General features: G+C 45.2%; 1 protein-coding gene and 2 pseudogenes across 1 annotated transcript; 1 reads left to right on the forward strand and 2 right to left on the reverse strand.

The window, feature by feature from the left end:
• Positions 1 to 22,602: 22,602 nt before the first annotated feature.
• On the forward strand, positions 22,603 to 40,778 carry LOC125507556 (annotated as a pseudogene).
• A 16,437-nt stretch (positions 40,779 to 57,215) lies between these two features.
• LOC125506323 lies at positions 57,216 to 58,553 on the reverse strand (annotated as a pseudogene).
• A 65,179-nt stretch (positions 58,554 to 123,732) lies between these two features.
• LOC125507558 (ABC transporter B family member 11-like) lies at positions 123,733 to 137,004 on the reverse strand. Its single transcript, XM_048672100.1, has 11 exons — positions 136,744 to 137,004; positions 136,489 to 136,543; positions 136,100 to 136,275; positions 135,286 to 135,507; positions 134,736 to 134,974; positions 129,320 to 130,265; positions 128,315 to 128,331; positions 126,628 to 126,856; positions 126,225 to 126,482; positions 125,936 to 126,151; positions 123,733 to 125,707 (listed from the first exon to the last, which is right to left on the reverse strand). Exons 1-11 carry the CDS (start codon positions 136,975 to 136,977, stop codon positions 125,054 to 125,056), a joined length of 3,246 nt encoding a protein of 1,081 aa, XP_048528057.1. The 5' UTR covers positions 136,978 to 137,004; the 3' UTR covers positions 123,733 to 125,053.
• Between the last annotated feature and the right edge of the window lie 7,175 nt (positions 137,005 to 144,179).

Below are 144,179 nucleotides of genomic sequence, written 5' to 3' on the forward strand. Positions count from 1 at the left end.
AACCATAGTTCATACGGTGTCATCTCAATGGATTTAGATGGTGCCCTATTTAACGTGAATGCAGCTATCTCTAATGCATAACCCCAAAATGATAGCGGTAAATCAGTAAGAGACGTCATAGATCGCACCATATCTAGTAAAGTGCGATTACGACGTTCGGACACACCATTACGCTGTGGTGTTCCAGGTGGCGTGAGTTGTGAAACTATTCCGTATTGTTTCAAATGAAGACCAAAGTCGTAACTCAAATATTCTCCTCCACGATTAGATCGTAGAAACTTTATTTTCTTGTTACGATGATTTTCCACTTCACTCTAAAATTCTTTGGACTTTTCAAATGTTTCAGACTTATGTTTCATCAAGTAGATATACCCATATCCGCTCAAATCATCTGTGAAGGTCAGAAAATAACGATACCCACCCGCGAGTCTCAACACTCATCAGACCGCATACATCAGTATGTATTATTTCCAATAAGTCAGTTGCTCGCTCCATTGTTCCGGAGAACGGAGTCTTAGTCATCTTGCCTATGAGACATGGTTCGCAAGCATCAACTGATTCATAATCAAGTGATTCCAAAATCCCGTCAGCATGGATTTTCTTCATGCGCTTTACACCAATATGATCTAAACGGCAGTGCCACAAATAAGTTGCACTATCATTATTAACTTTGCACCTTTTGGCTTCAATATTCTGAATATGTGTATCACTACAATCGAGATTCAATAAACCATTTATATTGAGTGTATGACCATAGAAGGTTTTATTCATGTGAATAGAATAACAATTATTCTTTGACTTAAATGAATAACCGTATTGCAATAAACATGATCAAATCATATTCATGCTCAACGCAAACACCAAATAACATTTATTTATGTTTAACACTAATCCCGAAAGTATAGGGAGTGTGCGATGAAAATCATATCAATCTTGGAACCACTTCCAACACACATTGTTACTTCACCCTTAACTAGTCTATGTTCATGCTGCAACTCCCGTTTCGAGTTACTACTCTTTAGTGACTGAACAAGTATCAAAATACCGAGGGGTTGCTATGGACACTAGTAAAGTACACGTCAATAACATATATATCAAATGTACCTTTGTTCACTTTGCCATCCTTCTTATCCGCCAAGTATCTAGGGTAGTTCCACTTCCAGTGACCATTTCCTTTGCAGTAGAAGCACTCAGTTTCAGGCTTGGGACTAGTGATACGTCTCCAACGTATGTATAAATTTTGATTGTTCCTCTCTATTATATTATCTGTTTTGGATGTTTATGGGCTTTATTATGCACTTTTATATTATTTTTGTGACTAACCTATTAACCCAGAGCCCAGTGCCAGTTTCTGTTTTTTCCTTGTTTTAGAGTATCGTGATACGTCTCCAACGTATCTATAATTTTTGATTGCTCCATGCTATATTATCTACTATTTTGGACATTATTGGCCTTTATTATCCACTTTTATATTATTTTTGGGACTAACCTATTAACCGGAGGCCCAGCCCAGAATTGCTGTTTTTTTTGCCTATTTTAGGGTTTCGAAGAAAAAGAATATCAAACGGAGTCCAAACGGAATGAAACCTTCAGGAACGTGATTTTTGGAACGAACAAGACCCAGGAGACTTGGACCCTACGTCAAGCAACCAACAGGAAGGCCATGAGGTAGGGGGCGCGCCTACCCCCCCAGGTGCGCCCTCCACCCTCGTGGGCCCCCTGTTGCTCCACCGATGTACTCCTTCCTCCTATATATACCTACGTACCCCCAAACGATCAGATACGGAGCCAAAACCCTAATTCCACCGCCGTAACTTTTTGTATCCACGAGATCCCATCTTGCGGCCTGTTCCGGAGCTCCGCCGGAGGGGGCATCCATCACAGAGGGCTTCTACATCAACACCATAGCCTCTCCGATGAAGTGTGAGTAGTTTACCTCAGACCATCGGGTCCATAGTTATTATCTAGATGGCTTCTTCTCTCTTTTTGGATCTCAATACAATGTTCTCCCCCTCTCTTGTGGGGACTATTCGATGTAATCTTCTTTTTGCGATGTGTTTGTTGAGAACGATGAATTGTGGGTTTATGGTCGACATTATCTATGAACAATATTTGAATCTTCTCTGAATTCTTTTATGTATGATTGGTTATCTTTGCAAGTCTCTTCGAATTATCAGTTTGGTTTGGCCTACTGGATTGATCTTTCTTGCAATGGGAGAAGTGCTTAGCTTTGGGTTCAATCTTGCGGTGTCCTTTCCCAGTGACAGTAGGGGCAGCAAGGCACGTATTGTATTGTTGCCATCGAGGATAACAAGATGGGGTTTTTTTTTATCATATTGCATGAATTTATCCCTCTACATCATGTCATCTTGCTTAAGGCGTTACTCTGTTTTCATGAACTTAATAATCTAGATGCATGCTGGATAGCGGTCGATGAGTGGAGTAATAGTAGTAGATGCAGGAAGGATTCGGTCTACTTGTCTCGGACGTGATGCCTATACACATGATCATACCTAGATATTCTCATAACTATGCTCAATTCTGTCAATTGCTCAACAGTAATTCGTTCACCCACCGTAAAATACTTATGCTTTTGAGAGAAGCCACTAGTGAAACCTATGGCCCCCGGGTCTATCTTCATCATAGTAATCTTCCAATACTTAGTTATTTCCTTTGCTTTTTTTACTTTGCTTTTATTTTACTTTGCATCTTTATCACAAAAATACCAAAAAAATTATTTTATCATATCTATCAGATCGCACTCTCGTAAGTGACCGTGAAGGGATTGACAACCCCTTATCGCGTTGGTTGCGAGGAGTTATTTGTTTTGTGCAGGTACGAGGGACTCGTGCGTAGCCTCCTACTGGATTGATACCTTGGTTCTCAAAAACTGAGGGAAATACTTACGCTACTTTGCTGCATCATCCTTTCCTCTTCAAGGAAATCCAACGCAGTGCTCAAGAGGTAGCAAGAAGATTTCTGGCGCCGTAGCCGGGGAGTCTACGCAAAAGTCAACATACCAAGTAACCATCACAACCCTTATCTCCCGCATTACATTATTTGCCATTTGCCTCTCGTTTTCCCCTCCCCCACTTCACCCTTGCCGTTTTATTCGCCCTCTCTCTCTATCCTCCCTCTGTTTCTCTATTTACCTCTTTTTTCCCGCTTGCTTTTTGTTTTCTTGTGTGTTGGATTGCTTGCTTGTCACAATGGCTCAAGATAACACTAAATTGTGTGACTTTACCAATACCAACAACAATGATTTTATTAGCACTCCGATTGCTCCTCTTACCGATGCTAAATTTGATGAAAGTGGGATTGAAGAAATTAAAACCCTAGATTTTGCTAAACCCACTATTTTGGATTTCAAGGAATTTAATTATGAAAATTGCTCTTTGATTGATTGTATTTCCTTGTTGCAATCCGTGCTAAATTCTCCTCATGCTTATAGTCAAAATAAAGCGTTTACTAAACATATAGTTGATGCCTTGATGCAATCTTATCAAGAAAAACTTGAGTTGGAAGTTTCTATCCCTAGAAAACTTTATGATGAGTGGGAACCAACTATTAAAATTAAGATTAAAGATCATGAGTTCTATGCTTTATGTGATTTGGGTGCTAGTGTTTCCATGATTCCAAAGACTTTGTGTGATTTGTTAGGTTTCCGTGATTTTGATGATTGCTCTTTAAACTTGCACCTTGCGGATTCCACTATTAAGAAACCAATGGGAAAAATCAATGATGTTCTTATTGTCGCAAATAGGAACTATGTGCCCGTAGATTTTATTGTACTTGACATAAATTGCAATCCTTCATGTCCTATTATTCTTGGTAGACCTTTCCTTAGAACGATTGGTGCAATTATTGATATGAAGGAAGGAAATATTAGATTCCAATTTCCGTTAAGGAAAGGCATGGAACACTTTCCTAGAAATAAAATTAAATTACCTTATGAATCGAGAGCCACTTATGGATTGCCTACCAAAGATGGCAATACCTAGATCTATCCTTGCTTTTTATGCCTAGCTAGGGGCGTTAAACGATAGCGCTTGTTGGGAGGCAACCCAATTTTATTTTTATTCCTTGCTTTTTGCTCCTGTTTAGTAATAAATAATTTACCTAGCCTCTATTTTGGTTGTGTTTTTTGTGTTTAATTAGTATTTGTGCCAAGTAGAACCGTTGGGAAGACTTGGGGAAAGTCTTGTTATCTTGCTGTAAAAAACAGAAACTTTAGCGCTCATGAGAACTGCTGTCATTTTTATTTGGAAAGAGCTATTTAGTTAATTATTTTTGAAGATGATTAATAGATAAATTCCTCACGTCCAGAAATTTATTTTAGAATTTTTGGGGTTCCAGATCTTGCGCTAGCTACATATTACTACAGACTGTTCTGTTTTTGACAGATTATGTTTTTGTGAGTTGTTTGCTTATTTTGATGAATCTATGGCTAGTAAAATAGTTTATAAACCATAGATAAGTTGGAATACAGTAGGTTTAACACCAATATAAATAAAGAATGAGTTCATTACAGTACCTTGAAGTGGTCTTTTGTTTTCTTTCGCTAATGGAGCTCACGAGATTTTCTACTTTAAGTTTTGTGTTGTGAAGTTTTCAAGTTTTGGGTAAAGATTTGATGGATTATGGAACAAGGAGTGGCAAGAGCCTAAGCTTGGGGATGCCCATGGCACCCCCAAGATAATCTAAGGACACCTAAAAGCCAAAGCTTGGGGATGCCCCGGAAGACATCCCCTCTTTCGTCTACTTCTTTCGGTAACTTTACTTGGAGCTATATTTGTATTCACCACATGATATGTGTTTTGCTTGGAGCCTCTTGTATGATTTGAGTCTTTGCTTTTTAGTTTACCAAAATCATCCTTGCTGTAGACACCTTTTGAGAGAGCCATACATGATTTGGAATTTGTTAGAATACTCTATGTGCTTCGCTTATATCATTTGAGTTATATAGTTTTTGCTCTAGTACTTCACTTATATTTTTTAGAGCACGGTGGTGGAATTGTTTTATAGAAACTATTTATCTCTCATGCTTCACTTAGATTATTTTGAGAGTCTTAAATAGCATGGTAATTTTCTTAAATAATCCTAATATGCTTGGTATTCAAGATTAGTAAAAACTTTCTTATGAGTGTGTTGAATGCTATGAGAAGTTTGATGCTTGATAATTGTTTTGAGATATGAAGATGGTGATATTAAAGTTGTGCTAGTTGAGTAGTTGTGAATTTGAGAAATACTTGTGTTAAAGTTTGTGATTCCCGTAGCATGCACGTATTGTGAACCATTATGTGATGAAGTCGGAGCATGATATATTTTTTGATTGTCTTCCTTATGAGTGGCGGTCGGGGACGAGCGATGGTCTTTTCCTACCAATCTATCCCCCTAGGAACATGCGCGTAATACTTTGATTTGATAACTTGTAGATTTTTGCAATAAGTATATGAGTTCTTTATGACTAATGTTGAGTCCATGGATTATACGCACTTTTCTTCCTTCCACCATTGCTAGCCTCTCTAATACCGCGCACCTTTCGCCGGTATCATACACCCACCATATACCTTCCTCAAAACAGCCACCATACCTACCTATTATGGCATTTCCATAGCCATTCCGAGATATATTGCCATGCAACATTCCACCGTTCTGTTTATTATGACACACTCCATCATTGTCATATTGCTTAGCATGATCATGTAGTTGACATTGTATTTGTGGCAAAGCCACCATTCATAATTCTTTCATACATGTCACTCTTGATTCATTGTATATCCCGGTACACCGCCAAAGGCATTCATATAGAGTCATATTTTGTTCTAAGTATCGAGTTGTAATTGTTGAGTTGTAAGAAAATATAAGTGTGATGATCATCATTATTAAAGCATTGTCCCAGTGAGGAAAGGATGATGGAGACTATGATTCCCCCACAAGTCGGGATGAGACTCCGGACGAAAAATAAAAGATAAAAGGGAAAGAAAAGAGGCCATAAAAAATAGAAAAGGCCCAAATAAAAAAATGAGAGAAAAAGAGAGAAGGGACAATGTTACTATCCTTTACGACACTTGTGCTTCAAAGTAGCACCATGATATTCATGATAGAGAGTCTCTCATTTCGTCACTTTCATATACTAGTGGGAATTTTTATTATAGAACTTGGCTTGTATATTGCAATGATGGGCTTCCTCAAAATGCCCTAGGTCTTCATGAGTGTAACGCCCTCGATGCGGCTATATCTCCCACGTGTCGAAGCATGACTTAGAGGCATAACCGCATTGAAAGCAATGTCGCAAGTGAGGTAATCTTCACACAACCCATGTAATACATAAGGGAAAGAGATACATAGTTGGCTTACAAACGCCACTTCACACAGTTACATGAATAAAGCATTACATCATCCAGATACAAACAAGGTCCGACTACGGAACCCAAAATAAAAGAAGACTACCCCAAATGCTACACAGATCCCCGATCGTCCCAATTGGGCTCCACTACTGATCAACTGGAAACGGAACAACAAAACGAACACGAACTTCATCGAGCTCCTCCTTGAGCTTGGTTGCGTCACCTGCACGATATCATCGGCACCTGCAAACTGGTTTTGGAAGTATCTGTGAGTCACGGGGACTCATCAATCTCACACCCTCGCGATCAAGACTATTTAAGCTTATAGGTAGGGTAAAAGGTATGATGGTGGAGCTGCAGCAAGCGACTAGCATATTTGGTGGCTAACATACGCAAAAGAGAGCGAGAAGAGAAGGCGAAAGCACGAGCGACAAACTATGATCAAGAAGTGATCCTAGAATAACCTACGTCAAGCATTACTCCAACACCGTGTTCACTTCCCGGACTCCGCCGAGAAGATACCATCACGGTTACACACACGGTTGGTGCATTTTAATTAAGTTAAGTTTCAGGTTATCTACAACCGGACATTAACAAATTCCCATCTGCCCATAACCGCGGGCACGACTTTCGAAAGTTCAAATCCCTGCAGGGGAGTCCCAACTTAGCCCATCACAAGCTCTCACGGTCAATGAAGGATATTCCTTCTCCCAGGAAGACCCGATCAGGCTCGGAATCCCGGTTACAAGACATTTCGACAATGGTAAAACAAGACCAGCAAAGCCACCCGAATGTGCCGAAAAATCCCGATAGGAGCTGCACATATCTCGTTCTCAGGGCACACCGGACTGTCCAAGGTTCCGGTAGGCCAGCCCAGAGTTGCCCCTGGTGGCCACCGGTAGCTGACAGGTTGGACCAACACTCAGAGGAGCACTGGCCTGGGGGTTTAAATAAAGATGACCCTTGAGTCCACGGAACCCAAGGGAAAAATAGGCTAGGTGGTGAATGGTAAAACCAATGTTGGGCCATGCTGGAGGAGTTTTATTCAAGGTGAAGTGTCAAGGGGTTCCCATTATAATCCAACCGTGTAAGGAACGCAAAATCCGGGAACATAACACCGATATGACGGAAACTAGGGCGGCAAGAGTGGAACAAAATACCAGGCATGAGGCCGAGCCTTCCACCCTTTACCAAGTATATGGGTGCATTAAGATAAACAAGATAATATGGTCATATCCCAACAATAAACATGTTCCAACAAGGAACAACTCCAATCTTCACCTGCAACTAACAACGCTATAAGAGGGGGCTGAGCAAAGCGGTAACATAGCCAAACAATGGTTTTCTAGGACAAGGTGGGTTAGAGGTTTGACATGGCAATATGGGAGGCATGATAAGCAAGTGGTAGGTATCGTAGCATAGCCATAGCAAAAGAGCGAGCATCTAGCAAGCAAAGATAGAAGTGATTTCGAGGGTATGGTCATCTTGCCTGCAAAGTTCTCAGAGAAGACGAAAGCTTGATCCTCGTAAACGTACTCAATGGGCTCCTCGATCATGTACTCGTCTCCCGGCTCTACCCAAAGCAAGACAACAAGCAAAAGGGAGCACAATCAACCACGTGCAATGCTCAAGCAACATGATGCAAAACATGACATGGTATGCGGGATGCGATATGTGATGCATATGCATGATTTAGAAAGGAACGATTGAACCTGGCCTCAACTTGTAAATCCAAGAGTGCCACTGGAAAGATGAGTTGATTTCGGTTCAAACAGATATAAAGATCGCCGGAATCGGATGCACGGTTTGGAAATGACAAGCAAAACAAATATGGCACCGGTCTGCTATTAACAGCACGAGACCATCTAAATGCATCAAGAACAACATGATACAGCACTCTAACATAGCAACAAAATACATGGCAGGGATCCACTCAAGATGCTTGACAAAAGATGAACACTGAGCTATGGCTAATTCCCTCAATAACAGGTTTAAACAAGCATGGCAAAAGTGCAAAAGATAATAGGTTTCAGACTTGGTGATATTAACATCAAGTCAGGAATTTAACATCAGGAAGCAATCTTTACAGCACGATAACTACTCAAATCATACAACAAAAGTCCCTTACTGACCATAAGCCAAAAGGGATCAGAAAATACAATTGTAAGCATGTGAACATAACAAAAACATAAACAGATTCAGACTTAGTGAAAAACTAGAGCATGCAAAACAGACATCAAGTAGGCATGTTTACGAGCTCAAAGCACTCACTACAAAGCATTGCATAATAATCTAAGCATACACCCATCAATTAGACATGTCATAGAAGCTAGACATGGCAAGAACAACATCATAGCATGCAAGGATCAACAACAACAAGCTTGGCAAAATTGCAAAACATGTTAACAATCTGCCAGGAACATTTTATAGCAAAAGTAGAGCTCGATTGCCTCAAGCTAGGGAGCTCCATAATTGCAAACAAAGACATGGATGGATAGAGCACCACAATATCTACAAAACATCCTTACCGATCATGCTCAAAAGAGGCACGGATCACTAGGGATCAACATGAACATATGACGTAAAAATAATAACAGGACAAGGACTTAGAATATTTCTAAGTCCCTGAAATCAGAAACATTAAGTAAGCTACTTTGCATGCTTGTGCTAGTCACCACGAAGATCACAAAAATACATGGCATACACCCCTGTAAAGATGGCATGGCTTACTTCAAAACACATGTAGAGCTCAGGATCATAGCATGCACACATTAATCATGGAAAAAATGACAAAAGTGCATTTGCTGAAACAGATCTGAAACTATCATCACATAGCCCTCTTCCAACAGCATTTCAGGCATCAAGATAAGCTCGAATGAAAATGATGCAATGAGATGAAATGAAGTACTTGACGAGACGAACATTTTGATATGCTACATGCACGAATGGGAGCAACGATGAGGAAGTTATGATGCGTTAAACTAGGCACAAAATATCAGGGAGAGGGGGAAGTCAACCCTAGTTAGGGTTTGCTGTAGCAGCGGCGGATCCAGATCCGGATCGCAGCACGGAAGCCGAGGCAGCCGGAGTTCCTGTATACGCCGGAGTTGGCCGGAGTAGAGGACGGAGGGGGGCGAGGTGGAGCGAGGAGGAAGCCGGCCAGAGTGGTGGTTTGTGCCGGCGAGGTCCCGCGGCGGCGCGGCGAGGTAAAGGGGCGTTGGGGCGGTGACCTGCGATGGCGGCGAGCTCCGCGATGGCGACAGCGAGCTGACGACGGCGGCGGCCGTCGAGGCGAGGCGCGGGCGAGGAGCCGAGCGGCGGGGCTCCCAGGCGCGGGCGGCGCGGCCTCGGGCCCTCGGGGGCCGGCTGCGGGCTCGGCGTACCTCACGCGGGAGGCGGCCAGCGGGTGCCACATGTCGCGCGACTACTGGCTGGGCGTGGCGGCGCATCTTGTCCGGCGAGAAATGGACATTGTCCGGCGGCGGCGGGGTAGATTTTTAGGGTTTCGGGGAAAGAGACCCGAGATTTGGAAAGGGGGGGGGGTCTATTTATAGAGGTAGAGGGAGCTAGGAAGCTCCAAATGAGGTGCGGTTTGCAGCCACGCGGTCGTGATCGAACGACCTAGGTGATGGAGGAGGTTTAGGTGGGTTTTGGGGCACTTTGGAGGGGTGTTGGGCTGCAACACACACGAGGCCTTTTCGGTCCCTCGGTTAACCGTTGGAGTATCAAACGAAGTCCAAAAGGCACGAAACTTGACAGGCGGTCTACCGGTAGTAAACCAAGGCCGCATGACAAGTCTCGGTCCAATCCGAAAACGTTTAGCACCCACACACGAAAAGAGGTAGAAAGGGACACCGGATGACATAGGAGCGCCGGATTGCAAAACGGCAACGGGGAAAATGCTCGGATGCATGAGACGAACATGTATGCAAATGCGATGCACATGATGACATGATATGAGATGCATGACACGCAAGCAATGACAAGGCAACAACAACGAATAACTGGAAGACACCTGGCACATCGGTCTCGGGGCGTCACAACACTCCACCACTACGAGAGGATCTCGTCCCGAGATCTAGAATGGCGCCGGAGGGAAAACAGAAGAGAAAAAGAAGAGGTAAAACTAAGTTGCTTCTTTGACAAACGAGTGAAACCACGAACCTTGAGAGGTTGAACAATTGAAAGAAAGAATGCAACGAAGAAGAACAAAGTTGAAAGCACTCCGGTAGGGAAGAGTAACAAGGAAGAACAAATTCAGGCAGCACTCCGATTGAAAAGTGATACAGGACTTGATAAGATGAAAAGAACTTGAGAAGAGGGCACAACTCTCCGGTTAGATGGATAAGCACAGGAAAGAACATGATCTTCACAACTTGAGATGGAGAGAGTAGAGTGAAACATCACAATACCTTCGGAACAATTGTAGGAATGGAATCAAAAGAACGGAGGAGAAAACAACATCTTCTACCTCAAATGAGCTTGAAAAGCATATTCAGGAGAAGGGTCAAACGTAGTTGTTGGAAACCCAACAACGAAAAGGAAAAGCTTCATGTGGGCTTATGGAAGACATCTCAAAATTATGAGGTGACAACTTGCCACTCACGGAAAAGATTTGATTGGATTGATATCAACAAGGAGACGAGAAAACTATTTCACCGGGAGGATAAAAGAAGAACTTGGATCATTTATAAGAACCATAGATAGCAACAATCCTTAGGGAAGGCTTTAGGTGAAATATAACCCAAGATAATTCCAACGTAGAGGTTGATGGATTTAAAATATCTCATTCTTGATAACTTGTGAATCACGAAGCACGAAGGGAAATTATCAAGAATGACATAACACCACCTCAAAAGATATGCGTGAAAGAATTGCACTCCGGATTGCAAGATGAAGAAAACTTGAGCTCCTTAGAAAAGAATCTCGATTAAAACTTCGAGAAGAAATTACATCCTTTATGAACCATCATGTAGAGCCTCCATGAAGAACTCCGGTAATAAAGAATTATCAACCGAAAGGAAAAGAGAAGTTGAAAACACAAGGTGAATCCTTGCAATGATAGGATGAAGCTTTGCGACGAGATAAAGTGGAAACTTGGAACTCCGGAAGGAAAGACAAAGCATCTCAAACCAAGAATGTGGTATGATGAACCACTCCGGAATAAAGAATTAATCCCTTGGATGAAACAATAATAAGAATTACGTTATGTGTATCCTTCACCAATTTAGATTGATGACAAGCAACGGATTTTGCACACTACTTATTCTCGTAGAAAGGATGAAGATAGATATAGCGCAACTTGAGAAGGTCTTCAACGCTCCACCGGTAGCATTTGGAAAGCACACATGCATTGATATGATAAACGAAGGAAGAAGAATCTTGGAAGAACCACCGGTAGAATTAGGGAATGAATGAATATACTTGAGAGAATTTTAATACAAGTGAACGAAGAGATCCCGAATTGATTAGAGGATATTTGCACGATACACCGGTAAGATTGGAGAATGATAACTGAAAGCTGAGAATGAATAAACCTAAATTTATGGACTCCGGATAATCAAACTGAGAAGACTTCTGAATTGCTCCGGATGGGTGAAAAGAATTCCCACAATCGAAAATAATTATGAGAGGATGGCAAGAAGCTAGAATCACGAATCTTGAAGAGAATGGAGCAAGATTGAGAGAAAAATCTTCTTTGGTCTTCCAATGTGAGAATGACGACGAGAAACACCACCATGAATTATTTAGACGCTCCGGAAGAATCAAAAGCGAAGAGATTGAGCCAACGATGAAAAGAATTTAACCGATCTTGCAGAAAGGCATTTGACTGATGATAAATCATTCTTACGTCAAACTTCGAAAAGAAATTTGAAGATAGCTCCGGGAAAATAAGAAGAGTCAGGTAAGATCCTGGGAAAAGACCTGTGGGTTAGCGCCCACTCAAGATAAACACCGTTGAAAAGGTCGCTTGGAAAATAGATTGCACCGATTGAATCAAATGGCTTGAATGAGAGAATATCCTCGAAAAATCTTGAACAAATGCAGAGTGGAAAAGACGAATCTTCGAGATATCTTGAGCACTCCGGAACAATTGAATAGCGAGAAATGAATGAATATGAGGTGCACCGGCATGAGAAGGTATTTGAAACAAGGAAAAGGATATGATCAACAAAGCTTGGCTTGGATCCACCGGAGAAGAAATAGAACGAAGAATAATAAACTCGAAGTTCCGTTAGTATCTTCATGAGAACCACCAGATAAGAACATTGAAAGACAAGAATGAAGAGTCTTCACATCCATAAGATGGATACTTGATAAAGAAATCCGAGTCCTTGAAGAAACAAGGGTGGGAGGGCAGAAAAAAAAACAAAGGCAGTATGGGACGAATGAAATGAACACCGTTTAGAAAACTGAGAGGTGATCTTGCGAATTCTGAAAAGATCGGATCCACTTGAAGAGGAGCGCGCCGGTTGAAAAGAAATTGAGATGACAACTCGATGATCAAGAAGGATTGGTATTCACATCTGAGTATGAGAGCACCCTTTAAGAAAGGTATGGAATCAACATTTGACTTCGAAGCAACTCGAATACCACAACTCAAAACAAAACAAAGGATTGGCTTGCAGAATAAGCCGGAACAAACATATGATAAAGATTTCGTCCGAAGTTTTCGTGGTGGGGCCTACACGGGCTCAATCATACAGCACCATCATGTACAAGGCAGTGCACATGACATACGAAGCGTCCCCGAGTCAGCATAGCCAAGGACTCTTTAAGACACAACGAGACCACTATAAGACCAACCGTGGATAGGCGGACCACTAGACGTCGAACCCTAATTTCATATCATACATCTGTCGGAAAGATATCCTAGGAGCTACTTGAATTCCCACTTATAAACTCCTGAAATTTTCCGGTTATGCAATCAGGTGTTGGGGATACAGGGGAAGCATAATATCTCATCCAAAACTAGCAAATCCTACATCCAGCTGTATCCATCCTTCAACACATAACCAAGAAACCTTCGGAAATCATTTACCTCAACCTTCGAAAAGCATCCGTTATACGAGTTATGGCAATACTCCCGAACTCCCGCCCCAGTACTGGGTGGCGTCGAGGTTATCTCACCAACAACTGCATAAAAGAGATTTTCGATGTCGGCGAAACTCAGGTATTCCAGAATTGCAACGATAAAATTGTGACGACAACACCTCGGAGCTCAACTCCCCGGGACACTGCCACAACCCCTAAATGTCAGGAGGCACCAAGAACAATGTTCTCGTCACAAATCGATCAGAACAATTCCAAGATACCGGCATGATCCTAAATTTTTTTTAGTAAAATTTGAGAAGAGAAGAGTCAAAACTCTACGTCAGGATGCCTCACCAGAGCGACGAAGGGACTGAGGAGTAATAAGAAGTCCTACTCTCCGATATATATAATCCTAAATGACTCAAAACATTTTTCTAGACTCAACAACGCTAGCGATTCGATCAAGCAGGAGGTTCCTAAGGTCGGGGAAGGCTCTGATTACCAACTTGTAACGCCCTCGATGCGGCTATGAAGCACGACTTAGAGGCATAACCGCATTGAAAGCAATGTCGCAAGTGAGGTAATCTTCACACAACCCATGTAATACATATGGGAAAGAGATACATAGTTGGCTTACAAACACCACTTCACACAATTACATGAATAAAGCATTACTTCATCCAGATACAAACAAGGTCCGACTACGGAACCCAAAATAAAAGAAGACTACCCCAAATGCTACACAGATCCCCGATCGTCCCAACTGGGCTCCACTACTGATCAACTGCAAACGGAACAACAAAACGAACACGAACTTCATTGAGCTCCTCCTTGAGCTTGGTTGCGTTACCTACACGATATCATCGGCACCTGCAAACTGGTTTTGGAAGTATCTGTAAGTCACGGGGACTCATCAATCTCACACCCTCGCGATCAAGACTATTTAAGCTTATAGGTAGGGTAAAAGGTATGATGGTGGAGCTGCAGCAAGCGACTAGCATATTTGGTGGCTAACATACGCAAAAGAGAGTGAGAAGAGAAGGCGAAAGCACGAGCGACAAACTATGATCAAGAAGTGATCCTAGAACAACCTACGTCAAGCATTACTCCAACAACGTGTTCACTTCCCGGACTCTGCCGAGAAGAGACCATCACGGTTACACATGCGGTTGGTGCATTTTAATTAAGTTAAGTTTCAGGTTATCTACAACCGGACATTAACAAATTCCCATCTGCCCATAACCGCGGGCACGGCTTTCGAAAGTTCAAATCCCTATAGGGGAGTCCCAACTTAGCCCATCACAAGCTCTCACGGTCAACGAAGGATATTCCTTCTCCCAGGAAGACCCGATCAGGCTCGGAATCCCGGTTACAAGACATTTCGACAATGGTAAAACAAGACCAACAAAGCCACCCGAATGTGCCGACAAATCCCGATAGGAGCTGCACATATCTTATTCTCAGGGCACACCGGATTGTCCAAGGTTCCGGTAGGCCAGCCCAGAGTTGCCCCTGGTGGCCACCGGTAGCTGACAGGTTGGACCAACACTCAGAGGAGCACAGGCCCGGGGGTTTAAATAAAGATGACCCTTGAGTCCGTGGAACCCAAGGGACAAAGAGGCTAGGTGGCGAATGGTAAAACCAATGTTGGGCCATGCTGGAGGAGTTTTATTCAAGGCGAAGTGTCAAGGGGTTCCCACTATAACCCAACCATGTAAGGAACGCAAAATCCGGGAACATAACACCGATATGACAGAAACTAGGGCAGCAAGAGTGGAACAAAACACCAGGCATAAGGCCGAGCCTTCCACCCTTTACCAAGTATATAGGTGCATTAAGATAAACAAGATAATATGGTGATATCCCAACAATAAACATGTTCCAACAAGGAACAACTCCAATCTTCACCTGCAACTAACAACACTATAAGAGGGGGCTGAGCAAAGCGGTAACATACCCAAACAACAGTTTGCTAGGACAAAAGGGTTAGAGGTTTGACATGGAAATATGGGAGGCAGGATAAGCAAGTGGTAGGTGCCGTAGCATAGGCATATCAAAAGAGCGAGCATCTAGCAAGCAAAGATAGAAGTGATTTCGAGGGTATGGTCATCTTGTCTGCAAAGTTCTTAGAGAAGACGAAAGCTTGATCCTCGTAAACGTACTCAACGGGCTCCTCGATCACGTACTCGTGTCCCGGCTCTACCCAAAGCAAGACAACAAGCAAAAGGGAGCACAATCAACCACGTGCAATTCTCAAGCAACATGATGCAAAACATGGCATGGTATGCGGGATGCGATATGTGATGCATATGCATGATTTAGAAAGGAATGATTGAACCTGGCCTCAACTTGGAAATCCAAGAGTGCCACTGGAAAGATGAGTTGATTTCGGTTGAAATCGATATAAAGATCGCCGGAATCGGATGCACGGTTTGGAAATGACAAGCAAAACAAATATGGCACCGACCTACGATTAACAGCACGAGACCATCTAAATGCATCAAGAACAACATGATACAACACTCTAACATAGCAACAAAATACATGGCAGTGATCCACTCAAGATGCTTGACAAAAGATGAACACTGAGCTACGGCTAATTCCCTCAATAACAGGTTCAAACAAGCACGGCAAAAGTGCAAAAGATAACAGGTTTCAGACTTAGTGAAATTAACATCAAATCAGGAATTTAACATCAGGAAGCAATCTTTAGAGCACGATAACTATATGCTACAGGAACATAACAAGACAAAGCAAGACATGACATGAAGCTACTCAGATCATACAACAAAAGTCCCTTACTGAACATAAGCCAAAAGGGATCAGAAAATACAATTGTAAGCATGTGAACATAACAAAAACATAAACAGATTCAAACTTAGTGAAAAACTGGAGCATGCAAAACAGACATCAAGTAGGCATGTTTACGAGCTCAAAGCACTCACTACAAAGTGATGCATGATAATCTAAGCATACACCCATCAAGTAGACATTGCATAGAAGCTAGACATGGCAAGAACAACATCATAGCATGCAAGGATCAACAACAACAAGCTTGGCAAAATTGCAAAACATGTTAACAATCTGCCAGGAACATTTTATAGCAAAAGTAGAGCTCGATTGCCTCAAGCTAGGGAGCTCCATAATTGCAAAAAAAAATACATGGATGGATAAAGCACCACAATATCTACAAAACCTCCTTACTAATCATGCTCAAAAGAGGCACGAATCACTAGGGATCAACATGAACATATGGCATAAAAATAATAACAAGACTAGGACTTAGATTATTTCTAAGTACCTGAAATCAGCAACATTAAGTAAGCTACTTTGCATGCTTGTGCTAGTCACCACGAAGATCACAAAAATACATGGCATACACCCCTGTAAAGATGGCATGGCATACTTCAAAACACATGTAGAGCTCAGGATCATAGCATGCACACATTAATCATGGCAAAAATGACAAAAGTGCATCTGCTGAAACAGATCTGAAACTATCATCACATAGCCCTCTTCCAACAGCATTTCGGGCATCAAGATGAGCTCAAATGAAAATGATGCAGTGAGATGAGATGAAGTACTCGACGAGACGAACATTTTTATATGCTACACGCACGAATCGGAGCAACGATGAGGAAGTTATGATGCGTTAAATTAGGCACAAAATATCTGGGAGAGGGGGAAGTCAACCCTAGTTAGGGTTTACTGTAGCAGCGGGGGATCCTGATCCGGATCGCGGCGCGGAAGCCGAGGCTTCCGGAGTTCTTGTAGACGCCGCAGTTGGCCGGAGTAGAGGACGGAGAGGGGGGGCGGCGAGGTGGAGCGAGGAGGAAGCCGACCAGAGTGGTGGTTGGTGCCGGCGAGGTCCCGCGGCGGCGTGGCGAGGTAAAGGGGCGTCAGGGCGGCGACCGGCGATGGCGGCGAGCTCCGCGACGGCGAGGACGAGCTGACGACGGCGGCGGCCGTCGAGGCGAGGCACGGGCGAGGAGCCGGGCGGCGGGGCTCCCAGGCGCGGGCGGCGCGGCCTCGGGCCCTCGGGGGCCGGCTGTGGGCTCGGCGGGCCTCGCGCGGGAGGCGGCCGGCGGGTGCCATGTGTCGCGCGACTACTGGCTGCGTGTGGCGGCGCGTATTGTCCAGCGAGAAACGGACATTGTCCGGCGGCAGCGGGGTAGATTTTTAGGGTTTCGGGGAAAGAGACCCGAGATTTGGAAAGGGGGGTCTATTTATAGAGGTAGAGGTAGCTAGGAAGCTCCAAATGAGGTGCGGTTTGCAGCCATGCGATCGTGATCGAACGGCCTAGGTGATGGAGGAGGTTTAGGTGGGTTTTGGGCCACTTTGGAGGGGTGTTGGGCTGCAACACACATGAGGCCTTTTCGGTCCCTCGGTTAACCGTTGGATTATCAAACGAAGTCCAAATGGCATGAAACTTGACAGGCGGTCTACCGGTAGTAAACCAAGGCCGCATGAAAAGTCTCGTTCCAATCCGAAAATGTTTAGCACCCGCACATGAAAAGAGGTAGAAAGGGACACCGGATGACATAGGAGCGCCGAATTGCAAAACAGACAACGGGGAAAATGCTCGGATGCATGAGACGAACATGTATGCAAATGCGATGCACATGATGACATGATATGAGATGCATGACACGCAAGCAATGACAAGGCAACAACAGCGAATAACTGGAAGACACCTGGCACATCGGTCTCGGGGCGAAAGAAGGGCATCAACCGCCTTACGGGGTGGCCACGAGGGTCAGGGGCACGCCTGCCCCCCTGGGCGCGCCCCCCCTGCCTTGTGGCCCCCTCAGGCATCATCTCGCGTGGATTTTTCTTCCCAAAAATCATATATATTCCAAAAAAATCTCCGTCAATTTTTATCCCGTTTGGACTCCGTTTGATATGGATATTCTGCGAAACAAAAAACATGCAACAAATAGGAACTGGCACTGGGCACTGGATCAATATGTTAGTCCCAAAAATAGTATAAAAAGTTGCCAAAAGTATATGAAAGTTGTAGAATATTGGCATGGAACAATCAAAAATTATACATACGACGGAGACGTATCAGCATCCCCAAGCTTAATTCCTGCTCGTCCTCGAGTAGGTAAATGATAAAAAAGATGATTTTTGATGTGGAATGCTACCTAGCATAATCTTGATCACATATCTAATCATGGCATGAATATTAATATACGAGTGATTCAAAGCAATAGTCTATCATTTTACATAAAAACAATAATACTTCAAGCCTACTAATAAAGCAATCATGTCTTTTCAAAATAACATGGCCAAAGAAAGTTATCCCTACAAAATCATATAGTCTGGCTATGCTCCATCTTCACCACATAAAATATTCACATCATGCACAACCCCGATGACAAACCGAGCAATTGGTTCATACTTTTTAACGCGCTTCAGCATATTCAATCCTCACGCAATACATGAGCGTGAGCCATGGATATAGCACTATAGGTGGAATAGTATGGTGGTTGTGGAGAAGACAAAAAGGAGAAGATAGTCTCACATCAACTAGGCGTATCAACGGGCTATGGAGATGCCCATCAATAATTTCAATGTGAGTGAGTAGGGATTGCCATGCAATGGATGCACTACGAGCTATAAGTGTATGAAAGCTCAAACTGGAAACTAAGTGGGCGTTGTCGGGTGGTAGGTGCGACATATGCCAACGGGTGGCTTATCATTGTGGGAGCCAGTAAGACGTCGCCGGTGCCTGGAAGTGGGATGAGGTGAAGACATGCACGCCGGCGAATCTTACCCAGCTTCGGGGCTCTCCAAGGAGATAACACCCCTACTGCTGCTCTACGGGGTCTCCGCATGATCATTAGATGAACGAGTGGCTACAAGATGCTCCTTGAGCTGCTTGGCGAGTGGAAGAAGAAGGGCACGGCTAGCTCTCCTCTCCTCTCTATGTGGTGTCTAATGCTAGCTCCGATCAACCCTTTGCATGGGTGCCCCGGGGGGTTTATATAGGCTCACCCCCGGGGATACAATGGTAATCCGGCTGGGCGTGGGCCCCAGCCGTCTGTGTCTATGCTCGCCGGCTTCTGCGCCAGCTGGTGGGTCCCACCGGCTGCCGGCTCCTTGGTTGACAGGCAGGCCCCACTGTCCAGGGCCTTGTCGGTGGCTGGTTACTGTTGCCTCGACCTGGTGACGAAGGCTTCGCTGAGGTGGGCGTGGCTACAGCGCCGCCGCCCGGCGGGCGATCGCTATAGCCTCACCGCGTCTCGTCTCCTTAATGGGGCGTCTCCTTCGAGGGAGGGGGCAAGCCGGCTGCGGGGAGCCGGCCCCGTCTCGGGCCGACTAGGGGAAGCTTGGCCGCCTTCGGGTGTCTCTCTGCCTGAAGGGGCCCATCGCCCGTGGGCCGTGCTGGCAGCCCGTCGTGGGTGATATCAGGGTCAACATGGCAACAGTGCCGCGCCGGACGGGTCATGGCCACCCCGTACGGCGCACTGTGCCAGGCGTGCTCCGGGATTTGGGGGTGGCAGGCTTTACTGTAGCCACGCCCTGTCACATCGCCGTTATGTGGATGCAGACTTCGAGGGTACGATCTTGACCGCTTGGTGGGAGCCGGCCTCTTGGAGTAGGCCTTCTCGTGGCCGGCTTCTTGGAGCCGGCCCTCCCGCGGCTTTCTTCATGAGGGCTAAAGTCGGGCCGCCTTCCGATAGTCGGCCGGGGAGACAGCCAGCAAGGGGAAGGCGGCCCCACGTCTTGGATTTCTTGAGGACCGGATCGGCTCGTAATTTTTTCAGAAGGGCCAGGGGGAGCCGGCTAGGCTATCCATGGTCATTTACTCCGACAGTAGTCCCCGAAGCTGATCGTGCTTCAAGGCTGACAAAGGGACGAGAAGCTTGGTCAGCTTCCTATCCTGAGGAGCCGGCTTTGCTTATGCGCGCCGTCTTCGGAAAGCTCCGCTTCTCGTAGGCGGGAACGTGGCTCGGCCTGTGAGCTGACCGCGCGCCATCCCGTGGGTCACGTGGCAAGGAAAATCTGCCAACGCACGCGCGCGATGGGATGCCGCCGCAGGCCCGGGCCCGCCATTCCTAGGCCTCGGCCCGAGCGTGGATCCTCTGCGGCCCACACGGACCGCTCGCCTTCCCGCGGCGGTTTTATTACGCCATCAGGGCGCAATAATCGCGGGACGTGGGGGAGTGGGCGCAGTTGATCCCACGTTCCCCCACACCACGCCTCCTCGGCTCCGCCGCACGGGTCTATAAGTAGGGGGAGGAGGGGGAGCGGCAGAGGCTCGCACGCTCTCCCTCGCTCCGCCCCTTCTCACCTTCCTTCTTCTTCCCTTCGCCGCCGCAGTGACCCATTGCCGCGCCGCTCCGCCGTCGGACCTCTCGGTTCCTTTGGTCCCGCCGTAGCGGGGTTGTGCGCGTCTCCGCCGTCGCGTCGTCTTGTTCCTCTCCGCGTCGCTCCCATGGCGTTGTCGAGCTTGTGGGATGGCTCCAACGTCCACAAGGACCACGTTGAGTTCCTCCGGCGGACGCGGCGTCTGCCGGGCGAGAACTACGTGCGGGTTCGTCAGGCGCCGACGAGGGAGATTTCACTGGCACCGGAGGAGGGCGAGCGGGTAATCTTCCGCTCGCACTGCCTGCGCGGCTTCGGCCTCTCGGCGAGCGGATTGCTCCGCGCTTTTCTTGAATTCTACCACCTCCTGCCGCATCACCTCACGCCCAACGCGGTGGTGCTGCTGTCGGCTTTCGTCACCTTGTGCGAGGGCTTTCTTGGGGTTCTCCCCACTCTCGAGCTCTGGGGAGAATTCTTCCAGAGCAAGCTCGGCACCGTTGTCGCGGGCGTGCCCGCCCCCTGCGGAGCCTTCATTGCCATGAGGCGGACGGGCGAGAACAATCCGTTCCCGCCCATCCCGCTGATCCAGTCAGTGAAGCTCTGGCAGAAGTCCTATTTTGACGTGAAGAACGTCGCCCAGCAAGGCGACTACGTCAACCTGCTGGCTTACGTAGCCGGCCCGCCGGCTGGGAGGCAACCCTCGTGGAGCTACCGGGCCAGGTCGTTGTCTCAGGCCGGGAACGCAGCCGTCTCCTGGCTCCGGGTGATGATCCAGTTGGAGGGCCTGACCGGAGCCGACCTGGTGGCCGCCTTCGTGGAGCGCCGAGTACTTCCGCTCCAAGGCCGGCCTCACATGATTTGCTAGATGAGCGGCCGCTTCGACCCGTGCCGGCTGAGCACCAGGGAGATGCCTCATGCCGAGGTGTCTTACATGGTGAACTACATCTCCAACTGCAAGCTCGCCGAGGATTGGCGATACAGAAAGGGGCCGTATTCTCGCGCCAACCCTCCGCCTGCCGCAAGTTTTTCTTCTTTTCTTCCTTTTTGTAGCCGGCCTCATGATGGCCGACTTCTGATCAGTTGGTTTGCCCTCAGCAAAACCCTCTTCTTCTACCGATGGCCGGGGCCGTAGGGGTAGAGCGCCAGCTCCTCCCCGACCGCATGGTGGACGATGCCGATGATCCGGACCTGGGAGTGGCCGCCCTGGAAGATGCCATCATGGGGGAAGGCGACGAGGCAGGAGGCGCGGGGCTCGGGGCCGGACTCGATGACTGGGAGGACGATGACGAGGTCGAAGCCGCCCCGCACCGCCAGCCGGCGCTTGATCATCAAGGCGCGGGCCCGTCTGCCGCGCCGGCTGCCCGTGGCGGTGCGCAGAAACGCCGGGCTGCGTCGACCTTCTTCGATAGCCGGCCGAAGAAATCCAAGGCTTCCATGGCGGTGACCAAGCGGGATGAGGCGGCCGTGAAGGCGGCCCGCTTCCACAAGGCGGTGAAGCAGCCGCAGGCGATCTCGGCGTAAGTCGTCAAATGTCTTGTATATATTTTTTTGTCCTCTTCGATTGAAGCTCTTCTAAACCTTTCTTTGCTCGCCGGGCAGGGCACCGCTTTCCCTCGAGCGAGGTCCTGGCGGCTCCGTAGTCGGGCCGACTGGAGGGTCCTCAGGCTCCCGCCGCGTGGGTCCCCGCGCCGACCTCATGGAGGCCACGGAGCGGCACGCACGGGAGGTGCGGGAGGAGCAGGAGGCGGCGGAGCGAAGGACCGCCCAGGCGGCGAAGGAGCAGGCCGACGCGACGGCCAAGGCCCGGGCGGAGGCGGCTGCCACGGAGACGGAGGCGGAGGCCTCGCACAACCATCCTCCGCTGCTCGTCATTCCCCTCTGTGCCGTGGCCCCCGACATCCCCATGCCCTCGTCGAAGGAGGTCGACCAAGACCCGCCGGTGATGGAGAGGAGGGAGGACCACATGGTCTTCATGGAGGAGACGCCGCAGACGGCGCCGACTGGAGCAGGCCAAAGCGGCCAACCAGCCGCGGCGCCAGAGCAGCCGGCCGGGGGCGAGCCGGAGGCAGGGGCCAGCCTCAAGGTGCAACCGGCATTGCGCCAGCGCGCAGGGGGAGGTACCTCCGCGCCGGAGCCGCACCGAGCTACGGGCGCCAGCCAGACGGTGGAGGCCCTGGAGGCGTCCAGCGCCATCACGTCCGAGTGGACACCCAGCGGGGGGACATGCGAGATGAACGCGGCGGCCCAGGAGGTCCGGAACCGGCTTCAAGCCCAGGCCGCTTCGCTGCAGCGATATATCCAAGTGTTCCTCGCGACGCGGGCCGTCATCCGGGTGAGCCCTCTGGCCTTGGTTGTTTTGCTCTTTTGATTTCTTCCGTGGGGGCGCGTCAGCGCACCCACTGGGTGTAGTCCCCGAGTTTCGAGTCGGCTGCTGAACAGGCGGCTTGGAACTTACTAGGTCCTGACAGCTATCTTATTCTTGCATCCTGTCTGATCTTCCAGGAATACCATAACCTCCGCGCTGCTGCCTTCAACTCCCAGGCTCAGTAGTTGGGCCGGAAAACCGAGGACCTGACCAGCAGCCGGAGTGCGTGCTTTGTTTCGTTCATCTCCTGTGGGGGTGCGTCAGCGCACCCACTGGGTGTAGTCCCCGAGATTCGGGCCGACTGCTGAGCAGTCGAGTCGGATCTTCCTTGACGACTTCTTCCTTATTGATTTTTCCTTTGTCTTCATGCTTGCAGGAGGCAATGCCGACTTGAGGGGGCAGCTCAGCGGGGCCCAGGCCGCTCTTCGCGCCAAGGAAGCCGAGTACAACGCCTTGGTCCTGGAGTGTGACCGCCTGGCCAAGAAGTTGGCCGACCAAGAGGAGAGCCACAAGGCGGCCCTGAAGAAGGCGCAGGATAGCGAGGACGCCCTGAAGGCCGAGTTCGAGACCGAAGCGGCGGGCTGGGCTGAGGCAAAACAAGCGCTGAGAGAGGGCTTCGGCCGGATTGAGGATCTGATTGATGGTAAGCAGCGGGTGAGGACTCGGCAGAGGAGATCACTTCCAGCGATGAAGGTGAAGATGACGAAGGGGAGGAAGGTGAAGACGTCGAGCCGGCCAGTGAAGCGGCCAGCCAGCCCCAGCCTGACCGTGCCTCCAGCAACGAGGCGCGTGCTAGCGCGCCCTCTGCGGGAGGTGGTGATCATGTCGAGGTTCACCAGCCGGCCACTCCTCCAGCCAGCACTGCCGTCTCCACCGACCTGCCCGACTCGCCAGACGCTCCCTTGGCTTAATCTGCCGTCCTCGCTTTTCCTGCTTGTTACTTTTGAACATTTTTTGTTAAACTTGCGCAGTTCCACCCACTGGGGGTGTATTCAAACTATGTTGAATGCTGGCCTTTTGAAGGCTTTTTGTGTAAATATGATCGTGTGTGTGTTTGGCTTCCATTCGCGTATGCTTTTTATATTTAGGCTGTTTCCTTTGCCGCCTTTCCCTAGCTGCTGTCTTCCCAACCGGCAGCTACTCTGCAGCCTGCGGCTAAGGAAGGACTTGGCTATATTTATTTTATTTTTTATTTTTGGGGAAGGCAAGTACTCGAGCTTTCTTAGATCGAAGCGAGGTGAATGGAAGCCGGCCGGCCGGCTACTCTGGTAGTCGGTCGGTGGTGGGAGAAAAACCGGCTTTTGTTATATTAGCCCGTTAGTCCCTAGCCGTTTTTCGTGTGGGCGTCCTTTCCTGCCTTTAACTCTTGCCAGCCGGACAGCCGACTCTTCGAACTGCGACTTTTGGCAAGAGAGGGCTTGGGTGCCGGCACACTACTTGTCTGACCGCGGGTAGGACTTCTAATATAACTGAAGGCGGCCAGTCCCCGGGCCGACTAGTCGAACCCGGTGCCGGACAAAAAAAGTGAATGTAATGACATGATCATAAGCATGATGCTCTTCATTTATAGATAAAAGATGGCAGTCCCCGAGCTCTCTTCGGGGGGCCTATTATCTCGTACTCAGTACAAATGTTAGCGTGATACATACTGCATTTCAACTGTAAAATCTTCGGAGGAGGTTGGCGTTCCATGGTCGTTCCGACTCTTTGCCAGAGTCGTCTCTCTTTCGTGCCTTCGGCTTCTGTGCGTCGATCAGGTAGTAGGAGCCATTTCCCAGCGCTCTGCTGATGACGAAGGGGCCTTCCCAAGGGGCCAAGAGCTTGTGCTGGCCAGCTGTTCGCTGGATCAGCCGGAGCACGAGGTCGCCTTCTTGGAAAGATCTTGGTCTGACCTTCCGGCTGTGGTAGCGGCGCAAGCCCTGCTGGTAGATGGCGGACCGGCTGAGGGCTAACAGCCGGCCTTCTTCCAGCAGGTCGACGCCGTCTTCTCGTGCTTCCTTGGCCTCCGCCTCTGTGTACATGGTTACCCGAGGCGAGTCGAACTCGATGTCAGTTGGGATGACCGCCTCGGCACCGTAAACGAGGAAGAAAGGAGTGAAGCTGGTTGACTTGTTTGGGGTGGTGCGCAGACACTAGAGGACGGTCGGCAGCTCATCGAGCCAATAGCCGGCCGAACTTTCTAGTGGCACGACCAGTCGGGGCTTGATGCCGGAGAGGATGAGGCCGTTGGCTCACTTGACTTGGCCGTTTGACTGCGGGTGGGCAACGGACGCTAAGTCCAACCGGATGCCCTGCGTCGCGCAGAAACGTGCCAATGCTCCCTTTGCGAAATTCGTGTCGTTGTTGGTGATGATGCTGTGTGGCACGCCGTAGCGAGTTGTTATATCTGCGATGAATGTCACGGCAGTCGGCCCATTCATCTTCTTGATCGGCTTTGCCTCAATCCATTTGGTGAATTTGTCCACGGCGACAAGCAGATGTGTCATGCCGCCGCGCGCCGTCTTGAATGGGCCCACCATGTCCAGTCCCCAAACGGCGAAGGGCCAAGTGAGGGGAATGGTCTTGAGTGCCGAAGCCGGCATGTGTTGCTTGGAGCTGAAGAGTTGGCACCCTTTGCAATGTTTAACTAACTCCTTGGCGTCATCCAAAGCAGTCGGCCAAAAGAACCCATGGCGGAAAGCTTTGGCGATGAGCGATCTTGAGGCCGCATGGTGGCCGCATTCTCCTTGGTGGATGTCTCTGAGGATTGCAATGCCCTTCTCTTGCTCGACGCATTGCTGGAAGAGTCCAGTGACACTGCGCCTGACGAGCTCTCTGTTGACGATTGTGTATGCTCCGGCTCGGCGTTGGACTTGTCTTGCCTCTGTTTCGTCAGCCGGCAGATCTTGGTTTATTAGGAAGTTGAGGATGGACTGAGCCCATGATGGAGCTGTGACTTCTTCTATTGCCAACACAGCTACTGCGACCAGGGCGGGCGGGCTGGGTGGTGAAATGCTGGAGTCGGCCGCCGCCTGTTGTGTTGATGCAGTCTCCGGGCCGACTACCGCAGTCCCCGAGCCGGGTGTGGCAGTCCCTGGGTCGGGCGTAACTACGGAAGTCCCCGAGCCGCCTACTGACGTCCCTGGGCCGACTATCGAAGTCCCCGGGTCACCTGCTTGGTTCTTCGAGCCGGACCCGGCCGCGTCGGGGTCAGGCGGCACGAAGATGGAATCGGACTCTGGAGACGGCTTGATAGACGGCTTGAGGAGACGTTGCAGAGAGACACCGGTTGGTATTGCCTGCCGAGTGGAGCCTATTCGAGCCAGGGTATCAGCTGGCTCGTTGTCGGCTCGCGGTAAGTGGAGGAACTCGCATCCTTCAAAGTACCCGCTGATCTGCTGAACGAGGAAGCGGTAGCTTGCCATATTTGCGTCCTTGGCGTCCCAGTCGCCGGATGATTGCTGGACTACCAAGTCCGAGTCGCCGTAACATAGGATCCGGCGTATGTCGAGCTCTTTGGCAAGCCGGAGCCCGTGTATGAGCGCCTCGTACTCGGCCACGTTGTTGGAGGCGGCAAAGTGAATTTGCAGCGTGTATCTGAGCTTGTCGCCTTTGGGAGAGGTGAGGATGACGCCGGCTCCCAAGCCGGTGCGCATCTTGGACCTGTCAAAGTGCATGCGCCAATGAGTGGAGTCGGGAGCTGGCGATAGGTACTGGGTCTCGTCCCAGTCGACAAGGAAGTCGGCCAATGCTTGGGACTTGATGGCGGTGCGAGGCTGGTAGAAGATCGTGTAGGGGGGCAGCTGAATGGCCCATTTCGCCACCCGGCCGGATGCATCCCGGCTGCCTATGATCTCGGCAAGCGGGGCGGTGCATATGACCGTGATGGGATGCTCTTGGAAGTAGGGCTTCAGCTTCTTGGCGGCGAAGTACATGCCATAGCACATCTTCTGGTAGTGCGGGTAGTTCTGCTTCGAGGTAGACAACACCTCGCCCAAATAGTACACCGGCCTCTGGACCGGCTGGGCACGGCCCTCTTCTGGACGCTGGACTACGATGATGGTGCTGACCACCCGGCTGGTTTCAGCAATGTAGAGGAGCATGGGCTCTTTCTCAGTCGGCGCCACCATGACTGGCGGCGTGGCCAGCATCTTCTTCAGCTCATGAAAAGCTTGGTCGGCTTGGACGTTCCACTCGAAGTGAGTGGTCTTCTTCATGAGGCAGTAGAGGGGGAGAGCTTTCTCTCCGAGCCGGCTGATGAAGCGGTTCAGGGAGGCCAAGCACCCGGTGAACTTCTGGACGTCTCAAAGTTTGGTGGGAATCGCCATTCTCTCAATGGCCTTGATCTTTATTGGGTTGCATTCGATGCCGCGTTCGGAGACCAGGAAGCCTAGGAGCTGGCCGGCTGGCACTCCGAACACGCATTTCTCGGGGTTGAGCTTGATCTGGAACCGGCGCAGGTTCTCAAATGTTTCCTTGAGGTCCTCCAACAAGGTGTCATGCTTCTCCGTCTTCACCACAATGTCGTCTACGTAGACGTGGGCATTTCTGCTGAGCTGCTTGAGGAGGCACTTCTGCATGCAACGCTGAAAAGTGGCACCGGCATTTCTTAAGCCGAATGTCATAGTCAGGTAGCAGAAAGCTCCGAATGGCGTGATGAAGGCGGTCTTCAGGCGGTCAGCCGGATCTAGCTTCATCTGGTGGTATCCTGAGTAAGCATCCAAGAAACTCAACAGCTCGCATCCGGCCGTGGAGTCTATCACTTGATCAATCCTTGGCAGGGCAAAGGGATCTTTGGGGCAGGCGTTGTTGAGGCTCGTGTAGTCTATGCACATGCACCACTTGTTGTTCTTCTTTAGCACGAGGACCGGGTTGGCGAGCCACTCTAGAAAGAAAACCTCCATAATGAAGCCGGCTGCCAGAAGCCGGGCTATCTCCTCTCCCACAATCCTTCTTTTCTCCTCCGACAGTCGACGGAGGGGTTGTTTGACTGGTTTTGCGCCTTCTCGGACGTGTAGCTTGTGCTCGGCGAATTCCTTCAGAACACCCGGCATGTCCTTAGGGGACCATGCAAAGATATCCCGATTCTCACGGAGGAAGTCGGCGAGCTCACCTTCCTATTTGCTGTGTAGGTTTGCCCCGATGACGGCAAACCTTTCTGGGTGCTCGGGGTCAAGAGGTATCTTCTTCATCTCCTTGGCCGGCTGGAAAGATCCTTGGGCATCACACTCCTTGGGATCAGAGGACAGGGCCGGCTGTTTGCTGGCCATGGCCACGACTCGGTCCAACATCTTCTTTTCTTCGGCAATCACCAGGGACTCAGCCAGCCGGCTGCTGGCTGCAGCGCATTCGAAAGATTTCTTGTAATCGCCGGCTACGGTGAGGATGCCCTTGGCGCTCGGCATCTTCATCTTGAGGTAAGCATAGTGGGGAACAGCCATGAACCTGGCCAAGGCAGGACGGCCAAGCAATGCATGGTAGGGGCTCTGCACGTCCACCACTTCAAACCAGATCGCTTCTCGGCAGAAATGCTCCTTGTCCCCAAAGAGTACATCAATCTTGATCTTGCCAATGGGGGCGTAGGACAGGCCAGGTACAATGCCATGGAACACAGTCCGAGTAGGCATGAGTTGCTTCGTCTTGACGTTCAGCTTCTCCAGGGTGTCACGGTACAGGATATTGATGCTGCTCCCGCCGTCTATCAGCACTCGGGAGAAACGGGTGGCGCGTCTGTCCATTGCAAGGGTGGCATCCAGAACCAACGCATAAGAGCCGGGTGATGGCATCACCTCTGGGTGGTCGGCCCGGCTTCAGCTGATAGGCTTTTCTGACCAGTGCATGTGCTCGGCGGGGTTGGCAGCAACCACGTTGACTTCTTGGTGCTCTCCGCGTCTGCTACGCCGGCCTTCGGGCTGGCTTGTAAAGATGACATAGGCGGCATGCTCGTCGGGGAACTCATCGTGCACAGCTCCGACTGCCGGCCGAGCGGTCGGCAGCTGCGGAGCCGGAGGCGGCGGACCAGCAGGCGGAGGCGGCGCGAGCCCTTCGCCTTTGGAGATTCGGGTGAGCCAGTGGCACTTCCGGGTTGTGTGGTTGGACGGCTTCGCGCCGCTGTGGAACTTGCATGGGGCGTCGAGAGTTTGCTCGTAGGAGAAGGCCGGCTGCCAAGCCGGCCTGCCGTCCTTCTGTTTCTTGGGCGCGGGCCGCCCTTCGGGCCGCTCGTCTTCGACTGTGGCCACCTGCCGACTGGTGGAGGGCGGCACGGGGCCCTTGCGCTTGTGGTCGTTCTGGTACGGGTGTCGGCCGAAGTCCCCAGCTGGCGTCTTGGGCGCCGGGTTGATTACCTTCCCGGACGCGTCTACCCGGAGTTCAGTCTTCATTGAGGAGTCGGCGGTGGCGTACTTGTCCGCTATGACCAAAAGCTCGTCGAGGGTAGTCGGCTCGTCGCAGAGGAGTTTGTGCTTAAGGAGGGTGCCTTCTCGGCATCCGGCGGTGAAGTACTCTATGGCTTGCACCTCGTGCACCCCTTCGCAAGAGTTGCGGAGCTCGGCCCAACGCGTGAGGTAGTCGCGAGTGGACTCGGCAGGGCCTTGCACGCACAAGGAGAGCTGTCTGGGCTTGGGAGCTGCTTGTAGGTGCTGGTGAAGTTGCAGACGAAGGCTTCTGTGAAGTCTAGCCAGCTGTTGATGCTGTAGGGCCTGAGGCTATTAAGCCAGGTCGCGCCGTGCCTTGCAGCATGAGGGGCACGTACTGCACGGCAACGCGCCTGTTGCCGTTTGCTATGCGAACCGCGGTGGAGTAGTCGATCAACCAATCTTCCGGCTTCACGGAGCCGTTGTACTTGGGCGTGTCTCGGGAGCGAGAACCCTTTAGGGAAAGGCTCGTCGCGGATGCGGGGGCCGAAGCAAGGCGGGCCGACATCATCTTCTTCTTCTAGCGCCAGGGATCGCGCTAGGCGGTCGATTCGATGGCGGACGTCGTTCTCGCCGACTCCTTCACAGAGACCTAGTCGGCCGCTCAGAGTCGGATGTCTGACAGGCGGTGGGGTGGGATATCTCTCCCCGCGAGGCGGAGGCGGAGGCGGGTTGCCCCGCCGCTCCACGGCCCGGGGATGGCCTTCTGCGTCTCGCTCTATGGAGGTCCGGGTTCGGCTTCGGCTGGCAGCCGGCTCCTTCTCGTGTCTCACGCGGGTTTTACCCATAGTCGGCGTCCGGGATGTCGCGCCCTGCTCTCGGCGCGGGGGAGGGCTTTCCGCGCGGGCATCGGCTTCATGCCGCTGTGCGGCTGCATCGATTAGTTGCTGGATGCGTCTGGTCATGTGGGGGGGTTCTTCGGCCCCCAGTCCGTCTAGCTCATCTACGGCCGCCTGGGCGGCGCGCAGGTTCTCGAGCGGAGTGGCGTAGACTGGGTGGTCGACTCCTAGCGTGTCGGCGAGGGCAGCGGCGCGCTGTCTGACAACGCCAGCTCGGCTTGGCCCGCCTGGGGGCGGCGTGCCAAAGGCGGCGCGGTCGGCTTCGCGCTGGTGGGCCTCGGTGAGGCGTCTCATGGAAGCCAACTTCCGGCCCTCCGCGAGGAGGGCGAGGCGGCGAGCCTCCAGTGCTTCGGCGTCGGCATAGGCCGGGAGAGGTATGGACAAGTCGTGGACCACTGCATGCGGGGCGTCGAGGGCGTTCTCGCCAGAAGCGCCGCCGTGGCCGATGACCATCACCTCGGCGGTGGCGCCGTCGCAGCCATCGGCCCGGGGAAGAGGGTCGTTGTAGATCGCGACGTTGGTGGGGAAAGCGTCGAGCGAGGCCGTGTTAGATTCGACAGGCATCGGATCGGTGGAGCCAACAGACTCCAAGTCCACAGCAAGCTCGCCGGAGACGTGGAGCTGGCCGAGGAGGTTGACGAGGTGGTCGGTGCCCACGTCAGAGGCGAGCTCGTCGGAGATGAGGGTCTTGTCCAGGAGATCGGCGAAGCCGCTCGCTGCGCAGACGTTGGCGACGCCTTGCAGTGCGTCGTGGCAAGCGCCATCGGGCGTGCCGGGCTGGCTACGCTCGCTGGGGAGGAAGAGGGTTCCCGTCCAGAACAGGTCTCCGGACAACGGTGCACCTGGCCCCACGGTGGGCGCCAAATGTCGGGTGATAGGTGCGACATATGCCAACGGATGGCTTATCATTGTGGGAGCCAGTAAGATGTCGCCGGTGCCTAGAAGCGGGATGAGGCGAAGACATGCACGCCGGCGAATCTTACCCAGCTTCGGGGCTCTCCGAGGAGATAACACCCCTACTACTGCTCTGCGGGGTCTCCGCATGATCACTAGATGAACGAGTGGCTACAAGATGCTCCTTGAGCTGCTTGGCGAGTGGAAGAAGAAGGGCACGGCTAGCTCTCCTCTCCTCTCTATGTGGTGTCGAATGCTAGCTCCGATCAACCCTTTGCATGGGTGCCCCGGGGGGTTTATATAGGCTCACCCCCGGGGGTACAATGGTAATCCGGCTGGGTGTGAGCCCCAGCCGTCTGTGTCTATGCTCGCCGGCTTCTGCGCCGGCTGGTGGGTCCCGCCGGCTGCCGGCTCCTTGGTTGACAGGCAGGCCCCACTGTCCAGGGCCTTGTCGGTGGCTGGTTACTGTTGCCTCGACCTGGTGACGAGGGCTTTGCCGAGGTGGGCGTGGCTACAGCGCCGCCACCCGGCGGGCGATCGCTGTAGCCTCACCGCGTCTCGTCTCCTTAATGGGGCGTCTCCTTCGAGGGAGGGGGCAAGCCGGCTGCGGGGAGCCGGCCCCGTCTCGGGCCGACTGGGGGAGGCCTGGCCGCCTTCGGGTGTCTCTCTGCCTGAAGGGGCCCACCGCCCGTGGGCTGCGCTGGCAGCCCATCGTGGGTGACATCAGGGTCAACATGGCAACAGTGCCGTGCCGGACGGGTCATGGCCACCCCGTACGGCGCACTGTGCCAGGCGTGCTCCGGGATTTGGGGGTGGCAGGATTTACTGTAGCCACGCCCCGTCACATCGCCGTTATGTGGATGCAGACTTCGAGGGTACGATCTTGACCGCTTGGTGGGAGCCGGCCTCTTGGAGTCGGCCTTCTCGTGGCCGGGTTCTTGGAGCCGGCCCTCCCACGGCTTTCTTCATGAGGGCTAAAGTCGGGCCGCCTTCCGATAGTCGGCCGGGGAGACAGCCGGCAAGGGGAAGGCGGCCCCACGTCTTGGATTTCTTGAGGACCGGATCGGCTCGTAATTTTTTCAGAAGGGCCAGGGGGAGCCGGCTAGGCTACCCGTGGTCATTTACTCCGACAGGCGTGCATCCAACTTGCTTGCTCATTATGTGATCCAATTATGTTATTATTGTTGAGAGAACTTGCACTAGTGAAAGTATGAACCCTAGGCCTTGTTTCCTAGCATTGCAATACCGTTTACGCTCACTTTTATCATTAGTTACCTTGCTATTTTTATATTTTCAGATTACAAAAACCATTATCTACTATCCATATTGCACTTGTATCACCATCTCTTTGCCGAACTAGTGCACCTATACAATTTACCTTTGTATTGGATGTGTTGGGGACATAGGAGACTCTTTGTTATTTGGTTGCAGGGTCGTTTGAGAGAGACCATCTTCATCCTACGCCCCCACGGATTGATAAAACTTAGGTCATCCACCTGAGTTAAATTTGCTACTGTCCTACAAACCTCTGCACTTGGAGGCCCAACAATGTCTACAAGAAGAAGGCTGTGTAGTAGACATCAAGCTCTTTTCTGGCGCTGTTGCCGGGGAGGTTAGTGCTTGAAGGTATATCTTTAGATCTTGCAATCGAATCTTTTAGTTTCTTGTTTTATCACTAGTTTAGTTTATAAAAGAAAACTACAAAAAATGGAATTAAGGATGCCTCATATGCTTCATCTTTTTAATGTGTTTCGTGAGAATAAGGATTCCGATAATTGTGCTCAAGTGCTAGAAGAAGAATGCATTAGAATGTTTGGCACTAAATATTTGAATGATGAGCATGATTGCAATGTTTGTTAGAATGAATTCCTTGAATATCCATGATGCTTATGATATGCAAAGCCATAAGCTTGGGGAAGCTATGTTTGATGAAGATGATATTTTTTGTCCCCCAAGTTTTGATATGCAAATTTACTTTGATGATAGCATGCCTCCTATTTATGATGATTATATTGATGAAAGTGGGTTTGGAAGAGTGTCAACTTTAGGAAGTGATGATCCCACTATTTTGGAGGATGTTTAATCTTATTGTGATAATTATAAAAGTGGATTTGGAGAGGTCATGGCTTTATTTAGTAATGATTCCACTATTTCGGAAGAGGTTCCAATTGATTATGTAAACAAAGTTGCTACCTATGATGATTATTGTGATGACATGTATGCTATAAATAATAGTGATAACCATGAAACTTGTCATCTTGATTTTAATTTTCAATTGGATTGTGCCACACATGATAGTTATTTTATTGAGTTTGCTCCCACCATTATCCATGACAATAAATTTCCTTATCTGGAGAGTAATAAAATTTCTATGCTTATGCATCATGAAAACAATGCTTTATGTGATAGCTATATTGTTGAATTCATTCATGATGCTACTGAAAATTATTATGAGGGAGGAATATATGCTTGTAGGAATTGCAATAATACCAAGTTTCTTCTCTATGTGTTGAAAGTCTTGAAGTTATGCTTGTTTTCCTTTCCTATGCAAGTTGATTCTTGTTCCACAAGTTGTTTCCTCACAAAATCCCTATGCATAGGAAGTGGGTTAGACTTAAATGTTCTAGTCATATTCTTCATGATGCTCTCTTTATGTTTCAATTCTTATCTTTTATGTGAGCATCGTTGAAATCATCATGCCTAGCTAGGGGCGTTAAACGATAGCGCTTGTTGGGAGGCAACCCAAATTTATTTTTTTCCTTGCTTTTTGCTACTGTTTAGCAATAAATAATTTATCTAGCCTCTGTTATTATTGAGTTTTTATGTTTTAATTAGTGTTTTTGCCAAGTAGAACCGTTGGGAAGACTTGGGGAAAGTCTTGTTGATCTTGCTGTAAAAACAGAAACTTTAGCGCTCACGAGAATTGCTGCCATTTTTATTGGAGAGTGATATTTAGTTAATTATTTTTTCAGATGATTAATAGATAAATTCCTCACGTCTAGCAATTTATTTTAGAATTTTTGGGTTCCAGAAGTTTGCGTTAGTTACAGATTACTACAGACTGTTCTGTTTTTGACAGATTCTGTTTTTTCATGTGTTGTTTACTCATTTTGATGAATCTATGGCTAGTAAAAGATTTTATAAACCATAGAGAAGTTGGAATACAGTAGGTTTAACACCAATATAAATAAAGAATGAGTTCATTACAGTACCTTGAAGTGGTGTTTTCTTTTCTTTCGCTAACGGAGCTCACGAGATTTTCTGTTAAGTTTTGTGTTGTGAAGTTTTCAAGTTTTGGGTAAATATTCGATGGACTATGGAACAAGGAGTGGCAAGAGCCTAAGATTGGGGATTCCCAAGGCACTCCAAGGTAATATTCAAGGACAACCAAGAGCCTAAGCTTGGGGATGCCCTGGAAGGCATCCCCTCTTTCATCTTCGTTCATCGGTAACTTTACTTGGAGCTATATTTTTATTCACCACATGATATGTGTTTTGCTTGGAGAGTCATTTTATTTTATTTTGTTTTGCTTGCTGCGGGGCATCCCCTCTTTCGTCTTCGTTCATCGGTAACTTTACTTGGAGCTATATTTTTATTCACCACATGATATGTGTTTTGCTTGGAGAGTCATTTTATTTTATTTTGTTTTGCTTGTTGTTTAAATAAAATACCAATATCTGAAATTATTAAATGTTAGAGAGTCTTCACATAGTTTCATAATTATTCGACTACTCATTGAGCTTCACTTATATCTTTTGGAGTAGTTTGTCATTTGCTCTAGTGCTTCACTTATATCGTTTTAGAGCACGGTGGTGGTTTTATTTTATAGAAATAGATGAACTCTCATGCTTCACTTATATTATTTTGAGAGTCTTTAGAACAACATAGTAGTTTGCTTCGGTTATGAAACTAGTTCTAATATGATGGGCATCCAAGATGGGTATAATAAAAACTTTCATATAAGTGCATTGAATACTAAGAGAAGTTTGATACTTGATGATTGTTTTGAGATATGGAGATAGTGATATTAAAGTTGTGATAGTTGAGTAGTTGTGAATTTGAGAAATACTTGTGTTGAAGTTTGCAAGTCCCGTAGCATGCACGTATGGTAAACGTTGTGCAACAAATTTGAAACATAAGGTGTTATTTGATTGTCTTCCTTATGAGTGGCGGTCAGGGACGAGCGATGGTCTTTTCCTACCAATGTATCCCCCTAGGAGCATGCACGTAATGCTTGGTTTTTGATGAATTGTAGACTTTTGCAACAAGTATGTGATTTATTTATGACTAATGTTGATTCCATGGATTATACGCACTCTCACTCTTCCATCATTACTAGCCTCTTCGGTACTGTGCATTGCCCTTTCTCATCTTGAGAGTTGGTGCAAACTTCGCTGGTGCATCCAAACCCCGTGATATGATACGCTCTATCACACAAAAACCTCCTTATATCTTCCTGAAAACAGCCACCATACCTACCTATTATGGCATTTCCATAGCCATTCCGAGATATATTGCCATGCAACTTTCCACCGTTCCGTTCATCATGACACACATCATCATTGTCATATTGCCTTGCATGATCATGTAGTTGACATCGTATTTGTGGCAAGGCCACCATGCATAATTTATCATACATGTCACTCTCGATTCATTGCCCATCCCGGTACACCGCCGGAGGCATTCATATAGAGTCATACTTTGTTCTAGTATCGAGTTGTAATCTTTGAGTTGTAAATAAATAGAAGTGTGATGATCATCATTAATAGAGCATTGTCCCCAAAAAATACCAAATAAAAAAGAAAGGCCAAATAAAAAAATAAAAATAAAATAAAAGGGACAATGCTACTATCTTTTTTTCCACACTTGTGCTTCAAAGTAGCACCATGATCTTCATGATAGAGAGTTTCTTGTTTTATCACTTTCATATACTAGTGGGAAATTTTCATTATAGAACTTGGCTTGTATATTCCAAGAATGGGCTTCCTCAAATGCCCTAGGTCTTCGTGAGCAAGCAAGTTGGATGCACACCCAATTAGTTTCTTTTGTTGAGCTTTCATGCATTTATAGCTCTAGTGCATCCGTTGCATGGCAATCCCTACTCCTTGCATTGACATCAATTGATGGGCATCTCCCTAGCCCATTGATTAGCCGCGTCGATGTGAGACTTTCTCCTTTTTTGTCTTCTCCACATAACCCCCACCATCAGATTCTATTCCACCCATAGTGCTATATCCATGGCTCACGCTCATGTATTGCGTGAAAGTTGAAAAAAGTTTGAGATTACTAAAGTATGAAACAATTGCTTGGCTTGTCATCGGGGTTCACTAGTAGAAAAAGGGTCAAACGTGAAGCACATTAGTGCCGGTTCCAACGGCTAACTTTTTCCTTTCATCTCTCATTGCTAGATTAGCTCGTGCAATGCTTTATATAGTGATTGATTTTTGAGTTTAGTAATTTGGGAGGAATTATATATATGTGCTAGTATTTGATTATATGCAATTTGAGGTCAAAAATAACACTTAGTTTGCATATGTAGGTGTGGTTTACTTAGTACCTTCTAAATCTCCGTCGTAACCACCATCGATCACTCGCAACGTCCCGTCGCCGGCACCACCTTGTGGTGAGCCTCGTGTTCATGAAGTTTTATATAAAAAATTCATGTTTGTGTGATTTGGATATATAGTTACTCGTATAATTATCTTATCCATACGTTGTTTGTTATACATAGTGCCATGGTTTTGATATCCGTCCCCGTCGGCCCTCGTCCGGGTTATGATTCGGATGTGGTATATTCTCTTTTAAAACTATTCATTGCATTTCGTGTTTATGACAAATTATGCCCATCAAGTTGACATAGATATTTTTATGTAGGAGGTAGTTGAACCGGAAATTCCAACCGACCCTATTGTCGAGAGGTTAAATTTAGTTGAAAGAGAAAACGAGGATTTGAAGGAAAAATTGAAAAGAATTGAGGGGGAGAAGATGGAATTGGAGTTGCATGTTGCCGATGTCGTCGATGATCACAAGATTAAGATGGAGAAAATGCGCTTGAAGATTAGAAAGATTAGAAAATATGCCATTCATAGTGAGGCTTGGTATCATTATGCTGTTGGATCAATTGTTACCTTAGTTGCGATCTTGATCGCATTTGTTGTTGCATTTAAATTCTTTAGCTAGAGAGTTATTTGTTTGTTGCATTTAAGTGTTGTATGATCTTTATGTATGAACTTTATGTATTGTATTAATTTGATGTTTTCGGTGCTGTGTGTTGAAGATGAGCCGGCAATGGATGTACGATGACCGATGCTCTCCCGAGTTCATTAATGGCGTGCGTACTTTTCTGCTTGCGGCTGAGGCAAAGAAGCGAGCGGATGGTTTTATGCCTTGTCCATGTGCTGGCTGTAAGAATGGTCACAATTACTCTACGTCAAGAACCATTCACGTCCACCTGTTTGAGTCCGGTTTCATGCCCCACTATAATGTTTGGACCAAGCATGGAGAAAGAGGGGTTATGCTGGAAGACAATGAAGAAGAAGAGGACGACGACAGCTATCCTGGCCATGGGTTCCTTGAATACGATGATACAACAATGAGGGAAGAAGCTGAGCCGGCAATGCGGGAATAAGCTGAAGAAGAGGCATCGGATGAGCCCGTTGATGATCTAGGTCGGGCCATTGCCGATGCAAAGAGAAACTGCGCAAGTGATTTGGAGAAGAAGAAGTTGCAGCGCATGTTAGAGGATCACAAAAAAAATTTGTACCCGAATTGCGTAGGTGACAAGAAAAAGCTGGGCACCACACTAGAATTGCTGCAATGGAAGGCAGAGAATGGTGTATCTGACCAAGGGATTTGGAAAGTTGCTGGTAATGATAAAGGATATGCTTCCAAAGGACAACGAATTGCCCGAAAGTACGTACGAAGCAAAGAAGGCTGTCTGCCCTGTAGGGTTAGAGGTGCAGAAGATACATGCATGCCCTAATGATTGCATCCTCTACCGCGGTGAGTACGAGGATTTGAACGCTTGCCCGGTATGCGATGCATTGCGCTATAAGATCAGCCGCGATGCCCCTGGTGATGTCGAGGGCGAGCGCCCCAGGAAGAGGATTCCTGCCAAGGTGATGTGGTATGCTCCTATAATACCACGGTTGAAACGTTTGTTCCAAAACAAAGAGCATGCCAAGGCGATGCGATGGCACAGAGAAGACCGTAAGAAAGACGGAAAGTTGAGAGTACCCGCTGACGGGTCGCAGTGGAGAAAAATCAAAAGAAAGTACGGAAGGAGTTTGCAGATGACGCAAGGAATGTATGGTTTGGTCTAAGCGCAGATAGCATTAATCCTTTTGGGGAGCAGAGCAGCAACCATAGCACCTGGCCTGTGACTCTATGTTTGTATAACCTTCCTCCTTGGTTGTGCATGAAGCGGAAGTTCATTATGATGCCAGTGCTCATCCAAGGCCCTAAGCAACCCGGCAACGACATTGATGTGTACCTAAGGCCATTAGTTGAAGAACTCTTACAACTGTGGAATGGAACAGGTGTACGTGCGTGGGATGAGCACATAGGGGAAGAATTTGACCTAAAGGCATTGCTGTTCGTGACCATCAATGATTGGCCTGCTCTCAGTAACCTTTCAGGACAGTCAAACAAGGGATACCGCACATGCACGCACTGTTTGGACGATACCGACAGTATATATTTGGCTAATTGTAAGAAGAATGTGTACCTGGGACATCGTCGATTTCTTCCGAGCAGGCATCCCGTAAGAAAGAAAGGCAAGCATTTCAAAGGTGAGGCGGATCACCAGACGAAGCCTCGCCACCGTACTGGTGCTGATGTACATGATATGGTCAAGGATTTGAAGGTGGTCTTTGGAAAGGGTCCTGGTGGACAACCTGTTCCGAATGACGCTGACAGACACGCACCCATGTGGAAGAAGAAATCTATATTTTGGGACCTGCCCTATTGGAAAGACCTAGAGGTCCGCTCTGCAATCGACGTGATGCACGTGACGAAGAATCTTTGTGTGACCCTGCTTGGCTTCTTGGGCGTGTATGGGAAGACAAAAGATACACCTGAGGCACGGGAGGACCAGCAACGTATGCACGGAAAAGACGGCATACATCAGGGTCATGCAAGCTATGCTCTTACCAAAGAAGAGAAGGAAATCTTCTTTGAATGCCTGCTCAGTATTAAGGTACCATCTGGCTTCTCGTCGAATATAAAGGGAATAATAAACATGGCAGAGAAAAAGTTCCAGAACCTAAAGTCTCATGACTGCCACGTGATTATGACGCAACTGCTTCCGGTTGCATTGAGGGGGCTTCTACCGGAAAACGTTCGATTAGCCATTGTGAAGCTATGTGCATTTCTCAATGCAATCTCTCAGAAAGTAATCAATCCAGAAATCATACCAAGGTTAGAGAATGATTTGGTGCAATGTCTTGTCAGTTTTGAGTTGGTGTTCCCACCATCCTTCTTCAACATCATGACGCACGTCCTAGTTCACCTATGCGAAGAGATTAACGTTTTGGGTCCTGTATTTCTACACAATATGTTCCCCGTTGAGAGGTTCATGGGAGTCTTAAAGAAATATGTTCATAACCGTGCTAGGCCAGAAGGAAGCATCTCCAAGGGCCATGAAAATGAGGAGGTCATTGAGTTTTGTATTGACTTTATTCCTGACCTTAAGCCGATTGGTGTTCCTGAATCGCGGCATAAGGGCAGACTGGATGGAAAAGGCACACTAGGAGGGGAACAAATAATATGTATGGACGGACATTCTCTCACTGAAGCACACTACACAGTTCTACAGAATTCCGCCTTGGTGGCTCTGTATATGGATGAACACAAGAATTTGCTAAGCTCCAAACACCCAGAGCGGTCTGATGACTAGATTACACGTGAACAAACCAGGAGTTTCGCCAGCTGGTTGCAGACATTTACCATGCATGACACCTCTATTGAAGATGACCTGTACTTGCTGTCCCAGTTACCATCTTCGAATTTAATGACTTTCAAAGGGTACGAGATAAATGGTAATACATTTTACACGATCGCCCAAGATAAGAAGAGCACCAACCAAAACAGTGGTGTCCGCTTTGATGCAGAAACCAAGACGGTAAAGGAAACATATTATGGTTATATACAGGACATATGGGAACTTGACTATCGACGTGGTTTGAAGGTCCCTTTGTTTCGGTGCAAATGGGTCAATATGACATGAGGCGGGGTAACGGAAGACCCGCAGTACGGAATGACAACAGTGGATCTCAACAATCTTGCGTCTGCAGACGAACCATTCGTCCTAGCCAATGATGTGGCACAGGTTTTCTATGTGAAGGACATGTCTACCAAGCGAAGAAAAAGAAAAGATAAGGAAGCGAATGCATCGTACGATGAGCCAAAGCGGCACATAGTTCTTTCTGGGAAGAGAAACATTGTGGGAGTGGATGACAAGACAGACATGTCAGAAGATTATGAAAAGTTTGATGAAATTTCTCCATTCACAGTGAATATTGACCCGAGCATCCCGTTAAATGATGAAGATTTTCCATGGTTACGGCGCAAAGGGACACACGCGAAGAAAAAGTTTCACACCCAAAGATCTGGGATGTGATGAGCTTCACTATCATCACTTTCTTCTGTGTTTCACACCCAGGAGGGAATCTCTGTAATAGTTAGGGTAGTTATGTGTTTTGGCATTTGAAACGCGAAGAAATTTTATGTGCAAACAAATTCTTTCATGCCTTTACTGATTTTTAAAGTTAAGTTATTCACAAACTAGTGATTCACACTAATTCCAAATAATTCAAAATTTAAACTATTCAAATTTGAAAACTACGGGCACTAACAGAAAGTTTGTAATTTTTTGTACCTAAAGCAAAAATATTCACAAAGAAACTCTAAATACACAAAAAAAACAACTCAAAAATAAATAAAGCAAAAAAATAAAAAAGCCCGCCTACTGGGCCAGAGCGGCCTGCATACGACTAGAAACCCAACCTGTTGTTGGGCTAGGATGCAGGCCCGCAAAGGCCCAGTAGGCCCACAGGGCAGCACAGAACATGTAGGCCCAGTAGGCCTGCTTTGGAGAGGAGCTCGAGAGAGCTACCGCACGGGGGGTTATAAACCAGTGCGGACGCCCCTCGGCTAGCGAGGTGGGACTAAACTTGCTGCACCGCACCTGCGCCAGCACACCCCCTTTAGTACCGGGTGGTGGCACCAACCGGTACTAAAGGGGGGGCCTTTAGTACCGGTTGGAGCCACCACCCGGTACTAAAGGGGGTGTGCTTCCCGCCGCTTGGCCTGGCCAAAACAGGCCTTTAGTACCGGTTGGTGGCTCCAACCGGTACAAAAGGTCCATCCTATATAACTAAACACTTCAAAAATTTCAGTTTCTCATCTGCTTCTTCTCCTCTGCCCCGTCGCCCGCCGCCCCCGTCTCCATATCCCTCGTCGCCTCCCCCGTCGCCGCCCCGTCCCCGTCGTCACCGCCCCGTCGTCCCCGTCCCCGTTGTCCCCGTCGTCACTGCCGCCCCGTCTCGCGTCGTCCCCGTCCCCGTCATCGCCGCCCCGTCCCCGTCGTCGCCGCCCCGGCCCGTACGTCCCCGTCCCCGTCGTCGTCTCCCCGTCCCAGCTGTCCCCGTCGTCGCCATCCCCGTCGTCGCCGCGCCCGTCGCCGTCCCCGTCGCCGCCCCCCGTCGCCTCTCGCCTCGCCGGTGAGCACACACACACATACATTTTTTTAGTTTTTTAGTTATAGAAATAGTTATAAAAATGTTAGAAATTTTTCTTTTTTTAGCTATAGACATAGTTAGTTATATAGCATTGTTAGAAATGTTAGAATTGTTAGAAATTTTTCTGTTTTTTAGTTATAGAAATAGTTATAAAAAAGTTAGAAATTTTTCTTTTTTTAGTTATAGAAATATTAGAAATGTTATACAAATGTTAGTTATATATATAGAAATGTTATAATTTTTTTTCTGCTTTTTAGTTATAGAAATATTAGAAATGTTAGAGAAATGTTAGTTAAATAGCATTGTTAGAAATGTTATAGGAATGTTAGTTATATAGAAATGTTAGAAATTTTAGTTATCAAAATCCAATCATTAAAAAAATGTTACTTTTTGCGGGCATATATCTAGTATTTGTTCTCGACGATGCCCGGCCCGCATCCTCGCCGTCGACCCGTCCGCGACGACGTCTGGCTGACCCATGTCCGGGACTGGGCTCCACTGGGCTGGCACTGGGAGGTGCTGCCTGGAGGGGCGCGCCGCTTGATGAGGAACCCGGCCCCGGGTCCCGTCGTCGACCCTGATCTCGTTTGGTGGCGTTCGCGTGGGCCAGTTTCGGTGCGGAGGGAGCCGGCCCCGCCGGAGGTGGTACGTCGCCGTGTCAGTGAGGAGGACGAGCACGTCCATCGCTACATGGTTGCGTTAGAGGGTGGCAGGTTCTCCAATACCTGGCAGTTTCTTCAGGGATCTCACTTCAGCTATGATCCTGTGAGGGTTCCTTCTCTTTGGGTGTCCACCGCCCGCGTCGCATGAACCGCGAGTGTCCTAGATTCTTCTGTAGTATTCGATCTTTATTAGCTACCTAGCCAGTGATGTATTCGATATATACTATTCGAGACGATGTATTCAAGATTATGTATTATTCGAGACGATGTATTCGAGATTATATCTATTATTCAAGACGATGTATTCGAGATTATATCTATTATTCGAGACGATGTATTCGAGATTATATCTATTATTCGAGACGACTTATTCGAGATTATATTCGATGATGCTTATTATGTACTATGATTGATTCAGTTTTTCCTTATTAATTGATTGCATCCATGCATTGTAATTTGAATATATTTCTTTTGGATTAGTTAAACAAAACCTATGGCGGACAATACCGGCAGAGAGGGAGAAGAGGCCCTGTTCAATATCATATGCAATCATCGCGGGCCAGATGATGATCAGAATGAAGAAGATTATGACAGCTCTGAATATCTAAACAACACCGGGGAGGGTGATATGATATTCGATCACGACGACCGAATTGATGAAGTCATGAACTATGAACATGACGAACAAAATGTTGATCTTGAAACAACAAAGACCGGCGAGGTATATATATTTATATAAGCAGGCATCTGGTGATCATCACATGTTTTAAATGACTTGAAGATATATTAACGAATCGATCTTTCTTCTTTCAGCCATCCAGATCGAGCAAATCTTCAGGCAACAGGACGAAATGAGGCCCGAACAAAAAGTTGAAGGAGGGCGTAAAGTACAATATCGAGCCAATCAGACCTAATGGCGAACCATTAGCGCCTACGAAGATTGCGGGCAAGTTCATTCGTCAGTGCGGAGTTCTTGTGAAGGACCAACTCCCGATCTCCCTTCAAGAATGGAGAGAGCCAGCAAAGCCACGTCCAGGAGTTACTTTTGTCGATGACAAACAAAAACATTTGCTTTGGGAAACACTCATGGAACATTTCACCCTACCAGATCATTTCACAGATGCAGATGTGGAGAAAGTCAAGGACGCTGCTCTTAGGAAGATGGCGGTTGCATTCAAGAACCACAAGATTCGTGAATGGGCCAAGTACGTCAACGGAGGAAGGAAGACTCCAGTATTTGAGGGAACACTAGAGAACCAAAGTGCTCATTGGGACGATTTCGTGAAATTCAAGGATTCGGAATTATCTAAGGAACGGTCGAGAATAAACAAGGCCAATGCCGCAAAAAAGGATAAGTTCCATAAGCTGGGGCCAGGTGGCTATGCGGTGGGAATGCCTAAGTGGGATAAGTCTGAGAAAGAGATGCTGGATGCAGGTGTCACTCCAGAAACATTGAGCTGGCCCCCCAGGTGCAGGACTTGGTTCTATGCGCATGGGGGGAAGTTGGACCCGAAGACAGGCAAAGTTTCAAAGAAGGCATGTCTGGACGGAGCCGAAGATAAGCTACTTGTTGCAATAGAAGAGGCTCGATCGGGGTTGTTCGAGCCCAATAGAGAGAACGACGAGCTTACGCGTGCCCTGGGAAATCCTGAACACCCGGGAAGAACACGAGGCATGTGCGCTATTCCGTGGTATGAGGGGTTTTCGGACTGGAACGCCGACTACAGAACCCGTGCGAGAAAGAAGATTGCGGAGGAGAAGAAGAGGAAGATGGAGGAGGAGCAGAGGAAGCTAGACTATGAACGCCTTCAAGGCCTGGAATCAGCGCACGCGGACTTGGCAGTCAAATTCCAGCGGCAGCAGGAGCAGATCGACTCACTTAGCCAGCAAAGGGGGTCTCAGCAGCTAGCGGATGATCCACCATTGGATAGCACTGTCCCATCCATGCCGAGAAGCAGCATGGGTTCCACCCCGGGCGACGCATTGCTGGATAGCTACCCAGTGGATGACATCATGGAGAACACTAACTGCGAGCTACACTTCAAAATGAAGAACATATCCATGAAGGTGGCGGACGCCCTTGCTTTTACAAATCCCCCCGAGGCAACCTTGCATTGCAACCCGATTCCAGTGGGCTATGCTCGTGTCTTGGTTGATGAGGTGGTGAACCAATATTCGGGGCTAGAGCTTGACATTCCTGGAGGTGACGATGAGCACACACTAGGAGAGGCCAACCATCGTATCATCCTATGGAGAAAGGATTGCATCATCTTTCGAAGGCCACCGACACCGCGTCATCCAACTCCTCGTCACAGTCCGCCACCGAGTCAGCAGACTCCCGCTCCTCCAAGTCCACCAATGCGTCAGGCCACTCCTCCTCCAAGTCCGGCACAGCTTCAGGCCACTCCTCCTCCTCCAAGTCCGGCAAAGCGTCAGGCCACTCCTCCTCCAAGTCCGGCACAACTTCAGGCCACTCCTCCTCCAAGTCCGGCACAGCTTCAGGCCACTCCTCCTCTTCCAACTCAGCCACGTCAGCTGTCTTCGCCGCCTCAGCAATCACGGAAGAGAGCCGCCTCAGATATGGTGCGTAGCGGTACAAGTCGAGGTAGTACTGGAGGTATAGGCGGAGGCAAACGATTTCAATATGGTCCAAGCCTCGCGCCTCTTCCGCAGAGGCCTTACGACAAGTCCAAGGAGGAAAACGTAGCCATATCGAAGGCCGAAGTGGAAGCCCATTTTGCACCGAAACTGCCACCACCGCCAAGGGAGAAAGTACCTGTGGAAAAGATTGACCACTTCATTCGTATGGCTAGAGCACCAGCTCCCAAGCCTGTTGACACAGACTATGAGCGCCACATCAAGAAGTTAAATCGAGCACGTCTACAGAAAGAGGCGAGCTCGAGCTCGAGCAAATCAGCTGGCAAAAGGAGCGGTAAAACCGTTCCCCAGCTGGGAGAACAGGCGGGGCAATCAATCCCCCCGCTTGTTGTTCCAACAACACATGAGAGTAGGCACGCCCAATATTATTGTGGGCAAACCGTTAACGTTCCCGGGGTGGGCGATGTGGTAATAACCGAGGAGCATATTGCGCAGGCTGAATCGATCGGGATCACTGTTGGACAACTCCTCGATATCGAGCCCATGTCTCCGAATAGAGAGGAGGAAATAAAACGGAATATGCCCGGGGCCAACCTTTGGTCGAACCAGAGGAGGTCAATAAGCTCCCAACGAGAATGTATGAATTGCATCAATGGTACATGGACATTACCAAGATTTCCAATCGAGAGTCCCTCATGGTGAATGTCAACAAGGAGCATTGCTACCATGAGAAAGCTGTGACTGTTGAGTATTCAGAACTATTTCAGCTATACAATAAAGACGCACTCGACAAATCTATCGTCAGTTGCTATTTTTTATCCTCACTATATTCTTTTCTGTGCTATTATGCATGATGAAGATTTATGAAATGAAAAAAGGTGGACGCTATGGCATTGGGTTCGTTGACCCAAATACCATTAATGAATACACATGGAAAATAGATCCATATCACGAAAAAAGTGTAGAGGAAAGCATGCTACAGTTCTTCAAGGAACTCAAATACAATGAAGATATACTACTTCCTTACAACTTCCAGTGAGTCACACTGTCTTATACTACAAATTCTGTTTTTCCCTACTAGCTAGCTACATGTTTTTGCTTACATATGCCCGCTTAATTAAGACATGCAAACGTGTGTGCATGCAGATTTCACTGGATCTTGTTAATCATTAAAGTTGATGAAGGAACAGTTGAAGTACTAGACTCACTACTTAAGAAAGCAAGTGACTACACCATCGTGAAGGGGATAGTCAACAGGTAATTTCAATCATTATTAACTATATCTTGGCCTATTTAATTAGTTCGTCATTTCCTGATAACAACTATTTAATAACCCATTTATTCTTTTTCTTTGTCGGCGGGCAGGGCTTGGGCAAAGTTCATCAGGGCCACTCCAGGCCCATGGAAACAAAATCTGAAATGGTATCGACCCAAGGTAAGTAATTAAGTAGTACTAGCTAGCTTCCATCTCTTTAATTATCATGCTTGATTAATTATTATCTGATCAAATTCCATTCTCGTAAAGGCCCTGAAGCAGGCGCCGGGGAATGATCTATGTGCATACTACGTTTGCGAGAACATTCGCATGATGGCGTCCGAAAGGAGCAAATCTCAAAGACAGGAGTGGGTACGATATCGATTGTCAGAACACTATTCACAATTTTTACACCATTATCGATATCTAGTCACACAACTAGTACACATGCATATTGATCTCCTTCTTAACAGTTTAAAGAGGTGCGGGACAAGCTCCTAGCACAGGACCGCATAGAAGCAATTCAAGAGGAAATAGCGGGATTTTTGCTCGACCAGGTCATAGATCCCAAAGGAGAATACTATTACCCGCTACAGCCCCCATGAACCACTTCCAATTGTTATCGTGCTCCGAAGGCACCAATTAGCTAGGCTAATGCCACTGGCTCCGAAGGCACCAATTAGGAGAAATTATATATATATACATGTGTGTATATATGTGTGAATTAATTAATGGTGGTTGTGAGACATTCGATGATATATATATATATATATTATGATCGGTTCTACTAGAAATTCTATTTATATATATGCATAACATGTACAATATATAGTATCGTAAAATACCAGCAAACGAAAAATAATTAAATGGAAAACACAAAATTAAATGAAAAAGAAATCATAAACCCAAACCCCCCCCCAACCTTTTAATACCGGTGCTATTGCCCGGTTCTGCACTAGTGGTTGTGCATGATGAGAGCATTCTTGTGTGACGAAAATGGAGCATGACCAAACTATATGATTTTGTAGGGATGAACTTTCTTTGGCCATGTTATTTTGAGAAGACATGATTGGTTAGTTAGTATGCTTGAGGCATTATTATTTTTATGTCAATATTAAAATTTTGTCTTGAATCTTATGGATCTGAACATTCATGCCAAAATGAAGAGAATTACTTAGAGAAATATGTTAGGTAGCATTCCACATCAAAAATTCTGTTTTTATCATTTACCTACTCGAGGACGAGCAGGAATTAAGCTTGGGGATGCTGATACGTCTCCAACGTATCTATAATTTTTTATCATTCCATGCTATTATATTATCTGTTTTGGATGTTTATGGGCTTTAGTATGCACTTTTATATTATTTTTGGGACTAACCTATTAACCCAGAGCCCAGTGCCAGTTTCGGTTTTTTCCTTGTTTTAGAGTATCGCGGAAAAGGAAATTCAAACGGAGTCCAATTGACCTGAAACTTCACGGAACTTATTTTTGGACCATAAGAAGCCCACGGAGTATCGGAGATGGACCAGGAGAGTCCCGGGCTGCCCACGAGGGTGGGGGGCGCGCCCCTGCCTCGTGGACAGCCTGGAGATCCACCGACGTACTTCTTCCTCCTATATATACCCATATACCCTAAAAACTTCGGGGAGCAGAATAGATCGGGAGTTCCCCCGCCAGAAGCCTCCGTAGCCACCGAAAACCAATCTAGACCCGTTCCGGCACCCTGCCGGAGGGGGGAACCCCTCTCCGGTGGCCATCTTCATCATCCTGGTGCTCTCCATGAGGAGGGAGTAGTCCACCCTCAGGGCTGAGGGTATGTACCAGTAGCTATGTGTTTGATCTCTCTCTCTCTCTCTCGCTCGTGTTCTTGAGGTGGTACGATCTTGATGAATCGCGAGCTTTGCTATTTATAGTTGGATCTTATGATGTTTCTCCCCCTATACTCTCTTGTGATGAATTGAGTTTTACCCTTGAAGTTATTTTATCGGATTGAGTCTTTAAGGATTTGAGAACACTTGATGTATGTCTTGCCGTGCTTATCTGTGGTGACAATGGGATATCACGTGATCCACTTGATGTATGTTTTGGTGATCAACTTGCGGATTCCGCCCATGAACCTATGCATAGGGGTTGGCACACGTTTTTGTCTTGACTCTCCGGTAGAAACTTTGGGGCACTCTTTGAGGTTCTTTGTGTTGGTTTGAATAGATGAATCTGAGATTGTGTGATGCATATCGTATAATCATACCCACGGATACTTGAGGTGACATTGGAGTATCTAGGTGACATCAGGGTTTTGGTTGATTTGTGTTTTAAGGTGTTATTCTAGTACGAACTCTATGATAGATTGAACGGAAAGAATAGCTTCATGTTATTTTACTACGGACTCTTGAATAGATCAATCAGAAAGGATAACTTTGAGGTGGTTTCGTACCCTACCATAATCTCTTCGTTTGTTCTTCGTTATTAGTGACTTTGGAGTGACTCTTTGTTGCATGTTGAGGGATAGTTATGTGATCCAATTATGCTATTATTGTTGAGAGAACTTTCACTAGTGAAAGTATGAACCCTAGGCCTTGTTTCCTAGCATTGCAATACCGTTTACGCTCACTTTTATCACTAAGAAGAAGGTTGTGTAGTAGAAATCATCTAGCTTTAGGCTTCTTCATGGGAGTGGCAACTTGCTTGCCATTCTTCTTGAAGTTCCCTCCCTTGCCCTTTTACTTGAAACTAGTGGTCTTATCAACCATCAACACTTGATGTGTTTCTTGATTTCTACCTTCGTCGATTTTAGCATCACAAAGAGCTTGGGGATCGTTTCCGTTATCCCTTGCATATTATAGTACATCACGAAGTTCTAGTAACTTGGTGATAGTGACTAGAGAACTCTGTCAATCACTATCTTATCTGGAAGATTAACTCCCACTTGATTCAAGTGATTGTAGTACTCAAATATTCTAAGCACATGCTCACTAGCTGAGCTATTCTCCTCCATCTTGTAGGCAAAGTAGTTTTCAGAGGTCTCATACCTCTTGACTCGGGCATGAGTCTGAAATACCAATTTTAGCTCTTGGAACATCTTATATGCTCCGTGGCGTTCAAAACATTTTTGAAGTCCCGGTTCTAAGCCGTAAATCATGGTGCACCAAACTATCACCGAGCTTTGTCAAACATTCATAACGTGTGCATATGCTCCTACAATAGGTCGGTCACCTAGTGGTGCATCAAGGACATAATTTTTCTGTGCAGCAATGAGGATAATCCTCATATCACAGATCCAATGCATCATTGCTACTAACATCTTTCAACTTAGTTTTTCTCTAGGAACATATCAAAAATAAACGGGTAGCTACATCATGAGCTATTGATCTACAACATAGATATGCAAGTACTATCAGTACTAAGTTCATGATAAATTTAAGCTCAATTAATCATATTACTTAAGAACTCCCACTTAGATAGACACCCCCCTAATCATCTAAGTGATCATGTGATCCATATCAACTAAACCATGTCCGGTCATCACGTGAGATGGAGTAGTTTTCAATGGTGAACATCACTATGTTGATCATATCTACTATATGATTCACGCTCGACCTTTCGGTCTTAGTGTTTCGAGGCCATGTCTGCATATGCTAGGCTCGTCAAGTTTAACCCGAGTATTTCTGCGTGTGCAAAACTGTCTTGCACCCGTTGTATATGAAAGTAGAGCTTATCACACCAGATCATCACGTGGTGTCTCGGCACGACGAACTTTGGCAACGGTGCATACACAAGGAGAACACTTGTACCTTGAAATTTAGTAAGAGATCATCTTATAATGCTACCGCTGAACTAAGAAAAAAAAATAAGATGTATAAAAAATAAACATCACATGCAATCCAAATTTGTGACATGATATGGCCATCATCATCTTGTGCTTTTGATCTCCATCTCCAAAGTACTGTCATGATCTCCATTGTTACCGGCATGACACCATGATCTCCATCGTCTTGATCTTTTATCAATGTGTCGTCACATGGTCGTCTCACCAGCTATTGCTTTTACAACTATTGCTATCGCATAGTGATAAAGTAAAGAAATTACATGGCACTTGCATCTTATGCAATAAAGAGACAACCATAAGGCTTCTGCCAATTGCCGATAACTTCAACAAAACATGATCATCTCATACAACAACTTATATATCATCACGTCTTGACCATATCACATCACAACATGCCCTGCAAAAACAAGTTAGACGTCTTCTACTTTGTTGTTGCAAGTTTTACGTGGCTGCTACGGGCTGAGCAAGAATCGTTCTTACCTACGCATCAAAAAACCACAACACGGTATAATGATTGCTTTTGGATCTTCAGAAAGAACCCTGTTCATTGAATCCGATTCAACTAAAGCTGGAGAAACAGACACCCACTAGCCACCTGTGTGCGAAGCACGTCGGTAGAACCAGTCTCGCGTAAGCGTGCGCGTAATGTTGGTCTGGGCCGCTACATCCAACAATGCCGCTGAATCAAGAATCAACTAGTGACGGCAAGCAATATGTATATACCCATGCCCACAACTCCTTTGTGCTCTACTCGTGCATATAACATCTACGCATAAACCTGGCTCGGATGCTACTATTGGGAAACATAGTAATTTCAAAAAAATTCCTACGCACACGCAAGATCATGGTGATGCATAGCAACGAGAGGGAACAGTATCGTCCACGCACTACTAGGGAAAACCCTAGCAGTAGCACTGGTTTTGTGCTCACTAGTAGCGCGGGTAGGCGCGCTACTAGTAAGGCGCTACAGCTATTGCTTAGCAGTAACGCGTGCCGCACGCGCTACTGCTAGGACAAATAGATGCAGCGCTTGTTCACTCCCACGCTGCTGCTAATGCAACTACTGGCAGCGTGTTTTCTTTCCATCGCTACTAGTATTGTTTTTTTATTTTTTTATTTTTAGTGTGTTTATGCGCCATCGTACAAATATTGGTACAATACCAGTTATGAGGTTTACATCATTATGTCCATAACAGTGTGTCAAATGAAGGTGGATTAGGTTCAAGTGGAGGCAATATGTGGTGCATGTCAAAAGTATACTACTAATCCAAACTTGATCTAGTTTGGACTAGTAGTACTTTCGATGTGCACCACATGTTGCCTCCACTTGAATCTAATCCGCCAGCACAAGCTATTTAATCGTCATCATAATCATTAGCACCAACAATATTTATTTAATCACCACTAACACTAGCTAATAATAATCATCAGTCATTACCACCAACACTAGCTATTTTATCATCATAGTAATAGTGTAGCACATCATCATCCTCAAACTCATTTCTAGCTAATCACTCCTGCTGCTCTCTCTTAGGTAAAACAACATAAAACATGTGTAGCTCTCCTCCTTGATCAAGTTGGAGCATGCAGATGAACTTGTCTCCTAATTTTGGGTAGCACATCTGTTTGCTGCCCCCTAGTACTTGTCTGCGCTCCCCCATCACATATCTGGTCCAGTCTTGCACTATTAAGCATTCATCGCTGATCTTGAATGCACTAAAGTAACATGTAGGATATCTTGGCCGTAAGCTAATAATACTCATGGTACCTTTAGTCTCGATCCCATAAGGCACAACATTCATCGGGAGTCCCTGTTGCAGAACATCGTATGGTCACATACTTAGCAATGAAGTTTAGCTTCACAAATAATGTATGGAAAAGATGCACTGAGGACAAATAGTAAAAATCTTACCATCCTTCCTAAATAGATGTGACCGTAGTTCATGACGAACACTATTGGTCGCACGTTTTCAGTACTAAGATTTCTAAGTCCAGGAAGAAAATTTGTCTTGACGGTATCAAGATCCTCAAGCCATGAAACATAATGACTTAGCTCCTCGCAGTTTAGTTCAGCCCCGGGACAATAGTAGGTCCTGTATACCAAGCGCTGGACATGTTTGCTTGCACCGAAATAAGCTGACAATACAAATTAGTTGTCAACTATTTTTGAATAAACAATATCAAAGACATAAATATGGTTGAGAAACTTACATTTTGGTGTAACTGGAGGCGTTTGCACATCGACCCAGATGTCGCTATTACCTTCAATATCATCTTCCGGACGAATATCAAAGGTGATAACCATATCAGGCTCAAATGCATAAGTCTTGCATAGTGCTCGCCATGTTTTGCATCCAAAATAGGTGTAGTCATCTGAATTGTATAATTTTGCGTGGAAAATATAACCATGCTCGGTCTTCAAATAAACTTTCTTTACCTCCATAGTATGACTGAAACCTATCTTATCCAATACAAAAACTCTTGCATGGCAGGGGATACGCTAGTAGAATAGTAAAAAATATAAGTTGAAGCAAATGAAGCAGATGTCATGCTTAATTACGAAAAAGACTTGTCGTTGTGACTTACTGTATCCACTTCGAAGTTCTCGTCTAGCTTGATGCTGAAGCGCCTATCATCATCTAGGAAGATTCCGTCGCACAGGCCGCGCTCGTCTTCGCAGTATTTGCAAATACCGAAATCCTTTTTGTCGTCAGACATTTCCTATGTTCATAGTTAAAACATTAATTGAAAATCGATAAAAGACAACTACCAGGATACTCAAGACACAAATCCGGGGCACTCGATATTTCCTACATATTCTGGCAAAAGTCATGCCAAAATTCATGGAAAAATCCGGCATGACCTTTGCTAAAATAGGATATATCGAGCGCCTGAAATTTGCCAGAACGGAAATGAATCAACACTCCGGCAAAACATAGGCCACTTGGATATTGAGCAACACAAGATATACATTTCAAAATATCTTATAAGACTCAAATTAGCATGCATTCAATAAGCAAAAGTAAATCATCTCATGCGTCCGTACATCGTCGAATATTATCACTAATACATCCTGAATAGTGTCATACATATAACTTCACTAGTACAACTAAAACCCTAGCACACGATGGGTATCGGCGCGGGCGGTGGACACCCACAGAGAAGGAACCATCACGGGATCATAGCTCCAGTGAGATCCCTGGAGAACCTGCCAGGTATTGGAGAACCTGTGCTCCAACGCAAACAAGTAGCGACGGACGTGCGCGTCCTCCTCACTGACACGGTGACACACCACCTCCGCGGAGTCCTCGAGCCTCTGGCCCGTCACTGGCCCACGCGACTGCCACCAAAGAAGGTCCGGGTCAATGACAGGCTGGCTCCTCACCAACCTGCGCCCCCCGGTAGGTAGCGCCTCCCAGTACCACCCCGGCGGAGCCCAGTCCCGGACATGGCCCATCTGGTCAAGCAGGTGTCGTCCTCCGCCGACTCGACGACGAGGATGCGGGATAGGCATCGTCCACGTCGATGCGGGAAAATTGCTTTAACTAAAAAAATAGCAACAAGTTCTTACTAACTAGTTCTATTAATTCAACTAGTTCTTACTAAAAATAAAATTACTATAAATAAAAATATTCTAGTACCTAATTAGTACCTAGTTCTTACTAACTAATTAGTACCTAAGAACTACTGCCCTAATTACCATCTAATTTGATGAACCTATAGGGGTGGAAAGTGGTAGCGGATATTCCAATTATCCAACTATAAAGTGAAATAAGTGGTCAAATTTTACTCGTTTTATGATTCATCTTAGAAATTTGATTCGTTTCCACCCTTACATGAACCCTAACTCATTTGAGCCGCATCCGCATCCGATTCGTTTCCACCCTAACTAATTTGATGGAGGTAGAAACCCTAGGAAGAGGTAGGGGAGAGGGAGGAGCAGGCGTGCTCACCTCGGGTGCCTGCGATGAGGGAGGGGCAGGCGGCGTCGAGGTCGTGGTCGGGGCTCCGGGGCGGCGTTGAGGTCGGGGGCGGGGCCGGCGTTGAATCTGGGGTCGGGGGCGGCGTGGGGAGAGCGCGCGGCGGCCGAGGGGCGACAGCGGCGGCGAGAGTGGAGTTGATTTGGGGAATGAAGTGGCCGTGGGGAAGGACGAACCGCGTGGTTAATTCAGAAGTACCAGTAGCGCGTTCCAGAAAGGGCGCTACTGCTACGTTAGCTACAGTGCGTTCTGGAATACACGCTGCAGCTGAGGAGATTAGCAGTAGCGCTGGGCCATTATACGCGCTACTGCTAGGTTGGGCTAGCCATGTGCGCCCAGTTCAAACGTAGCAGCAGCGCTTTTCGCTAGTACGCGCTACTGCTAAAGTCATAGCAGTAGCGCGGTTTATTTACGCGCGCTGCTACTAAGTAGCAGCAGCGCTTGATTTTGTACAGCGCTACTGGTAAAATTCTATGTATAGGCTTTTCCCTAGTAGTGACGTACCCTCGTAGACCGTAAGCGGAAGCGTTATGAGAACGCGGTTGATGTAGTCGAACGTCTTCACGATCCGACCGATCCAAGTACCGAATGCACGGCACCTCCGAGTTCAGCACACGTTCAGCTCGATGACGTCCCACGAACTCCGATCCAGCAGAGCTTCACGGGAGAGTTCCGTCAGCACGACGGCGTGATGACGGTGATTATGGTGCTACCGACGCAGGGCTTCGCCTAAGCACCGCTATGATATGATCGAGGTGGATTATGGTGGAAGGGGGCACCACACATGGCTAAGGGATCAACGATCAACTTGTGTGTCTATGGGGTGCTCCTGGCCACGTATATAAAGGAGTGAAGGAGGAGGAGGGCCAGCCCTTCTATTGCGCGCCCTGGGGAGTCCTACTCCCACCGGGAGTAGCATCCCCCCTTCCATGTAGTACGAGTAGGAGAGAAGAAAAGGAAAAGAGAAGAGAAGGAAGGAGGGGGCGCCGCCCCTCCCCCTAGTTAAATTCGGACTAGGCCTTGGGGGGCGCAACCTCCTCTATCTATTTCCCCTAAAGCCCAATAAGGCCCATATACTCCCATGCGAATTCCCGTAACTCTCCGGTACTCCGAAAAATACCCGAATCACTCGGAACCTTTCCGATGTCCGAATATAGTCGTCCAATATATCGATCTTTACGTCTCGACCATTTCGAGACTCCTCGTCATGTCCCCGATCTCATCCGGGACTCCGAACTACCTTCGGTACATCAAAACACATAAACTCATAATACCGATCGTCACCGAACGTTAAGCGTGCGGACCCTACGGGTTCGAGAACTATGTAGACATGACCGAGACTCATCTCCGGTCAATAACCAATAGCGGAACCTGGATGCTCATATTGGTTCCTACATATTCTACGAAGATCTTTATCGGTCAAACCGCATAACAACATACGTTGTTCCCTTTGTCATCGGTATGTTACTTGCCCGAGATTCGATTGTCGGTATCTCAATACCTAGTTCAATCTCGTTACCGACAAGTCTCTTTACTCGTTCCGTAATGCATCATCCCGCAACTAACTCATTAGTTACATTGCTTGCAAGGATTATAATGATGTGCATTACCAAGAGGGCCCAGAGATACCTCTCCGACAATCGGAGTGACAAATCATAATCTTGATCTATGCCAACTCAACAAGTACCATCGGAGACACATGTAGAGCACCTTTATAATCACCCAGTTACATTGTGACGTTTGGTAGCACACAAAGTGTTTCTCCGGTATTCGGGAGTTGCATAATCTCATAGTCACAGGAACATGTATAAGTCATGAAGAAAGCAATAGCAACAAACTAAACGATCATCATGCTAAGCTAACGGATGAGTCAAGTCAATCACATCATTCCCTAATGATGTGATCTCGTTAATCAAATGACAACTCATGTCTATGGCTAGGAAACTTAACCATCTTGGATTCAACTAGCTAGTCAAGTAGAGGCATAATAGTGACACTTTGTTTGTCTATGTATTCACACATGTACTAAGTTTCCGGTTAATACAATTCTAGCATGAATAATAAACATTTATCATGATATAAGGAAATATAAATAACAACTTTATTATTGCCTCTAGGACATATTTCCTTCAAAAACAACCAGCCAGAGCGCCTGCAGGCACCCCCGCGACCGCCTGGCTGCAACCTACCATTCTACCGCCGCTGCCGCCCAAGGCCATTCCTCTAAACATTCCCGACCTCATGTTCTCCGACCAAGACCACACACACACACACCCTCGCCAAAACCACCTAGTCAACGTACTTCCTCACATTCATCTCGAAAGTCTTGGGCGAGGTCCTGGCTCAGACTACCCACAGTGGGAGTAACATATGTAGTAACACCACACATATATAGATAAAATAGATGATGTGGCAAGCAATAAATGAAGAAAAAAAGGCATGCGGTAACATATGTAGTAACACCACACATTACTACTAGTATGAGTAACATCACACATATCAAGGTAAGATGAGTCTATAGCCTAATAAATGAAGTGTTGCATGTTACCACACATATGTTACTCCCCACTATAAAGGTAGTAACATAGAATAGTAACATGGGCATGTTACTACTCGATGTTACTACCCATTGTGGCTAGTCTCAGCGTCGCCAGGGTCGACGCTCCTCGCTGGCGTTTGCCATGTTGTCCACGTCATCAGCCCTGGTGGAATCGACTAAGGGCATGTACAATGGTTGATAAGACAGTCTTATCTTAAGTCTTGCATGTAATTTAGAGATAACAAAAGAGTATGTCTACAATGGGTTATATCTTAGCCTTATCTTCAATAACTAGCAATTCCTTAAAACATGGTGAGACAAATTGTGCTAAAAGATCATTTCTTGTCTTATCTTAAATAAGAGAAGACAGGCCTTTTCTTATTAGTTCTCTTTCCTCCACCTCATCATTTATCCTACGTGGCACTCCTAAAATAGCAACATTGTACATGCCTAACATGCGTGAAATTTCTAGGTACATCATGTTTAGCAAACACGCAAAAGTAACTTCTTTTAGTCGTTTCATTGCAGTACTAGTAGTAGAAGTTAAAGAAAATTGATTGTACCTGAGTCTGTGTATTTACAACGGGAGATAGTGGTACTACACAAAATGCCTATTTTTTTTTGTGCAAATCAGCTTCACAAACTACAGGGAAGAAACCTGTCGTCGTCAAACGTGGTCGCCCACTTCCTCGAAAACACGGTGTTGTCGAAAGAGCCGAAGAAATCGTCCAGCCCCACGGGTTCCGGGAGCTTGGACTTGTCGTCCGCCCACTCCGCAGCGATGCAAGACGTTACGTCGGCGTCGTCCACCTGACGCCTGGCTGAGACCGCCTCGCCTGACGTCGTCGTGCCGCGCGGTGACTTGGGTGGGTGGTGCGCCGTGCCGGGGAGCGTGTTGATCGGCACGGGCACAGCGTGGCAATGGTCGTCGATGTACGTGACGATGAGCATCTCGGGCTTGGCCCGGCTGCGATCCACCAGCTTCCGCGCCGTGCACGCCCTGAGGCTGCTGCACTTGTAGTACGCTCTGCACAAGCATTTCAGCCTCACTGCATCTCACACGTACGTCTGGTGGAGCTTGGATTCATCGGAGAAGGTTCATGTTGTAGGAACAGTTGATTACCGAGAGGAGCCCTTGATAGGTTTCTGGCCGTACTTGCGCCACGCCCACAGGTCGTCGACGGTGCCGTTGTTGACGTCGCCGTGTTCGACCGGCACCAACCGCACCACCTTCTTCCTGCTGCATCGACCAACCAACCATGTACTGATCATCGATTCATATGGTAACCAAGGTAAACTGTATTACGTTGGAGTACCTTGTTTTCCGCTGCCTGGGAGTGGGAGTGCCAACGCCCGGTTTCCGGCCAGTCTGCTTCCTCCCCGGCAGCGTCTGCCCGGACGTCGAGGCAGACAGCAAGGAGATGAAGACGTTGCGCTCACGGGACGTCGACGACGGCGTGATGGAGAATGGCGGCCGAGGCGGCTCCAGGACGTCGTACGACGACGAGGAGGATGCCGCCTTCATCCGTCGCCCGACGAACTCCAGGGAGGAAACCACACGGGTGACGCTGTAGGCTCTGGCTCTGCTTCCGAGCCGGGAACTACGGTCGAGCCGCCGCAGCTCCTCACGACCGCCTCGAGGCCCCAATCGGCGGAGTCCATGATCAGTTTGGTAGAGGCAGAGGAGAGGGCAGTGTGGTTGACTTTGGCGCGGGCTTCTTGGAGCGTGGCATCGTGCATGCATATATAGTGCTCCGATCGATTGGTACAAGGTCAAACACGCCGCCGAGTGATAGCGTCAGCGAGTACTACTACGATGAAAAACAAAGCACAAATATATATATATAAAAATTACTAGGAAGTCAATGCTGTTTCGCTTTGAAAAGGCGAATGTGCAAGATCGCATCCACACTTACCGATCGACCGACCTTCCTAGTTTCATTAGGTACGCCACGTGCTGCAACTGGCTATGTGTGCACCTCCCACTGGACCAGCTTAGCAAGGTGCCACCCAGGGATCGATGCATCCAGGGTTGCTGGATGTACTTGCCACCATGGGCCATTTTCATGCCTTCAAGGGCTCCCACATGAGTCATGCCGTTTTTTCTTCTGAAGTAAAAAAAAAAACTGAAGATGCCATTAACCTCCATGCACGTTCCTCCTTTGTAGAACAGCTTTTGCGGTACTTATCCTCACAAATACATATTTCAATGCGAACCAACCTATGGTTTGATGGTTTGAAAGACAGCGGTATCCGCAGTCCACCAAGATTCAAGTCTTACTAGAGATGCACGTTCATTGAGAGGAGACACCCCGTCGACTACTAGACGTCTATGATGACTTTTGTAACTCTCAAGATTGCGCGTATATATGAATGTTTGCGTGTGTATTGTGTTAAAAAAATACATAATTTAACTTGTCAGTTACAAGCTTGTTATTTTAATATGAAAACTGTTTGTCACATTAAAAGTTTATTCCTTCCCTACACTTGGTTATTTGATAAAAAAATACTCCTCCCGCGCTAGCCCTTCAAAGCCTCATGCAAATTCTGAAAAACTTGGTTGGTGGGCCCACTTTCACTCGCTCGTATCTCCTTGTAGTCTCAGAGCAAGTATAATAGGGTGATGTAAGCGGGTTGTGAGGATTTAAATATTGTATTATTGCTTAGTTGGAAAAGAGAGAAGAGGAGAGAGTAGGGAAGCGGGCTGTAGACTTACAGCCGGTTGTAGCACGAGCTCCAAAAAGCTTTGTGGAAGTGGAAGATGGGCCATATGTTGATAAAGTAGTACTTTCTTATAGCCGACTATTATACGTGTTAGCTATTATATTGGTTGTAAATAACATGGCAACATGTTATAGCCAACAGCTGGCTATATTATTAACCATGCTCTCACACCCTCTTCGTTGGTTCTCTTTCTCTCTCTCTTTCCTGGGCGCCTCGCTTTCCCAACCAAGCCGCCAATGTTGCCTCTGTACCCGGCAAAGATGATGACCACATCATGCGCCGTTCTCTCCCAGTGCAGCTCCGGCCCGCCTCTATTCTAAGGTCCCCCAGCATAGTCGTGTTGTTTTGCCATCACTAACGGCCCTATAGTCGCGGAGCGTGACCAGAAACCAAGAGGGGGTCAAATTCAAACTAAAAGCAAAATATACATGAAAATAGGTGCAATGAAGTTTACATGGACACGAAAATTAGAAATTTATACATCGTTAGAACGTCTTTGAATCAATTTTCTTTAATTGAATTTGAAACATATATTTCTTTACTCGTTGTTCAGCAATTCATCTCGTCTGCGAATGTCGCATTGGGCCGTCGAGATGCATCACTTTTAGCAGCATGAGAAGAGCAGCCGTAGTTGTGGTCTGCAGATGCAGCAACAAACCACCGGCAATGAACGATGTCATGCAACATGGCAGGAGCCCGAGATAAAGAGAAGGGCAACATCAGTGGTGCATCATCGTAGTCTACCGGAGAGAAGAGGGAGAAGAAACAATGAATACAATGCAAACAGATGCATATCGATGCATGACATGACAAGTAATGGTGCTAGGTGTGCCATAACGCAGTAGGAGGTGATGCCGGCGAAGGGGGAGAACAACCGGGAAAGTATTCCTGGTGTTTCGCGTTTTCGGACAGACGAACCGGAGGGGAAAAGTTGCATGTTCTCTATGCTAGGGATGTGTGGCGGATGAACGGGCTGCGCATATGGATTCGTCCCGTCGTTCTGAGCAACTTTCATGTACAAAGTTTTTTCATCCGAGTTACGATTTATTTTTTACGAAATTCTAAAGTTTTTATAATATTCTAGAATTTCCTAATTTAAATCAATTCGAAAATTAAAATACCTAAACTGCTACGGGTATACATAAGTGTACCCAGTAGTGTGTGCACGTGTATGACAGGTGGGACCTGTTGACTGCTGAGTCAGTAGTCAACAGTCCCAGCTGACTAGTCAAAGTGGGCATGTGGGGCCCATGTGTCATAGGCACATAAGTTATGAGGTTATTTAGTTTATTTAAAAAAAAGAGGGGCACCGCTGTCATTGACCTACTAATTATCATGGGTTAATTTAACTTAGTTAATTAACTATTATCTAATTAATTAATATTAATCCTTTTCCTTTTATGTTTTTTTGCTTAATCGACGGGCGAGCCCCCATGGCCAGTGGCACAAGGCCATGGGTGTGTTAATGGGCGATGGCGCCCAGATCGACAGAAAGGGGGGTGGGCGCCGGCCACGGGCGCGGCGCGGTCGGCCGCCGAAGTTGGCAGTGGCTAGGCCACGCCGGGGTGGCACCGGGGCGAGGGGCAGCAGCGGGCAGCGGAGGTGGGCGCAGGGAGCGGCGGCCCGGCAGAGCGAGCAGCGGCGTTCGCTGGGCTCGCGCTGGGGGCTAGGAAGGTCGCTGGCGTGGCTGCAACGCGGCGTTCACGGCCTTCAGCGGCAGCAGCAGTGCGGAGCGGGGGCAGCGGGCGGGGTCGGCGCAGGCGACGGCGGGTCGGCGGTGCGAGGCGCGCTGTGGCGCCAGCGAACGGCGGGACGGCGAGCGCGTGACGGCGCTAGCAAATGGCGTGACGGCGAGCGGCGGCGAGTGGCACGGTCGCAGCTCGAGGAGCCAGCGGGGCGCGGGCAGAGCGAGGGCGGCCGACGAGCCGGGAGGCAGCAAGGCAGCGACAGCTGCGTCAGGCGGCGGAGGCGACAACGGCATCAGGCAGCCGCCGGGTCAGAGCAGCAGCAAAGGAGCGAGCGGGCAACGCGGGGAAGAGGACGGACTGGGGCGGCAGTGGACGAGCCGAACGAGGCGAAGCGTGGCGTTAGGGCGCCGGGGTGGCCGCGGTGAGGCGCAGGCTGGCGGGCGGTCTAGCACGAGCTCGTGCGGCAGCAGCAACCTAGAGCAACGACAACGGGACTCGGTCGTGATGGATCGGCAACTAGAGAAGGGGAGCAACCGCGGGGAAAGAGGGGAAGCGGAGAGGGGCTCACAGTGAGCCTGTAGGAGTGCTTAGCGGGCTCGGGGGAGGCTCGATGACGACGAATCCGATGAAGGTCACCGGCGGGTGCAAGGTTGAAGACGACGTGGGTCCGACAATGCAGGGGGGCTCTGGCTCGAGTTCCTTGGCGTGGGCGAAGCAGCGGATCACGTCAGGGTGGATGGCATGGTCCTAGGGCGCAGGGTGGCCGGGGAGCGCACGGGAAGGCATTCCATGGCGGCGGCGGCGGGAGCGCGAGTGAGAAGGAGAGGGACGAGAGGAAGGGAAGTGAGGGCTCTAGGGTTCGCCAAAGGAGTGCGGGGGCGACTTAACTGAGGAGGGGGTGATGGATGGATGGCGCGTGGCGATCCAAGACCTGGACATGCGCGCGGCATCCATGATGCCTCTTGTGAACAGGAGGTTGAAGGAGGAAGGTGAGTTGGGCTGGGCCTGGTCAATTTGCTAGATGGGCCAAGTGCCCAGTAGATTAGGTCTTTTGTTTTTCATTTCATTTTATCTTTTCCTTTTTATTTATTTCCTTTTCTATTTTCTCTTTGTTTCCTATTGTTTTAGTTTTTGTAAAATATATACTTGGCATCTAATTTAGTATTTCAATTTAGTCCATTGTCACAAAAAGTCTAGTCCCCAAATAATTTAGTTTGATATTTTATTAATTAGTAAAGGCATTAAATAATTAGGTTTGCTACTACTTAAATCATTTTAGTTCAGTTAAGCATTTCATAAAAGTTTGGTTTCACCGCCATAATCAACTATTATCTGGCATGACCCGAACATTTTAGTTTCATTGTTTGAAAACTTTTGTTGTTTGCCTGAATTTTAATTTGAATTCGAATCGGTTCCGAAACTGACTCAAGATTAGCAATAGTAATCGAGGTGACGTGGCATCATTAGTAGAGGTTCACTGTAGGTTAAGTATCCGGGCGTCACAATTCTCCTCCACTACAAGAAATCTCGTCCCGAGATTTAAGAGGTAGAGTAAGGGGAAAGATGTGGTTATGAAAATTCTATCGAGTCTTCTGGGTCTTCGTTGCTCTTCCTCGAAGAGGTCGATCCATTACGTTGAGGTCTTCATTTCTCTGCTTCATGTCACCATGATGAAGTCATCATCTTTTTTTCGAAAACTCCATCGTACGTACGAAGGACAAGGGGTAACTTTGGAAGAACGGACCGCTACCATCTTTCTTATCTGGTAGATAACATCAAGAGAGGTGGCGGAAAGTAACTCTCCAATTGAAACTTACGAAATTATCGAGAGCAAGTAAGAAGGTGCAAAATAGAAGTTTCAAGCGGGCAGGCAATCGTTCAATGCCTGAAACAAGGCGTGAAAGGTGTTGAAAGCAACGGGAATAAGTATTGTGTCTGATACCAGAATTGATGGCTCGTGAATTACATAAAAGGCCACGCGCGAGGAACAACCTTGGGAATAGGGGGTACAAGAGAGTCAGGTTTCGATCATGTGGAACTGTGGGTTATGGGCCCACCATGTGGTTAAAAGTAGGAAGGGCGTTGACATCTTGCACGGTCATGATAGCAAGACATGTCAGAGGGTAGCCTATCAGTTATGTTGGCAACAATGTCGGTACCAAGGGCGAGGGACAAAGAGAACCATTTTCCAGCTCGTTGAACGAGGCGGACCATTAGGCAAAGTTCTCGTCCATCGGTGACTACCGGAATATCATCAACAATAGTAACAGGGTCTTACTGACAGAATTGTACACCGAGGTGTGTACATAAGCAGGAGAATATTTCTGGTTGGGTCATATAGTTCACAAGAAAGGTTAAACCAAACAATGGAAAGGAAAATGTGATTATCAGATTAAACGGAACAATGGAAAAGAAAAATCTATTTGAACACATATTTCAGGGGTATATCCTTCCCAAGGACAAGCAGAGCATGATATCCATGACATGATAGAAGTAGAAAACCATTTAGGTAAGGGGAGAGGAATTTCATGACATTACCCAAAGACAGTGTATGAATAATTGATAATGAAATTTTAGCATTGTGCTTCAAATATTCTTATTGATGATATGAGTACCACATACATGCTTCGAGATAGTATTGACATGGTCATCAGGTAAAGATCAGGCTATGTATACACAAGGGATCCATCAGGAACGACTTATAGAGTAAGTCTTACAATTTCCTCATGGAAGAATGGATAACCTTGTAGAAAAGGAAACTATAATAATAGGTCCTCCGGCCAGGTGTGCTAGGCATGACATCACCTTATCGGGTCAAATACTAATGTCATAACTCTTGGGAATTTGTTCCAATCATCATATCTGACCGAGATTCAGATCTGATTGGTGTCAGGATACCTCAAACTCAGGATGCCTGAGAAGGAAAGGTGCAACACAAATTGACGAGACGACATTGTAAGATTCTCGGGAAATGTACTATGGAAGCGAGTTTTGAAAAAAGAGCTCTTCATTAAACCAATGAAGGGATAAGGAGGTAGCTGATGAACTCATCGACAATTCATCGAGACTTCCAAAAGATGGGTTTCCACAATTATGTGAACAAGCAGATATCATTAGTCAGATCAAATGATATAATGATGTATGCTCGAGCAAATCATACACAATTAAAATGGTTGAAAGGTGCACCCGACATATGGGCTTAGGTAGCACGATCAATGTTAGAATGGTGATTCATTATCCAATAGTCTAAGAATGAACTATCGACCATTAACTCCAATGCAATAGGGTTGCTAGGAGTATAGAATCCAAGCATCATCGTTCACTTGTTGGTATTCCCGTTAGAATTAACATTGGGACCAAGAAAGAATGGTGATGGTGAGAAGTATCACTATACCAAGAATTCTTAAGAGGTGGTGAAATTCTCACGACATTCTTGACATAAAAGATGGTAATACTCCAAGGTAAGAAGAACAAATGTTCGATAGCAAGGATCTCAAGGTATAACACAAAACACGAACAAGTTTGTTTTGAACGGAAGGCAATAAAGTGGTCAATGATAACACAAATCATCAAGGGCAAGGATGGTATTTCTCATCATGAATTCAATTGATATACTATAAGAGCTCAGAACGCTGATGATGATCACGACACATTTGTCGAGATATTTCATGAAGATGTAATCGATCGACGATGGCATCAAGTCAAAGAATGAGGACGCGAATGGCTATTGGAACCATGGGTACGACACAAACTCGAAATCAAGTTTGTTGTTCAAGGAGAAATGATATGACGAGGAAGATCGACGTAAGATTACCTCGCCGTCGAAATTTTTTGTCCGGAAAGAAGGACCAGGTAGCACAACTAAAATTAGCACGATAATAATGTAGCCGATTAGGATAGGAATGACTTGAAGGATTATTAAACTCATAAGTAACGGAAACTACTTAGAGTTATCGAATCGGAGTGAGGAATCAATTCACGTATTGGTGTTCTCGAGTGACTAATAACTCAGCACCCGGGGGGAAATTGGAGTCAACGAGAATAATAATTGATGAGGAACTCATAAGAAGTTATGTAGTTCCGTGATATTCTTGAGATACCAGAGGGTATACTCAACGATAGAGCAGAATAGAGGTTGGATAGGTGTATTGACCTTTAGAAGACAAGTGCTTCAACTTGTCCGAGAAATGGGATCAAAGAAGAACAATATGGTCGGAACCACGATTGCAAAGGACCAATTCCCAGATATAAGATGAACTTACACCAAGGGGATTATTATTATTATTACAAGAAGCTTCCATGATAAGTTCCGCATCGGGTCCATAGGCATGAACACAAAGGTTCAAGGTCGACTCCCACTTCTTCAACCTTTCATTCACTTCTCGCTTTCGAAGTAGTTGTAGCATTGAAGTTTTACCTGATGAAAAGTCAGTAGAATATAACCCGCATAACTTTTGAGTTCACACAGACTAAGGAAGGCATAGGTTCAACCCATCGGGGCATCTTAGGAACCTATAACACAAGTTTAGGAGTAAATTATACAAGCTCGGAAGCACATCATGGTTGAGAAGCAGAGGATACAGTGTATCAAAGGCAATATGCATCTGAAAAGGCTCACAAGGTTATTGAATATGAAGGACATTGTCGCATGAAATCTGACAAAGGGTCTGGTGGTCCACAAAGGATCTGATGTGAGCATCGGTACTCAACCAGAAGAAGAAGAATGAAAGGAGATCAGTTTATAGAAACAACTGACTAACTCAAAGCTCAAATGCAAAGAAATTATGAATTCTAAGACAAGGGATCAGAAGCAATGCTCTGATGAGGGATGGATAAGTTGAATAGCCTTTGGGGTACAATCGATGGCAATATGATTGGTCGAGATCCAGCTCATGTTTAAAATGGCGTCTGAGCCAGAAGGATAATTTATAAGGGTCAACTAATGATTGTGTGTATTCACACACAATAATTCATTAGGCTCAAAATGGCAAGGACACGGGATGTCAACGAAGACTACTAGAGATATGGAATTAACCATAATGCAAGCAGGCAAGAATTTCAAGAACAATAGTCTGTTGAGGATTTCAGAAGACCGAATAGCATTTCAAAGAATTTTATGAAACACATGATCTACTGGGGATGAACGAATCCTCGATATGTGTGAGGAATTATTTGCAGGTGTATTCACGCTGAATAGAGCTAACAGCAGGCACAAAGGATTCTCGAGATATTGGAAAATATTTCGTCGTATCTAGTAATAACAAGAGCAACTTGGAACGAAGGTATGGACGGTGAGTGTATGTATTTATCCATAGGAATAAATCGGTGATAGGAAATTGCAAAAACGACGGGCATAAAGTCTTGGGGGAACATTGAAGAGTATCATCGGAATCCTTCGGTGCACCAAGCAATCATTTGGATTGAAGGCTCTCCGGGAGGAAGTAGTTAATTACGAGAACCTAGAGTCAGAGTTAGTAAATTCATTTTAACATGAATAGAAGAGAGATTCGAGTCCCAGAGTAAAGATCGAGGAGTAAAAGATCCTAATACCACCCAAATGGCGACGTGGGTCCGTAAGACACACATCCATGTTAGTAAAAAGTTTTGCAATGTCTAGACTCGACTTCGGCATAGGAGTGTGGAAGGGGGATTCCTACAGGCAGTCGACTCTGATACCAACTTGTGACGCCCCCAATTCAATCGTACACTAATCATACACGCAAACGTGTACGTTCAAGATCAGGGACTCATGGGAAGATATCACAACACAACTCTACAAATAAAATAAGTCATACAAGCATCATATTACAAGCCAGGGGCCTGGAGGGCTCGAATACAAGAGCTCGATCATAGACGAGTCAGCGGAAGCAACAATATCTGACTACAGACATAGGTAGACAAGTTTGCCTTAAGAAGGCTAGCACAAACTGGGATACAGATGTAAAGAGGCGCATGCCTCCTGCCTAGGATCCTCCTAAACTACTCCTGGTCGTCGTCAGCGTGCAGGCACCTCCAGAGTAGTAGGAGTCATCATCGACAGTGGCGTCTGGCTCCTGGATTCCATCGTCTGGCCACAACAATCGGGTATCAAAAGGGGAAAGGGGGGGGAACAAAGCAACCGTGAGTACTCATCCAAAGTACTCGCAAGCAAGGAGCTACACTACATATGTATGCATTGGTATCAAATGGAAAAGGGTAGCATATGTGGACTGAACTGCAGAATGCCAGAATAAGAGGGGGATAGCTAGTCCTATCAAAGACTAAGCTTCTGGCAGCCGCCATCTTGAAGCAGTAGAAGAGATTAGATGGTAAGTTCACCATGTATCATCGCATAACATATTCCTACCCGGCGATCCTCCCCTCGTCGCCCTGTTAGAGAGCGATCATCGGGTTGTATCTGGCACTTGGAAGGGTGTGTTTTATTAAGTATCCGGTTCTAGTTGTCATAAGGTCAAGGTACAACTCCGGGTCGTCCTTTTACCGAGGGACACGACTATTCGAATAGATAAACTTCCCTGCAGGGGTGCACCACATTTCCCAACAAGCTCAATCCCCTTTGGCTGGACACACTTTCCTGGGTCATGCCCGGCCTCGGAAGATCAAGACGCCGCAGCCCCACCTAGGCACAATAGAGAGGTCAGTGTTGGGAAACGTAGTAATTTCAAAATTTTCCTACGCAAACGCAAGATCATGGTGATGCATAGCAACGAGAGGGGAGAGTGTTGTCCACGTACCCTCATAGACCGAAAGCGGAAGCGTTAGCACAACGCGGTTGATGTAGTCGTACGTCTTCACGATCCGACCGATCCAAGTACCGAACGCACGGCACCTCCGAGTTCAGCACATGTTCAGCTCGATGACGTCTCGCGAACTCCGATCCAGCAGAGCTTCACGGGAGAGTTCCGTCAACACGACGGCGTGGTGATGTTGATGATGTTGCTACCGACGTAGGACTTCGCCTAAGCACCGCTACGATATGACCGAGGTGAAATATGGTGGAGGGGGGCACTGCACACGGCTGGGAGAGATCAACTGATCAACTTGTGCTTTTTTGGGGTGCCCCTGGCCCCGTATATAAAGGAGTGGAGGAGGGGGGCGACCCTCTCTATGGCGCGCCCTAGGGGAGTCCTACTCCCATCGGGAGTAGGATTCCCCCTTTCCTAGTAGAACTAGGAGCCCTTCCAAGTAGTGGGAGTAGGAGGGAAGGAAAGGGAAGGGAAAAGGAGAAGGAAGGAAGGGGGCGCCCCCCCTCCTAGTACAATTCGGACCAGCCCATGGGGAGGGGTGCGGCCAACCTTTGAGGCCTTTCTCTCCTTTCCCGTATGGCCCATTAAGGCCCAATACGAATTCCCGTAACTCCCCGGTACTCCCGAAAATACCCGAATCACTCGGAACCTTTCCGATGTCCGAATATAGTCGTCCAATATATCGATCTTTACGTCTTGACCATTTCGAGACTCCTCGTCATGTCCCCGATCTCATCTGGGACTCCAAACTCCTTCGGTACATCAAAATATATAAACTCATAATATAATCGTCATCGAACTTTAAGCGTGCGGACCCTACGGGTTCGAGAACTATGTAGACATGACCGACACACGTCTCCGGTCAATAACCAATAGTGGAACCTAGATGCTCATATTGGCTCCCACATATTCTACAAAGATCTTTATCGGTCAGACCGCATAACTGCATACGTTGTTCCCTTTGTCATCGGTATGTTACTTGCCCGAGATTCGATCGTCGGTATCTCAATACCTAGTTCAATCTCATTACCGGCAAGTCTCTTTACTCGTTCCGTAACACATCATCCCGCAACTAACTCATTAGTTGCAATGCTTGCAAGGCTTATAGTGATGTGCATTACCGAGTGGGCCTAGAGATACCTCTCCGACAATTGGAGTGACAAATCCTAATCTCGAAATACGCAAACCCAACAAGTACCTTCGGAGACACCTGTAGAGCACCTTTATAATCACCCAGTTACGTTGTGACGTTTGGTAGCACACAAAGTGTTCCTCCGGTAAACGGGAGTTGCATAATCTCATAGTCATAGGAACATGTATAAGTCATGAAGAAAGCAATAGCAACATACTAAACGATCGTGTGCTAAGCTAACGGAATGGGTCATGTCAATCACATCATTCTCCTAATGATGTGACCCCGTTAATCAAATGACAACTCATGTCTATGGTTAGGAAACTTAACCATCTTTGATCAACGAGCTAGTCAAGTAGAGGCATACTAGTGACACTCTGTTTGTCTATGTATTCACACATGTATTATGTTTCCGGTTAATACAATACTAGCATGAATAATAAACATTTATCGTGATATAAGGAAATAAATAATAACTTTATTATTGCCTCTAGGGCATATTTCCTTCAGTCTCCCACTTGCACTAGAGTCAATAATCTAGTTCACATCACCATGTGATTTAATACCAATCGTTCACATCACCATGTGATTAACACCCATAGTTCACATCGACATGTGACCAACACCCAAAGGGTTTACTAGAGTCAATAATCTAGTTCACATCGCTATGTGATTAACACCCAAAGAGTACTAAGGTGTGATCATGTTTTGCTTGTGAGAGAAGTTTAGTCAACGGGTCTACCACATTCAGATCCGTAAGTATTTTGCAAATTTCTATGTCAACAATGCTCTGCACGGAGCTACTCTAGCTAATTGCTCCCACTTTCAATATGTATCCAGATTGAGACTTAGAGTCATCTGGATCAGTGTCAAAATTTGCATCAATGTAACCCTTTACGATGAACCTTTTTGTCACCTCCATAATCAAGAAACATATCCTTATTCCACTAAGGATAATTTTGACCGCTGTCTGGTGATCTACTCCTAGATCACTATTGTACTCCCGTGCCAAAAACAGTGTAGGGTATACAATAGATCTGGTACACATCATGGCATACTTTATAGAACCTATGGCTGTGGCATAGGGAATGAATTTCATTCTCTCTCTATCTTCTGCCGTGGTCGGGCTTTGAGTCTTACTCAGTTTCACACCTTGTAACATAGGCAAGAACTCATTCTTTGACTGTTCCATTTTGAACTACTTCAAAATCTTGTCAAGGTATATACTCATTGAAAAACTTATCAAGCGTCTTGATCTATCTCTGTAGATCTTGATGCTCAATATGTAAGCAGCTTCACCGAGGTCTTTCTTTGAAAAAAACTCCTTTCAAACATTCCTTTATGCTTTGCAGAATAATTCTACATTATCTCCGATCAACAATATGTCATTCATATATACTTATCAGAAATGTTGTAGTGCTCCCACTCACTTTTCTTGTAAATACAGGCTTCACCGTAAGTCTGTATAAAACTATATGCTTTGATCAACTTATCAAAGCGTATATTCCAACTCCGAGATGCTTGCACCATTCCATAGATGGATCGCTGGAGCTTGCATATTTTGTTAGCACTTTTAGGATTGACAAAACCTTCTGGTTGCATCATATACAACTCTTCTTTAATAAATCCATTATGGAATGCAGTTTTGTTTATCCATTTGCCAGATTTCATAAAATGCAGCAATTGCTAACATGATTCGGATAGACTTAAGCATAGATACGAGTGAGAAACTCTCATCGTAGTCAACACCTTGAACTTGTCGAAAACCTTTTTACGACAATTCTAGCTTTGTAGATAGTAAAACTACTATCAACGTCCGTCTTCCTCTTGAAGATCCATTTAATCTCAATGGCTCCCCGATCATTGGGCAAGTCAATCAAAGTCCATACTTTGTTCTCATACATGGATCTCATCTCAGATTTCATGGCCTCAAGCCATTTCGCGGAATCTGGGATCATCATCGCTTCCTCATAGTTCGTAGGCTCGTCATGGTCAAGTAACATGACCTCCAGAACAGGATTACCGTACCACTTTGGTGCGGATCTCACTCTGGTTTACCTATGAGGTTCTGTAGTAACTTGATCTGAAGTTACATGATCATCATCATTAGCTTCCTCACTAATTGGTGTAGTAGTCACAGGAACAGATTTATGTGATGAACTACTTTCCAATAAGGGAGCTGGTACAGTTACCTCATCAAGTTCTACTTTCCTCCCACTCACTTCTTTCGAGAGAAACTCCTTCTATAGAAAGGATCCATTCTTAGCAATGAATATCTTGCTTTCGGATCTGTGATAGAAGGTGTACCCAACATTTTCTTTTGGGTATCCTATGAAGATGCACTTCTCCGATTTCGGTTTGAGCTTATCAGGTTGAAACTTTTTCACATAAGCATTGCAACCTCAAACTTTAAGAAATGACAGCTTAGGTTTCTTGCCAAACCATAGTTCATACGGTGTCGTCTCAACGGATTTAGATGGTGCCCTATTTAATGTGAATGTAGCTATCTCTAATGCATAACCCCAAAACGATAGTGGTAAATCGGTAAGAGACATCATAGATTGCACCATATCTAATAAAGCACGGTTACAACGTTCGGACACACCATTACACTGTGGTGTTCCAGGTGGCGTGAGTAGTGAAACTATTTCACATTGTTTTAACTGAAGGCCAAACTCGTAACTCAAATATTTTACTTCTGCAATCATATCGTAGAAACTTTTATTTTTGTTACGATGATTCTCCACTTCACTCTAAAATTCTTTGAACTTTTGAAAAATTTGAGACTTGTGTTTCATCAAGTAGATATACTCATATCTGCTCAAATCGTCTGTGAAGATCAGAAAATAATGAAACCTGCCACGAGCCTCAATATTCATCGGACCACATACATCAGTATGCATGATTTCCAACAAATCTGTTGCTCGCTCCATTGTTCCGGAGAATGGAGTCTTAGTCATCTTGCCCATGAGGCATGGTTCGCAAGCATCAACTGATTCATAATCAAGTGATACTAAAAGCCCATCAGCATGGATTTTCTTCATGCGCTCTACACAAATATGACCTAAACGGCAGTGCCACAAATAAGTTGCACTATCATTATTAACTTTGCATCTTTTGGCTTCAATATTATGAAAATGTGTATCACCACGATCGAGATCCAACAAACCATTTTCATTGGGTGTATGACCATAGAAGGTTTTATTCATGTAAACAGAACAACAATTATTCTCTAACTTACATGAATAACCGTATTGCAATAAACATGATCCAATCATATTTATGCTCAACGCAAACACCAAATAGCATTTATTTAGGTTCAACACTAATCCCGAAAGTATAGGGAGTGTGCGATGATGATCATATCAATCTTGGAACCACTTCCAACACACATCGTCACTTCACTCTTAACTAGTCTCTGTTTATTTTTCAACTCCCATTTCGAGTTACTACTCTTAGCAACTGAACGAGTATCAAATACCGAGGGGTTGCTATAAACACTAGTAAAGTACACATCAATAACATGTATATCAAATATAGCTTTGTTCACTTTGCCATCCTTCTTATCCACCAAATACTTGGGGTAGTTCCGCTTCTAGTGACCAGTCCCTTTGCAGTAGAAGCACTTAGTCTCAGGCTTAGGTCCAGACGTGGGTTTCTTCACTTGAGCAGCAACTTGTTTGCCGTTCTTCTTGAAGTTCCCCTTCTTCCCTTTGCCCTTTCTCTTGAAACTAGTGGTCTTGTCAACCATCAACACTTGATGTTTTTTTTTGATTTCTACCTTCGCCGATTTTTGCATCGTGAAGAGCTTGGGAATTGTTTTCGTCATCCCTTGCATATTATAGTTCATCACTAAGTTCTACTAACTTGGTGATGGTGACTAGAGAATTCTGTCAATCACTATTTTATCTGGAAGATTAACTCCCACTTGATTCAAGCGATTGTAGTACCCAGACAATCTGAGCACATGCTCACTACTTGAGCTATTCTCCTCCATCTTTTAGCTATAGAACTTGTTGGAGACTTCATATCTCTCAACTCGGGTATTTGCTTGAGATATTAATTTCAACTCCTGGAACATCTCATATGGTCCATGACATTCAAAACGTCTTTGAAATCCCGATTCTAAGCTGTTAAGCATGGTGCACTAAACTATCAAGTAGTCATCATATTGAGCTAGCCAAACGTTCATAACGTCTGCATCTGCTCCTGCAATAGGTCAGTCACCTAGCGGTACATCAAGGACATAATTCTTCTGTGCAGCAATGAGGATAAACCTCAGATCACGGACCCAGTCCTCATCATTGCTACTATCATCTTTCAACTTAGTTTTCTCTAGGAACACATATAAAACATAGGGAAGCAATAACGCGAGCTATTGATCTACAACATAGATATGCTAATACTACCAGGACTAAGTTCATGATAAATTAAAGTTCAATTAATCATATTACTTAAGAACTCCCACTTAGATAGACATCCCTCTAATCCTCTAAGTGATCACGTGATCCATATCAACTAAACCATGTCCGATCATCACGTGAGATGGAGTAGTTTCAATGGTGAACATCACTATGTTGATCATATCTACAATATGATTCACGCTCGACCTTTCGGTCTCAGTGTTCCGAGGCCATATCTGCATATGCTAGGCTCGTCAAGTTTAACCTGAGTATTCTGCGTGTGCAAAACTGGCTTGCCTCGTTGTAGATGGACGTAGAGCTTATCACACCCGATCATCACGTGGTGTCTGGACACGACGTGTTGGGGATCGTAGCAGAAATTTCAAATTTTCTACGCATCACCAAGATCAATCTATGGAGTAATCTAGCAACGAGGGGAAGGGGAGTGCATCTACATACCCTTGTAGATCGCTAAGCGGAAGCGTTGCAAGAACGCGGATGAAGGAGTCGTACTCGTAGCGATTCAGATCGTAGTTGATTCCGATCTAAGCGCCGAACAACGGCGCCTCCGCGTTCCACACACGTGCAGCCCGGTGACGTCTCCTACGCCTTGATCCAGCAAGGGGAGAAGGAGAGGTTGGGGAAGACTCCGTCCAGCAGCAGCACGACGGCGTGGTGGTGGTGGAGGAGCGCGGCACTCCAGCAGGGCTTCGCTGAGCACTACGAGAGATGAGGAGGGAGAGGGGTAGGGCTGCGCCAACAGGGGAAGAACTTCGTGTGTTGGGCTGCCCCTTTGCCTCCACTATATATAGGGGGAGAGGGAGGGCTGCGCCCTCACCTAGGGTTTCCACCCTAGGGGTGGCGGCAGCCCTAATCCCCATCTGGGGTGGCGGCCAAGTGGGGGTTAGAGGGAGGCGCACCAGGCATGGGCCTCAGGGCCCATCTGCTCTTTGGGTTTGCCCCCTCTTCTCTCTAGGCACATGGGCCTTGGTGGGGAGGCGCCCCAGCCCACCTAGGGGCTGGTCCCTTCTCACACTTGGCCCATGTATGCCTCTGGGGCCTGTGGCCCCTCCCGGTGGACCCCCGGACCCCTTCGGTGGTCCCGGTACACTACCGGTGATGCCCGTAACACTTCCGGTGACCAAAACCATACTCCCTATATATCAATCTTTACCTCCGGACCATTCTGAAACTCCTAGTGACTCCGGAGAAACTGACACCCGCTAGTCACCTGTGTGCATAGCATGGCGGTAAAACCAGTCCCGCGTAAGCGTATGCATAATGTCGGTCCGGGCCACTTCATCCAACAATACCGCTGAACCAAAGTGTGACATGCTGGTAAGCAGTATGACTTATATCGCCCACAACTCACTTGTGTTCTACTCGTGCATATGACATCTACGCATAAAACCAGGCTCGGATGCCACTATTGGGGAACGTAGTAATTTCAAAATTTTCCTACGCACACGCAAGATCATGGTGATGCATAGCAACGAGAGGGGAGAGTGTTGTCCACGTACCCTCGTAGACTGAAAGCGGAAGCGTTAGCACAACGCGGTTGATGTAGTCGTACGTCTTGACGATCCGACCGATCCAAGTACCAAACGCACGGCACCTCCGAGTTCAGCACACGTTCAGCTCGATGACGTCTCGCGAACTCCGATCCAGCAGAGCTTCACGGGAGAGTTCCGTTAGCACGACGGCGTGGTGACGGTGATGATGTTGCTACCGACGCAGGGCTTCGCCTAAGCACCGCTACGATATGACCGAGGTGGAATATGGTGGAGGGGGGGCACCGCACATGGCTGGGAGAGATCAACTGATCAACTTGTGTTTTTTTGGGGTGCCCCCTGCCCCTGTATATAAAGGAGTGGAGGAGGGGGGGGCCGGCCCTCTCTATGGCGCGCCCTAGGGGAGTCCTACTCCCATCGGGAGTAGGATTCCCCCTTTCCTAGTAGAACTAGGAGCCCTTCCAAGTAGTAGGAGTAGGAGGGAAGGAAAGGGAAGGGAAAAGGAGAAGGAAGGAAGGGGGCGCCCCCCTCCCTAGTCCAATTAGGACCAGCCCATGGGGAGGGGTGCGGCCAACCTTTGAGGCCTTTCTCTCCTTCCCCGTATGGCCCATTAAGGCCAATACGGATTCCCGTAACTCTCCGGTACTCCCGAACTTTCTGGTTAGATCTCTTATTTGAGTTTTACCTGTGCATTAGTTGAGTACTTATTGTATGCTTGTTTGCTTGCGATAGAGTACCCGGAGTGCGCCGCTTGCTACTTCAAATCGCTAGGTTTCTCGGATCATCAGCAAGGCAAGTAACACTTTGATCATGTTTTCCCTCTACCCAGTTTTATTGCATTAGATAAATCCTCACACATTGCATGATTAGGATCTAAATAAATTGTGGGTTTGGGAAGTAGTTGAGGTAGTACCTATTACCTGTTTTTATCAAACCTTGGGAGTTACTTCTATGTTTGCTTATTATTGCCATGCTATGCTAGTAGACATGGATTGGGAGAGTGTTTCCATGACAGATGTGAGATTGTTAATTAATGGTTTATCTAAGGTGGCAACTTAAATACACATCTGGGTGGATTGAGGCACCTGGGTATTCCAGCGATTGCCTGTTTTTTTATGGACCGCCACCCAGGCTCAAAGGGATCATGAGATTATTCATGCTAGAAACTTCTGTGTGCAGCCACAAGCTATTATGGGCTCTAGCATAGTTGACTAAGTTGTGCGAACTCTTACAGTGGTGGACTAGCAGATGTAGGGGAAAGTAGGTGTAACGGTCTACTCGATCGTAAGGTGCTAGCGCTTCTGAAAGACAATGTCTCGGTCATCCGTCTTCTCAAACACCATGTAGTGCGAGAAACCAAACAGAGGCGATCGAGTCTTGTGGGGAAAAGTGCGCAAACCTCTGCAGAGTGTATAAACTAAGCATGATTAGCCGTGTCCCCGATTATGGACATCTTGAGTATCTAGTACCTGGATTATCATGTGAATCTCAACATGTTACTCTAAAATTAATTTTGTTGGGTTTTGTTTAATGATGATGCTTAATTGGGATTGAGAATGCTGTCAACCATTCTCAATGTTTAACAATTACCATGATAGTTAGATAAAATTTCTTCCTTTGCAGTAGGGAAAAATGGCTTTAGGCAAAACTGTAACCATAGAGCTTTCCACCAGCCAAATATGCATATAGAATAGCTTTTTCATTCCATTACTCTCTATGTGTTACTTTGCCAGCATATTCCATGTGCTGGCCCGTTTCGGGCTGCAACGTTAATGTTGCAGACTTTTCAGACGACGATTAAGAAGTTTTTAGGTCGTGGTTCTATACTCAGTGATGCCGTTGGAGTTGATGGACTCACTTATCTTCCAAGCCTTCCGCTGTTATCGTTATTAGATGGCCTTAAGCCATATTTATTGTATTAAGTTCTCTTTTGAGACACTCGATGTAATAAGTGTGTGATTGCTACTCTGTTATAAATCCTTCAAGTACTGTGTGGTGTCAGCATTACTGATCCAGGGATGACACCTGAGCACAGAGATTGGACCGTTTGAGGTCTGGTCGCTACAATTACCATGCTATTAAGAGACTCTCAAATTAATTTAAGTGAAGCATGAGAGATCAATATTTTCTTTAAAACGAATCCACCACCGTGCTCTAAAAGATCTAAGTGAAGCACATAGAGCAAAATTATCTAGCTCAAAAGATATAAGTGAAGCACACAGAGCAAAACTATTTAGCTCAAAGGATATAAGTGAAGCACATAGAGCAAAACTACTTAGCTCAAAAGATATAAGTGAAGCACATAGAGTATTCTATCAAATTTTAATTCATGTACGGCTCTCTCAAAAGGTGCGTACAGCAAGGATGATTCTGGCATACTAAGACACAAAGACACAAATAATAAAAGATGCTCCAAGCAAAACACATATCATGTTGGTGAATAAAAATATAGCTCCAAGTAAATTACCCATGGAAGTGGACGAAAAGAGGGGATGCCTTCCGGGGCATCCCCAAGCTTTGACTTTTTGGTGTCCTTGGATTATCTTGGGGGTGCCATGGTCATCCCCATGCTTAGGCTCTTTCCACTCCTTGTTCCATGGTCCATCAAAAGAATTCACCCAAAACTTGAAAACTTCACAACACAAAACTCAAAATAGAAAACCCGTGAGCTCCGTTAGCGAAAGAAAACAAAAGACCACTTCAAGGTACTATAATGAACTCATTATTTATTTATATTGGTGTTAAACCTACTATATTCCAACTTCTCTATGGATTATAAACTATTTTACTAGCCATAGATTCATCAAAATAAGCAAACAACACACGAAAAACAGAATCTGTCAAAAACAGAACAGTCTGTAGTAATCTGTAGCTAGAGCAAGATCTGGAACCCCAAAAATTCTAAAATAAATTTCTGGACGTGAGGAATTTATCTATTAATCATATGCAAAAAGAATTAACTAAATAGCGCTCTTCAAATAAAAATGACAGCAGTTCTCGTGAGCGCTAAAGTTTCTGTTTTTTACAGCAAGTTCAACAAGACTTTCCCCAAGTCTTCCCAATGGTTCTACTTGGCACAAACACACAAAAGACACAACCAAAACAGAGGCTAAATAATTTATTTATTACTAAACAGGAGCAAAAAGAAAGGAATAAAAATAAAATTGGGTTGCCTCCCAACAAGCGCTATCGTTTAACGCCCCTAGCTAGGCATAACAAGCAAGGATAGATCTAGGTATTGCCATCTTTGGTAGGCAATCCATAAGTGGCTCTCATGATAGTTTCATATGGTAATTTTATTTTCTTTCTTTGAAAGTGTTCCATGCCCTTTTTTAATGGAAATTGAAATCTAATATTCCCTTCCTTCATATCAATAATCGCACCAACCGTTCTAAGGAAAGGTCTACCAAGAATAATAGGGCAAGAAGGATTGCAATCTATATCAAGAACAATGAAATTTACGTGCACATAATTCCTATTTGCAACAATAAGAACATCATTAATTCTTCCCATAGGTTTCTTAATAGTGGAATCCGCAAGATGCAAGTTTAGAGAGCAATCATCAAAATTACGGAAATCTAGTAAATCACACAAAGTCTTGGGAATAGTAGAGACACTAGCACCCAAATCACACAAAGCATAAAACTCATGATCTTTAATTTTTATTTTAATAGTTTGTTCCCACTCATCATAGAGTTTTCTAGGGATATAAACTTTCAACTCAAGTTTTTCTTCATAAGATTGCATCAAGGCATCAACAATATGTTCGGTGAAGGCTTTATTTTGACTATAATCATGTGGAGAATTTAGCACGGATTGCAACAAGGAAATACAATCAATTAAAGAGCAACTTTCATAATTAAATTCCTTGAAATCCAATATAGTGGGTTTAGCAACATCTAGATTTTTATTTCTTTCAATCCCACTTTCATCAATTTCATCATTAAGATCTAAACACTCCGAATTTTTAGAACGCCTTCTAGGTAAAGGAAGATCATATTCAGTTTCATCAAGATTCATATTGCAAAATAAAGATTTAATAGGAGACACATCAATAACTTTTAGATCTTCATCTTGATTTTCATAGGTATTGGAAGAACACGCTTTAATAAAGGCATCTTTGGAAGCACGCATCCTAGCGGTTCTTTCCTTACACTCATCAATTGAAATTCTCATGGCTTTTAGAGACTCATTGATATCATGCTTAGGTGGAATAGATCTAAGTTTGAGAGCATCAACATCAAGAGCAATTCTATCAACGTTCCTAGCCAAATCATCAATCTTAAGCAATTTTTCTTCAATCATAGCATTAAAATTCTTTTGCGAAGAAATAAATTCTTTAATATTAGATTGAAAATCAGAGGGCATCTTATTATAATTTCCATAAGAGTTGTTGTAGGAATTCCCATAATTATTAGAAGGATTACTAGGATATGGCCTAGGATTAAAATTCCCTCTATAAGCATTGTTACCAAAATTATTCCTACCAACAAAATTCACATCCATAGATTCATTGTTATTCTCAATCAAAGTAGACAAAGGCATATCATTAGGATCAGAAGAAACACTCTTAGTAGCAAATAATTTCATAAGTTCATCCATCTTTCCACTCAACACATTAATTTCTTCTATCGCATGCACTTTTTTAATAGAAGTTCTTTCAGTATGCCATAGAGAATAATTAACCATAATATTATCTAGGAGTTTAGTAACATCTCCTAAAGTGATTTCCATAAAAGTGCCTCCCGGGGGCCGAATCTAAAAGATTTCTAGAAGCAAAATTCAATCCGGCATAAAAAATTTGTATAATCATCCACAAATTCAAACCATGAGTAGGGCAATTACATATCATTAATTTCATTCTCTCCCAAGCTTGTGCAACATGTTCATGATCAAGTTGTTTAAAGTTCATTATATCGTTTCTAAGAGAGATGATCTTAGCGGGAAGAAAATACTTAGAGATAAAAGCATCTTTGCACTTGTTCCATGAATCAATACTATTCTTAGGCAAAGACGAAAACCAAGCTTTAGCACGATCTCTAAGAGAAAAAGGAAATAGCTTGAATTTAACTACATCATTATTGACATCTTTTTTCTTTTGCATATCACATAAATCAACGAAGCTATTCAGATGAGTAGCGGCATCTTCACTAGGAAGGCCGGCGAATTGATCTTTCATAACAAGATTCAACAAAGCAGTATTAATTTCACAAGATTCAGCATCGGTAAGAGGAGCAATCGGAGTGCTAAGGAAATCATTATTATTGGTATTGGTGAAGTCACACAATTTAGTAGTATCTTGAGCCATTGCGACAAACAAGCAATCTAACACACGAGCAAACAAAAAGCAAACGGGCAAAAAGAGGCAAATAGAGAGGGAGGATAGGGAGAGAGAGGGCAAATAAAACGGCAAAGGGTGAATTGGGGGGAGAGGAAAAAGAGAGGCAAATGGCAAATAATGTAATGCGAGAGATAGGGATTGTGATGGGTACTTGGTATATTGACTTTTTGCGTAGACTCCCCGGCAACGGCGCCAGAAATCCTTCTTACTACGTCTTGAGCTTGCGTTGGTTTTCCCCGAAGAGGAAGGGATGATGCAGCAGAGTAGCGTAAGTATTTCCCTCAGTTTTTGAGAAGCAAGGTATCAATCCAGTAGGAGCCCACGCTCAAGTCCCTCGTACCTGCACAAAGCGATAGCTACTCGCAACCAACGCGATTAGGTGTTGTCAAGCCCTTCACGGTCACTTACGAGAGTGAGATCTGATAGATATAATATTTTTGGTATTTTTGTTATAAAGATGCAAAGTAAAAAGTAAAGACAAAGTAAAAAGCAAAACAATATTAAAGTGATGGAGATTGATATGATGAGAATAGACCCGGGGGCCATAGGTTTCACTAGTGGCTTCTCTCAAGAGCATAAGTATTCTACGGTGGGTGAACAAATTATTGTTGAGCAATTGATAGAATTTAGCATAATTATGAGAATATCTAGGCATGATCATGTATATAGGCATCACGTCCGTGACAAGTAGATCGAAACGATTCTGCATCTACTACTATTACTCCACTCATCGACCGCTATCCAGCATGCATCTAGAGTATTAAGTTAAAAACAGAGTAACAACTTAAGCAAGATGACATGATGTAGAGAGATACATTCATGCAATATGAAATAAACCCCATCTTGTTATCCTCGATGGCAACGATACAATACGTGCCTTGCTGCCCCTTCTGTCACTGGGTAAGGACACCGCAAGATCGAACCCAAAGCTAAGCACTTCTCCCATGGCAAGAACTACCAATCTAGTTGGCCAAACCAAACGGATAATTCGAAGAGACTTGCAAAGATAACCAATCATACATAAAATAATTCAGAGAAGATTCAAATATTATTCATAGATAGACTTGATCATAAACCCACAATTCATCGATCTCAACAAACACACCACAAAAAGAAGATTACATCGAATAGATCTCCACAAGAGAGGGGGAGAACTTTGTATTGAGATTCAAAGAGAGAGAAGAAGCCATCTAGCTACTAACTATGGACCCGAAGGTCTGAGGTAAACTACTCACACTTCATCGGAGGGGCTAGGATGATGTAGAAGCCCTCCGTGATGACGACCCTCTTCCGGCGGAGCTCCGAAATAGGCCTCAAGACGGGATCTCTTGGATACAGAAAGTTGCGGCGGTGGAATTAGGTTTTTGGCTCCTGTTCTGATCGTTTGGGTTACGTGTGTATATATAGGAGGAAGGAGTACGTCGGTGGAGCACCGAGGGGCCCATGAGGCAGGGGGTGCGCCCTAGGGGGTAGGGTCCAAGTCTCCTGGATCACGTTCGGTGAGAAAATCACGTTCCCGAAGATTTTATTCCGTTTGATATTCTGTTTATCCGAAACACTGAAATAGGCAAAAAAACAGCAATTCTGGGCTGGGCCTTCGGTTAATAGATTAGTCCCAAAAATAATATAAAAGTGGAAAATAAAGCCCAATATAGTCCAAAACAGTAGATAATATAGCATGGAGCAATCAAAAATTATAGATATGTTGGAGACGTATCAACACACTGTCCTTTTATTTATCATGACATCATTCTGAAGAATCGCTCCTTGACCAGGACTGGATAACAAAGGCGAAGATGATCCGGTGTTGGGCCCCCCTTCCTGAGGGCTTGGACAATCCGGTGCTGGAAAAGATGCTTGAGCCGGCACCTTATCTGGTGCCCTCAAAGAAAGATGAAGGGGGGAAAAGAGGGCGAAAGCAGGCCTCCTTCGCTATTTATTCCAACCGAGGGAATGAGCACCTCCCCGAGGGAGGATAACCAAGGGGAGGAATCTGACATTCTCTATCCCCGGGGAAGGAAGAGGACTACCTCTGAAGATCCGGAAACTAAGGTTTCCAAACGGCAGAAGAAATCTCCGGCAGAGGGTCCTGCCTCGGAGGGTATTCTTGCCGCACAATGTCCGCGCGGGTATCAGCCCTCTACCGAGCTGTAAGTAATTGAAAAGTACTTAATAGTGAAAACATCCTACCTTACTTCTGAAGACAATAACTGATGCTTATAAATTGTAGTCTGGATCGCAGCCCTTCTCAACAGAGCTCATCTTCGGGGGATATTCTTCCGGAGATGATGGAGAGCGAAACGCCTCCCCCGGACACCCCGGCTCAAGAAGCGGGCGACCTTGAAGTGTCGTCGCGAAGGGTATCTCCAGACCCCCTAGGGCCAGAGGATAACCCTTTGGCTGCTCGGAGTCCCCCAGTATCCGGCTCCTAAGGAGAGCGACAGCAAGGGTCCGTACAGTGTGTGGTCGGATGCGCTGAAGGATCTTCTGGGGCAAGCTGCCGTCTCGAAAGCGCATCGTACGCTAATGGGTACGGTAATTGAAAGGATTTCATCCGCTGAAAGTGGTTTGCATGAAGCCTTTATGAGTCTGCTAAAAGGCTTCGAGGTACGTGAACTAGTGTATGTTTTTAAAAGTACCGCATACATTAGGTATGCCCTATGCAGATAGTATCCCCTGAGACTCTGGTTGTCGTCGAAAACGGCGGCAAACAGAGGATCATAGTCCTAGGTAACAACCAGACCGCCTTTATGTGCAGGTGGCTGAAGCTCTGGTGGCTAGCCGGACTGATGGGTTTGCCGAGCTAAAGCGGCAACTAGATGCGGCAGATGCCGACATCGTGCTTGTCAACAAGCGGCATGACGAGGCACAGGGTGAGTGATTTTCTAATGGTCGTCACATAATAAGAGTAGCATGATGCTAGTATCTTTAATGTGTTGTGACTGCAGATGGAGTTTCCATCATGGAGACCCTTCGGGCGGAGCTTGCCCGAGCCAAGGAGCAAGCAAGGAGTAGCAATGCGGCCGCTTTAAAGGCGGACGAAGAATTAAGGGCCGAACAGGCCGTGCATTGCGAGAGCAAGGAAAAAATAGCTAAGATGGCTGTAGAGTTAAAATATGCCGTTGACCGTTACCAGCTTCTTGAAGAAGAGAACCGAGCGAAGGCGACGGACCTGGAGAAGGCCCGGGTGGCTGCCAAGGAAGCCCGCTCCAAAATGAGAGTGACAAAGGAGGAGCTGAACCAAGCTGCGGATATCGTGTCTGGGAAGCCCTTCTTGTTGCGGACTAAGTTCGGAGATCTGAAGTATGCTCCTCTAGACCGGCTATGGAGATCTGTGGACGCGTACATGGATTTGGCTGCAAGTGCTGCTGATGCGGCCGAGTACTTCAAGGATCAAAAAGGTCCCGAAGTGGAAAAGCTGTTCTGGTCACAGTTCCATGCTCCAGACCGTCCACTGCTGTTGAATGAGCGATTGGCCGAGTGGGCCGAGCTCCATAGGTAATCCGGACTTGCCATGAGGTCCGTTGTGGATCACCTGTGGCCGGGAGGGCCAAGGCCAAATAGCTACTTTAGCTTAGTGCAACAATTCCTTGGTGTTGTGCCATGCATCAATGTTGTAAAGAGATCGGCGTGCATAGAGGGTGCGCGGATGGCCTTTGCCCGTGTCAAGACATACTGGGTGGAGATGGAGGCCACCACTATTGCGACATAGGGTTTGGCCGTAGGCCGAGTGGCTGCCGAGCACTACTTTGAAGAAGTTCTTGAAGGCGCTCGTTCGATAGAGGCTCAGTGCTCGAAAAATGTTATGTTCAAGTGACATGTATTCCCATTGTAAAAACAATGTTTTATTGAATTGCCAAGGCTGTATTTATACTTTTGCCTGAAAGTACTATGGTGCCTCCAGTGCGGCCATTTATGTATATATGTGTATAACCTGAAAGTTTGCAGTCGTCGGCTTCCGCCCCCACGCATATAATGCGGGGGTGTTCGCAAAAGATGCATATTCACACTTGATCCAACGTCTTGGTCCGTTAAGGAGGTGATAGTGTAGCGAACTAGGCAATCGGACTATATTGCTTTAACACTTTCACTTAGCCATAGGAGTTTGACAGTGGGGCTACTATGTAGCCCCTGGTACTTCTGCGCTCGTCCGAATACAGGGCGCGTACGTACGCGACCGAGAAACGGCCCTTCGTTAATGCGGAGGAATCCCGAAGATTCCGATGAGTCATCGAGTGGTTGACCAGTCTCTCACTATATCATGACAGTCAGTTTTCGGCTTTGTCTACTGAGGTGCTCATCCGGATGAACCAGGGCACAATCGTCGTAGTTCTCCCAGTGCTACCTTAGCCGATATAAGGGAACGTAAGGTACCAAAACGTGGGAGCCGGGCAAACCCAACATTTGACCAAAGACATGATTCGGAGCTGATGCATATAGGCCCAAACTCGCGACGCCGAACACTCCCTAAGGTGTTCGGTCTTTATAACATATACCGGGCTAAACAATGCCGTTAATAAGAAACCCCATGTGTCTAGGTACGTGCAAAATCCTGGCGTGGCCACATGCCAATAACGCCAGCATCCTTCTCGGTTGTGTGGAGTATCCGGAGGATGTGAGCAACAAGAGACAGTAAACAAGGTTTACGCAGGGTCTTAATCTAAAAAGAAACCTTTGGGCGGGTCCCTGCTGCACGTCTGCGCCTGTGTCTCCGTTGTGCCATGTCCTGGACAGGTGCAGCACGATTGTCATCTGCAAAAGGAGAGAACTTAGGTGAAGGTTGCCGTGCCAAAAAAGAGAAGAGTTGGTTATTATCAATGAACTATCGAAATTCAAGAGAAACCAAGTTGAGCCGGGCTGGCCCTGATTACACGCGGGAAGCCCCTGGTGTCATTTTATGAGGGTTTGAAAACCAATCTCATGTATATATGATGGAACGCCGGATTCGTCTAACCGTGTCCGTGGTCTTGACGACCTGCCATTTTTCTGGTTGGTGAGGTTGTCTTAGTTTGCGGCTACTAGAGCCGCCGCATCCTCTTCTGTACGTAAAAAATGTTCGGTATTTCCTCTAACTGTGATGATGCCACATGGACCGGGCATCTTGAGCTTGAGAAAAGCATAATGCGGTACTGCGTTAAAACGAGCGAAAGCCACCCTTCCGAGTAGTGCTTGATAATCACTTCAGAATGGAGCGATGTGAAAAGTTAACATTTCGCTTCGGAAGTTATCGGGAGAACCGAATACCACCTCTAGTGGTAGAGAGCCCGTACAGCGGGCCTCTTGGCCTGGTATTACTCCCTTGAAGGTAGTATTATTGTGGCTTATTTGTGTCGGGTCTATCCCCATTTTGCGGACTGTGTCCTGATATATCAGATTTAGGTCACTACCGCCGTCCATGAGGACCCGTGTGAAATGGTACCCATTTACTATTGGGTCTAGCACCAGGGCCGTCAGTCCTTCGCGCCAGATATTTGTAACATGATCCCGATGATCAAAAGTGATCAGGCATGCCAACCAGTGGTTGAACCTAGGGGTGACGGGCTCTATGGCGCGTGTGCATCGGAGTGCATGATTGCTTCTCCTCTTTGTCACATGGATTACATTTACTGTTTTAACCTCTGGTGGGAACTTTTTCTATCCTCCGGCGTTTTGCTGGCGAGGTTCATCCTCGTCTTCGCTTGGTGTCTCTTCCCCTTTGTATTCGGTGTTTAGCTTACCGGCCTGCTTGAAGACCCAACATTCTCTGTGGGTATGATTTGCAGGTTTGTCTTGGGTGCCGTGAATCTGACAGAGTTTGTCAAGAATTTTGTTTAGGCCAGATTGTCCTTCTCTGCTGCCTTTGAAAGGCTTTTTCCGCTGACCTGGTCGGGAGCCCCTGAATCCGGCGTTTACCACCATGTTATCTGGGATACCTTATTTATTTCGACGCTTGTTTTTCTTGCGTCGTGGTTTACCATTGCCATCCCTGACTTCGGATGTGCTTGGGTCGCTGGTGCTGCTATGGGCCAACCAGCTGTCCTCGCCCGCACAAAAGCGGGTCATGAGGCTTGTTAGGGCTGCCATTGTTCTCAGTTTTTCTTGACCGAGGTGTCTGGCGAGCCATTCATCTCGGGCGCTGTGTTTGAAAGCTGCTAAGGCTTCGGCGTCCGGACAGTCGACGATTTGGTTCTTCTTGGTGAGGAACCTGTTCCAAAGCTTTCGGGCGGACTCTCTGGACTGTTGGATTATATGACTTAAATCGTCTGCATTCGGAGGTCGGACATAAGTCCCTTGAAAATTGGCCCTGAAAGCGTCCTTGAGCTCCTCCCAACTTCCAATTGAGTTTCGGGGAGGCTTTTCAGCCAGTGCCTAGCTGGCCCTTTAAGCTTGAGGGGCAAGTATTTAATGGCATGGAGATCGTCTCCACGAGCCATATGAATATGGAGGATGAAGTCCTCTATCCAGACTTCAGGGTTTGTGGTTCCGTCGTATGCCTCTATGTTCACCGGTTTGAACCCCTCTGGGAATTCGTGATCCAGCACCTCATCAGTGAAACATAAGGGGTGTGCGGCACCCCTGTAATGGGATGCGCCATGGTGTTCGGATGGTTGTACTATTCGGCGTTGGTTGTGTACCGTAGCGCGCTTCCTAGATCCATAGATAGATCTGGTCACGCCGGATTTTTCACGCAAGTTCTCACGTGAATCGTGTGTTGACTTATGCGTGACTTTGTTAGCCGCTCTATCGCGGTCACAGGGTGGTGGATCCGGCTGGTTGGCCGTATCACCTTTCGGCTGTATGGGCTCTAAGGCCTCATCGTCGAATTCTGGTAATAGTTTGCGCTTTGGATAGCTATTTTGATCGTAACTTCCACCATACTTCGTTACTTTGTTCCAGTTGCTGTTGAACGTATCTTATGCTACCTTGAGCCTTTGCTTCTGTTTATTCAGGCTCTTCGCTGTGGCAATAAGCCTTCTACGGAGGTTTTCTTGCTCCAAGTGCGTTTCCGGGATGATGTGTGCATCTTCGTCCGGACAGTTTTCTTCCCTAGACGGGGATTGATGAGGCTTATCTTTGGCGTCATCGTGTTCAGACGTCGGATCCGTACCATGTGTGCAGTTTGCATCTTGATCGTGTTCTGCCACCGGGGTGGCGCAGTTGTCGTTTCTTCCAGAGTCACATGGACTATTATTATCGTTGTTGTTGCTATGGCGGGACTAAGAGCGGCGCCGTTGACGTCGGCGCTTGGGTTGCTTGGAGGGTGCATCCTCTGCTGTCTCTTCGCCATTGCCCTCTCTGGGTGCATCCACCATGTATACGTCATGTGATGAAGTAGCGGTCCAGCATCCTATGGGCGATGGTTCTGGTTTGTCTCCTGCATCGTCGTCCATACCGTTGATGTCTTCGGAGTCGAAGTCGAGCATGTCGGTTAAGTCGTCGACAGTGGCTACTAAGTGGGTTGTGGGTGGGCAGCGAATTTCTTCGTCGTCCGCATCCCATTCTAGCCGGACATAGTTCAGCCAAGGTTGTCCTGACAGGGAGAGAGACCTTATTGAATTTAGCACATCTCCGAAAGGTGAGTGATGAAAGATATCCGCAGAGGTGAACTCCATTGTGGGTGCCCTGTCGGATTCGACAGGCACGGGTGTAGGCGGCTCGGAGTCCATGGCCGGGGATAAATCCAGTGGTTCGGTGACACGGCTCTCATAAGGGGTGAAGTCAGTATCTGGTTCTATCGCCACTAAGAGTGCGGCCTCCATGGCGGGGTCCATCCCTCCGCTTTCGGATGGCGTGATTTGCTCCGGGTAAAAGGCTGGAGTAGCTGCGGATGCGATCTCCCGAACACTGTCCGACATCAGAGTTACGTCTTGCTCGTCGCGACTGTGCGGCGCGTCCGACATGGGCTCGAATCCATCGAAGATCAAGTCTTCGCGGATGTCAGCCGTGTAGTTCAAGTTTCCAAATCTGACCTGATGGCCAGGGGCGTAGCTTTCGATCTGCTCCAGATGGCCAAGCGAATTGGCCCGCAGTGCGAAGCCACCAAATACGAAGATCTGTCCGGGGAGGAAAGCCTCACCCTGGGCCGCATCGCTAGCGATGATCGAAGGAGCCATCAAGCCTTATGATGACGACACAGAGGAACTCTCAATGAAAGCACCAATGTCGGTGTCAAAACCGGCGGTTCTCGGGTAGGGGGTCCCGAACTGTGCGTCTAGGGCGGATGGTAACAGGAGGCAGGGGACACGATGTTTACCCAGGTTCGGGCCCTCTTGATGGAGGTAATACCCTATGTCCTGCTTGATTGTTCTTGATGATGTGAGTATTACAAGAGTTGATCTACCACGAGATCTGAGAGGCTAAACCCTAGAAGCTAGCCTATGGTATGATTGTATGTTGTCCTATGGACTAAAACCCTCCGGTTTATATAGACATCGGAGGGGGCTAGGGTTACACAAGGTCGGTTACAAAGGAGGAGGTATACATATCCGTATTGCCTAGCTTGCCTTCCACGCCAAGTAGAGTTCCATCCGGACACGGGAGGAAGTCTTCAATCTCGTATCTTCATAGTCCAACAGTCCGGCCAAAGGATATAGTCCGGCTGTCCGAAGACCCCCTAATCCAGGACTCCCTCACCTATTCTTAACAATAAAATCGTGTGCCACCATACTCTTATAATCTAAATAAACAGTGGGCAGCAATTTTTCTTCTTTTTCATAGTGCCTAATGGGTATGTTAAAATGTGCAGCTAGGCGTGAAGCATAGATGCCTCCAAAGATGGGGCCCTTTGTACGGTTCAGACTTAACCGTTTATCAATAATACCACCCATACTAACAGAGTTATCACAGAATAAACCATGGAACAAAATAATAATATCAGGAACACTAAGGTTTCCACTATTTCCGCGACCAATTAAGCAACGACTAGCAAATATTGCAAAGTAGCATAAAACAGGAAAATGTATGCTAGTGATTCGTGCATCGGAAACCTTCCTCATTTCCCCTACAGTGATGGTGTCAATAAACCCATCCACATCGTCACGATGTGGTTCCTCTACGCTGCCCTCGAAAGGGATCAAACAAACCCAACAAAAATCATAAAGTGACATCTCCTTATGCTCATCATATAAATAAAATTCCACCGTAGGTGGTGAGCTCCTAGCATGGAAATGAAAATTTTGCACAAAGGTATTGGTGAGTAAGAGATATTGTTCGCGTCGGTCATGGAGGAAGGCGGTGAGGCCTGCATTCTCAGCCAATTCATAAAAATCTTCATAAATCCCGGCTGCTCTCAAGAAATCATCGGAAGGCCATTCACACGGCCGAACCTCCGCGGTGCGAGGTAGATTATATTTGGGCATCTCTGCCTTCTCATTTTGCTTTTCCTTCGAGCTTCGGCTCAATGAGCCCCTCAAAAATCTCTTCATTATTTTCTGAAAAAAACCGAAATTTTTAGTAACTTCAAAATAAAAGTGAACCAAGCTCAACAAAATTGATAACAACAACTCTACAAGTGCCTAGAGCCTATATCATGCATCAAAATTACTTGGAACCATATAAATTTGACATGCAAGCTCAAGAACAGGGTCACCTAAGCAGCAAAAATATGCAATGAATAAAGCACTAGAACAAAAACTAGTTGGACCAATGGACGAGTCACATACGAAGGAACAATCCCCCCAAGCAGTTTTGTGAGAGGTGCTTTGAGCAAGGAGATCGAAAATGGCAGCAAAATGAGCTCGAACTCGTGCTTGAGCTAGATATTCGTGTTTGTGGGAGGAAGAAGAAGTGTGTGGGTGCAGGAATAAGTGGAGGAGGGCCACCGTGGGCCCACGAGGAAGGGGGGCGTGCCTAGAGAGGTAGGGCGCGCCCTCCACCCTCGTGGCCAGGTGGATGACTCCCCCTGCTGTGTTCTCAGTGCCAAATATTCTCAAATATTCTAGAAAATATCATATTTAAATTTCAGGGCATTTGGAGAACTTTTATTTTCGGGGTATTTTTATATTGCACGAATAATCGTATAACAGACGGGAAATGCCTATTTTTATTTTATTAAATATAAATAACAGAAAGTAAAAGGAGGGTACAGAAGGTTGTGTTTTCATATTTCATCCATCTCCTGCTCATCAAAAGGAATCCACTAACAAGGTTGATGAAGTCTTGTTAACGAACTCATTCCGTATAACATGGAACCGGAGAAATTTCGAATAACACTACGTTACCTCAACGGGGATATGCACATCCCCAATAATAAGAATATCATATTTCTTCTTGACAGTAGGTAGAGGAAATTCAAAACCTCCAAAAATAATCGATGGAATTTTTCCAATAGAATTGATACTATGAACTTGAGGTTGTTTCCTTGGAAAGTGTACCGTATGCTCATTACCATTAACATGAAAAGTGACATTGCCTTTAGTGCAATCAATAACAGCCCCTGCAGTATTCAACAAGGGTCTTCCAATAATAATAGACATACTATCGTCCTTGGGAATATCAAGAATAACAAAGTCCGTTAAAATAGTAACGTTTGCAACCACAACAGGCACATCCTCACAGATACCGACAGGTATAGCAGTTGATTTATCAGTGATACGTCTCCAACATATCTATAATTTTTGGTTGCTCCATGCTATATTATCTACTGTTTTGGACATTATTGGGCTTTATTTTCCAATTTTATATTATTTTTGGGACTAACCTATTAACCGGAGGCCCAACCCAGAATTGCTGTTTTTTCCTGTTTTAGGGTTTCGAAGAAAAGGAATATCAAACAGAGTCCAAATGGAATGAAACCTTCGGGAATGTGATTTTCTCAACGAACAACACCCGGGAGACTTGGACCCTACGTCAAGACACGAAAGAGGAGGCCACGAGGTCGGGGGCGCGCCTACCCCCCCAGGCGCGCCCTCCACCCTCGTGGGCCCGCTGTTGCTCCACCGACGTACTCCTTCCTCCTATATAAACCTACGTACCCCCAAACGATCAGATACGGAGCCCAAAACCTAATTCCACCACCGCAACTTTCTGTATCCATGAGATCCCATCTTGGGGCCTGTTCCGGAGCTCCGCCGGAGGGGGCATCGATCACGGAGGGCTTCTACATCAACACCATAGCCCTCCGATGAAGTGTGAGTAGTTTACCTCAGACCTACGGGTCCATAGTTATTAGCTATATGTCTTCTTCTCTCTTTTTGGATCTCAATACAATGTTCTCCTCCTCTCTTGTGGAGAACTATTCGGTGTAATCTTCTTTTTGCGGTGTGTTTGTTGAGACCAATGAATTGTGGGTTTATGATAAGTCTATCTATGAATAATATTTGAATCTTCTCTGAATTCTTTTATGTATGATTGATTATCTTTGCAAGTCTCTTCAAATTATCAGTTTGGTTTGGCCTACTAGATTGATCTTTCTTGCAATGGGAGAAGTGCTTAGCTTTGGGTTCAATCTTGCGGTGTCCTTTCCAGTGACAGTAGGGGCAGCAAGGCACGTATTGTATTGTTGCCATCGAGGATAACACGATGGGTTTTCATCATATTGCAAGAGTTTATCCCTCTACATCATGTCATCTTGCTTAAGGCGTTACTCTGTTTTTAACTTAATACTCTAGATGCATGCTGGATAGCGGTTGATGAGTGGAGTAATAGTAGTAGATGCAGGCAGGAGTCGGTCTACTTGTCTCGGACGTGATGCCTATATACATGATCATACCTAGATATTCTCATAACTATGCTCAATTATGTCAATTTCTCAACAGTAATTTGTTCACCCACCGTAGAATACTTATGCTCTCGAGAGAAGCTACTAGTGAAACCTATGGCCCCCGGGTCTATCTTTATCATATTAATCTCCTACTACTTAGTTATTTCCTTTTCTTTTTACTTTGCCTTTATTTTACTTTGCATCTTTATCACAAAAATATCAAAAATATTATCTTATCATATCTATCAGATCTGACTCTCGTAAGTGGTCGTGTAGGGATTGACAACCCCTATTCGCATTGGTTGCGAGGATTTATTTGTTTTGTGCAGGTACGAGGGACTCGCGTGTAGCCTCCTACTGGATTGATACCTTGGTTCTCAAAAACCGAGGGAAATACTTACGCTACTTTGCTGCATCATCCCTTCCTCTTCGGGGAAAACCAACGCAGTGCGCAAGAGGTAGTGAGGGCGTCCTGGATTAGGGGGTCTCCGGACAGCCGGACTATATCCTTTGGCTAGACTGTTGGACTATCAAGATACAAGATTGAAGACTTCGTCCCGTGTCCGGATGGGACTCTACTTGGCATGGAAGGCAAGCTAGGAAATACGGATATGTATATTTCCTCCTTTGTAACCGACCTTGTGTAACCCTAGCCCCCTCCGGTGTCTATATAAACCGGAGGGTTTTAGTCCGTAGGACAACATACAATCATACCATAGGCTAGCTTCTAGGGTTTAGCCTCTCAGATCTCGTGGTAGATCAACTCTTGTAATACCCATATTATCAAGTATAATCAAGCAGGACGTAGGGTTTTACCTCCATCAAGAGGGCCCGAACCTGGGTAAAACATTGTGTCCCCTGCCTCATGTTACCATCCAGCTTAGACGCACAGTTCGGGACCCCCTACACGAGATCCGCCGGTTTTGACACCGACATTGGTGCTTTCATTGAGAGTTCCTCTGTGTCGTCGCCGTTAGGCTTGATGGCTGCCTCGGTCATCGATAGCGATGCAGTCCAGGGTGAGACTTTTCTCCCAGACAGATCTTTGTATTTGGTGGCTTCGCACTGCGGGCTCACTCGCTTGGCCATCTGGAGCAGATCCAGAGTTACGCCCCTGGCCACTAGGTCAGGTTTGGAAGCTTAAACTACACGGCCGATATCCGTGGAGACTTGATCTTCGACGGATTCGAGCCCCCGCTTAGTGCGCCACACGGTCACGATGAGCATGATTTAGCTCTGCCATCGGATAGTGTCCAGGAGATCGCGACGGCAACCGCTCTGACCCTCAATTCGGAGCCAGTTGCGCCATCCATGGACGGGTGGATAGACCCAGCCACGAAGGCCGCACTCTCATGAGCGATCGAGCCGAGTATCGACCTTACCCTTCACAGGAGCCGTGACCCGGACTACCGGATTCTTCCCCGGCCACGGACTCCGAATCGCCTGCGCCCGCACCTATCGAATCCGACTGGGCGCTGATCTTGGAGTTTACCTCTGCAGATATTTTTCAGCACTCGCCCTTCGGCGACATACTGAACTCATTAAGGTCTCTCTCCCTGTCAGGAGAGTCCGGGCCGAACTATGTTCGGCAGGATTGGGGTTCGGATGACGAAGAAATTCGCCGCCCACCCACCACCCACTTAGTAGCCACTGTCGACGATTTGACCGACATGCTCGACTTCGACTCCGAAGACATCGACGGTATGGACGACGATGCAGGAGACGAACAGGAACCACTGCCCACAGGGCACTGGACGCCCATTTCATCATATGATGTATACATGGTGGACACACCCAAAGAAAACGACGACGAGGAATGGAAGGACGCAGTGAAGGGTTGTTCCCTCGAGAAGCAGTCAAAGCGGCGGCGTAAGCGCTACTCCAAATCCCGCCTCGGTAGAAATAGCGGTCATATAGACCCAGCGATAGAGCAGGGTGAACCATCGCCCGACCAGGGCAACACGGAGAATCAAACCAAACAACCCGACCCCGTCGAAGACAACAGTCCGGACGATGTCACACCAGACAGGCACCCGGAGCAACAGAATGCCCATCAAAGGCTGGTTGCCACTGCGAGGAATCTGAAAAAGCAGAAGCAAAGGCTCAGGGCTGCACAAGACACACTCAGAATCAGATGGAGCGAAGTACTCAACACTGCAGCAAAGTACGGCGGTAATCGCCACACCAAGAGCTACCTGAAGCGAAAACTGCTACCTGAATTCGATGAGGAGGCCTTAGATCCCCCGCAATGAAAAAACAAAATGGCCATCCAGTCGGATAGACGACCTCGTGGCCAACATAGAACGGCAAACGACGCCACACATAAGCCGGTACGCGATCCATGTGAGGACTCGCATCAAAAGTATGACACAGCCAGATCCATCTACGGGCCACGCAAGCGTGCTCCAGCACGCAATGCAACACAAAAAACATCCCAATACCACGGTACACCCAAATACAGGGGTTCCGCACACCCTCTATGTTTCACCGATGAGGTGCTGGACCATGAATTTCCAGAGGGATTCAAACCCGTAAACATAGAGGCGTACGATGGAATGACAGACCCTGGGGTCTGGATTGAGGACTACATCCTCCATATCCATATGGCTCAAGGAGACGATCTCCACGCCATCAAGTACTTACCCCTCAAGCTCAAAGGGCCATCTCGGCACTGGCTTAAAAGCCTCCCCGAAAACTCCATTGGAAGCTGGGAAGAGCTCGAAGATGCCTTTCGGGCAAATTTTCAAGGGACCTATGTCCGACCACCAGATGTAGACGATTTAAGTCATATAACTCAACAGCCTGGAGAGTCAGCCGGAAAGCTTTGGAACAGGTTCCTCACTAAAAAGAACCAAATAGTCGAATTTCCGGATGCCAAAGCCTTAGAGGCTTTCAAGCATAGAGTTCGAGACGAATGGCTTGCCAGACACCTCGACCATGAAAAGCCGAGAACAATGGCAGCATTAACAAGCCTCATGACCCGCTTTCGCGCGGGCGAGGACAGCTCGTTAGCCAGATGCAGCACCAGCGACCCAAGTACATCCGAAGTCCGGGACGGAAACGGGAAATCATGACGCAGCAAAAACAAGCGCCGGAATAAACAAGACAGCCCGGAGAGCACAGCAGTAAACGCCAGATTCAAAAGCTCTCAGCCAGGTCAGCAAAAGCTGCCCCCCAAGGGCAACAGAGATGAACTGTCCAGCCTAAACAAGATTCTAGACCAAATATGTCAGATCCATAGCACCCTCGATAAACCTGCAAATCATACCCATAGAGAATGTTGGGTCTTCAATCAGTCTGGCAAGCTCAACGCCGAACACAAGGGGCAGGGTACACCAAGCGAAGACGAGGACGAGCCTCGCAAGCAAAGTACTAGGGAACAGAAGAAGTTCCCACCAGAAGTCAAAATAGTAAACGTATTACACATGACAAAGGGGAGAAACAAAGCGGCACTCCTAGACACACATGCCCCAGGGCCTATCACAGTGGAGTTCTGCCACTGGTCGTCCCAACCAATCACCTTCGACCATCGGGATTACTCGGCAAGTATCCAGCGTGCAGGATGGGCTGCCTTGGTATTAGACCCAATAATTGGCGGATACCACTTCACACGAGTCCTAATGGACGGTGGCAGCAGTCTAAACCTGATATATCAGGACACAGTCCGCAAAATGGGGATAGACCCAACAAAAATTAGCCGCAGCAATACTACCTTTAAAGGAGTAACGCCAGGCCCAGAGGCCCATTGCACGGGCTCCCTGCTAGCTACTAGAGGTTATATTCGGCTTTCCCGATAACTTCCGTAGCGAACATTTAACGTTCCACATCGCTCTGTTCCAAAGTGGCTATCAAGCACTACTCGGACGCGAATCTTTCGCTCGCTTTAACGCAATACCGCATTACGCTTCCCTCATGCTTAAGATGCCCGGTCCATGTGGCATCATTACAGTAAATGGAAATATTGAGCGCTCCTTGCGCGCGGAAGACCGTGTGTCTCCCTTGGCAGCCGCACACTAAACGGCCTCACCAACTAAAGCATCTGACAGGTCGTTAAGACCACGGACATGGTTGGACGAGTTCGGTACTGCTATATGTAATTGATACAGGTTTGGTGGCTATACCCCTGTTACAATACAAGGGGCTCAACGCGCGCGCACAAGTGACAGTCAGGCTCAACTTTACTCATATTGTTTATTTAGTATAGCTTACCGTTTGTACGTCAACTTTTCAATTAAGTTCCTCTCTTTTTCAGATGACCATCGTGCTACACCCGTCCAGAATACGGCACAACGGAGACACAGGCGCAGACGTGCAGCAGGGACCCGTTCCAAGGATTCTTTTTAGATTAAGACCCTGCGTAAACCTTTTTTATGTCTCTTGTTGATACGCATCCCTCGGATTCTCAGTACAATTGAGAAGGATGCTGACGTATTGGCATGTGGCCACATCAGAATATTGCACGTACCTGGACACCAGGGGCTTATTACAAAGGGCATTGTTTAGGCCCGGTTTACACCATAAAGACCGAATACCTTAGGGAGTGTTCGGCATCGCAAGTTTGGCCTTATATGCATCAGCTCCGAATCATGTCTTTGGTCAAATGTTGGGTTTGCCCGGCTCCTGTGTTTTGCTGCCTTATGTTCCGCTCTATCGGCTAAGGCGGCACCAGGAGAACTACTGCGATTGTGCCCTGGTTCATCCGGCCGAGCACCTCAGTAGAGAAAGCCGAAAACTGACTGTCATGATATAGCGTGAGACTGGTCAACCACTCGATGACCTATCGGAATCTTCGGGATTCCTCCGCCTTAACGAAGGGCCATTTCCCGGCCAGGCATGTACGCACCCCGAATTCGGATAAGTGTGGAGCCACCAGGGGCTATATAGTAGCCCCGCTCTCAAACTCCTCTGGCTAAGTGAAAGTGTTAAAGCATTATAGTTCGGTTGCCTAGTTCGCTGCGCTATCACCTCCTTAATGGACCAAGACGTTGGGTCAAGTGTGAACATGCGTGTTCTGCGAACACCCCCGCATTATATGCGTGGGGGCTGAAGCCGACGACTGCAATCTTTCAGGTTATATACATATATACATAAACGGCCGCATAGGAGGCATCATAATACTTTCGGGCAAAAGTATAAATACAGCCTTGATAAACTTAATAAAACATTGTTTTTACAATGGGAATACATGTCACTCAAACATAATATTCTTAGAGCACTGGGCCTCTATCGAACGAGCGCCTTCAAGAACTTCTTCAAAATAGTGCTCGGCAGCCACTCGGCCTATGGCCGAACCCTGCGCTGCAACAGTGGTGGCATCCATCTCTGCCCAGTATGTTTTAACACGGGCAAGGGCCATCCGCGAGCCTTCGATGCACGCCGACCTCTTCATCGCATTAATGCGCGGCACCGCACCAAGGAACTACTGCACCAAACTAAAATAGTTGTTCGGCTTTGGCCTTTCCGGCCACAGATGATCCCCAACAGACCTCATGGCGAGTCCGGACAATCTATTCAGCTCAGCCCATTCGGCAAGCCGATCAGTCAATGGAAGCGGACGCTCTGGAACATTAAATTGTGACCAGAATAGCTTGTCCACTTCACGATCTGTTTGATCTCGGAAGTATTCGGCCGCATCGACAGCACTCGCTGCCAAGTCCAGATATGAGTCCGCCGAACTCCACAGCCGGTCCAGAGGGGCATACTGAGGATCTCCAAACTTCCTCCGCAGCATAAAGGGTTTCCCAGCCGCGATATCCCCGGCTTGACGCAGCTCCTCCTTTTTCGCTCTCATCGCAGAGCGGGTATCTTTGGTCACCATCGTGGCCTTTTCCAGGTTCGTCGCCTTCGCCCGGTTTTCTTCTTCAAGAAGTTGGCAACGGTCGGCAGTATCTTTTAACTTTACAGCCATCTTGGCCATTTTTTCTTTTCTGTCGCATTGTGCGGCCTGTTCAGCCCTTAACTCTTCGGCCACTTGCAAAGCAGCCGCATTGCTACTCCTTGCTTGCTCCTTGGCTCGGGCAAGCTCTGCCCGAAGGGTCTCCACGGTGGCCGCTCCATCTAAATTCACAACATATTAAAGATACTGGCATCATGCTGCTCTTATTATGTGACGATCACCAGAAAGGCCACTCACCCTGTGCCTCGTCAAGCCGCTCGTTGACAAGCATGATGTCGACATATGCCGCATCCAGCCGCTGCTTTAGTTCGGCATACCCATCAATCCGGCTAGCCACCGGAGCCTCCATCACCTGCACATAAAGGCAGTCCGGCTATTACCTGGGACTATGATCCTCTGTTTGCCGCCGTTTTCGACGACAACCAGAGTCTCGGGGGCTACTATCTACATAGGGCACATCTAAAAATGTGCGGTACTGTCAAAAATGTGCATCATTTCACGTACCTCAAAACCCATCAGTAGACTCATAAAGGCTTCATGCAGCCCGCTTTCGGCGGAGGAAATCCTTTCAATCACCATACCCATCAATGTGCGGTGCTCTTCTAAGATAGCTGCCTTCTCCAGCAGATCCCTCCGTACATCCGACAACGCACCAGACGATGCCGGACTCTATTGATTGCTCTCTTCGAGAGCCGGATACTGAGGACTTCGGGTGGCCATAGGATTACCTTCTGGCCTTGCCGGATCAGGAGAAGCCCTCCGCGATGACACCTCGGGGTCGCCCACTTCGTAAAGCGGTGTGGCAGGGGGAGGCGTTTCGCTCTCCATCATCTCCGGAAGAAGATCCCCCGAAGACGAGCTCAGCTGAGAAGGGCTAAGATCCTAACTGCAAGATAAATACTTCGGTTATTTTCCTCATAAGTAAGGTAGGATATCTTCACTATTAAACACCTTTTGATTACTTACAGCTTGTTAGAGGGCTGATCCCTGCGCACACATTGTGCGGCAAAACACCCTCCGAGGCAGGACCCTCTGGCGGAGATTTCTTGTCCCGTTTGGAAACCTTGATTTCCGAATATTCGGAGGTAGTCCTCTTCCTTCCCCGGGGAGAGAGAATGTCAGATTCTTCCCCTCGGTTATCCTCCCTCGCAGAGGCGCTCATTCCCTCGGTTGGAATAGGTAGCGATGGAGGCCCGCTTTCGCCCTCTTTATTCCCCCTTCGTCTTCCTTTGAGGGCACCAGACAAGGTGTTGGCTCGAGCATCTTCTCCAGCACCGAATTGTCCAAGCCTTCAGGAAGGGGGGCCGAACACCGGATCATCTACGCCTTTGTTATCTAGTCCTTGTCAAAGAGCGATTCTTCATAATGACGAACCAGCATGACTTGCATTACCATAACCAGACTGAAGAGATCACCAGAAGAGATCTCGGATACGGCTCTGCAGTATTGGCACGTCCTTGGCTGGACCCCAGCTCGATCCCCTGCTGATCCATGACATCAGTTGTGGTGGAGGGCCCGAGCGAAAGGTGGGGGCAGCTACCCACTTGGCACTTCGGGGAGCTGTGACGTAAAACCACTCCTGTTGCCACAATTCGGTCACCTCTGGAAAGGAACCCTTTGGCCATGGAGCATCAGCAATTTTGCTTATTAAAGCACCTCCGCACGCTGCGTACTATCCCTCGACCATCTTCGGCTTCACATCGAAGGTCTTGAGCCACAAGCCGAAGTGAGGGGTAATGCGGAGGAAGGCCTCACAGACGACAATAAATGACGAGATGTGAAGAAGGGAGTCCGGGGCCAGATCATGAAAATCCAGCCTGTAATAGAACATAAGACCCCTGACAAAGGGATCCAGAGTGAGGCCTAGCCCTCGGAGGAAGTGGGAGACGAACACAATGCTCTCGTTGGGTTCGGGAGTAGGGACGACCTGCCCTCGGGCGGGCAGCCTATGCGAAATTTCGGCGGTCAGATATCTGGCCTCCCTCAACTTCTTGATGTCCTCCTTCGTGACGGAGGAAGACATCCACCGGCCTTGAAGGCTGGATCCGGACATGATTGAAGGTCTGAAGCACCTGACCTTGGCTTTGGGTGTTAGAACTCGAGGTGGGGGAGGGATTCGATTGAGCACGGGAGGGAAAAAAGTAACAGCCTTGTCCCTTTATAAAGAGGGTGAATATCAAGCGTCCTCCTCGTGGCCATTTGGGACTTGCCTAAAATCTAGGAGTCCTAGGCACGGTTGGGTTACCCACATCCGTATTGATGAGAATCCCGTAATAAGGGGAACACGATCTCTGCTTTGACAAGACGTGTCAAGAAACCGCCTCGCGTTATGTGCGGGGCTGGTTAAAGAAAAACGGTTCAAATAATTACCGGGCCGTGGTGTGATGTCATGCTGCCAAAACGTGTTAGCAGATCAGATTTGTGGTAATATTATTCTCTCTGCGGTGGTATGTGGAACTTATTTTGCAGGGTCGGACACTATCCTTGTATTCAAATTCTTCCATGGTGTATTCACAGGAGGAACCCGCCTTGCAATGCCGAAGACAACACTGCACGTCGGACTCATCATCATTGAAGCCTGGTTCAGGGGCTACTGAGGGAGTCCTGGATTACGGGGTCTCCGAACAGCCGGACTATATCCTTTGGCCGGACTGTTGGACTATGAGGATACAAGATTGAAGACTTTGTCCCGTGTCCGTATGGGACTCTACTTGGTGTGGAAGGCAAGCTTGATAATTGTTTTGAGATATAAAGATGGTGATATTAAAGTTGTGCTAGTTGAGTAGTTGTGAATTTGAGAAATACTTGTGTTAAAGTTTGTGATTCCCGTAGCATGCACGTATGGTGAACCATTATGTGATGAAGTCGGAGCATGATTTATTTTTTTATTGTCTTCCTTATGAGTGGCGGTCGGGGACGAGCGATGGTCTTTTCCTACCAATCTATCCCCCTAGGAGCATGCGCGCAATACTTTGCTTTGATAACTTATAGATTTTTGCAATAAGTATATGATTTCTTTATGACTAATGCTGCGTCCATGGATTATACGCACTTTTCTCAACCTTCCACCTTTGCTAGCCTCTCTAATACCGCGCACCTTTCGCCGGTATCATACACCCACTATATACCTTCCTCAAAACAGCCACCATACCTACCTATTATGTCATTTCCATAGCCATTCCGAGATATATTGCCATGCAACTTTCCACCGTTCCGTTTATTATGACACACTCCATCATTTTCATATTGCTTAGCATGATCATGTAGTTGACATCGTATTTGTGGCAAAGCCACCATTCATAATTCTTTCATATGTGTCACTCTTGATTCATAGCATATCCCGGTACACTGCCGGATTCATTCATATAGAGTCATATTTTGTTCTAAGTATCAAGTTGTAATTGTTGAGTTGTAAGAAAAATAAAAGTGTGATGATCATCATTATTAGAGCATTGTCCCGGTGAGGAAGGGATGATGGAGACTATGATTCCCCCCCCCCCCAAGTCGGGATGAGACTCCGGAAAAAAAAAAAGAGAAAGAAAAGAGTCCAAAAAAAGAGAAAAGGCCCAAATAAAAAATGAGAGAAAAAGAGAGAAGGGACAATGTTACTATCCTTTTACCACACTTGTGCTTCAAAGTAGCACCATGATATTCATGATAGAGAGTCTCCTATGTTATCACTTTCATATACTAGTGGGAATTTTTCATTATAGAACTTGGCTTGTATATTCCAATGATGGGCTTCCTCAAAATGCCCTAGGTCTTACTGAGCAAGCAAGTTGGATGCACACTCACTTATTTTCTTTTTTTTGAGCTTTCATATACTTATAGCTCTAGTGCATCCGTTGCATGGCAATCCCTACTCACTCACATTGATATCTATTGATGGGCACCTCCATAGCCCGTTGATACGCCTAGTTGATGTGAGACTATCTTCTCCCTTTTTGTCTTCTCTACAACCACCATTCTATTCCACCTATAGTGCTATGTCCATGGCTCACGCTCATGTATTGCGTGAAGATTGAAAAAAGTTTTGAGAATGTCAAAAGTATGAAACAATTGCTTGGCTTGTCATCGGGGTTGTGCATGTTTTAAATATTTTGTGTGGTGAAGATGGAGCATAGCCAGACTATATGATTTTGTAGGGATAACTTTCTTTGGCCATGCTATTTTGAGAAGACGTGATTGCTTTGTTAGTATGCTTGAAGTATTATTATTTTTATGTCAATATTAAACTTTTGTCTTGAATCTTTCGGATCTGAATATTCATACCACAATTAAGAAGAATTACATTAAAATTATTGCAAGTAGCACTCCGCATCAAAAATTCTATTTTTATCATTTACCTACTCGAGGACGAGCAGGAATTAAGCTTGGGGATGCTTGATACGTCTCCAACGTATCTATAATTTTTTATTGCTCCATGCTATATTATCTACTATTTTGGACATTATTGGGCTTTATTTTCCACTTTTATATTATTTTTGGGACTAACCTATTAACCGGAGGCCCAGCCCAGAATTGCTGTTTTTTGCCTGTTTTAGGGTTTCGAAGAAAAGGAATATCAAACGGAGTCCAAACGGAATGAAACCTTCGGGAATGTGATTTTCTCAACGAACAAGACCCGGGAGACTTGGACCCTACATCAAGACACAAAACAGGAGGCCACGAGGTAGGGGGCGCGCCTACCCCCCCCCCCCCAAGCCCCCCCCCCCCCCCTCGTGGGCCCCATGTTGCTCCACCGACGTACTCCTTCCTCCTATATATACCTACGTACCCCCAAACAATCAGATAAGGAGCCAAAACCTAATTCCACCGCCGCAACTTTCTGTATCCACGAGATCCCATCTTGGGGCCTATTCTAGAGCTCCGCCCGTGGGGGCATCGATCACGAAGGGCTTCTACATCAACACCATAGCCCCTCCGATGAAGTGTGAGTAGTTTACCTCAGACCTACGGGTCCATAGTTATTAGCTAGATGGCTTCGTATCTCTTTTTGGATCTCAATACAATGTTCTCCCCCTCTCTTGTGGAGGACTATTCAATGTAATCTTCTTTTTGCGGTGTGTTTGTTGAGACCGATGAATTGTGGGTTTATGATCAAGTCTATCTATGAATAATATTTGAATCTTCTCTGAATTCTTTTATGTATGATTGGTTATATTTGCAAGTCTCTTCGAATTATCAGTTTGGTTTGGCCTACTAGATTGATCTTTCTTGTAAGGAGAGAAGTGCTTAGCTTTGGGTTCAATCTTGCGGTGTCATTTCCCAGTGATGGTAGGGGCAGCAAGGCACGTATTGTATTGTTGCCATCGAGGATAACAAGATGGGATTTTCATAATATTTCAAGAGTGTATCCCTCTACATCATGTCATCTTGCTTAAGGCGTTACTCTGATTTTAACTTAATACTCTAGATGCATGCTGGATAGCGGTCGATGAGTGGAGTAATAGTAGTAGATGCAGGCAGGAGTCGGTCTACTTGTCTCGGACGTGATCCCTATATACATGATCATACCTAGATATTCTCATAACTATGCTCAATTCTGTCAATTGCTCAATAGTAATTTGTTCACCCACCGCAGAATACGTATGCTCTCGAGAGAAGCCACTAGTGAATCCTATGGCCCCCGGGTCTATCTTTATCATATTAATCTCCTACTACTTAGTTATTTCCTTTGCTTTTTTTACTTCGCCTTTATTTTACTTTGCATCTTTATCACAAAAATACCAAAAGTATTATCTTATCATATCTATCAGATCTCACTCTCGTAAGTGGTCGTGTAGGGATTGACAACCCCTATTCACGTTGGTTGCGAGGATTTATTTGTTTTGTGCAGGTGCGAGGGACTCGCGCGTAGCCTCCTACTGGATTGATACCTTGGTTCTCAAAAAACAAGGGAAATACTTACGCTACTTTGCTGCATCATCCCTTCCTCTTCGGGGAAAACCAACGCAGTGCTCAAGAGGTAGCAATCAGCCATTTGCAAAGATATTTCAGTAGGTGTCAACTTATTCAAATCAAGTCTACGATATAAAGAGAGAGGCATAACACTAACACCGGCTCCAAGATCACATAAAGCAATTTTAACATAATTTCTTTTAATGGAGCATGGTATAGTGGGTACTCCTGGATCTCCAAGTTTCTTTGGAATTCCACCCTTAAAAGTATAATTAGCAAGCATGGTGGAAATTTCAGCTTCCGGTATCTTTCTTTTATTAGTGACAATTTCTTTCATGTACTTAGCATAAGGATTCATTTTAAGCATATCAGTTAATCGCTTACACAAAAAGATAGGTCTAATCATTTCATCAAAGCGCTCAAAATTCTCATCATCCTTTTTCTTGGATGGTTTGGGGGGAAAAGGCATGGGTTTCTGAACCCATGGTTCTGTTTCTTTACCATGTTTCCTAGCAACAAAGTCTTTCTTATCATAAGGTTGATTCTTTGATTGTGGGTTATCAAGATCAACAGCAGGTTCAATTTCTATATCATTATCATTACTAGGTTGAGCATCATCATGAACATTATCATTAACATTATCACTAGTTTCAGGTTCATTACCAGATTGTGTTTCAGCATCAGAAATAGAAATATCATTTGGATTCTCAGGTGTTTCAGCAATAGGTTCACTAGAAGGATGCAAAGTCCTATCATTTTTCTTTTTCTTCCTTTTAGAAGAACTAGGTGCATCTATATTATTTCTCTGAGAATCTTGCTCAATTCTCTTAGGGTGGCCTTCAGGATACAATGGTTCCTGAGTCATTCTACCAGTTCTAGTAGCCACTCTAACAGCATTATCATTTTTCTTACTATTCAATTCATTGAGAAAATCATTTTGAGCTTTAAGTACTTGTTCTACTTGAGTGGTAACCATAGAAGCATGTTTACTAATAAGTTTAAGTTCACCTTTGACATTAGCCATATAATCACCCAAGTGTTCAAGCATATCAGCACTGCGTTTTAGTTCTCTACCAAAATAAGCATGGAAGTCTTCTTGCTTAGCCATAAATTTATCAAACTCATCTAAGCATGGGCTAGCAAACTTAGTAAATGGGATTTCAACTTTATCATATCTATAGAGAGAATTTACCTTTACTACCTGTGTCAGGTTATCAGGACCATGTTTTTCTTCAATAGGAGATGGATTAAGATCATATATTTCTTCAACAGGCGGTAAATTAAGACCGTGTATTTCTTCAATAGGAGGTAAATTCTTAACATCTTCAGCTTTAATACCTTTTTCTTTCATAGATTTCTTTGCCTCTTGCATATCTTCAGGACTGAGAAATAGAACACCTCTTTTCTTTGGAGTTGGTTTAGGAATAGGCTCAGGAGCTGGCTCAGGAAATGTCCAATTATTTTCATTTTTCAACATATTATTCAATAGAATTTCAGCTTCATCCGGTGTTCTTTCCCTGAAAACAGAACCAGCACAACTATCGAGGTAATCTCTGGAAGCATCGGTTAGCCCATTATAAAAGATATCAAGTATTTCATTTTTCTGAAGAGGATGATCAGGCAAAGCATTAAGTAATTGGAGAAGCCTCCCCCAAGCTTGTGGGATACTCTCTTCTTCAATTTGCACAAAATTATATATATCCCTTAAAGCAGCTTGTTTCTTATGAGCAGGGAAATATTTAGCAGAGAAGTAATAAATCATATCCTGGGGACTACGCACACAACCAGGATCAAGAGAATTAAACCATATCTTAGCATCACCCTTTAATGAGAAAGGAAATATTTTAAGGATATAAAAGTAGCAAGTTCTCTCATCGTTAGTGAACAGGGTGGCTATATCATTTAATTTAGTAAGATGTGCCACAACAGTTTCAGATTCATAGCCATGAAAAGGATCGGATTCAACCAAAGTAATTATATGAGATCGGTGATGGGTTGGATGAGATTTATCATGTAATCGAGTTAGTTTTGTTAGGGTTTGATCCCTAGTATCCACTATGTTCTGAGATTGATGTTGCTATGACTTTGCTATGCTTAATGCTTGTCACTAGGGTCCGAGTGCCATGATTTCAGATCTGAACCTATTATGTTTTCATCAATATATGAGAGTTCTTGATCCTATCTTGCAAGTCTATAGTCACCTATTATGTGTTATGATCCGGCAACCCCGAAGTGACAATAATCGGGACCACTCCCGGTGATGACCATAGTTTGAGGAGTTCATGTATTCACTATGTGTTAATGCTTTGGTCTGGTACTCTATTAAAAGGAGGCCTTAATATCCCTTAGTTTCCAATAGGACCCCGCTGCCACGGGAGGGTAGGACAAAAGATGTCATGCAAGTTCTTTTCCATAAGCACGTATGACTATATTCGGAATACATGCCTACATTACATTGATGAACTGGAGCTAGTTCTGTGTCACCCTATGTTATGACTGTTACATAACCGATCGCATGCGACATAATTCTCTATCACCGATCCAATGCCTATGAGCTTTCCATATATTGTTCTTCGCTTATTTACTTTTCCGTTGCTACTGTTACAATCACTATAAAACCCAAAAACATTACTTTTGCTACCGTTACCGATGTTATCATATTACTTTACTACTAAACACTTTGCTGCAGATATTAAGTTTCCAGGTGTGATTGAATTGACAACTCAACTGCTAATACTTGAGAATATTCTTTGGCTCCCCTTGTGTCGAATCAATAAATTTGGGTTGAATACTCTACCCTCGAAAATGGTTGCGATGCCCTATACTTGTGGGTTATCAACCCACTACCTATTAACGATAGCTTTCCTAATGAACAATTCGCTGTCATAAATGCTTCTCGAACTGCTCCATGGTATGCTGATTATGCTAATTACATTGTTGCTAAATTTATACCACCTAGTTTCACTTACCAGCAAAAGAAAATGTTTTTCTATGATTTGAGACATTACTTTTGGGACGGCCCACATCTTGATAAAGAAGGAGTAGATGGTGTTATTAGATGTTGTGTCCCTGAGCATGAACAGGAATAGATCCTACGCAAGTGTCACTCCGACGCTTATGGAGGGCACCACGCTGGAGATAGAACTGCACATAAGGTATTGCAATCCGGTTTTTATTTGCCTACTCTCTTCAAGGATGCCCGTAAGTTTGTCTTGTCTTGTGATGAATGTCAAAGAATTGGTAATATTAGTAGACGTCAGGAAATGCCTATGAATTATTCACTTGTTATTGAACCATTTGATGTTTGGGGCTTTGATTATATGGGACCGTTTCCTTCCTCTAATGGATACACACATATTTTAGTTGTTGTTGATTACGTTACTAAGTGGGTAGAAGCTATTCCAACTAGTAGTGCTGATCATAACACCTCTATTAAGATGCTTAAAGAAGTTATTTTTTCGGCGTTTGGAGTCCCTAGATATTTAATGACAGATGGTGGTTCAAATTTTATTCATGGTGCCTTTCGTAAAATGCTTGCTAAGTATGATGTTAATCATAGAATTGCATCTCCATATCACCCACAGTCCAGTGGTCAAGTAGAATTGAGTAATAGAGAGCTTAAATTAATTTTGTAAAAGACTATTAATAGATCTAGGAAGAATTGGTCAAAGAAACTTGATGATGCATTATGGGCCTATAGAACTGCATATAAAAACCCTATGGGTATGTCTCCGTATAAAATGGTTTATGGAAAAGCATGTCACTTACCTCTCGAACTAGAACATAAGGCATATTGGGCTATTAAAGAGCTCAACTATGATTTCAAACTTGCCGGTGAAAAGAGGCTATTTGACATTAGCTCACTTGATGAATGGAGAACCCAGGCCTACGAGAATGCCAAGTTGTTTAATGAAAAAGTTAAAAGATGGCATGACAAAAGGATACAAAAGCGTGAGTTTAATGTAGGTGATTATGTATTGCTATACAACTCTCGTTTGAGATTTTTTGCAGTTAAACTCCTTTCTAAATGGGAAGGTCCTTACGTCATCGAGGAGGTCTATCGTTCCGGTGCCATAAAAATCAACAACTTCGAAGGCACAAATCCGAGGGTGGTGAACGGTCAAAGAATAAAACATTATATCTCACGTAATCCTATAAATGTTGAAACTAATGTTATTGAAACCGTAACCCCGGAGGAATACATAAGGGACACTTTCCGGAACGTTTCAGACTCCGAAAGGGAATAGGTACGTGGTACGGTAAGTAAACCGACTCCAAAACAGTTCTGATGGCAATTTTTCTCCGTTTTGGAATATATAAAAAATAGGAAAATAAGAAGTAGTTCGAGAAGGACACGAGGCGTCCACGAGGGTGGAGGGTGCGCCCTACCCCCTGGGCGCGCCCCCTGCCTCGTGGGCACCTCGTGTGCCCTTCGAACTCCGTTTTCTTGAACGATACTTCTTTTGGTTGGTAAAATTTCATTATATAATCTCCCAAGGGTTTTAACCACCATATCATGCAAATATCTCATGTCTTTGTTTCGAGCTGTTTTCTCCCAGGGTTGTCAAGGCCAGGCATCATGTCATCTCCCTCCTCCTCCAACAATGAGGGAAACGATGCTTGGCTAATGAAGATAGAGCTGAAGAGAGAAGAGCCCGGAGAGACCAAAAAGGATGATGGGATCAAGAAGGCCATGGGGGATCAAGTTCCGGCAGTAGCAGAAGAAGCCATCCTTCAACCCCACCACAATCTCTTTACCCAAACGGAGATTGAAGCTTTCAAGATGATTGAGTTATCCCGGATTCAAAATAAGTATCTCGCAAGTGAAAATATTTTTTTGAAGGAGCATATCATCGCACTCAAGGGCATTATCCGCAAATTGGAGGATCTCCTACGCTCGATGTGCGATTATCCATCGTCACCAACACCTTCTTCACCAACAAAGAAGAACTGAGTATCGGGTATGGGCACTCCCCTTGGCAACTGCCAAGCTTGGGCGAGTGCTCCGGTATTGTATCACCATCACAACTTTTATCTCTACCGTTTTCTTAGTTCGATCATTTTGGTAATATCTTGATCTAGTAGCATAAAGTTTTAGTATGATCTAGTTGTGAGTTTTGCTTTATGATCCTTCTATGTAATCGAGTCCGTAAGCTATGTAATAAAGATTAGTGTTGAGTCAAGGGCTTGATTATCTTGCTATGATCTTGAGGAATAAAATAAAAGAGAAAGAATAAAAAGAAATAAAGAGATCATATGGATCTTATGGAGAGTAATGACTTCACATATAAAAGTATGATGAATAAAAGTTGTTGAAAGCTAACAAACATAGTTTTGGTCATCGTTGCAATTAATAGGAAGTAATAAACAAAGAGAGATTTTTACATATAAATATACTATCTTGGACATCTTTTATGATTGTGAGCACTCACTAAAATATGACATGCTAAAGAATTGACGTTGGACAAGGAAGACAACGTATGGTTATGTTTTCTTACATCTGAGATAAATTATATTGTCATGGATAATCCAACATATTGAGCTTGCCTTTCCCTCTCATGCTAACCAAGTTCTTTGCACCAAGTAGAAATACTACTTGTGCTTCCAAATATCCTTAAAACCAGTTTTTGATGTGGCATACCCTACCGCAAACATGCGCGATACACAAGTCATGGTGAATACACCAGTCAATGACAAAGGGTTGCAAGCGACTGCGGTGGTCGTCGACAAAGGGGTGCAAACGGAGGACATAATGGATGAGACGACTACGGTGCAGGTCGTGGAGGCAGATGCCAGAAAGTTAGTTAACCAAGACAAGGACCATAAAATTACAGAAGAGATGACACATCTTAGCAAAGAAAAAGATGGGCACTTGCGTATATTATGTGGTCCAGACTTTCTGCCCATAATACACAAAGGAGTTAATGTTAATCATGAGAGAGTTGCTAGATTAGATGGGTCCATACAAGTGCATGCACGCACAAAGCCAGAAAGGAATTGTTTGTTTACTAACCGATTTGGAAAACAATACCGTGCATGTGTTTGGAGAAATAACAGGACGTGGAGAACATGGAGAATTAAAAGGAAAGAGACTACAACATGCGCCAGATTTGTTAGCTGTGTTTCACAGGATATACAAACCACCGATCTGCATGTCCTGGAAAATAGGAAGGGAAGGAGTCTGCGTGTACATGCAGATATACAAACCACCGATCTGCATGTCCTAGAAAATAGGAAGGGAAGGAGTCTGCGTGTACATGCAGATATCAATCAGCCAGCTATGTACGTTTGGAAAAAGAAAACAAAAAATAGAAGATCTTAACAATTACAACAAGGAAATCGGCTGCGCCACAAGTCAAGCAAGGGTAGGTAAATCATGCACGTAATACGGCCTGCGTGCCTTGTTTAGGCCAAACTCATCAGGGTCGGTTTGTATCTAGGTATATATAGTTTTGGCCGTCCAGACTTTATATTTTTTTTAGGTTAGTTTCTTTAGAGTTTGGGCAGACTATGAAGCGGTCCTCTGGGCGTTCATCTTGTTTATTATTGTGAGATTTTCTATCAAGAAAATTACACTTTGGCGAGAGGATTCTCGTGATCGAGAGTTTGCTAGCTTTTGGCTTGAGGTCCGTCGGCGACGACGGATTGCGTGCTGGTGACGTCTACACCGACGAGAGGTGCGTTGTTTGCCGAGGTATTGCTAGTCAGTTGTTGTTACCATAGTTTCAGGTTGTGTGTATCTCGCGTAATTGGAAACTTTTATCAGTGAAATTTAGTCACGATTGTTGCATCGTGAAAGATTGGGCAAAATTCACTACTAGGAAAAGGGCTACTAATGGCGCACCAGTTTTGCCTACTAATGGCGCATCACTAGTGCGCCATTAGTATCACACCACTAGTATTTTTTACTAATGGCGCACCACTGGCGCCACGGTGCGCCATTAGTATAGGTCACTAGTGCGCCATTAGTATAGGCCACGGTGCGCCATTAGTATTTTTGAATTTTGAAGGCGGGAAAATAGTAGTGGCGCACCGTCTAACCCCCACCATGCGCCATTGCTATTTTTGAATTTTGAATTTGGATCTGGATCATGATTTTTTTGCCCATTTTTTGCTCGTTTTTTGGCATGATATTATTTCAAATTTTGTTCCTGTTTTTGGATCTTGTACGTTCTTTTGCCGTGTTCTTTTGCCGGAGAGGAGTTCGCCGGAGAGGAGGAGGAGGAGGTCACCGGAGAGGCGCTCGTCTACATCGCCGGAGAGGAGGAGGAGGTCGCCGGAGAGTTCACCGAAGCATCAGAGAGGAGGAAGGAGAAACCATGAGGGAATGGGAGGAGAGGAGGGAGGAGGAGCTCACCGGAGAGGAGGGAGGAGAAACCGTGAGGGGAGGGGAGGAGAGGAGAGGAGGGAGGAGGAGGTCGCTGGAGAGGAGGAGGAGGTCGCCGGAGAGGAGGAGGGTAGTATGGTGGAGGAGAGAAGGGAAGATGGAGTAGAGGAAAGGAGGAGATGGAGTGGAGGAGAGGTGGAGTGGAGGAGAAAAATGAAGAGGTAAGGAGGAGAGGACCACGCCCAGCCATATATACGGCATAGTAATGGCGCACCGTGGGCAGGTGCGCCATTACTAACTTTTTTATTTTTTTGATTTATTTTGAATTTTGAAGGCGGGAAGATACTAATGGCGCACCATGGGCAGGTGCGCCATTAGTAACTTTTATTTTATTTTTTTTGACTTATTTTGAATTTTGAAGGCGGGAAGATACTAATGGTGCATCATGGGCAGGTGCGCCATTAGTAAGTTTGAATTTTTTTTGCCTCTCCAGATCTTAAAAGCCCCGTATCTTTTTTTCTGTTAGGTTTTTGAGGATTTCGAAAATGTTTAACGGGGTTCCCCCAATTAAATTCGGATGTAACTTTTCGAGTAGATGATTTTTCATATAAAAAACTTTTTCATCCGAGTTCGTACGCAAAAGTTATGCCTATTTTTACAAATTCTCGAGAGATTTTGCAAAAAAGTCAAAAATTCATGTTTGTAAATTTTGCTAACAACTAGACCACATATCACATGGGAATCTTATTTTTTTGACATTTCTATCATTTTCTTTTATTTTTATTGAAACTGAAAAGGCGGTCCACCGGGGGGGTGCATTCGGGCGAATGTTTGGGCCAAGTTACTAATGGCGCACCGTGGCATGGTGCGCCATTACTAGTTCAACTATAATGGCGCACCACTCCCACGGTGCGCCATTAGTAGTTTTGAAAAAATTAAAAAAAATTTACTAATGGCGCACCAACACATGTTGCGTCATTAGTATATAGTAATGGCGCACCGCATGTCTGGTGCGCCATTAGTGTCAATTCCATCTATAGCCCTTTTCCTAGTAGTGATTAGCGGCGCGTCCGAGGTCGTGCCCTTATCAGTTTTACCATGAGAGTCCATCATACCTACCTATGGATTGAGAAAGATCCTTCAAGTAATTTGTCATCGGTGCATGCAATAAAAGTTGCTCTCTAAATATGTATGGTCTATTAATGCGGAGAAAATAAGCTTTATACGATCTTGTGATGTGAAAGAAATAAAAGCGATGGATTGCATAATAAAGGTCCATATCACAAGTGGCAATATAAAGTGGCGTTCTTTTGCATTAAGATTTTGTGCAACCAACCATAAAAGCGCATGACAACCTCTGCCTCCCTCTGTGAAGGGCATATCTTTTACTTTTATCTTCTACCTTATATAAGAGTCATGGTGATCTTCACCTTTCCTTTTACATTTTATCCTTTGGCAAGCACAATGTGTTGGTAAGATCCAGATACATATAGCTAATTAGATGGGAGTTTTCATGAACTACTATTGTTGACATTATCCTTGAGGTAAAAAGTTGGGAGGCAAAACTATAAGTCCCTATCTTTCTCTCTGTCCGGCTAAAACTTCATAACCATACATATCGCGTGAGTGTTAGAAATTGTGGAATACTAAATGATAGTTGAGTATGTGGACTTGCTGAAAAGCTCTTATTGACTCTTTCTGATGTTATGATAAATTGCAATTGCTTCAATGACTGAGCTTGTAGTTTGTTAGTTTTCAATGAAGTTTATGATTCCTACTTGAAATTGTGATTGAATTGTTACTTTAGCATAAGAGATCATATGACAATATATATATATATATATGTGTGTGTGTGTATGTGTGTGTATGTGTGTGTGTTGCTGTTCTAAGAATGATCATGATGCCCTCATGTCCGTATTTTATTTTATCGACACCTCTATCTCTAAACATGTGGACATATTTATCGTTATCGGCTTCCGCTTGAGGACAAGCGAGGTCTAAGCTTGGGGGAGTTGATACGTCCATTTGCATCATGCTTTTATATCGATATTTATTGCATTATGGGCTATTATTACACATTATGTCACAACACTTATGCCTATTGTCTCTTATTTTGCAAGGTTTACATGAAGAGGGAGAATGCCGGCAGCTGGAATTCTGGGCTGGAAAAGGAGCAAATATTAGAGGCCTATTCTGCACAACTCCAAAAGTCCTGAGACTTCATGGAAGTCATTTTTGGAATTTATAAAAAATATTGAGCGAATAAAATACCCGAGGCGGCCCACACCCTGGCCACGAGGGTGGGGGCGCGCCCTACCCCATGGGCGCGCCCCCTGCCTCGTGGGCCCCCTGGCAGGCCTCCGGTGCCCATCTTCTGCTATATGAAGTCTTTCGTCCGAGAAAAAACAAAAGCATGCTTACGGGACGAAAATCCGCCGCCACGAGGCGGAACCAATCTAGGGCTCCGGCGAAGTTGTTCTGCCGGGGAAACTTCCCTCCGGGAGGGGGAAATCATCACCATCGTCATCACCAACAATCCTCTCATCGGGAGGAGATCAATATCCATCAACATCTTCACCAGTACCATCTCATCTCAAAACCCTAGTTCATCTCTTGTATCCAATCTTTGTATCCAAACCTCGGATTGGTACCTGTGGGTTGCTAGTAGTGTTGATTACTCCTTGTAGTTGATGCTAGTTGGTTTACTTGGTGGAAGATCATATGTTCAGATCCATTATGCATATTAATACCCCTCTGATTATGAACATAAATATGCCTTGTGAGTACGTTTGTTCCTGAGGACATGGGAGAAGTCTTGCTATAAGTAGTCATGTGAATTTGGTATTTGTTTGATATTTTCATGAGATGTATGTTGTCTTTCCTCTAGTGGTGTCATGTGAACGTCGACTACATGACACTTCACCATTGTTTGGGCCTAGAGGAAGGCATTGGAAAGTATTAAGTAGATGATGGGTTGCTAGAGTGACAGAAGCTTAAACCCTAGTTTATGCGTTGCTTCGTAAGGGGCTGATTTGGATCCACATGTTTCATGCTATGGTTAGGTTTACCTTAATAATTCTGTTGTAGTTGCGGATGCTTGCAATAGGGGTTAATCATAAGTGGGATGCTTGTCCAAGTAAGGATAGTACCCAAGCACCGGTCCACCCACATATAAAATTATCAAAGTATCGAACGTGAATCATATGAACGTGATGAAAACTAGCCTGATGATAATTCCCATGTGTCCTCGGGAGCGTTTTTCTCTATATAAGAGTTTGTCCAGGCTTGTCCTTAGCTACAAAAAAGGATTGGGCCATATTGCTGCACCTTATTTACTTTCATTACTTGTTACCCGTTACAAATTATCTTATCACAAAATTATCTGTTACCAATAATTTCAGTGCTTGCACATAATACCTTGCTGAAAACCGCTTATCATTTCCTTCTACTCCTCGTTGGGTTCGACACTCTTACTTATATACGGGGGCAGGGGTGATCACCCGTTTGACATGTGATCTCAGTTTTGTCAGACTTGCATCGACTAGCGCAAGGAACAAGCTTGCTAGGTGTAATTACTAGTACTATATATGAACAAGCTACTCAACAAGATCAATTTTAAGATCTGGCTGGTAACATGGCTCCCTTTGTTTCTAAGCATTGACTCCAAAGCATGTGATACTCTGAGAGTAATTCTAGATCCAAAACTCAAAAAGGGTAATTATGACTTTTACAAAGTATGTAGCTGCTAATTAAGATTACCATGTTGGGCCATTTGATGGGATGCCCATAGTTCATTGTTGTTATCGAGGAGAGCCACAGTGGGGCGGGTCTCTTCTCTGGGCGTCGCACCGGACGGGGTCCTGGTAGTCGACCACGCGGTGGTCAGAGGCGCACCACGGACGACAGCGATGGTTCGCCCAATCTGGGTCTGGGCAGGCCGCCGGCGGCACGGGTCGTCAGCGTGGCCTCCGGGAGGCAGAGGACCGGCATTGGGCTGGTGGGTGGTGGCGGCGCTGGCCTGCTGCAGCGTGGCGGCCGGGGCTTTGCGGGCCCAATTCAAGCCTGGTCGGACCAGGGGTGGCCTGGTAATGCCCCACTACCGCGTCCGGAGGACGACCACGACAGTGCTGGAGGCACGGGCCTCCCGCATGACGGCGGTGGAGGTGGTTTCCTCCGGTGCTACCACTCCTGATTTCTGGCGCTCCTCTCTCCGTCCTCTTGGCCTCATGGTGGTGATCTCGGTGCGGCGGCACAGGGGGCTTCAAGACCGCGGTGGCGCATGTAAGTGAGCTCCAAATCGGTTGGGCAGTGGAGTTCGGGATGCAGGAGAAATCCCTGCTGGTTCTTCCGGCACCGACGTGGTGACGTCTGCGGGTGCCGCCATTCCTACCCGAAGGGTGCCTGTGGTGCCCATCCCCCACTCCCCACTGCGTGCCGGGGGAAACCCTAGGACCCGTCCGGACAGCATTGTCGTCGGCATCCCATTCCTTCTTAGAGGTGTTGTTTGTTTCGCGGTGGTGCGAAGCCTTGGATGGTGGCGGGACGATTCCGTTGGGCGCATCGATGGTGGTTCATCCACGCTTTGTCATGCTGCCGTTGTTGGCATTTGTTCTTTTTCTTCGTTCTTTCTCATTTCTTTTGGGCTTGATGTGCTGCTCGCCCTAGCTGCTGCTATGTGATCGGATTTGGTTGCTTTATAATATAAAGCGGGGGGAAACCCGTTTTTGATAACCATCTGGTGACTACCTTTCATTTTTTTAATAATTTTGTTGTGCGCATGCAAAGCTTAGATGGAGTATTTGGTATCTTTTTAATATTAATAAATTGGCTTTTATTACAAAAAAAAAAAACCTTCACATGGGCCCTTCTCCTCCTGATATGTGCGCTTGACATGTTTGTTTTTAACTAGGAAAAGGACACTCGTGCGTTGCAATGGGATAATAAAATCATGGTCTTAAAATCAAGTTTAAAAATATTCCCACTCCATATATATACGTGTATTTGACAATTTGTGCACTAACCAAAGTGTATGTGGACGGAAGACAAGTGCATTCTAACATGCTCACAATGGGTTGATGTTGGATTTGATCCTTGAGGCGTATTTTTAGTACATGTATCTCCAATGACCAAGTGTTGCAACGGGAGGAAAAAATATCATAATCTTCAATGACCATGATCACATTTGCTGCACCACTGAGATACACTATCATTGTCAATTTCGTGAAATCATATGTAATTTTTTAAACTCATGAACGTATTTGAAATCGTGAACATTTCTTAAATTCATGAACACTTTTACAAATTTTCAAACAATTTCTAAAATCAGGAACATTTTGTGAATTCATGAACATTTTATACTTTTCGCAAGCATATTTTATAAAATTGTAAATATATTATTAACAAATTTCTTGAATGGACGAACGTTTCTAAGATGGACAAACATTGTTTTGATAATTGGTGATTTCTTCAAATTCACAATCATTTCGTGAAATGATAAACAATTTTTCAAACTCATGAACGTATTTGAAATCATGAACATTTTTCAAATTCATGAACACTTTTACAAATTTTCAAACATTTTCTAAAATCAGGAACATATTTTGAATTCATGACCATTTTATAATTTTTGCAAGCATATTTTATAAAATTGTGAATATATTTTTTTAGCAATTTTCTTGAATCAGCGAACGTTTCTAAGATGGACGAACATTGTTTTGGAAATGGGTGATTTTTTTAAAAAAAATCACGAACATTTTTCTATTGGACAAACATTTTTTTGAAATGCATGATCATTTTCCGAATCAGCAAACATTTTATGGATACATAAACTACTTTGTAAGTCACCAACCGTTTTAGATTTTTTCGGATATTTTTTCATACATGAACGTTCTTTGAATTGACGATTTTTTTTCAATTTCATTAAAAAATTTAATAAATGAACTTTTTAAAATCATGAACATTTTTTTATTTCCCAAAACTTTGTCTTCAAAATTTCAAATATTTTTAGAATAAGAAAATCTTTTTTAAAGCACGAACATATTTTATATCCACAAACATTTTTTAATTTATTAAACATTTATCTATACCAATATAAAAAGACCCAAGGGGTCAGATCCAATTAATCTCGGCCATCAAATCATGTCAATCCAATGATCTAGACTGCTTCGATGTCGAGCGCTCAACACGTTTAGCGTGCAGTTAATTTCATGCTAAAAATAGTGCTAATCACATAATAACACGGAAATAATATCCTACTTAATATCCGCATGCACTTAATATAGTTTCAAATTAACGTGCATTAAACGTATGCATTGACTAGTTTTATAAGTGTATGTATATACCATAAAAAATGTTTGCGTATTCACTACAAAAAAATTATGTAGTCCGTTGCTTAGTACGCATGTGGATTTCGCCAAAAAAAGTACGTACATAGGGTCTTAGATCATGAAACATGTATAAAGAGAGAACCTTGTGCAAGTACAACATGCCCAAGGATTATAAACCTTTCCCGAATATTAACGTTTAATTTTGCATGTTGCAATATAGATCGCATGTATGAAATATAGATGGATTGTGCGCCATTGATTAATATTGCACCATAAATAGCATATAAAAATATTTGACATGTAAAATAACATTGTATTCAAATTCTACACATTTTTCTAATCAAATTTCATATATAACATGTTAAAATTGGAGTTGCGGTTTAAAAGATATGGCTATTTGAAAAGAAAAATATTCTCAATAGACTGCGGGGTTATTAACACATATATCAGGGGGTTCATGTAAAACTGTAAAATAACGATTCGCTGGAGTTAAATATGAACTGGTGTATAACTTAGGAGGTTTTGTGTAAAACGCAAAAAAAAAACGATTCATTCTGACTTAAGGGTGGACTGCGGGTCAATTTACGGAAAAGACAGGGGAGTTTCTGCAAAAATACGTGACGTACGACCAGGCACACTATTTGCTTTATTATTATGGCAGATTTCCCAAAACTTTTTCTTCAAAAGTTCAAACATTTTTAGAATAAGAAAACTTTTTTCATAAAAGCGCGAACATCTTTTGAATCCACATACATTTTTTGATTTATTAAATTTTTATTTCATAAGTGTACGTATATTCTATAAAAATGTTTGAGTATTCACTACAAAAAAATTGTGTATTCCGTTTGTTAGTACACATGTGAATTTCGCCAAAAAAAGGTACATACATAGGGTCTTAGATCATGAAACATGTACAAAGAGAGAACCTTGTGCAAATACAACATGCCCAAAGATTATAACCTTTCCCGAATATTAACGTTTAATTTTACATGTTGCAATATAGACCGCTTGTAAGGAATATAGACGGATTGTGCGCCATTGATTAATATTGCGCCGTAAATAGTATTTAAAAAATATTTGACATATAAAATAACATTGTATTCAAATTCTACACATTTTTCTAATCAAATTTCATATGTAACGTGTTAAAATTGAAGTTGCGGTTTAAAAGATATGGCTATTTGAAAAAAAAATCTTAAAACTATAAAATGACGATTCGCTTGAATTAAATATGAACTACGGGTTAATTAGCATATAACTCAGGGGGTTTTGTGTAAAGCACAAAAAAACGATTCGCTCTAACTTATAGGTGGACTGCGGGTTACTCCCTCCTTTCTGGTTTATAGGGCTTATCTCAAAATTTTAGTTTTTCCATTTTATATGGCTCAATTTGGTTGTTCCCATCACATGTTCAGACTTCAAGGTGCATTAAATCATTGCATGCAAGTATTAAGAGAAAACTGACCAATGCATGCACTTTATTCATGCATGCATTGCAATTAATGCATTCATAAATATAATTTTTTGAGGAAAACAAGAGCATTAATTAGGTGCTTTTGCAAACTACAAAAAATATTCCACCACTTATCATCTGCCTTGGTTGGTGAGATTTTCGAATTGAGCCTTATAAACCGGAAAGGAGGGAGTAATTCACGAAAAATACAGGGGGTTTTCTGCAAAAATACGCGACGTGCATCCAGAAGCACTATTTACTTTATTATTATGGTAAATTGCATGGATCTAATTTAACTACCGACCATCACTTTGAGATCATTACAGTGATCCAAACATGTCTCTTCTTTAGGCTGCTAGGGATTAATGGTTGCCCCAGTATACAATAGTGCCAGTAGTTAACTGAATGCTGATGTCGAGCCGTTCTTTTCATTCCTCCCAAACATAGTAAATAAGTTTCTAGTGCATTTAACCAAGGCAGAGCTACCATGTGTACCTTATACAGTATGTGAGAATTAGAAGAGCCAAGTTAACAGTTTTCATAATTAGAAGGTACTCTCAAAGGCTAGTAGTATCAGCGGCGGAGTTATGTGTAGTTCTAAGGGGCCGCTGCCCCCCAACCCTTGCATATTTATTGAAAGAATTTTTTAGAGGATTAAATTATGAATAGTTCAGTCATTTGGCCCCCAACATTGCATATTTTCTCTTTGCCCCCTCCCCGCTTTCAATTCTCCTCAAGCTCCGCCGGTGAGTAGTAGGTAATATTGTTGGTTTTGGTATTATAGATGTTGATACTTAATTATATATGGTTGGTAAAAAACTTTAAAATGGTTTGACTTTGAGAACAAAATACACCACACATAGTTCAATTGTATTGTACTGTTTTGCAGACGTCTGTTTCCTTTTTATCTGCGAAAATAATTTGTTTGTTTATTATTCATATGCATGGCAGATAATATGGGGAGGAAGAGACATCAGGTGGACACGTATAGAGTCGAAGAATTGCGACAGTTTACCGAGAATTATCAAGATAAGCTTGGTGAAGGTGTATTTGGAGTAGTTTACAAGGTACACATGAGTAGTTTACCTAATGTTGATGGCCAAAAACACCATAATCAGATCCTTCTCAATACAAACTGTGTAACACATCATGGGATGCATCTTTCTTCAAAACATAAATCATTTCACACCAGTAACATATTACATAATTCAGGCATTATGAGCATTAAGCAGAGGCATTAACATTGATCAGGGCACGTGGAAATATGGGAAACTGATTGCTGTGAAGGTGCTTAAGGAAAGATGGGTTGAAAATCAGCAAAATGAATTTAAGAGAGAGCTTAAAATCCTTAAGACCATCACGCATCCAAATATTATAGAACTTGTTGGATTCTGCTATCAAGTTGGAAACAAGTATAATACTACCACAAGTGGGGTTCATCAGATCGGTGCAGCTCTGTGCTTTGAGTATGCACCACCACGGAAGCCTTAAAGCATATATTTCTAGTAAAATACAATATATTTGGATATGTTACTTTGATCATAATTTTTTTTGCTTCAAAAAAGCATAACTGGAATAGAATTTTCTATGCACTTCTACATTTCAAGGAGATACACTTGATTGGCGCACACACTATGGAATTATTAAAGGGATATGTGAAGGATTGAAATATCTTTATCATGATCACCCATCAAGAACAATTCTGCACCGAGACCTAAAACCTGACAACATTTTGTTAGATGATGACATGGTTCCAAAGATAGCGGATTTTGGTACAACAGAACTTTACAATAACCAAACAACAGCGCTGACAAATATTTTCGGTGCAGCTTCGTAAGTATAGTTCATATTTGTGATGTATACCATGCAAACTAACTGTGGTTGCACTTTATCTACCGGTTCTTATATAATAACAACATGTCACATTGTTTTCTTTTTTAAGAGATAGCCAACCGCGACATTGTTATCTAAAAAACAAAAATGGAAACCCCTGACATTGTTAATATGATGCCACATGGGAGGTATGCGACACCAGAATTTAGAAACAAAGGACTAATCTCAAAAACATGTGACATATTTAGCCCTGGTGTCATAATCATGGAAATAGTAGCCAGGCCTAGTGCCTATGATGAAATAGATGACATATCCCACCAACAAGCTATTGAACTTGTAAGCCAGAACTATTCACTATGTCTTGTGTTCTTTCCACCCTAGCAGATAATGTGTCAGTTATGATTTATGTTCTCATGATATAGTTTGCTTATATCCCAATTTTATACAGGTATGTACAAAATGGAGAGACATGGTAGATGAAATACGCCTTTATCAAGTAGTAACATGTTTGGAGCTAGCCAAAACATGTTCACATATCGAATCAAACAAATGTACTAGAATAAAAGATGTCATGGAAAAGCTGGATGAGGTGGACAAGATGGTTCCAGAAGAAAAAACAGCAGATAATCAAGTATGGCATTCGATACTCAGTCTGTGACTCTCAACATATGGGATGTCTTCACATAGTTGTAGCATGTGCATGTAATTTCAGATTGCTCACTTGATCTTACATGCATTAATATTCCTGATTAAGGTGCCTTAGGGCATGGAAGAAGGCGTCAAATACAAGCAAGGCAAAAACAGCCATGTTAGAGAGGAAAAACAGCATGACACACTAGGTATTGTTCAAATACATCCAATGAATTGATGGTTTCATGCTAGTTAGCTTTTATTGAAAATAAAAACTTTATCGATGGTTTCTTGTCCTCCATGTGTGCCAGATAGTACAGAGATCGAGTCACTTCATACGTGCATTGAACCCAAGGTTGTTGTACATGAATAGATAAAAATAATAAACAATTTTTCTGCGTTGCTTCGAGAAGGATCATATGGAATTGTTAGAAGGTACTATGACTAAGGGGCCATTTTATTATTTCCCTACATTAACCGCCTCTACATTTGAAGTAAACATGTGTCAGCGTATATGGAAATTAGCGGGAATTTGTAGATAACATTACAATTCTTCATGGCTTGTCTTCCTGTTCGATTCGCGAGCTCTACAAGAAAATGCATGTTCTTTGGTTGCTAGTGTACAATGATTTTTTTCTAAGGAAGTGAAATGGATTTGGGGAACTGAGAGTGCCATAATGAAAAATTAATTATTGGATAACATCTTGATATTGTTTATTTCATGTTTCCTTTTTTCTTACAAGTTAAAAAAATCATTGTGACTCAACCTCTAGATTAAGTTTAGATTTATTTCTGTTCATGTGATATTGTTACCCAAATTTTGTCACAAATTCTCATGATTATTAGAAGTAACAAGTCAATAACACATGCATTGTGCACTAGCACTACCGAGATATGTCTCTTTTAATCTTCAATCGATGTTGTTACAACTCAATTTCGCCCGATCTTTGTTTATAGGATAGACGTTTTTTTGTTATCTTTGTAGCCAGTATACTTTTCCAATCGTCTATAGACCAGCTCCTTTTCCCTTAAGCTATTTGCTCATTTTGAATCTTTCTATGTGCTCTTCGTTGGCTTATAGTGTCACCCTAATGAGTTGATATATCAGGTTGTGCTTTGTGCTATGAACATGAAAAAGTCTCAAATCTATAGGATTAAGGATTAATTCTACCAAATAAACAATAAATTAGACTGGGTTCAAATTAGTATGAATAAAAAAATTCATTTTCTTGATGATAAGGTTAACCTTTTTCACATGAGGCCAAAATTGTATTTCTTTGCTCAAAAATTTATTAGATTTTAACTTTTATTATTTGCATGGACTCTTTGGCGCAATATTCATACTTTTTCTTCTCTAATTCTAAAGAAGATTTAATTAGTTCTGCAATAATTAGGATATATATATAGATATCACATGCATGGGATCCACACAACTAAGTTTATCATTTTTAATGCGGTAACAAAATTAAAACTGGTGTCTGTTACCTAAAACAAACCGAGTGACATGCATTGACTATTGGTGCACAAATGAGATGACCAAATATGAATTTTAGTAACCGTGCAAATTGCCTGTTCGACGTATCAAATTAAATGTGGTGTCGTGTGTATCCAAATTATAATATATGGTGCAAATTGTTGTACCTGCACAAGTAATAACATACATAGAACATGATATCATGAGCATGCATGTTTTGATCAGGCAATATATGAAGATATAAAAGAGGTTGTTGTGAAAGTGCTTTGCCAGTTGCCCGAAGGAAGTGATAAGGAGGAGGAATTTAAGACACAACTTCGAATACGTCCAGGTCTAGGGCTCAGGTATCAAAATATCATACAACTTGTAAGTTATTTCTATGAAGTAGGTCCAAGAAAAAATAGATTCATAGGAAAGACTGAAACATTATTCCTACACGCTGCTCTCTGCTATGAATATGCACCCAACGGAAACCTTGCAAGATATACTACTGGTATAGTGTTTTTCTATACTTCATATGTTTAACATCAGTTACAATGTTATTTCAATTTGAGAAACTTATGTTTGGTTTATTGATTCCATAGATGAAGGCGATGGAAATGATTGGCACACATACTACAAAATAATAAGGGGGACTTGTGAAGGATTGAGTTACCTTCATAATCACCCTTCAGGTCCAGTTCTCCATTTGGGTTTAAAACCTGAGAACATTTTGCTAACTAGTAGCATGGTCCCTAAAATTGGAGATTTTGGGATGTCCATGATTTTTGGTTACCGAAGTACCAAGTTCGAAGAGTTTCTTGGTGTAAGTTATCGGTAAGTTCAATTTGAATCCATGTGAACTCATAGAAATATATGACTAAATAATTAAACTTTCATTGGTTTGAACAATATACTCCCCCAATCCATCTTAATTGTGGCTGAATCGGATGTATCTACAAATGCTTTAGTGCTAGATACTCCCTCCTTCTCATATTAAGTGTCACAAAAACATAAAAATCTAGCATCCTCCTCCTCCTCGTCTCTTCTCTCCGGTCACGTGCCATGGCCTTCCCTTAGCGCTGCCCCTTCCACACCGGAGCAGCAGCTGCCACGGGCGCCGAAGCACCGGCAACAGCAGCTTTTGCGGGAGCAAAGCTGCTAGGAGAGCCGGACACCGGAGCAGCTGCTGCTTTCCCCAGCGCTGGTGCCAGGCGGGGGCGGCGGAGGGCACGACATGGGGCGGCGGCGGAGCTATGTTGTGCGCCTCCCATCTGACCAGCCATATGCTGCACGAGAGCATAGGCCCGTGCAACAGCCGCACACGGGCGCGGGTAGCGGCGGAGCTCTGCGGTGCGCATCCCTGCCGACCCGTCATATGCTGCATGGGCGCACGGGCGCGAGCAGCAGCCGCGGTGGCCGCGCACGAGCGCGAGCAGCAGCTGTGCCGGCCGCCCACGGGCACGAGCAGCGGCGAGGCTGCCATGCTGCAGGGCGGGGGCGGTGGAGGCAGATCCGGGCCGTGCTGCAACATTCCCGCCGGATCCGGTGCCGGACGGGGGCGCTGGAGGCCGATGTGCCCGGATCCGGCGTGGGGCACGGCGGAGGGCATCCCGGGGAGGGAGCGCGGCGTCGGGATGGCATGGGGAGGCCGGCGGTGGAGGTAAGGTCGGGACGTCCTACACGCAGGGGTGTGGGTGTTTTTTTTTATTTGACCACACATGTTTTTTCTATTCTGAAGAAGAGAGGGATTTTTTGGTTAAAAAAAAGTATCTCTAACGACGTCAAGCGTGAACAGTTATGCCACATCATCATTTGCGGGACCTATCAGCCATAATTTTCATCAAAACGTTCAAAGCCGTCAACTAGTTTTTTTGCAAATAAAAAATAAAAATAAAATCGCAGCATTAGTGGTTTTGGCACAATTCTGTAGAACTGTGGTTTCTGCAATCCTAGTTTTTAATGTCGATGTTTTTTTAATTCACTCCACATTATTGTGTGTGTTGGAGAAGAAAAAAAAGTAAAATTCTGTGACCATCAATGAAACTAAGAAAGCAACATTTCTGAACTTTCTGCGTGCAGCCCGAAAAACTGAAGGTATGAAAATTTACACATAAGCTTACGTACGTTTCCACAAGAGTGAGTTGCTGGTTCTAACTCATAAAGAATTTGTTCTTGCGTTTCCATGGGAGTTTTGGGGGAGAAAGATGAGTGTCATAGTCATATGCCTCCTTTCTCCGCGTAGCTAAGCTCGACAAGGGAAGCGTAGGCTCCATCCTTTATCTGCATCAGTTGGTCATGCCTCCCTTTCTCCGTGATCGTCCCGCTCTGGACCATGCAAATGATGTCGGCACCTCTTACCGTCAACAGGCGATGTGCCACCACCAAGGTCGTCCTCCCAACCATCACCCGGTCCAGCGCCTCCTGCACCACACGCTCCGACTCCGCATCCAAAGAGCTTGTCGCCTCGTCTAGGAGGAGCACCTTGGGGTCCTTGACGACGGCCCTCGCGATGGCGACGCGCTGCTTCTGCCCACCTGATAGCTGGATCCCCCTCTCGCCGACTACTGTGTCGTAGCCGTCAGGCAGCCCGGAGATGAAACGGTGTGCGTTGGCAGCTTCGGCAGCGGCGACGATCTCTTCTTCAGATGCCTCCCCCTGCTTTCCATAGGCTATATTGGCGCGGATGGTGTCGTTGAACAGCACTGGCTCTTGCGCCACAAGCCCGATCTGCTGCCGAAGCCAGCTAACTTTAAGGGTCCCAAGCTCCACAGAGTCAAAAAGGATCTTTCCTGAAGTTGGGTCGTAGAACCTCTCGAGGAGCGCGATTGCAGTGGACTTGCCACCACCACTCTCTCCAACAAGGGCAGCCGTCTGTTAAGATCCATATTTCACCAAATTAATTAATAATGTTTCGTACCAGCTAGCAAAATATTTTTTTAGAGAAAAACTAGCAATATATGGTAATGTGAAAAGAACACTAATCTCATTTACTTGTATGAGTTGAGATGGAAAGTAATTAACCACCTTTCCAGAAGGAATGCTCGCGGTTAGATCATTCAAGATTTGAACATTTGGGCGTAAGGGGTAGCTGAAGCATACATTCTGGAACTCAATGTCGCCCCTCGCACTTGCAATCACCATACCCTCCTCACTGCTGGAATCTATCTTGGATTTACGGTCAAGAATTTCAAATAAAGAGATGGCCGATGCATTAGCCTTGGCGCCATCCGCACCTGATGCGCTACCTCGTGAGATCGAACCAGAAGCCAAAACTAATACAAAGAACACCTGAAAGTAACCAACGAATCCGTTAACCTGCAGCCCCCATTCAGAACGGTTAACACTGCGACTAATAACGAAGTAAAACAACTGCTCGAACCCGAAATACTTCAGGAAATGTTGCTGTTCCTTCCTGAACAAACTTTGCACCAACGTAGAAGCAGAGAGCGTATGCAAGGTAGAATACAAGGAATGTGAAGCCAAAGCCCATGCCACCAACAACACCTTCCCTCATTCCTTGTCTAGTCGGAGATTCACATTTCTTCTCATAGGCATCCATCACCTTCTGCTCAGCACAAAGGGAAGCCACAGTTCTGATGCCTCCAACCGCATCACACGCTACTTGGCTTGCTTCCTCATACTTTAACTGCATCGTCCCACTAATTACCAGTTAGATAAAAGTAATGTCCATGTGACGTATGCTTGTATAAACATTAATCATTCTGTTGGTGTTAGGAATAGTTTTGAGGTGAATAAGCAATAGTAATTGCTTGTTTGGAGCATGTACGCACCTTTGCATTTTTATGGCGACCTTGCAGGAACTTTGTTTGAGCATAGGTTTGGAAACCAAAAAAAGGAATCACCACAGTGATAATCAAAGCCAACTTCCAGTTTGCCATCATAGCTATTGTGAATCCTGACATGATGGTTGATACAGTCTGGATATTAAGTGCTAAATTGTCTCCAACAAGTCGCTTCACATTTTGAGCATCAGTCGATAGCTTAGCACCTAATGCTCCACTAGAACAAAAGTTGAAAGTTGTATAAGAAAATATGTTGCCAAGTATAGTTTCTCACATTTTTTTCTTAAAAATTGTCTGATGGATTAATTCTTAGTAATGATGAATTTAAAAAGAACATTGCTCAAGTTAGCTAGCTGGCATACATAAATGTTCCAAATACACATATTTGTTGTTCTTACACAAGATTATTCAGAAGGAATTTTTGCACTGCAAGACAAATCATCCATGTATAAGGATTCTTGTTAGGCATTTGGGATTCTTAGTGTTAGTTTTTTCATATAGAGATGCCGTATTAAATATTTTTAAAGTACAAGTTTAATCAGAAAATTGTATATGCCACAGTTGATGTTTTTGAATCATACGCGATGTGAATTTGGTCTAAGGCATGGTTTTCACTTTCAGTGAGATTTCAATGAAATGCACTGGATTTCATTAATTTCAGCAGACACTGAAATTTTTATGTTTCGGCCAAAATATTTTGGCAATTTCAGTAGTACACAGGAATTCAAATATTTTTCAAAATGTAAAAACTTTAATTGAATTCAAGTCAATATTTCAGCACTTTGGCTGAAATGCAAACCGAAATCAGTGAATTTCACTGAATTTTGATGATTTTGGTAGGTGCTAAATTTTCTTGAAACTGAAATTGAAAACCATGGTCTAAGCGCTTAAGAGCATACATCAACCAGGACAACCGTATTATACCTATAAATACTTTTTCAAAAATGTACACGAATTGTGAGGGAAAACATAGATTTTTGACAAACATCATGATACCAAAAAGGCTAAATGTTTAATAAAAAATAGGCTAAATGCAGACCTTGAGTGTTGAGGCTCATCAAACCAGCTAATGTCCTGGTGCATGACACTTTGGAATGTCAACGACCGTATGCGCTCCACAAGCTTGAGTATTCTATAGTCTCACCTAAATAGCTTGGCGTAATCATGGTCATAGCTGTTTCCTGTGTGAAATTGTTATCCGCTCACAATTCCACACAACATACGAGCCGGAAGCATAAAGTGTAAAGCCTGGGGTGCCTAATGAGTGAGCTAACTCACATTAATTGCGTTGCGCTCACTGCCCGCTTTCCAGTCGGGAAACCTGTCGTGCCAGCTGCATTAATGAATCGGCCAACGCGAACCCCTTGCGGCCGCCCGGGCCGTCGACCAATTCTCATGTTTGACAGCTTATCATCGAATTTCTGCCATTCATCCGCTTATTATCACACAGGCCAAACGGAGCAGGGAAAGGATGCCTACCACTTTGCCCAAAGGATGAGCCTTTACTAGTTGACCTCCTAAATGAGCTACCTTGGATTCCTGGTTTTCTACTGATAGACATATAGTCAAAATTGTTTTTCATCATAACATCCGGGTTTACGCCAGAGGCTTCTACTTCTTGCATAGTCTCTTGCAGATGAATCAGCTGAGAATAAGCACCTTCAGGTTTCATTACCAGTTGTACATGTGAACCTGCTCGAAATTCACACATCAAGTAGCAGGTCATCTACATACCATTTGTTGATCAAGGTGCTGAATGAAAATGGGAACGTATATTGATCGTAATAACATCTTATATTATGAGACAAAGGGAGGACTTTTTTGGAGTGTTGAAAGGGTGTATTCTGGTCATCACTCAACTAGTAAATTGAATGCTACCCTATGCGTTGATTACTGATCACAAACAACACTTTTATGTAGTTATTTCAGGACAACTTCAATTTATCTAGTTATGTTTTTTTTCAAAGAGCAAAAATGTGAAAGTGCCTTACATTATTTACAGTTATGTAACAAGTCATCTACATACTCCCTCCATCCGGTGAAGAGTGTACATATAGAAATTTTAGGACAAATTATGGAGTTAAGTAAAAAGTGCATTGGAAAGGTGAAAGATACTATCTCTTTCCTCTTTAATTACCCAACCCCCAATGAGCTAAGTGCGTGTAGAAATTAAGAAGACCATGTGTAGATTGCCATTGGTCTTGATTACCATGTGATGAGAGAGAAGTATTTTTTCTACTTTAAGGTGCATTGAAAAGCTAGAAGTACACTTTTTGTGGACAAATTTTGAAGCCAAATGTACACTCTTTACCGGACGGAGGGCGTAGACTCGTAGGACCTACAGAAGTTCTGTATACAAAAAATCATGTATTAATAGAAATAAGTAGGTGGGTATTCTATAATTTCAGCAAATGAGTTGTCAGTTTTCAAATGCATTACTCCCTCCATTTACTTATACAAGACCGCTAGTATACATTTCGCATCTATACAAGGCCACCAACACTAATCGAGGCAAATTAACAATATTTTCTCGTACTAGCAACCTGTTTAATACTTGCATGCATGCAGTCATAATGACAGTCAGCTACTTCCTCCACTCAGTTTCCTTGCATGCATGCGTCATATTAATGATCCCAGAAAATGAAAAAATAGCTGAGTTGCAAAGTAAGCATTAAATTTTACATTGATACTTGTAATCTGAGTCTGTGGCCTTGTATATAAAAATGGAGGGAATACCTTGTTCCACAATATTCCCATGTTGTAGGACGCATATGACATCAGCATTCTTTATTGTGCTTAAACGATGTGCGACGATGATTGTAGTCCTTTCTAGCATTATGATGTCCAAAGCATCTTGAACAATCCTCTCAGATTCCATATCCAATGCGCTGGTTGCTTCATCAAGTAACAATATTCTAGGGTTTTTAATAATTGCTCTAGCAATTGCAATTCTTTGCTTCTGCCCTCCAGATAGTTGAGTTCCACGTTCCCCAACCATTGTCTCGAGACCCTGCAATGTTTCAAAATATATAGTTCTAAGTAACAACGTGCGAGATAGCAACAGAATTAATATTATTGATGTTTTAATTATGCATTGTACATTTGGCAATTTAGCAATGAAGTTTTCCGCGTTTGCAAACTCGATTGCTCTTTTGATCTCAGCAAGAGTAAGACCATCCTTCCCGTAGGCAATATTTTCCCTGATCGTACTTGAAAACAACACTGGTTCTTGGCTGACAAGACCAATGTTTCCTCTTATCCACCCAAGATTCATTCTTCTAATGTCAACTCCATCGATCAAGACTTCCCCAGACAGTGGATCGTAGAATCTCTCCACCAAACTGACTACAGTTGATTTCCCACCGCCGCTCCCTCCAACTAGGGCCATTGTTGTGCCGCTTCGTACTCGTAAGGAGAATCCATTCAATACCAAATGATCAGGCCTGGTAGGATAGCTGAGATACACATCCTTAAGTTCAACATCACCCTTAATGTCTTCCAGTATGATACCTTTTTTGTCATATACATCAATATCTGGTTCTCTTTCTATTGTCTTGAAGATTCTATATGCTGCTCCTTGCCCTCCTGCAAAAGCAGTTATTGATGATGTTGCTAGACTTAAGGACCTGCAGAAGATGCATAACTCAAGTCAGAAACCAAAAGATCTTGAAAAAAGAGATGGAAGTTTCTATTTAGCACACTAGTTGATACCATACAAACATGAAGATGGCAAATTATGATTGCCATTAAGCATTTGCCTTGATATGGTATCTACTCATACTAATGCAACATTAAAAATATAACCAATGCCACGGAGAAAATGAGAAAAGATAACTAAAAGGAGCGTTAGCACCTAGTTTTGGTAGGTACCTGACAAAGCGAGGAGAACATGTCGAACACTAGGACCAAGATGGAATTGTCTGGTTCTTAGACTAGACGGATTAAGGAGCAGCCGAACGAGGAGCTGACTCAGGCATGGAGGGAAGCCAATACGACTAGAAGATTGCAGGGGTTGCGCCAAGCCAAGTTAGACATACAACGGGATCCCTCCCGAGGAACTAGGGATTCATATCTCAAAATAGCCGACTCAAGTTTCTTGTGTATTGTGCTTTAAGTCGGGCCCCCATGGAGTGTGTTTCAGTGTATCACCCCTGGCGCTGCGGGTACATGTTGGCTTGTTCGTGTCCGAAAACCGTGTATGTAAGGGGGGAAATTTATTGATTGCCTTATTGAGAAATCCTGGAGATAGAGTGTAGGAAAAAGGAACATGGCAATTGAAGATCGGTTTAGCAAAGCCAACCTTGGCAAAATGTTGGAGCAGAGGGTAGTGGAAACAATGCTCAATTGGTGCCTACGGGCATTCATGCCATTAGGAGCATCAGTGGCTGCCGATGGTGATGAGGGATATGGAGCCGAACAATTCCACGATAGAGAAAGAGTGGATGAGAGATACAAAGAACAAGCACACGAGGAGACCTGTAGCTAAATAACATATACGAGAACCTTGAGCGAAAGTGTTGAGTCAGGTGGCACGTGAGGATGACCCTCGAAGGTGACGAGTTCACCCATAGCAATCCGAGGTGCGGTGAAAGAAAATCTGAAAGTTTTATCACACATTGATGTTCTAATGTTTGTTCGATATGTAAAGTTTGAAGTTCATATGTTGTTTCATTTTAGAGAAACGAAAAAAGAGAAATCTTCTTGTTGTAAGTTAGTTGGAGAGTATGAATCTCAAAGCAAGGCTGGAGGGTTGAGGATAAGAGGTTCCATGTAGCCTGAGCTACAAAGGAACTTTGTGAAACCTATGTCATCGGTTTGTCATGCAAGGACGTGAATGTGCTGGCGTTGGCCACATGAAGCTCGTCAATTATGTCGAGGGATGGTCTAGTGATGACACCATCCCCACAAGAGACCACATTCTAAGGCGGTCGGTCCTTTAATCACGGCCAAGTTGAAACCAAGAAGCATGCCCACCCAGTTGAAACAGAGTTCCTAGACCAATTCCTTTGTCTGTGGGAGCTACATGTTGTTCTGACGACGACTCCAGACGAGATCGACGGTTGTTGATGCCGGATGGCTGCTACTCGGCCGCCTTCGCTTATGACATCCAGTTCGCGCCAAGAATCAGCCAACCTCTCCTTCATCCCACATGAAATATTAAGGCTGAACCAAAAGTCAAATTCTATCTCTGGTTGCTACTTTAGAACAGGAACCAGACTGCTGATTAACTGATGGTGACGGGTTGGTTGCATGTCACTGCTTGCTCTCTGTGTGATCAAAGTGACGGCGGCTCATATATCTTTGGACCGCTTCTTCGCCCGAGAGGTTTGGCATGGGTTTAAAAACTCGGACACCATTGCGGCCATCATTGCTTCATCTTCAACTACTATCAAGGATTGGTGGTGGAAAATGCTTAGGCTGGGAAAGCTTGAGGACGTGCGCAAGCAGGTGACCGCAACGGCCTATGTTGTGTGGAATCTCTGGAAGGAACGCAACCGCCAAACATTTGAGGGGGAAATGTGTTCGTCTGAGACAATTACAGCCATGGCGAGAGATGAGATAGCTTTGTTCTGGGAGGCTGTCTCTTAACTAGCTACTTCTTTATGTTTTTTCTCTCCTGAGTTGGTAGTGCTTCGCTTGCCACTATGTGGTATTGGCATTGTTTGTACCAAACCGTGAGACTTTAGTCCCTCTCCCTTCTATAATAAATTGCCAAAGCCCCAGCACGTTGCCCGTCAAAAAATGTTGTGTTGGGAAATGTTGACTAGTGTTGGTCAATGAGGAACTTGAGGTTGTAGTGCTATATTCATATGATAGAAGGCATGGCCCCAAGTAGGCATGTCATGGAGCGATGTACCGACTTATGTAAGTGATGAGCCCTATACTTAGGTGCCATAATTTCCAGAACAAGAACGGGATTGACCGGGTCACTAGTCCACCCATCAGGCCGCTGGTTCGGTCGATTCATGCGGAAAACAAACCACCATACGTTAACATGTAGGCTTGTTTGGAGAAAAAATGTATCGGTTGTATGTGGGCACTGATGTATGCCAAACAGCCTTGTAATAAAAAACATGGATGACCCTGGTTTAAGTTTTTCCAGCTAACTTGTCGTGGAATTGACACGGCAGATGTCCTAGAGAAAGGACTTAGTCATAGGGCCATCGCAACTGGGAAGCTTAAAGGGGTTAATCGGGACAAAGGACACGAAAGATTTTATACTAGTTCGGCCCCTTATGATGAAGGTAAAAGCCTACGTCTAGTCGTGTTGGTATTGCTGGGGTTTCAATTACCAAGAGGCTCAACTCACCGGCTTGGTTATCGATCTCTTGTTTCTTCCCTTAAGCCGACACCGAGTCGTCCCCTTATATACACGGGTTGATGCCTGGTGGCTTACAGAGTCCCGGCCGGCTCATAATCGTGTCCGGCTCGGTGACTTCCTTTACATGCCTTTCTTTACAAGTCTTTCCTTACATATGGCGGTTTACAATATCGGGCCTTAAGCTGCCTTCAGGCCTTTGGGCCTTCTATAAGATTTAACGAATTATCATCTTAATGTTTACTGGGCTTCTTGTGTAACCCGCCATTGGGGTTGACCCGGCCCCTCCTGGGCGGGTCATAACTGATAGTAATATCCCCAACATAACTTGTTAGTCTGGACCAATTTTTAAATTATGCCTTGTATATATAGTATGACGCCACATCCAAATCCCAAAGAGTTGCACTCCATGATGAATAACTCTATTAGGTATTGCGGTTAAACCACAAGGGCAGGTTCACCGCCGCCCTAACAGCCTAGATCACCTCCCTCTAATGAAGCTTGATGCGGGTGAGGAGATGGCGTCAACGTGTTGAATGAACTTTAACTAGTAGCCAACAAGTACCAAGAACCCACAAACACTGTGTATATAATTCGACGTGGATCCACTAGTTGTCCTTTTCCTGTACCAAATTGTCGAGATGATGTCTCCAAGGTAGGGGAAGGGCATCCCTCAAATTGGTGGTGGTCTTCTACTCGTGCGGTGGTCGGCCTTCTGCTCGTCCGATGGCCGGTCGGTGGTGCTATTGTCCATGAATTGGTGGTGGTGATCTAGATCCGATCGGTCAGATGGTAGTGACTGCAAATTATAATGTGGCGACTATCTATGGCTCCACGACAGCGGTGGTCATCGAAGGGTCTTCGGGATGAGTCACCTCTCCTGATCCGGTGATTGACTTTGGCGGTGAGATACAAATTATGGACAACGGCTTGACGCAGAGGGATGGTTGTGCAATGCCGACAGTCGCATCGCATGTAGCTGTTGGGATCATGAAAAAGTGGCGGCGACAACACATGAGTGATTTCGACGGTGGTGCTACTCGAGCATCTGGTCTCGAGCTCCTAGGCGAAATCCTAGGTCAAACCCGAGTGGTTATACTTGGCAATGGCGATGTTTTTTCTTACGTCGTTACCTTGTTGAAGGCATTACTGGAATATGCTGGACCGATTCCTTAGGTTGAAAACCTAGATTATAACCATGTGGTTGGATCCAGTGACAGCGGCACTGATTGTCGATCCCTTCCTTATTGAAGGCGTTGTTGTAGAAGAATCCCGTCGTTCATGTGCTGTAATGAAATAGTTGGTGCGGATGGTCATTGTTATAGTTTGCCGACCACCGGTCTGATCGCTTTGAGGCTTTCTTTATCGCCTACACATAGCTTTGGTCTTACATGACTTTGCTAGTTGCCGGTGTTTTTCATGAGTGTGTGAGTTGGTGTTGGTTGTGTGCAACCTAACTATGCAGAGGTCAGGTGTGTGTGCAACCTAACTGTGCGGAGGCCAGGTGTGTGTGCTCATTGTGTTATGTATTTCATTGATGCTTCATTTTGAGCCAATAAAATCCATTCATTGTCAATAAAGGAAATGGCCCCACTACTCGAAGAAGTTCATACAAAATATAAACTCCACCCTGTAATATACTCCCGGTATCCTCCATATGCGCCCACCTAGCTATAATCTCCACCCATCAACTACATCTATAACAAGTTTTAGTTATGTTTAACTATATATTATTAATCGGAATATTACTAGTTGCAAAACAATGTACGAAACTTACAGTGCACCAGAGAAGACAGCCAACATAACATTAATAATAATGCCACCATTATATCCTCCGTCGACTATCAGTTTAGCTCCATACCAAACTGCCAACCCATAAGTGCAAAACAAGGTTCCCGTTACTGGACCTAGTCCAAGCCCAACGACAGCACCTTCTCGTAGAGCACATTCATATGCATTTCTTACGAACTTATTATATGTAGTTATAGCTTGATTCTCACCATTGAATGAAACAACCTTCAAAGCATAGTAAGATAATAAGAAGATAGTGACACCAAGAATCAATAACAAAAACAATAATCTATTTATATTTGGTTTATTCCCCAAATAAGCACCAGAACACAAAGGCAACCGTTTCCTTTCACAAAATATTGGCGTCCAAATTAGCCATGTGAGTTTAGGCCAACTTTGGCTCAAGAAATAACTTAGATAGTCCCCCCAAAAGATGGAACCTTCCCAAAATGTTTGCATCGAACCAAACATTGGGCAAATTTGGTAGGAAAATCATTGGCTCTCATGGTCATGAGAACCAAACTAAGTAGACTCACCGTTCTAATGGTCCCAATAGTTTTCTCAACAATGTCTGCAGCATCACCATAATTTGCTTGCATTTGGGTAGAGAGATTCGTCTGTATCCTTGATACAATAAAACCGGCCACAACTACTGGAGGAATGCTTGAGAGCATAACAAGTGTCAAGAGCCATCCTCTCACAAATGCAATAATGAAGCCTCCAAAAAAAGTAGACAGGAGCTGTATGTACTTGCCAATCTAAGAGAATAAATGCATAGCAAAGTGTTAAATAAAATAGAACTATAGTTATTATGAGATATATACATACACACATAAATTTATTTGTTTTTTAAGGCTACCCAAAGTGGGAGTAACATAAGTGGTACTCCCTCCATTCCAAATTACTCGTCGTGGTTTTAGTTCAAAGTAATTTGGAACGGAGGGAATAGATGGTCTGGCAACTAGTTAATGAGGAAGGTGAAACTTGTGGTAACATTAATATGTTAATGTAACATCACCCATATCATTGCATAGTTGGGTAATATATGCGGATAAGAATGCTTTTCATTCTGATGTGTAGAAACAAACCATTTATCCAGCAGGCCGTGAGTAAATTAATACTGTACGTCATTTTTTTATCCTTTTCAATTACTCGTCTTTTCTAGAGAGCTAGTTTCCAGTTAGCGAACATACTGTTAGGTTAGAGCACAAAAGACTGTAAGATCATTGTACTATATTCTATGGCAAGAAATCAACAAGCTTTACCATATTGATCATAGACATCTGTAATCTTAGTGACACAATGAATAATGGGGCCTTTTTATGTACAAGTTTAGCCCAAACAGCTAACCTTTTCTCCAATGGCATCTTGAATGAGGAATGTGTCTCCACACATCCTCTCAACAACTTGTCCCGTGCTCATTTCCTTGTCGAAAAATGCAATGTTCTGTCTAAGGATCGCCTTGAGATACTGAGCTCTGATTCGTGCTGCCTGTCTTTCTCCAGTAATTGTCCAACATGACACCTCTATTGAAACATCAAATTAGTCGATCGGGAAAAGACTTTTCAAGTAATACCCATAAACTTTTCTCTGGATGGCCTCAAACTTAGGCTTGTATTTCATTTTTAAGTATTGCACATATATATTATTGCTAATTGTCAAAACCCTAAATTAGAATACAAAAGCAATTTTCTGTCGAGAAAGATATCTTAATTTTATTGCACATGAAAGCCACTCACGAAGTGCTGAAACAAGTCCTGCTCCAATACCCAGATAAACAAAGTTAATGATGATCTGAAAAACAAGAATGACCTGATTAGAAAATGGAAAAACCGCTCCAACAACAGCGCCCAGCTCTAGGAAACTAATCTGAAGCTGAACAGAGGGGGCGGCGGGATTTGCTGACGGCTCGAACCAGGGGAGTCAGCCTTGCTGACCCCTTGCCGACCCTGTGCAGCACGTCTGAGTCCGGCGAAAAAGATACGCGCACGCACCTTGCTGACCCTGTGCAGCACGTCTGAGTCCGGCGAAAAGCCGGCGGAGCTGAAGGCGTTGACGACGTCGCCGAAGATGTGGGTCATGACCGGCCGCGCCATCCCGTTGGCCACCGCGGCCACCGTGCCCACCGCCATCAGCGCCACGTCCGTCCTGTCCGCGAATGCGAACAACCGGTACAGCGGCACGCGCGCCGCCGGCGCCTCACGTCTAGCTCTCTCCCCTCCTCCCATGGCTCCCAACTCTTACTATCGTCTCGGTTGTTGGGAGGTGCAGACGTGCAGTAGCTTTGAGGAGCTGGCTGCCTGTATAAGCTTGGTCAACTCTCATGGCCGAGATTATAGAAATAATCATCGAATTAAAAAACGTGCATGACAGTGGTGTGTTAACGGGAAACCAACTACTCTCTCCGTCTAGATGTACAATAAGGCTAGCCATAGTGGGAGTAACTTAGGTAGTAACTTAACACATCCCAAGACAATTTTGCTTATGTGGCAACTATTTAATAAGGAAAGAGGTGTTTGTGGTAACATAATATGTTACTATAACATAGCGCTTCCCGAGACAAAATGAGTCTATGAGCTAATAAATGAAGCAATCTATGACACTAGTACTATGTTACTTTGCATTATGAAGATAATAACTTAGACTAGTGTCATATGCATGACACTAGTCTAAGTTACTCCCCACTATGACCAGCCTAATGGGTAGTATCATATCTTAGTATCATGCACATGATACTAAGCTATAATACTACCTCAGTAATGCACAGTATTATATACTAGTACCATAGGTAACCTTATTTATTGCCATGCATGACACATATTAGCATAACATTTAATATGATACAGTATCATGATATGATACTCAACACTCTCTTTCCTCATTTAATTCTATGCCACCTCAACAAAATAGTCTAGTTGGCATGCATGATACTAGCTAAGATACTACCATTACGACCAGTCTAAGTCATTTTAGGTTGTGCATCGTGATCAAGGCGGAGAGAAAAATGAGAAAACTTAATGTTTTTTTGCTAGTTAATAACATTGCATGCAATGAATTAATCACTGTATGTTATGTTTGAAAGTCTCAAGTCATTGAAAGCATGCACAGCCCACATCTCTTATTGGTTGATATGTTACGAAACAAGAAACGAGGAAGGAATTAATGTACCGTGCCTAAGTATTTTGGGATTATTTAGTTTTTATAAAATGACTTACACATCTAAACAGAGGAAATATGACCAATTCATTTTGGCCGCTTAAAAATTAGAACATAGTTAATAGTATAGCAGCTGCGAGAGCGGCGTTACGGCGGACGGGCTCGCCTGCTCCGCTTATATGGACCAATGGCACACATGCTCGTGGGCACGGCAATGATGACCAACGAAAATACTGGTTTGTATATGCCGAGGGAACAGTAAACATGCAGCTGTGGGCCCGTGTGTTGGGGTAGACGGACTTGATGCATTGCCGTCACGGCAGGTTGTCGTACTGTATAGTTGGTGCAGCATTGCAAAATGAAGATGAACGTCCTCTTTTTGATCGATATTCGTTTTTTTGCGGGGATCGATATTTGTTGGCATTATTAACTCATCATTTTGATGTAAATATTGTGCCGTCATGCTAGTGATACTGTTTGGATCCCAAAGCAACAAGCTCATATACATATCGACTCCCCCATGTCAGAAACAATTCAAAAATAAAGTGAACTTGCCACGTGGGAATTTTTTTCTTCTGAAAATGTTCACAAGATCGATGTTTCCTAATTTTCCATGTCGCAAAAACAATTTTACCTATATTTTCTTAGATGGTAAAAAAAGTTGTGGTATACATGTTATATACAGAAGGAATTGCCATGATCCATGTCAAAAACTATATAAAAAGTGAACATAAATCACAAAGCAAGTTTGCCATGCCAAAATATAGTGAAAATAATTTTTTTCATGGTAAGTTCAACAAAAATGTTGCGGGTAAGAAATTTGCCATGTGTAGGGAAGTGTAACAAAATTTGTACAGGTGACATGGTAAAGTTTTTATGAAAATTCCATATCACATGTCACTAGATCACTTTTTCTTAAATTCGCCATGTCGCAAATGAGTATTTCGGCGAGTGGTACAACTTGGGATGCGAGTGGTATTTCGGAGATATGCTATGCGGCAGGTTCATCACCAGCTGTAGGAATAGTTTAATATTTGCCCGCTTGCTCTCACATACCACGCTTTAAATACGCGCATCGGCACAGATCCCAATGCGGACCAGCATCACTAATAGTGTGCTCAGGCGAGGACGAGCGCTCCTATGAATTTTCGGATAGTTTCAGCAATAGAGTATTGAAGCTTACTTCTATTTTTCAAGACCATGTAATTTCACAGTGCCATAGTTTTCCGTCAATTATTATGTTTTTTGCTTTGGTAAATTAGAAACTAGGACATCACAAGTGTGTTCATGTCATTTAAAAAAATCATATATTTAGAATTTTCATTTCATGATGAATCTAAAGATATATAAATATAATACTCCTACATGTTTACCTAGTGAAATTACCGAAAATATATTCACAAAAAAATTACCTACAAATATGTTCGCAAATATTTTTTACCTGAAAATGTGTGTCGTGCTTATAGACCAAACCGGAAAGATTGTATCCGAACAACAACCAAAATTAATAATGCACTGCTCGATTGCAATGTGATTACGCAAAATATTAATTAATCTGCGCTTTTGAATGGACATCATGGACATGACATGGACGAGTGTGAAGATTAGAACATGCAAAACTAAAGGGCGTGTACACCCAGCCTTCGACGCCAGCGTGTAAGCACCAGGACACTAGTGCAGAACCGGGCTATAGCACCGGTTCGTAAGGCCCTTTAATGCCGGTTCGGTAACCGGCACTAAAGTGTGAGGACTAAAGGTCCCCTCCTTTAGTACCGGTTACGCACGAACCGGCGCTAAAGGGCAACCACGTGGCACGAGGCAGCTCCGGGGGCGCGTAGTACATTAGTACCGGTTGATAACGCCAATCGATACTAAATGTTTGGGTGTGTTTTGGTTTTATTTTTTATTTTTATTTTAATTTTATGTTTTCAATTTAATTTAGTGATTGTTTTATATAATGAGTTGTTAAATCATTAGGTGAAAGTACCGCAGATTAGTTTGACTGGATGCATGTGGATCCTAGCTAAGTCATCAAATATATGCCATATCCATATTTTATATACTTGATCACCTAATTAAGTGATCGAGGGAATATGGATATGACATATACACTAGTGCAGAACCGGGCAATAGCACCGGTTCGTAAGGCCCTTTAGTGTCGGTTCGGTAACCGATACTAAAGTGTGGGCACTAAAGCCCCCCCCCCCCCTTTAGTACCGGTTCAACACGAACCGGTGCTAAAGGGCAACCACGTGGCACGAGCCAGCTCCGGGGGCAAGGAGCCCTTTAGTACGGTTGGTGCACCAACCAACCGGTATTAAAAGGTTGGGGGTTTTGGGTTTATGATTTCCTTTTCATTTAATTTTTTGTTTTCCATTTAATTATTTTTCGTTTGCTGGTATTTTACGATACTACATATTGTACACGTTATGTATATATATAAATAGAATTTCTAGTAGAACCGATCATACATGTGTGTATATATGTGTGAATTAATTAATGGTGGTTGTGAGATATTCGATTATATATATACACACACACACACACAATTAGCTAGCTATATACAATTTCTAATAATTGGTGCCTTCGAAGCCAATGCCATTAGCCTAATTGGTGCCTTCGGAGCACGATGACAATTGGAAGTGGTTCATGGGGGCGGTAGCGGGTAATAGTCTTCTCCTTTGGGATCTATGACCTGGTCGGGCAAAAATCCCGCTATTTCCTCTTGAATTGCTTTTATGCGCTCCTCTGTTAGGAGCTGCTCCCGCACCTCTCTGAACTGTTAAGAAGGAGATCAATATGCATGTGTATTAGTTGTGTGACTAGATATCGATAATGGTGTAAAAATTATGAATAGTGTTCTGACAAACGTACCCAGTCCTGTCTTTGAGATCTGCTCCTTTCGGACGCCATCATGCGAATGTTCTCGCAAACGTAGTATGCACACAAATTATTCCCCGGCGCCTGCTTTAGGGCCTTTACGAGAATGGAATTTGATCACATAATAATTAATCAAGCATGATAATTAAAGAGATGGCAGCTAGCTAGCTAGTACTACTTAATTACTTACCTTGGATCGATACCATTTCAGTTTTCGTTTCCATTCGCCTGTAGTGACGCTGATGAACTTTGCCCAAGCCCTGCCCGCCGACAAAGAAAATGAATAAAGGGGTTATTAAATAGTTCATATCAGGAAATCACGAACTAAATAGGCCGAGATATAATTAATAATGATTGAAATTACCTGTTGACTATCCCAAACAAGATGGTGTAGTCACTTTCTTTTCTAAGTGGTGAGTCCAGTATTTCAACTGTTCCTTCATCAACTTTAATGATTAAGAAGATCCAGTGAAATCTGCATGCACACACGTTTGCATGTCTTAATTAAGCGGGCATATGTAAGCAAAAACATGTAGCTAGCTAGTAGGCAAAAACAGAATTTGTAGTGCAAGACAGTGTGACTCACTCGAAGTTGTAAGGAAGTAGTATATCTTCATTGGTATTGAGGCGCTTGAAGAACTCTAGCATGCTTTCCTCTACACTTTTTTCATAATATGCATCTAATTTCCATGTGTATTCATTAATGGTATTTGGGTCAATGAACCCAATGCCATAGCGTCCACCTTTTTTCATTTCATACATCTTCATCCTGCATAATACCACAGAGAAGTATATAATGAGGATAATTACAGGTAATGATTGATCAAAATGATCACTACAGCTAGCTTGAGACTTACATTACAGAAAGAAATCACTTATAGACAATAGCAACTGACGATAGATTTGTCGAGTGCGTCTTGATTGTATAACTGAAATAGTTCTAAATACTCAACGGACACAGCTTTCTCATGGTAGTAATGATCCTTCTTGACATTCACCATGAGGGACTCTCGATTGGAAATCTTGGTAATGTCCATGTACCATTGATGCAATTCATACATTCTCGTTGGGAGCTTCTTGACCTCGTCTGGCTCGACCAAAGGTTGGCCCCGGACATATTTCCGTTTTATTTCCTCCTCTCTAAGCGGAGGCATGGACTCGATGTCGAGGAGTTGTCCAACAGTGATCTTGAGGATTTCAGCCCGCCTTATATGCTCCTCGGTTATTATCACATCGCCCAGCTCGGGAACGTAAACGGTTTGCCCATAATAATATTGGGCGCGCCTACTCTCATGTGTTGTTGGCACAACAAGTGGGGGGAGGGGGTTGATTGCGCCGCCTGTTCTCCCAGCTGGGGAACGGTTTTACCGCTCCTTTTGCCAGCTGATTTACTCGAGCTCGAGCTCGCCTCTTTCTGTAGACGTGCTCGATTTAACTTCCTGAGGTGGTGCTCATAGTCTGTGTCAACAGGCTTGGGAGTTGGTGGTCTAGCCATACGAATGAAGTGGTCAATATTTTCCTCAGGCACTTTCTCCCTTGGTGGCGGTTGCGGTTTCGGTGCAAAATGGGCTTCCACCTCGGCCTTCGATATGGCTGCGTTTTCCTCCTCGGACTTGTCGTAAGGCCTCTGTGGAAGAGGCGCGGGGCTGCTTGGACCATATTGAAATCGCTTGCCTCCGCCTGTACCTTCAGTACTACCTCGACTTGTACCGCTACGCACCATAGATGCGGCGGCTCTCTTCCATGATTGCTGAGGCGGCGGAGACGGCTGACGTGGCTGAGTTGGAGGAGGAGGAGTGGCCTGAAGTTGTGCCGGACTTGGAGGAGGAGTGGCCTGATGCTTTGCCGGACTTGGAGGAGGAGTGGTCTAACGCTGTGTCGGACTTGGAGGAGGAGTGGCGTGACGCTTTGCCGGACTTGGAGGAGGAGGAGTGGCCTAACGCGTTGGTGGACTTGGAGGAGCGGGAGTCTGCTGACTCGGTGGCGGACTTCGACGAGGAGTCGGCTGACGCGGTTTCAGTGGCCTTCGAAAGATGATGCAATCCTTTCTCCATAGGATGATACGATGTTTGGCCTCTCCCAGTGTGTGCTCCTCGTCACCTCCAGGAATGTCAAGCTCTAGCCCCAAATATTGGTCCACCACCTCATCAACCAAGACACGAGTATAGCCCGCTGGAATCGGGTTGCAATGGAAGGTTGCCTCGGGGGGATTTGTAAAAGCAACGGCGTCCGCCACCTTCATGGATATGTTCTTCATTTTGAAGTGTAGCTCGCAGTTAGTGTTCTCCATGATGTCATCAACGGGGTATCTCTCCAGCATTGCGTCGCTCAGGGCGGAACCCACGCTGCTTCTCGGCATGGATGGGACGGTGCTATCCAATGTTGGCTCATCCGCTAGCTGCTGCAGCTGCTGAGACCCCCTTTGCTGGCTAAGTGAGTCAATCTGCTCCTGCTGCCACTGGAATTTGACTGCCAAGTCCGCGTGCACTGATTCTAGGCCTTGAAGGCGTTCATAGTCTAGCTTCCTCTGCTCCTCCTCCATCTTCCTCTTCTTCTCCTCCGCAATCTTCTTTCTCGCACGGGTTCTGTAGTCGGCGTTCTAGTCCGAAAACCCCTCATACCACGGAATAGCGCCCTTGCCTCGTGTTCTTCCTGGGTGTTCAAGATTTTCCAGGGCACGTGTAAGCTCGTCGTTCTCTCTGTTGGGCTGGAACACCCTCGATCGAGCCTCTTCTATTGTAACAAGTAGCTTATCTTCGGCTCCGTCCAGACATGCCTTCTTCGAAACTTTGCCTGTCTTCGGGTCCAACTCCCCCCCCCCATGCGCATAGAACCAAGTCCTGCACCTGGGGTGCCAGCTCAATGTTTCTGGAGTGACACCTACATCCTCCATCTCTTTCTCAGACTTATCCCGCTTAGGCATTGCCACCGTGTAGCCACCTGGCCCCAGCTTATGGAACTTATCCTTTTTTGCGGCATTGGCCTTGTTTATTCTCGACCGTTCCTTAGATAATTCCGATTCCTTGAATTTCATGAAATCGTCCCAATGAGCACTTTGCTTCTCTAGTGTTCCCTTGAACAGTGGAGTCTTCTTTCCTTCCTTGACGTAATGGTCTCTTACACGATTCTTGTGGTTGTTGAATGCAACCGCCATCTTCCTAAGAGCAGCGTCTTTGACTTTCTCCACATCTGCATCTGTGAAATGATCTGGTAGGGTGAAATGTTCCATGAGCGTTTCCCAAAGCAGAAGTTTTTGTCTGTCGTCGACAAAAGTAAGATCTGGACGTGGCTTTGCTGGCTCTCTCCATTCTTGAAGGGAGATCGGTAGTTGGTCCTTCATAAGAACTCCACACTGACGGATGAACTTGTCCGCAATCTTCTTAGGCGCTAATGG

The sequence above is a fragment of the Triticum urartu genome, chromosome 5 (genome assembly GCF_003073215.2).
Source record: "Triticum urartu cultivar G1812 chromosome 5, Tu2.1, whole genome shotgun sequence".
Taxonomy (NCBI): Eukaryota; Viridiplantae; Streptophyta; class Magnoliopsida; order Poales; family Poaceae; genus Triticum; species Triticum urartu.

What these genes read in the sequence shown, in the direction of transcription:
- LOC125507558 (XM_048672100.1), bottom strand. Translation starts at nt 136,977, where the DNA reads ATGGGAGGAGGGGAGAGAGCTAGACGTGAGGCGCCGGCGGCGCGCGTG. An exon ending in GCTGTCTTCTCTGGTGCACT is followed by an intron (nt 130,266 to 134,735) that starts GTAAGTTTCGTA and finishes CATCTTCTGCAG; the next exon opens with GTCCTTAAGTCTAGCAACAT. An exon ending in GAACAGCAACATTTCCTGAA is followed by an intron (nt 126,152 to 126,224) that starts GTATTTCGGGTT and finishes TGGGGGCTGCAG; the next exon opens with GTTAACGGATTCGTTGGTTA.